The sequence below is a fragment of the Podarcis erhardii genome (assembly GCF_964252035.2).
Source record: "Podarcis erhardii genome assembly, chromosome: 2".
Lineage (NCBI taxonomy): Eukaryota > Metazoa > Chordata > Lepidosauria > Squamata > Lacertidae > Podarcis > Podarcis erhardii.
In genome coordinates, this window is record NC_138498.1 from 57096262 (window position 1) to 57222131 (window position 125870).

Here is a 125870-nt window from a genome sequence, read left to right on the forward strand (position 1 = left end):
AGCAGGGGGAGTCAACATAGTTTTGGACTATAGGCACTTTCAGACCAGGGTGGGATTCAATCACATACCAGCAAATTCAAAACAGACTTTTTGCAATAAGGAAAGTGTCAGGAAAATGCACTGGAAAGTGTGGGATAAGATTTTCTTGGTGCAACAGCATATAACCACCCTGCAAACAAATCAGACTGAATGTTCATTAAATAGCCAATGTTCCATCACCTTGAGAACTTTGTGCAAATAAATCAGGATGCATGTTCAAGAAGGAGGTTGTCTGGAAATGATCCACAACTCCCATCAGCCCCAGCTGGCATGGGAAATGGTCAGGAATGATGGGTGCTGTAGTCCAAGATATTTTGAGAGCCTCATGTTGGCTGCCCCTCATCTCAAGCCATTTGGAATGCCAGAAAAAGAAAATAAATAATCCCAGTATTTTTCTCTAGTTCTAGTAAACAGAAGAGTGCTGATAAAAAGCAAATGCTCCATTCTCAAAAGAGTTAGATAACGAAAGAAGTAAGGGCTTCACTCCTAAACTGTTACATGTTTCACAGTGCATTGCACAAAAGCACTGGATAATGTGTGATAGAGAATTGGTTTATGTTAGGGAGAATAATTGTTTTCTAACTACTTAAAGCTGTTATGTTTTGCTACTGTTTACTGAAGAGCAGACTGTTGGAAACGTTATTGCCAATGGAGAATGAAGCCATTACAGTGGTACCTCGGGTTAAGAACTTAATTCGTTCCGGAGGTCTGTTCTTAACCTGAAACTGTTCTTAACCTGAGGTACCACTTGAGCTAATGGAGCCTCCTGCTGCTGCTGCGCTGTGGCGGCACGATTTCTGTTCTCATCCTGAAGCAAAGTTCTTTACCTGAGGTACTATTTCTGGGTTAGCAGAGTCTGTAACGTGAGGTGTCTGTAACCTGAAGTGTCTGTAAGCCGAGGTAGCACCGTACTCAGGCTTGAGAAACCTACTCTGGACTGAAGGCTTCCTTGCAAATGAAAAAAAAACCCAATGCTAAAATTGATAACAAATAACCTACCCCTAAAATACGTCTAATCATAAAGCTTGTTGGAAACAGATGAAGGGTTCTGTGATGTCTGACACCTTGTGTTTTGAGCTGAAAGAACACAGTACAGCAGTAATTTTACACAGCACACTGCACAGTTCTCAGCACTGTGATTTCATTTAGAAAAGAATGCTGGCATCGTGATTTATTCGGACATTTTCTGCACAATGCAAAACACCCTGCGCTGTGCTAGTGTGCAACACAACAGGCAAATTAACATCTCACACAATACTCCAGCCAGCAGAGCTACACTTATGACATGAAGAGAGGCAGAATCCCAAATCCATCCTCAGGCAAAACATAGCAAATCTTCACACTCCAGACATTTCCCTAGAAAGAGCCAGTAATCTTGCCACTGTGCCCACTGCCACTTTCACTTGTTTGCAGATTACCTGGGCTTTCTCTTTAGACTCAAGCAATATTTATTTGCTTCAAGAGAGAGGTCACGGAGCAAAGCAGAACCTTTAACATACAATGTCAGATAAGGAAGCAAAGCCCCGGCAGCCGGTTTGAGGAAAGCAAAGCAGCATCTCGAGGGAACAGTTCTAAATATTTATATAGAAAAGTGGAGCGGTGGGTGGAGAGATGAGGCTGCTTAACCCCTTCCTCACCAGCCTTTTAATTTTTAGTACAGTTTTGACAGTTCTCCGTTCTGCTTTCATCCCAGTGGGCTTAGCCTTTTACACATGGGTCTGCAGCCTACAGAGAAGATTTATTCTTGAACATTAGGCACTGCTCCAGCCACGATTCAGAACCTGAAGCAAATGCCTCACTCCAGTTGTAAGCCACGTAGACAAAGAAGCAAATACCTGAGGTGCTTGATCGGGCAAGCTGCTCAAATCACTTTACAAAGGCCAAGAACGCTGCATACTTGAATGTTAAGTAAAATATAAAAGCTACAGATGATAAAATCTCTCCATCTGGATTTTCTCATATTAAGCATACTCCAAAAAGGAGAGAGAAAATCAAGATTGATGGAGGGAATAGTGTTGGAAGGCTGGAGGAGAATGTAAAATGGACAACTGGGAATTAATGGAAATACAGGAAGTTTATTCTCCACATTATACAACAGTATGGATGAGCCTTTCCTCTCTCTTATACTTGTAGCGTGTGTGCGCGCACACACACACGCACACACACGCACACACACGCACACACACACACACACAGTCCAGACAGAGCAAATGAATACACTTTGAAAAAAACTAACTTGGCTCCAAAGGCTAGAAAGTAATCATCAGGTCAGAAAACGCTTTACATACTCTCAAAGAAAAACAGAAATACAGTAACAAAGGCTTTCTGGCTGCTATGTACTCTTGTACACCATGCAATTAGATTACAGGAAGAAAGAATCCAAAGAGGAAAAGGACCATCACATTGTGGTTAGAATCACCTGAACGTCAGAAAACAATGAGCTAGCTTCTGAGCATCACAAAATTATTTTGTCTCAAGGATAGGCCTCCAACTATAGCAAGTTGGGGGGTGGGTGGGTGGGTGTCTGTGTCAGGCTTTCAAGCTTGCCTGCTTTCCCCCCCTTCCCCATTTCTGGATCTACTAAAAAACAAAAAACAAAACTTACCTTTTTAGAGCTTCTTCTGGTTCAGAGCTCTTCAAGATGGTTTCCAGCTCCAGAATAATGCTTGTGTCCTTTTGCAGCCATAGTACCACACAATATAGGCATTGTTTCTTTCCCCCCAACAGTCTTCAAATATCCTTTAGCTGGTCAGGCAGGGGTGGGGAATAAACAGGAACAGCTGGCAGCTGCAATCCTGGCTGAACTTACAGGTTTTGGCAATTTCTAGATGATTAAAAGGCCCATTCTCTGTTATGCTTCCATCTTCCATAACAAATGCAGTCAAACCTCAGGTTGCCGTTCAAACATAAAGCATATTACTATCGCTTTCACTTTTCTTTCTGCCCTGCTTCAGACCTTAACGTCAAATGAAAGAGAGAGAAAAAAGGAGGCTGGGATAATGGAGGAAAAGAGTAGTTTGAGAAAGCAAAAGTGTATACCTCAAGTCAAGGCTAGTTTCAAAACTTATTTTTATCATTCATGCTCAGCCATGGGCAAACGAGATTGCCATGTTCACAAACATAATTCTTGGTGTTCTTTGTTTATTAAATTTACATTTGTTTGCACTTGAATGGGAAAATACCTGCTTCTCAAACCAGTGCTTGAACAGAAACACATTTCTGATTGGAATTTTGCGTTTCTCCGAATTTTGCAATGCAGTTTTTCAACAGGTACAAAAATGCCCGTATTAGGGGAAATTGCTTGCAAAAATGTGTACACTCATCAAAATTGCATACAAAAATTTGCTTATTAGGATACGTTTGTCTTAAAATGCTGACAAATTTTCATGAGGTGTTTTTTTTTTAATGGCAAGTTGCTTTGGAAATGTGGAAACTGAATTTAAGATGATGATTAGCAGTCACCTTCCACATACATATCTCAAGGCAATGTACAAAATGGAATAAAGACAACAGCATTTAGAATTTCAGAGGGGGCATGTGCCTCCTCTTCCGCTTTCCCCTGCAGTCACCCATGATGGAAAATGGGTGATGGAAAATTACAATAAAGATTATAATTCCTGAGCATCTGCAAAGTGTTGTTTCCTCATAACAGAGCAACTAATCCCAGCTCTACAGAACTGGTATTGAGGAGAAGGCTTTCCAGGACAGTGGCATTAGCCATTGTCAGTGGCATTAGACATTGCTGTTGAGGGGAGCCTCCAATTCCAGAGGAAGCATATCTCTGAATACCCAGGGTGTGGGAGAAAATGATGTGGGCAGGCCATGCTCTGCTTGTGGGCTTCTTAAGAGGCATCTATCTGACCTTTGTCGGCAAGAAAATGCTAGCCTTTGGCCCAATTCAACACTTTTCTCCTGTCCTTGTGTTCTCCTCCACCCAGAACCCACCTTGAAACTGCAAACAGGGGAAAAGCAAATGAATAAGAAAAGATTAGGAAGAAAATACAGTGTTCACAGAACTGCACCATAAAGGGTTAGAAGAAAAGATACCGGTATACAGTGGTACCTCAGGTTAAGTACTTAATTTGTTCCAGAGGTCCGTACTTAACCTGAAACTGTTCTTATCCTGAAGCACCACTTTAGCTAATGGGGCCTCCTGCTGCCGCCGCGCCCCCGGAGCACAATTTCTGTTCTCATCCTGAGGAAGAGTTCTTAACCTGAAGCACTATTTCTGTGTTAGTGGAGTCTGTAACCTGAAGCGTATGTAACCTGAAGCATATGTAACCTGAGGTACCACTGTATTTAAGAAATGTGTAGAGACTGAGATGCAAAACATAGACAGAAAAATGCAATGACCAGAAATCAGATGGATATCGAAGTCTGATACAAAAGCCACTGACTGCATGTAATAATTTGATTTCACCATTTGGGTCTCTGGCTTATAAAGAGTTCCTTTCCGGCCATGTAAGGTTCAGTAGGCCTAAAGGCTCCTGTCTGAAATCATGGAAAGCCACTGCCATCATAGTAAAGTTAAGGTACATGGATCAATGGCCTGATTTGATACAAGGGCTCTTCCCCTTCCTGGCTGATATTAAATACACAATAGGCTTTATGGGATCTGGTGTTGACAAAATGAGTATACTTCCTTGTAGCTCAGTGTTGGATGGGTAGGCTTGCCAATCTTTTTCTTTGAAGGTGTCCTGTGCCTTTCATAGTTGCATAAATTCATTAGAAACTAAAGTAGACATTCAACAAGTTTTTGAATCTTAACTTGCCTGCTACAGCTCAGGAGTTTGCAAGAAGTCATTTTGTGGCATGAATGATACACTTGCCAAATATGTAGGTCCTCAATTCTGCCAGTTTTTTGTCCAATATCTCAGCCATCCACTCCACTATTTTTTTCTTTGAGAGTCATGTCATCAGCACTATATTCAAGAGTCTCCATTTGTGCCTCTTTTGAGGCTTTCTGAGTTGTGGGTATTGTTGTTTGTCCTTATAAAGAGCTGGCAGGCCACTCCTCTGTTTTAAGACTCTAACAAGTTTGAAATGTTAAGTACTCCAGAGGATGCTGGCCAGATTGACTAGTCTGGAATCCTGGGGTTTTGCTGAAGGTGGGCCTCAAAAGGTTCCAGGTGAAGGCCAGATTGCTTCTGCAGGCTGAGGAGCTCCATAAACAACATCCTACATCACTTGCCATTGCCCCAGCCTCCACAAGTGAAGGACGTGCAGTGACCTTCTGGGTACCATTCTGCAGGTAACGTTAACACTAGTGCAATTCCTATCTCCACAATAAAAGAAGTATGGTAGGTAGCTTCTCTCTCTGGGATAAGAATGCCAGTTTTAAGAAAATCAGAAACTTGAGTGCTGGGAAATTTGCAGTCTCCCTCACCATTTATTTAGGATACTTATACCCTAAAGGTACCAAAAATTGTCTACTGGCCCTGTATATGTTACCATCACATGGACAGCACTACAGTAGGCATCAGTCAAAACTGGAGTGAGCAGCAGTTGGTAAGAACTGGGAAGAATTTTACATTCATAGGATAACTTTCACATAATATCACAATTTCTGGAATGTCTGCAAACAGCTGTGTTAACAGAAGTAAGTGCTGTCTAGCAACTCTGGTTATAAAAATCACATTTTATTTATATTAAGATATATATGTATCACCTTTCTGTCATTAAAAACCTCTGAGGCAGCTAACAAATTATTAAAACAATAATACAATATCATGTGACTTTATATCAAACTATTTAAAATGCACCATATTTGTTTCATACTTTTAAAATTGTGTCATAATGTAAAGTAACAAACGTAATCAAGGTAACTCCTTCCCCAGTAATGGGTAGTGCTTCTTGGTAGACTTGACACAATTGCTCACACACAAGACTTGTTTTTATCATTCATGATACTCATTTAAAATAATGCACTTTGTTCCCAAAAGGCAACAGTTATGTCTTTAAGCAAGCTGAAGGCACCTGACTGGTACATTTAGAGCAAGCTCTGTATTATAAAGTAACTTTATTACATACCTAGTATGTAACTGAAGACATTTCAGGCAGAGATGGGAAAAGACCAAATTATTTGGAAATACAGATATGTATTAGTTTCCAGTGCCTTTCAGAATTAGAGGCAAATTATAGAAAAATCGACTAATGGAACATTGAAAAAGATGCATTACAGATGCAATGTAATCCTTAAAAAATAAATATAAGCCTAAATAAGGCATCATTCTCAGATGTAAACAACTGCATCTAGTGGTTAATATTTAAAACTACATCTGAAATAAGTAGGCTTGCAAGCAAAACTAGACTGCCAATGTTTTGCACATGAAAACCACCTCTCCATTTCTAAAACTGATGTTGATTTTTAAAAACCAGCATAAGCAGTGCATAAAATCATTTGTCTAGTATTTAGCATCCACATAATTTCAAGCTTCAGGTTTTCTGAACAGAAGCAGCATCCCAAGCTGGGTGACGACACTTAACAATATTTAAATTCAGTAACATGTTTCACCTTTTGCCATTGTGCACTGAATGAACCGAATAGTAAAGTCAGTCCATCTATCTAGAACTTCAAGCGTGTTTTAATCTTACAAAAAGGACATTTGCCAACAGTCCTAATGGGAAACAGGCTTTCCCTGCCCCTACCTTTTCGGATATTGTTCCTTGTAACCCGTACAATTACTGGCAGAGATCCCACAGTGGGATATACAGTATCTACATTCACAAAAATGAATGTGCGTTTAATAAATAAGTTGATTATAGAAAAAGTGTTTCCATTAGTCCTTTCTGGAAGTAAATTGAAGGATATGTCTAGGTACTTTTTAGTTCATAACAGGGTATGCAGCTTGATCAGAAAGTCGTGCCTTTTATAATCACTGAATTTTCTTCTTCATCCTTTAATGCCTTTTTGCTTTTAGATGTGTTTCTGTAATTAATTCTGTAAATAAATAGAAAGAAAAATAGGAAACTGTTAGAGCAAAAGCTTGCATGATGCTGTCATACATTTCACATTTACATTCAAGGAAATGTCTCATTCAATAGGCAGATCTGTCATCTACATGTAAAACCAAACTTTGACTCTGGTTAGCCCCACGGCCCAAAGAACATAGTATATTAATCAGACCTTTAATTTGTAAAAAGTATGCTTCCGCTGGCCACTTCATATGGAGCACCAATCCAGATTAGATTCTTACAACAGCTTCTTTCTGAAAATTGCCCTGCCCCCTGCCATTGTGATATTTACCCCCTAAACTGCTACTGCCAATTGCATCTCTGGAGGCAAACAGCATCAGGGATGGGGTGGAATTTCCATTGGGAAACTGGAGAGGGGCTCTGACCCAGAGAGGGATCCAATCGCCTGCTTCTCCTTCATAATAAATTGGTTGGCTTGAGCATATTTTAAAAATTAGAGTGTTTGGTTTGTTTCTAAGAAGCTACAATAGAGACCAGTAATTAATATTTATCTAGCTGGCATACCACCCCACTGTTTCTCAGGAAATAAGCCATCTGTTTTCCTTGTTTTCATTATTTCTTGTTGAAACCTCTTTTTCAGATATCCAAGCAACACTACTGACTGCTCTGTATACAGTGGTAACTTCAGGTTACATACGCTTCAGATTACAGACTCCGCTAACCCAGAAATAGTGCTTCAGGTTAAGAACTTTGCTTCAGAATGAGAACAGAAATTGTGCTCTGGCAGCGCGGCAGCAGCAGGAGGCTAAAGTGGTGCTTCAGGTTAAGAACAGTTTCAGGTTAAGAACAGACCTCCAGAACGAATTAAGTACTTAACCCGGGGTACCACTGTATACTGCTCTAATCCCATCTATAATCTCTTCTATACTGTCCTAATCTCTTCTATAATTTGACTCCCAACATTTTTACAGCATGACTCACAATGATACTGGCTGCAATCCCTGTTTGTTTAAATAATGGATGAAATGGTTTCTCCTTACCCTTTAACTCTTAGCATCTGTTCAATGGTATCTGGGAGAGGCATGCCGTAACTTTCCGGAAGAAACAGGGTGACAATTCCTGCTAGCACTGTCAAGCTTCCCATTAGAATGTAGGGAAGAAATCTATCATAAGCACCTGGTAGGAAGCACAGGGGGGCGAGGGAAGTAATAACTGGTTATTGTCACAATGTTTTGAACAGACCAGTTCTTTGCAAACTGTGTTCTGCGGACTTCTAAGGTTGTTTGGAAGCTTATCTGGAGCCTCTCAACACAAAGATCAGTTAATGGTACATCAACTTTGCCCGTACTATTCATTGTACCCTGCAATAATACTGAACTGAGTGGCTTGTAGCACTAAAAGGGAGAGTAGTGGTACTTTGCCTGGCAGAAAATAAGATAGCTGGGAACTTACCAAGATATACAAAGTAAGGCGAGAGGATGCTGCCAAATCTGGAGGCCATTGAACTGGCACCAACTCCCATGTTCCTCACAACCGTTGGGTAGAGCTCAGCAGTGTAGACATAAACCATTGAGAACGAGGCTGTGATCCCAAACTTTCCAATCATCACCAGCGTAATGGAGAACACAGTGAGGTCTACAAATGAGAATCAAGCTATGTGTCACTGAAGTGTCAGTAAGTTTATCTGCCTTCCGCCATTCACTTTATCCTACTTCTTTTAAATCTGCCTGTTGTAATGGATAGAGTGTCAGACTACAATTTGAGAAATCAGGGTTTGATTTCTCACTGGGTGACTTTGTGCCAGGCACTGTGTCTCAGCCTAACCTACCTCACAGAGTTGTTGTGAAGACAAAACTGGGTTGAGTTGGGTTGGGTTGGGTTGGAGAATCATGTACACCACCTTGAACTCCTTGGAGGTAAAAGTGGTCCATATACGTAATAAATAAATAGATTCACAAAGACTAGTCGTTAGTCTGTTGCAGCAAAAAGCCAAAATCAAAACCTAGACTATGAATCACATGGCACTTCAAAAAGAATATCCAATATATTGTTCTTTTCAAAAGCTGATATCACAATGTGAAGTGGCTGATAGAACAACCCCACTCTAAATAAAAATATTGTCAGATTAGTGTTTGGTTGCTGGTATAATAGGAACAAATGAGAGAGCTCATTTATTCACGTACAAACTTTGTATGCCACACCATGTTATAATAGTCCCTGGGAGACTGAAAAGAAATAAGTGTGAAAACAATTTAAATACAGAATCAAACATAAAACCCCAAAATCAAAATAAATGTAAGGAAGCAAATCTGAAGGCATATTCTCAGCACTGTGAGCTCCCTTTCTGTCTTATATTGGTTTTCAGATGTAATGAACAGAAGCAGAATAGGCTTCTATTTTAAACTGTGCACTAATGGACAAGTACAGTTACCCGCTCACTATTCTACCTGTAATGCCCACAGTTCAACCTGCTTGGCCATGTGGATTATATCTACAAAAGTAGGGGAAAAGTTCACATCAAGTAAAATGTTCTTACATGCAGGTACCAACTGAATGAAGAGAAGGACACATCCTCCTAAGAACAAGACTCCTGCCATTGAATACCGCCGGGGAAGATAATGGAGGAGCAGCCAAGAGATGGTGTAAGCTGGGACTTCGATGGTTGCCGAAAGGAAGCAATTGAGATAGATGTCTCCGTGCAGGTTAGGGGTGTCCAGAGAGAGGCCAAAGTAGCCAATGGAAATGACCATCCTGAAAGACAGAGCTATATTGTAATAAATATTCGGAGGCCTCAGAATAAGTGCTGCATTGGACTAGGCTTTGAAAATTATGTTTTGTTTTATTTAGCAAGATTTATACACTGCCTAATAAAAAATAAATAAATCTCTGAGCGGTTTGCATAAAATGGTATCAAATGTTCATTAAAAATGACAATAAAACTGGCTTTAAAAACATAATGAAATCATCAAAATATTGATAAAATCAACAGATTTTAAAAAAGAAACGCACATTTATTTACACATGATAGTGAGGGTTCCCAAGTAGAAAGAAATGCAATCTGTCTCCGTTTGTTGGCGTTCACATTACTGTCCAGTCCCAACTGCATTAATCCCAGGGGCTCAGACACCTTGCTAGGGTAATGGCTCATTCACAGCAGGGAGGGAACATGTCCTTTCTCTCCTCTCCACCACTCAAAGTGGCATGAGAAGGGGACACCCAACAGAGGTCTGGATCTGTAGTAATCTGATCAGGCATAAGAATTGCATTAATTAGACCTCCTGGCAGTTTGCTCATTTTAAATGGTATTTTAGTTGTGTTGTGAAGAGCATGGGTACACATACCAGTTCCACCGCTGACTTCTCTTAAGGTATCTGAACTAAAGGGATTCATAGACCTCACACACAGGATCTGCAGCTTCACATGTTACCAGACTGCACCACTTTTGATTGCAGGTGGGGAACACAGTCTCTGAATGCTCCCTCATGTACAAATCTCCCTATACATTCAAAATATGCAAATCAAGGAGGTGGAGCCCATAAGTGTCCCCCTGACATGTTAGTTTTTATATATTAATATATAAATTTTTAATGTGGATGTGAATTTAAACTTGCCACTAGAAGCAAAACGGCAGCAGACAAATTATGTGAAGCTAGTTATGACAGCGTAGCATCCAACTCCAAAAAAAGCAGGATTTATCTGCTGCGGTAAACACATAAAAAACCAAGGTGAGTGAATCTTTGATAGAAATTCTCAAAGCAAATGCTAGCTGGAAAAATAGATAAGAGTTTGGGATTTAGACTGAAGCAGAGACATTTCAATATGCTGCTATGTGAAATGCCACACACACGCATTTATACGTAAATAATGTTATGCAATGTGGCTCCTGGGTGTTTATAGGTGTGTGATTACAGCCACAATCTCAGCTACTGTGAATCAACCTGGTTTCCTCAAAATGTTTTGGACCACAACTCCCATCGGCTCCAGGAAGCATGGCCAGTGGTCAGGCATGATTGGAGTTGCAGTCCCCAAGACATTTGGAGGGCACCAGCTTGGGGGAAGCTGCTCTGAATCAGCTGTCTCATAAGGAGAGGAAAGCTTTATGTCTGTTCATCAACTGCTTACCATAAAATCACACACATGATAGTGACCGATCGGATATTCTGGGTCCTCACTAGGTCCAGAATGCTGTATGACCGGTGGTCCTGGGAATTCACATCTTGTAGCTAGAGACAAAAATTACAGATGCACACATGAAAACCTGTTTTCTTTCTCTAAAATAAAGTGGCATTTCATGCAGCAGGAAATTTCAGTTGCATGTTCAAGGTAAATAAGGAATCTTTGCCATTAAGTGCTGTTGTTTTTTAAAAATATATATGGTTGATGATTCAGTGCAGAAGCGGCCACTGCTAATTTGAATGACAGCTCCTGGAAATGTTGGTATTTAGGTAGTGTGATCTGGTATTTGTTTAGAATAAATGTGAAACTACATTTTCTGGTTTCTGTGACTGACACTATATTAATTTTCCATGGCTGCACTGAAAAGGCTTTTTTCCATAATTCAGGCTTTCTCCTGGGGATCAGTATAAAGTATCTGGCAAGTTTAACTGTACTCACTGTGTGCAAGTTTAATATATGGATTTTGAACAAAACAGTAGAAGATTTGCAAGATTTTAGTCTGCAAACCACAGGTTGTTCAGTAGGAAGTGTCATAAAACTGTACATGTGTGACTAATTTATATCAATGTACAGAACATCCTGGCATTCTAAGCAGGTTGCTTTGTAATTTAAAGTTCATTCCACTTCTGCCAACAAATTGTACAGGAGTTGACTCAGGACTAAAGTACAAAAGACTGGATCACCCAAGAATTCTATTTTCTACTTAAATGCAAATGGAGGAGCAGTGGCTCTCTGATTTTGATAGGAGTGGTGTTGTTACATTTTCCTAATCTAAATTTAATCCTTCCAAACTGCTGTTACAGCTACCTGTTTTAAACTTTGACAGGTGTCAATCACCTGATGTTACTATAGAATCAGGTGATCAGCAGGTGGGTGAACCTGTCAAAACTGATTTGCTAGGAGTGGGGAACCTAAGGATCTTGTTGGATCTTCTTCATGAACCCTGCTATAAAGATTCATTTATTTATTATTATTATTTTTTAATATATTTTATTAAGGGTTTTCTTGTTTTACAGTGTAAGTGTAATGCCTCGTGTATTTTTTTTTTCCCGTATAACATTTTTACAAATCCATTTCATTTGTTGAGGCATTAGGGGGAGAAGAAAAAAGAAAAGAAAAAAAAAAAGAAGAAGAAAGGAGGGTGGAAGGAGGGGAGATGGATGGGGGTGGGGTGGGGTAGCGGTGTTTCTATTATGCTTAATGTATGTAGTTTGGTGTCAGCGTGCTTGTGTTGTTCACTTGTGTTCCTTTGGATAAAGATTCATTTATGTATAAATCCAGGGCATTTCAAGTAAAAGTACCCATGTTAATACTAGAAAAAGATAAATGTGCTATTTAACAATATCCATTATTTTATTTATTTATGCGTGTATTTAGATTTCACATTTCTTTGATTAAAAATCAAACTCAATGAAGCTTATTTATAAGTCCCCTGAAAAAACCTCAGCATCACAAAATATAATATTCACAACTAAAATCATTTCACATCAAAGGACCAGATGCCTGATAGAAAAAAACAGTTTTAGGAACCTATTTAAAAGCAGGCAAAGAGGGCTGATGAACCTCTCTTGGAAGGCTATTCCATAGTTTAGGCATCATTTGAAATAGCCACCTCCCATGCTTACTGGCAGCACTTAAGCCAGAGAAGGCTCAACGAGAAAAGCCTCAGAAACAGTGCAAAACTCAAGTAGCTCCATATTGGAAGAATGTTTCCGAATACAACTAATATCAATATGCTGTTGTTATACTGCATCACAGAAGTCCAAATTTTAGAGGGAAATGGGGAGGAAAAAATGAACTTAGCAAATGATGATATAGTTTCAATTGAAATACTCAACTGCACTTAATATTAACCCAATCATGTGACTGCAAAGGGACTATGTAAAGTAGTAGTAATAATAGTAGTAGTAGTAGTAGTAATAATAATAATAATAATAATAATAATAATAGAATCATAGAATCATAGAGTTGGAAGAGACCACAAGGGCCATCGAGTCCAACCCCCTGCCAAGCAGGAAACACCATCAGAGCACTTCTGACATATGGTTGTCAAGCCTCTGCTTAAAGACCTCCAAAGAAGGAGACTCCACCACACTCCTTGGCAGCAAATTCCACTGTCGAACAGCTCTTACTGTCAGGAAGTTCTTCCTAATGTTTAGGTGGAATCTTTTTCCTTGTAGTTTGGAACCATTGCTCCGTGTCCGCTTCTCTGGAGCAGCAGATGCAAGAGATTGAGCCTGTGAGCTCCAGCATGCAAACAACTGGGCATAGTTTGTCCCTTATGGATCGTAACACAACTTAAGAGTCTCATACAACCTTGCATTTAACAATTCACCTGGCCACAGAAGGCAACAAGGAATCCCACGCAGGTGTTGAGTTGCACGCCCCTAGCAGCAAAGAACAGTTCTGTAGTAGCCCTCACTACTTGAGCAACAAATTCCTTCCAGTAGCACCTTAAAGACCAACTAAGTCAGTTCTTGGTATGAGCTTTCGTGTGCATGCACACTTCTTCAGATATCTGAAGAAGTGTGCATGCACACGAAAGCTCATACCAAGAACTGACTTAGTTGGTCTTTAAGGTGCTACTGGAAGGAATTTGTTTTGTTTTGACTATGGCAGACCAACACGGCTACCTATCTGTTACTTGAGCAACGTTAATACAGGCTGTAAAAGTGGGCAATTTTAGGGTGACAGAAATATGCTCTTATTAGCAAGTTTTACTGACACTGATCAGCTCAACTGTTCCATTATTACATCACAATCGGTTGACTTAAGTTATAGTTCTTTCACAGTGTAATCCATTCTATGTATGCAGAAGGAAGCCCTGCTGAATTCAGTGGGACTTGCTCCCAGGTAAGAATCTATAGCCGATATGTATGGGGCACCTTTGGATCGTCAGATTTTGTTGGACTACAACCCCCACCAGCCCTAGCTAGAAAGAGGACAGGGAAACCACTGGCTGAGAGATCCCACCATCCAAAGCATTCCACAGTTCCACTGTAAATAGGGTACCACAAGCTGTAGATACATTTCAGGTCTCAAAAGCTGGCATTAAGAGGTAGAGCCTGTTGAATTATTTGTACCCCTGTTTTTCTGGTTTTGTTTACATTGAATAAGGCCAATGCTACCTTAATAGGCGGGAGAGCAATTATTCTTCTATTCATACCCAATTCAATCCAAAGGCTTAAATTCATTGCTAAGGATATAGGTGGGGAAAAGAACTGGAAGATGCACTTGATGAGGCAAATGTATTTTGGGTCAATTGCTGAAAACTTTGCATTGCTAAGTCTGAGATATGCACACGACCCTCTTCCATCACTGGAAAGTGCCTCATACTTCCAAATTTATAATAATAATATATTTTTTATTTATATGCTGCCCATCTGACTGGGTTGCTTGAGCCACTCTGGGCGGCTCCCAACAAAAAACAGTAAAAACACAACACAACATCACATACTAAAAACTTTCCTGAACAGGGCTGCCTTCAGTTGTAAATATATATTTAGTAAAACTAAATATAGCAATTACATTTTCAACTTAATTCCATTTTAATGTAAAGTCACGGGTGTGTATTTTTTTTTAAAAGAACACGGTTGCCTTGTTCTCTTGTACTGTTATCCTGAAGCTTTATATTTTTGCTGACATTCCTTTTTGATCCCAAAATAAATCAATTAGATGACATCTCATGTACTATGCCAAAAATCCAGAGTATTCACAGGCAGGAGCCAGCAGGAGGGTCAGTGTGAGTTTTCAGGCACATGTCAGCTGCCTTATTAAACATCACTTGCCATGTTTGGTTGGAAGATGAACTGCCAATTATTTGTCTGGGGGATTCCTCTAATGAGCAGTTCAAACCATGACCCTAACTGCAAATTACTGAGTAAAACAGCAATTTCAATAAAAGCTAATAGCATGACATCTGTGCACATGGAATGGATGTGAAAGCTTTGTTGCCTTGCGTAATTATGTAGCTGGGTAGCTCCTCTGAGCCACTCCTTGCAAATAAAAGGCTGGAGGTTGTATGAGCCAGAACAGGAGAGCAGCAAAGAGGGCACTCAAAAGATCCAAAACTGTCACACAGTAAGGTATGAAGAACTCCCTATCAGATTCACCCCAGCAGTGAGTCTGAAGAAATGATTAGTGGTATTTGAGTCTCAGCGTAACATGGACATGGTAGAACTGCACTGTTATGGGCAGTAACTAAGAACAGCTTCATTTCACTCAGGACATCAAAACATAATGGACTATTCACTGGGAAGAATTTACATTTTTGCAGAACAGGATTGTGAGGAGGCACTGGTGAGTCCTTGCAGGAAGCTTCTGCAGCAATAAACAACGTTTGGCTGAAGAACACATCTCCTCTCTCAGCATGTAGAAATAAACCAGAAATGCTGAGAGGGAAGTGTGAGTCTGAGGGCGACAGAAATAGAGGAAGAGAACAGAAGAAGAGATGGCTGCAGAAAATGTCCCATGGTGTTTGGTACTTATTATAGAGCCACGGTTCATGCCTAATAGGCAAGGAAGAGGGTGGTTCCCTCTACCTCAATGCTGTAGATGCCAAGAATGCCGACTGGCTAAGCAGGAGGGTGGCAACCTCATTTCTAACAGTCAAAAGGAATGTTGGTGGAGTGGACGCAGGAGGGTGGTATTGAGGGAAGGAGCGCTAGTAATTTTTGTGTTAATTGTGCACAGGGGGAAGTCTAGGAGAAGGATGGGGGAAGAACCTAGGCACAGGAAGAGAGGAGAAGCCGATAGGAAGGATGAAGCTGGCTCCTGAGTTCTGAGAACCAAGGGCCTACAAGATCTGTTCTGAAGCAAGAATCTCCTGGCATCCTGAGGAATCTCAAGCAAGGTGGGTTACAGGGGAGACCAGTCCACTGTGATGTGTAACAATTACTGTGAGTTGTGTGTTGTTGAAAAAAATGCAATATCCCTGAAACAGGGAAGATAAATACAAATAACACCTGTTGTACTATAAACAGATAATCTAAAAAGGTCCTAGCTTAACATATATGCCAGCCTAACATAAAGAATAAGTAGAGTGCTGCATTTTAAAGGAGTTGAGAAACAAATCCAGGATGTTGCCAAATCACAAGTTATAGGATTGCATCCAATATTAATCCTACTCAGAGTAGACAGTTACTAAGACAATATTAATGGAGGTCCATTAATTTAAATGGGTCCACTCTTAAGTCGAACTTAGTTGGATTCAACCCACAGTATAAAATGCTCTTCATATAACATTAAACAGGTTGAAAATGATTGTATATAGATAGGTTCATTACTGGAGAGCTAGATTTCATCTCATCAAGCAGAACATTTTAATGGGCACTGCCATATCCAGACACTGGGAAGAAAATGTAAACAGATGCAACACATGGGCAGGTTTACCTCAGTGAGGTCAAATATTACATCTGGAGCAGCAACATGGTTCATTTCTGCAGCTTTCCGAATGATGTCTTCTGCTTCTTGAATCCTGCCTTGGGACAGCAGCCATCGAGGCGATTCTGGAATGAACCTGTGATGTTTCAACGTAACTTCAACAGAACAGCCAGGGTTGTTAAGCCTACATCCCAAACCACCATGGTCAAAAAGACTTTAACTGCAATGCTATCCTCTGTCCTCCTAGCATAGAAAACCAATGTTGAAGAGCCAGTGTATAAACAGAGCAAGATTAGGGTCATTAGCCTGTATGAAAAGGAGCAATTTATTCTATACATATGAATGGGCTTTTGGCAGAGGTTACAGGAAGCAACAACCCTGCTAATTCTAACATGTGACTATACCTTAAAAAACCTAGCAACATAAAAGGGTGTGTGTGTATTATACACGTTAGTGAAGTCGCTTCTACGAGTGGCAATAACACATTTCAGCAAGTCTCACCCAAAAACAACTCTTAGGGTTCTTGGAGAAACAACAGAAATTAAAATTCTTAGGATCTGAAATGTGGTGAATTAAAATAAGTTAAAGACTGAACTGTATGACACTATGCACCTTTGGTTTTAACTCTTTGGTTTCACATTGCATCCTGTTTCTCCTTTTCCCCTCCCTGCCCCCACTGTAACTTATTATGTGTTACCTAGGTTGTCTGGTAGCAAAAAAATGTTATATTATAAATATAAATATATAAATATGAAAACAAAAATTATATATCTATATCTATATATATTTTTATCTCTATCTCTATATCTAGGCTGTGAGTCCTAAAAGATCTGCTTCCTGACTTGCAGGCCTTTTCCACCTTACCTGGGAGCATGGGGCCCAGACTGACTCCAGCTACAAAATCTGAGGCTGTTGAACAGACACTTGGGCTGGGAGTTTTGCTGGGGAGATTGTTGCTGCCATTGATATGAATTTTTTGTATCTTTATTTCAGATCTTATGATCTCTGTGGAAATTGTTCAGTTTGGTTGTATATTTTTTATGTTTTATTCATTATTTTCCACTACTTCTGTTATGTTGGAACTGTGCATTTTATCATGTTGTAAGCTGCCTCAGCACAGTTTGAGCTACGGAAAGGACATACAGTATATGAATAAAATGATGTATGCACGTAATTTGAAAAAAATTAAATCAACTGAAATCAAACCAAAATACACTCACCACCACAGTGGAACGTACAGCAGGCCTGGTATAGTGAGAGCCACTAGCAGCATCCGCCAGTCTCTGATGAAGTAAGCGCACAGTGGCAGCAGCATGTAGCCAAACGCATAAAATATGCAAACACCTAAGGTGCAGTAGATAATACGGACTGATTTGCCAAGTATTTCTGTGCCTGTTCAAAACAAGGGAGTGTTGATTAGCCTTTTAACTTTTAAAAAGCCCTCTTGTTTTGCCCAAATGTGTTTGGGAAACATTTTTAAAAGCCCAGTGCATCTTCCTTGGATTTAAGATATGCCTCTACTTCTGTCCCTGATCCTACATAAAGAAGAGTACCGGTATTTAGATTGATAGTTATGAGTGCGTCCCTCATGATCAAGCATTTTGCTGTATATGATAGTACATAATATTCTGGGTTAAGAGGATGTAATATATTGAAATACAGTTCAAAGAGACAGTCTAGCCTTCACATAAGATATTTATTAACTCTCTAATGGCCACTGGATGCAAGACCAAATAAATGGTTAGCAAAGAATTCACACTCTAATCTTTGCCAGTATTTCAAGCTAGTTATATTCATTCGATTAGAAAGAAATAGATGTGTGAATGCCTCTTTGATATATTTCCAGTAAAAAATAAAAAGGCACTGGGGATGCAGTCATATCTTTATAACATAATACTTAATTTGACCCTTATGCTGCTTAAATCCCATTCAATTCTACAGTATGAAAGACTGAAGCCACAGGACAAAACGCACAATTAGCTTATGGGAAGACTGCTATAGGTTCAATAAAACCCTGTCTTCTCTATCTTTTCAATGTGTATGTTGGGCTATTACGAATACTGGAAGGTCTGCACACCCTAACATCTTCCAGTGCAGACTCTGTTGTCATTTCAGTTTGGTAACTTAAAACTCAGAGCTTGAGTGCCTTACATAGAATGAAGAAAACGAGCTGGATGGGGCTAAGGGAAACGTGTACAGCAGGGGTCGGCAAATTTTTTTAGCACCAGGCTGGTCCACTGTCCCTCAAATCTTGTGGTGGGCTGGAGTAGCAGCACTGGGGGGGGGGAGCTGGAAGAAGAGGCGAGGGGGACAAGTAGTCCTCCTCCCCACCCCCCACCCCCCAGCCCCAGTCACTGTGCTTAACTTTCCAGGGGCTGCCACCACGGCTGCTGCTTCTGCTTCTCGTGGGTAGGCGGAGCGAGCCTGTCTGCTTCACTCTCTGGCCCACAGGAGCACCAGGGTGGTAACAGCGACGGGAGGAAGAGGCTGAGCGGTGGCAGCTCTACCAATCAAATGCTGCGGAATAGGGACATCTCTGCCAATCAAATGCTGCAGAGGTAAACCAGGCACAGTGTTTGAGTGGCAGAGCCGCCGCTGGTCAACCTCTTCCTCCTGTTGCCATCACCGGGAGTCTCAGCTTTGCGGCACGGGCTGGATTTAGTACCCAGGTGGGCCTGATCCGGCCCAGGGGCCGTAGTTTGCTGACCCCTGGTGTACAGCTTGCCCAATCTTTATAATGGCTTAGCATGCACTGGAAGAGGGAGGAATGTATTGTGGGAGGAGGAAGAGCCCCTAAACATAACATCACTCATTGAGGAAGTTGGCAACAATACTGAGAATTCATACTCTGCTTAAAGACTGTTACATACCAAGTACAAACGCTGCCACATAATTAGAGATCTGCCCTATTCCAACTATGAGAAACAGGATGGAAAACATCTCCCAGGTTGTGGAGAAGATCTGGAGGAAGCTAAAGCCAGTCTGGACTCCCATTGTGACAAACAGCACATTTTTCCTTCCAAACCTATCATGGGACAAAGATAAATAAAAATCATGTTAGTTTATGAAACATTAAAATAGTAGAAATCTAGGGTCTGGGGTGTATATTTGTGGGGATTAATATCTATTAACTTTCATGGGGGTCCTCTTGATCACATCTCCCTTAGCCTTGTTTTCTCTCTACATCAGGGGTACCCAATCTGGTGCCTTCCAGATGTTGCTGGACTGCAAGTCCCATAATCTGTGACTAATGGTTACATTAGCTGGGGTTGATGGGAACCGTAGGTTGATGGGGATCCTTTCTCCTACTGGAGATAGTATGCCCTTGAATACCAGTTACTGGGAGTGGGGAGAATGATGTTGTACTCAGGTCCACTCAGTGGGCTACATATAGACACCAGGTTGACCACTGTTAGAAGAGATTGCTAGACTAAGTTGGCCTTTGGCCTGATCCATCAGGGTTCTTCTTATGTTCTTAAAGAGAACCAAAACATTTCTTTGGGTTGGAAGCAGAGGACGTTTCTCTGGATTCAAACTTTTGTTCCCATTACTTTAAACTGCTGTACTGGGAACCCAAGTTTGAGAAACACTGTGGCTTGTGCCATGATAAAAAAGCCACTTGTAAGGTAGGTTGGCACTAGAGTAAAAATCCAATAATTGTCATATGCCCAATGTATTCAATGTTTACTTTGCATTTCAGGTGTGATATGAATTATGACTTCTTGCTTTTATTTTTAAACAAAGCATACCTATTTTGATGTGTTTTCTGTGATTATATAAACATATGCAGGTGTTTCAAATTACTGCTTTAAAGGTTATGGATAAATTCTTACATTTTCAGTAAACATTTATCTCCAAAGGGAAACATTTTATTTTTAGCCGAATTTGCCCTGCTTTTTAAATACGATGGACAACTCAAACAGAATAAGGATATGATGTTTTTACATTGTTGCTGTTCTCGAGTAGTTTTTTATTATGTATCTTGTTATCAAGTGATTTTTAACAGGTTGTGAGAGTGAACTGGATTGGGATGATAAATGGGAGCGACAGTTGCGCTGTATGTACTCCAAACAGAAAATTGTGTTGTCTATGCAGATACTAAGTTGCATTATTACATTTCAATGTTCAAGGGCAATATCACTTTACACTGTGTATTATGTCCTGCCTGACCCCTTGAAAAAAAGGTGTAGAATTTAATCTGAGGTTCAGGCATGAAAAGTACAATTGTATCCTAAATATGTTCAGTACATAACATCCAGTTTCATTTTCATCAGAGCTACTGCATTACATACATACACAGAGATATCTAAGCAGGTAAGTTAAGCCAAAGGTTGGCCATAAAACACATCACAATGAAATTTTGTTTTACTTTTTTCATAATGTCAAAATGGCATCATTCATAGTTGTGATAAGCATATCACAATGATAAAGGAAAATATCAAATATACTAGTTTCTGTTGTGCTGGCAGCTTAAATTGATGGCTATGTTGATTATTTAAGATTGCTCAAGGGTGGAAAGATGGCATCACTCAAATTATTGTTTGATATACTACTGTAAATACAAAATTTGTTGAAATACCTCATGCTTAACTGAAACGAAAAAAGTTATGGGAAGCATGTTGTGCTCTCAAAGTCCATCACAGATCGTGCAATTATGGCAAGAAGAACCAAGCATTTTGGTGTTACCTATTTAGAAATCAGCTAATTCACAAAAGTCGAAAAATAAATCCACTGCAATGCAGAAACTTAGCTCTAACTGAATTTTAAAGGGTTGTGTCTAAAGAAAAAAATCACAAAACCATTAATATATACACTTTACCTGTCTGAGAGTTGTCCAGATACAAAGGAGCCAATCAGTACGCCCACAAAGAACAAAGAGGTAGTTAGAGGTGCTTTCCAGTCGTTTTCACACACAAGATCCCACTGTAAGAGAGAGAGAGAGTTTCAATATTTTTGGCATGCATGTAATGTATATGGCCCATTTTCTACAATAACCAAACAGTAACCTACCAGATTACTACTAGAATGGACTTTTTTTAATTTAAGAAGTACAGTGGTGCCTCGCAAGACGAAAAGAATCCGTTCCGCAAGTCTCTTCGTCTAGCGGTTTTTTCGTCTTGCGAAGCAAGCCCATTAGCGGCTTAGCGGATTAGCGCTATTAGAGGCTTAGCGGCTTAGAAAAAGGGGGGGGGGGAAAGGGGGGAAAAGTCGGAAAAACTCGCAATACATTTTCGTCTTGCGAAGCAAGCCCATAGGGAAATTCGTCTTGTGAAGCACCTCCAAAACGGAACACCCTTTCGTCTAGCGGGTTTTTCGTCTTGTGAGGCATTCGTCTTCCGGGGCACCACTGTACCTTTATGTGTAAATCAGAATTCAGTGCTTTGATCTAAAATCTCTTACACCAAATGCCTGTTTGGTCTATCTGTCGAGGCCTTAGGTCAGTGGTCAGCAAACTTCTTCAGCAGGGGGCCGGTCCACTGTCTCTCAGACCTTGTGGGGGGCCGGACTATATTTTGGGGGGTGGAAATGAACGAGTTGCTATGTCCCACAAATAACCCAGAGACGCATTTTAAATAAAAGGACACATTCCACTCATGTAAAAACACGCTGATTCCTGGACTGTCCGCGGGCTGGATTTAGAAGGCGACTGGGCCGGATCCAGCCCCTGGGCCTTAAGTTGCCTACCCTTGCCTTAGGTCAAACCATCAAAGAACAAGGCTCTACAGATGCTGAACTACAGAGCTGAATTCTTAGCATAGGGTGATTCAGATAAAAATGAGTGGAATTTAAAGGAATTTTTTGTTTAAATTTGAATGTTGCATTGTTGGCAATATATTCCTAGATACACAAGCAAGCGCAATGCCTTAGATCCTAAGTTGTTCCTCCATTCATGAAAAGGGGAGGTCAACTGCTGCCAACTCATACTGCACCACAGTATCACACATTATTTTCAAGGGTTTCCCCAATCCCCAGGAGCAGATTTTCAGGGAATGCAGAGAGAAGGTGAGAGGTGTGAAAGCCCTGTTCTGTGAACAAAAACTCTGTTATATTCATGTAAGAGCTGTTAGGATTCGAGCCAGTGAGTATGTTTTTTTTTTTGTTTTTTTTTAAGTAATGTGCACATTTTCCTAAGATCAGTTGAAAACAGACTGTCAGAACAGCAGAGTCTGAGACCAATGCTTAACACTTTAGGGCAAGGGTGACCAACCTGCAGTCCTCCTAGGCAGTATGGTGAATGGTCAGAGATGAAGGAAGCTGGAGTCCCAACAATATCTGGAGAGCTACAGAATATACACCTCTGCTTTAGGGGGTGCAAATTACGGTTGAGTTTTCACCCCCTGCTCACCAAGTTTCAACTCTCTGGTAGAAAATGAACACTGGATTTTTCCCGAGGCACATAGAAGTGCTTCTTGAATTGTAGCCCACAGAACATACTTTTGTTACAGCTTCAAATTGCTTTTTTACGCCTTATCTATATTGACTTTGCTACGTGCAAAGGCCTTCTAATCTGCATCAGTGAGACATCTGCCCTGAAATTGGAGGGGAATCGGCGTTAAATGCCACCCAAAGTTGTGTTTGCACAGGTGAGACTGTGCTGTTTCCGTGTAAGCTTAGCATGTATTTAGCTCAGCAGCAGTTAGAATTGCAGTGTAGCCTAGTAGCATTACTTGGGACAGATTCAGAACTGAATATAGCAAATCAACTCAGGCAAGAGCTATTTTCATTCTCTGATACTTTTTAGGCAAGGTTACTGAAGTTCACAGAGCTAGGCTGCAGATCTCACATAATGCTAAATGTAATGCCATTTCTCATGCTGAGCATGTGACATCATTAGCAGTAGAAAGATATATACCTGACTACTTTTTCCTGACCTTCACATACTAGTCTATTCCCTGCCACTGAGATAATTCAGATGATGAAATCCACTTAAAGTTGCCAAAGGCATGTCAAATCCTAACAATCACAAGAGCTGCTACTTGGTATATCAGGCCAGATAGTGCATAAAACATTGTCAGAGAGGATTAGAAGGGTCTGCGTTGCGCATGATGATAATGCTTTATCTGCAAGGTGTGACACAAAAAGTCATTCAGCATGTGGTGGCCACTTAATTACGTATCTCAGGGCACTCCACTTAAGATGAAAGACAAATTTCATAACGTAGACTGACAATGTGGGATAGTGGAAGGCCATCAAAGTGGGGTTCAGTGAGATAAAACAAAACACAACAATACAAATTCTAAAATCAATTTAATAATAATAATAATAATAATAATAATAATAATAATAATAATAATATATTTATACCCTGCCCATCTGGCTGGGTTTCCCCAGACACTCTGGGCGGCTCCCAACAGAGTATTAAAAATAGAATCAAACATTAAAAACTTCCCTAAACAGGGCTACAAACTCAAAAAACAGCAAAACCATTAATACAAGTGTACAATTTACATTTAAGAAATATTTGGCTCACACCTCAGGGAAAGCCTTCTTAAACAAAAATGCATTTAGTAGGCGCCTAAACTTCATGACACTGAGTGCCAGTCAAATATTGCCTGGTAATTGATTCCAGGGGGCTGGAGCTGCAACACTAAAACACCTCTTTCTAGAACAAGCACAGCTCCTGGGCATGCAGTACTCTTAGCAGTGCCCCATCTAAGGTGCACACTTGCCAGAAAGGGATATATAGAGTGGGGTGGTTACTTACGTAACCTGGTCCCAAGTTGTTTAGGACTTTAAATGCTAAAAACAAAATACTGAACTACACCCGGTGGCATAACGGCAGCCAGAGCAGTTCCCTCAACAGGGGTGTTTTATCTATTTTATTTATTTATTTCACAAAATTTGTATGCTGCTTGATTGTTAAAAACAACAACAACACACCCTCAAGGCAGTTTACAAAACAATAAAATCAAGAAAAATGTACAATATATTAAAACATACAAAAAGTTAAAATATGAAAACAGATTAAAATTCACACCAGCATTTCTAAGCATCTGTGTAGGCTTGCCTAAACAAGAATACAGTGAAGTCACACCTGCTTGATATCAATAGGCAGGGAGTTCCAAAGTGTAGATCCTGTCAAACTAAATGATTGAGTTCTTACAAATGCAGAATGGTTATTATGTGGCACCTGTAGTAGTGCCAATTCCGCCAATCGAAGTGGTCAAGTGGGCACATATGGGGTAAGGCAATCTTGTAGGTGAACTTGTCCCAAGTTATTAAGGGTTAGATGATGTTGTCCCCAGTCAACAACCTAGCTGCAGCTTCCAGGTTAAACCCAAGGGAAGCCCCACACAGAGCACAATGCAGCACTCCAGTCTTGGGGTCACCAGTGCCAAGACCACAGTAGCCAAGCTATTGGGTGTATTAACTATGGGAATCTTGCAACTCCACGGATTGTATTACACAAACAGGTTTTCCACAGGGGCTATGGTCAAAAATTCCTCATTCTATAAATTAACAGAATGGGCTGCATCACTTCTGCCTTGGACTGGAAAGTTACAGAAGCACTGTGGCACAGCACTGTCTGATGTGTAGGGCATCTCTTGAAGGAGACCTATTTCTCAGGTTACAAAACTTGCAGGCCCGGCATAGCAGAATGTGGCCTTGATATTAACAAACGTTTCCATAGTGCAGCTCTTATAAACATAGTATCAAGAATGGCCTCCGAATATTCAGTTCCACCCTGATGACATAAACATGGTTATCTTGAATATCATCACTGAAGTATGTGATGTCTATTTTCAGGGACATACAAATGATTTCATTCTAAACCTAATAGGAAAATGTTTTCAAATTTGAGCTTTCAACCAAGGAAGTAAGTCTCACTAAACTCAGTGGAATTCATTTCTGAGTAAATAACCTTAGGATCATGCTGTTGATATATTCATTTTTATTTCACCCTGCTATCATTACGTGTTTCTACACACACACACACACACAATTTTAAAATCTGTTTACTGACAGTCGTAGGTACAGGTAAGGAACTAGGGTCCATCGTCAAAATGGTCACTGCCAACATTCACTGTGGATATTCGCAAGGTGACTACAGCACTGAGTCATACATACGGTAGTAGTCATTATCGAACTACCAGGTTATTAGATTTTTACATTTGTGTGGAGGAAATATTGCATTGTAAAATGTGACCCACTCTTACCAATGTTTATCATAAGCTATTTTGGCTGTTTAAAGCCACTGAAAAAGAAGGTGAGAAAGCAAGTTCCTGGGGAAACGGTACATTACTCAGTGGAAACCTTCAACAAAGAGTAGTTTTTTCAGTCTGGTGAGCCTGAATCCCCAGGGTCCAAATGACACTTTCTGTGACAGTGGCAGACACATTTACAGTCTGATCCCAATCAGAATTAGGCATGCCTAAATCCATTGATTCCAATGGTCTCAGATATACCTAATTATGTATAGGATGCATGACAGAAGTGGAGATTCTTTGTAGACTGTGCATGTGTTAGATCAGGAGGGAGAAAGACATAATAGCCTGGTGTTAACCCAGCAGCAGGACAACCAACCATCAGGAATTGGGTAGGGATCCTTATCCTATGCATCTTTACTAAGAGAAATAGATCACACTGAATTCAACTACAATTACTCCATTGTAAATGTCCACAGGATAGCAGTCTCACTTTATAAAACATTGGACATTAGGAAATGCTATAACAGAAATACAGCAGATTTCCTACTTTCCTTTTAAAGAAAGACCTTTACTATTTTTTAGAAAACCTTTAAAAATATATATATATATATATATATATGCTTTCGTAGATTTTCACGGGTACAGGAATGCAGGTTTTGGTGTCCTCGGGTGTCTTCCCGTGTAAAAGTTGGGGTGTCTAGGCGACGTTTCGACGAGGTCTCACTCGACGAGGTCTCACTCGTTGAAGATGACGAGTGAGACCTCGTCGAAACGTCGCCTAGACACCCCAACTTTTACACGGGAAGACACCCGAGGACACCAAAACCTGCATATATATATATATATATATATATATATATATATATATATATATAAATAAAAACAGGTCAACTTCAAACCGTTGCTTATGAAGCAGGCTTGTTTCAACAAAACATAGTTAAAATTAACAAGCGTTTATGGTTCAGATTAAACACTAAACTGTGTTCAATCAAAAATGGAAGCCAAAGTTCTGAGCTCTTCTTTATGGTTACACAGGAAGAGGAAAGGGGAAGGGAACCATGAAGGCCTGGCTTATCATGACATCTGAACTCTCCACGTGTGTAACTTTGGCACATATAAGGGCTAAGATCTGACACAGGGAGGGTTCCTTTCCTGTCATAGAAATCCAATGGTGGTATCCTCAGTGACCTTTAAACACAGTAGAGCACAGAGGACTTTGATGGATGCAGATAATGGGACTCATTCTTCATCAAACGTGAACACTCCCCACCCCTTCAAAAAATTTCTTGTAAGGCTGAATCTCAGGCAAAGGTCACCCTGACTAAATGGCAAGGTAAGGCAAGATAGGACTGAGCCAAGAGATTAGAGAGTTAAGCACATTTAAAATTGAAAGTGGGAAAGTAGGTGAAAGGCCACTTATGCAACTGCTCCAGGCAACATAAACACAACACCTTTATAAAGTGCTTAGTTGCTCCACATCTTTGGCTATGAACTGCCAACTGTGCTTTTACCTAACTATACAAATTGTTTTTGTTTCTTTTATAAGTGTCATTTAAGGTGAGGATAGGAGTAGGTATATGGAAGTCCTGAAAACCAGGGCAAAGAGTATATATTACTTATGGGTAGAGACTTGTATGTAGGGTGGGGCATGGCTTTACAGGAAAGAAGAAATGTAAGTAGGTTAAAGGGAACTGTGTTTCCTAGATGCTTTTATGTTATCTTTATACACTATGCTGAATTCAGTGCATGGGCATATAATGCACCATTTCCCCAGTCCCTTTGTATTAATTACTTAAGATTGTGTGCCATTCATATTAGGCTTTGTCCTATTTGATGCAACTCCAGGTTCTAAACTAAGATCCTATGGAATATGGCAAACTGTAAAATATTTATATCTGCTTGTCTCACTTATTTATGAGACAAGCAGAGTTCATATTTCCAAAACATTACTAAAGGAATGTAATATAGGAGACTACACAGTGCAACAGCATAATCCCACGGATATTTATTCGAAGGTAAGTCCCATTGTGTTCAATGGGGCATAGTAAATGTGTTTAGGACTGAACTCTAGAAGTATTCCAATAAGGGAAGGCTAAATTCCTTAAATTAGTGAGGGCATATACATATTTTGCCTAGCTCACCTTTGTAGATTTCAGGTCGTGAAAGTGGGGCAAAAAACCCCTCCCAATATTGCATTAATGTCTGTGTGTACGTATGTAATTTCGGAATCTTCCATCTTGCATGGACATACAAGAGGGATTATTGGATTGAATTGTACTATTTATATTTTACCACAAACCCTGTAAATATTACTAAACCATTTCTTTAAGTCACTCTAGGTGGTCAGATACAAAGGAGCCTAAGAGTCTCTGGGAAGAGCATTCCACATGTGACAAGTCAATAGGCGTTAAAATCCTAAAATCCAGATCCAGATTCTTCATGAGTAGTCTTATAGTATCTTTTGAGGCTCTGATGCTACTCCCTCTTGTAAGATGGCATTCATTCTTCCCTGGACACACAACCCATTCATCCGTCGTCCACAATGTTATGAACTATATGGGACAAGCATACAGAGCACTTCGTGCCCTCAGAAAGAAAAGCAGGAAGGTGGCCATATATATTTTTTAAAAGGTAAATGTGGGCTTCATGTTGCAGACTGCAGTTAACAGTGGGGCCCTGGATCTGAAAAAGGCCACAGATCGTGGAAGCATAGCAAATATAATGCTGGAATTAAGAAAATAACAAAAATAATATAAAAGTATGAACGCTGCATACCTGGTTAAGAGGTGTTTTTTTAATATGACCCTCCCAAAACTTTCAATTATTCTAGTAAGTGAATAGTCAAATAGCCTTTGGATCAGAATTGCCTGGTTTGTATTTCATCACACTGAACTATCCCTAGTATGAACTGCCTCCTTGGCTCTTGCACTGACATGGTCTCCTACAGTGAATTGCAAGAAGGATTAGCTAGCAAACATAATAACTTCTGAGCCAGATTCTAGCCATGGAATTTGAGGTCTTACTGTGTTCAGTGTGAGCACTGCATACATTTGCTGGTACCAGGGGACCTGGAAGACTGCAATTTTCAAGCTTTTTGAGTATGTGATCCTTTCTGAATACAAAGGTTGCTTTCAGATAACCTAATGTTCAATAAAGTTTGTGGAAAGGTCATTATGATGTTGTCTGCTTATTGAGCATACAACCTAATTTGTTTGCCTGGACGTCGTGCCAAGCAGTTGTTGTCCTACAATATCCAGTGCAGTTTCCTATCACTTTCCTCATTGAATAAAGTCCAGGTCCTGACCCCTGAATAAAAGCTGGTTTGTTGTGCACGAGCATCAGATCCACTTTTAATTGTGTAACCTGAATTTAACAGTATGCAAGACGTTATGCATCTTTAAACAAGACAGACCAGCTGACATCAACCCGTCTCCATGCACCAACCTCTTCTGCAGCCACTGCCACAATATGCTCTTCCTGTTGCTGTGTGGATGCTGCTAAAGGCCCTCTAGGGCAATCTCACCTATGTCTTGCTCTAAGCAACATGGGTTCCTTCCTCCATGAGCAAGGTAGTCCCACAAAGTGCCTGGACTGATGTCACTTTGCAGTCACAAATACAGTTTGATGTTTCCCAGTAGTAAACTGTGGAACTGCAAACAGGTGCTCTCCAGGCCACTTTGTCCACAATGGTTCACTCTTAGAAAGGACCCTTCTTCAGAGTGAGGCACATGAAACGCTTTAGGGGTGTTGCAACAGCAATGTGACAGCAGCACCCCTAGAATCATAGGGGCTGGGCTGGAGGTGGTGATTGGCTGGTCAGTGGTGGCATCAGCACTGATCCACTGCTCTTCCCTCTCAGAAGAGCTGCTCGGTCAGGCCAATGGCCCATTCAGTTCAACATCCTGTTCTCACATTGCTGAACCAGATGCCTGTTGGAAACCCACAAGCCGGATGTGAGCACAAGGACACTCTCCCTTCTGGGGGTATCCAGCAACTGGCATTCATAAGCATTACTGCCTCTGACTATGGAGGCAGAGCATAGCCATACAGTAATGACTAGTAAAGGTAAAGGTACCCCTGACTGTCAGGTCCAGTAGCGGACAACTCTGGGGTTGCGGCGCTCATCTCGCTCTATAGGCCAAGGGAGCCGGCCTTTGTCCGCAGACAGCTTCCAGGTCATGTGGCCAGCATGACTAAGCCGCTTCTGGCAAAACCAGAGCAGCGCACGGAAACGGCGTTTACCTTCCCACCGGAGCGGCACCTATTTATCTACTTGCACTTTGTAATTACTAGTAGTCACCACCAAACAAGGGGACCTGACATGGGAATAGTCAGGATTTATGTTAGGGGAGGCAGAACCTCAGTTTGTTAAGTAGTTAAGTATTTGCATTGGTTTACTTGATGGGGGGGGGGGTTGCCCCTACTGCCCCAGCTACGCCCATGGGCCCTGAACCTCTATCAGCTAAGGCTAGTATTAATGGTCTGAACTGAAACATATTTCTCCTTCCTGAAGAGCACTTGTTCCCTGGTTGTGGACACTGCAGTCAGAATTACGTAGGTAGGATGGAGGTGGGAGGAAGAGGGAACAATTTTGCCTTGAAGCAGGGTTTTGAACGAAACAGACCTTTGGTCCATTCCAACTCCTGTGATTGTGCAAAACAAGTTTTGCATACAGGGTCAATCAAGAGCAGTTTCTAGAGTGCATAGATCTGATACTCTCAAGCAGTGCTATGGACTATGCAAACTTTCGGCATATGTTAGTAAAATATTTTACTAAGTTACTATGTATGTAAAAGTACTGACTCAGAAAATGCTACACATCTACACATGGAAAAGTTTGTTTACAGAAACTTATAACGCTATCCAACCTTAACATAATACTTTGAGGTAAGTTCCACTGTAACTAGTGATGCTTACTTTCAAGTAAATAGGCATAAGAGTGATGTGCCAGAACACATTTGTTTTAATCCAAGACGATTAAACCCAAAGCACATAAGAACTTAAACTACTTCTAAGCTATGGGAAAGGCATGTTCCTCAATTTTATTTTAACCATTTCAACCCATTTAAAAGTTAACTACAAATATAATTTAAGGTTGACTACAACTATTATATGGGACGCAGGTGGCGCTGTGGGTTAAACCACAGAGCCTAGGACTTGCTGATCAGAAGGTCGGCGGTTCGAATCCCCGCAACGGGGTGAGCTCCCGTTGCTCGGTCCCTGCTCCTGCCAACCTAGAGTTGGTCACGACTGGACCTAATGGTCAGGGGTCCCTTTACCTTTACCACTATTATATAATTAAAGAGCTAAATAATTTCTTTAAAATAAAAACAAGATAGATATATGAAATGCACAGAATGTAGCTCAGTAGTAGAGCAACTGCTTTGCATGTAGAAGGTTCCAGATTTAATCCCCAGCATCTCCATATAGAGCTGCAAATCTCCCCAGTCTGAAATCCAACAGAGCTGCTGCAAGCCTGCCAGTGAGTATTGACCACAGGAAGCTAGATGGACCAATGGTTTAACTTGTTATAAGGCAGCTTCCCATGTTTCTAAGTATGGGAAAGTAACATGCCAGTTCCACTGTGTCTGCTCCTTCTGCAATTTTCCAAAAAGAAGTAAGGGAGCATGCAAATTTTCTCTGTATTGTACTGAAGGAAGCTATTACCTGCAGTAATTTAGCAAGTAATAGAACAATTGTATGTGTGGACGTGTTCATTGTTATTGGACAATACTGTACTATATTTTCCATGCTTTTCTTGGATATACAAATAAATGAGTAGGTAGGTAAAATCACAGAATGGTAAAGTTGGTAGGGGCCAAGAGGGTCACAGTCCAACCCCTGATAATCTACTAATAACTCTAAACCCAACTGCAGCACCCAAATGAACCCTAATATGAGTGGCCATTCAATTCCCATCACATGCCAGGGAATGTTTGGAACACTGACCTTCGTTATGTGACTTTATAAATCATACTACTATTAAGTTCTTCTGCCATAAATCTGTAGCAATTTGTCAGCAGTTCCATCTGTGCACACTGTGCGACAAGCTATTAGACAACAATTAGAAAATCTTGACTGGAGTAATTCAAATTGCACTCATTTCTGTTTGCCAGGGGGAGAGAGAGAGAGAAGAAAGCATTCTACATGCAAATATATGATCTAGCTTACTTTAAAGTAACTTTAAAGTAAGCCAGTTAGAATCACTGTCAACTAAGAATGTGTTTACTGGGATATAATATTGCCATTATTCCAGTTTTGTTCCGATGGTTCTCTTTTCTTCCTCTAAAAGTTACTTCTCCATAAAAGTCACAGGACCCTATGGCAGGGAGAGTCAACATAGGAATGAAAGGGAAACTGAGGGGAGTGCTGTTGTGCTCTTGTCCTGCCTGTAGGCTTCCCAGAAGTGCATCTAGTTGGCCAATGTAAGAACAGAAGACCAAAATAGATGGGCTTTTGGCCTGGCCCAGAAGGACTCTGTTTATGTTATTGTGTTAAAGCTTTCTTTAACAACAAGCCTGGACATTACCAACTTCTCATTCTGTTTCCTGTGTGGCAGAAGTCACTCAGGCTATTCCTCCTTCCTCCTGCATCCCCGGGGTAAAAACCAAGAAGTATCTGTCATGAACATGAGAAGCTAAGGAGCCACTGGTCATGTTTGGCACCATAGGAATAGATAGCAAGTTTGGACTTATTTGCTCACTTTTAAAAGGAAGGTGACCTAGAGAAGAGAGAGGGGTGCTGAAGAAAGGGCACCCCCCCCATCACGCATGGGCCAGGGCGATCTCAGAATTTGATGGATACCTGAGTTTTAGAAGAAGAAGAAGAGAGATCTTGCAAGTGCACCAAGAAGTGCCTGGCAGGTTAATTTTTTTAAGAAACGACCACAGCAGGGAAAATGCCAAAGACATGTCCAGCTGGCAACAGAGCAGGCATGGAATGACACAACGAACTGAGGCTTCTCAAAGCCTCGCTCTCCTTAGGTCTCTTGGGTTTCTGCCCTCTGCTCCCTTTCTCTGAGGAGCCCCGAGAGGCGTCCCAAAGAGGCCACCTCGCAAGCAGCCGCCCCTCCTTGCCTCCCTACCTCGCTGACGATGGTGGAGAGGTAGGGCTCTCGGCTGTACTCCCAGCCGTCCAGGCACTTCTCCTGCTCCACCTGGCTGAGGTTGACGTCCCGCCCGGGCACCAGGTTGCGGGCGGAGAAGTTGGCCAGGGCCTCCAGGCTGTAGCGGCGGCAGCGCGACGGGACCTGCCGCCCGCCGCGCTGCTCCAGCGGGATGCTGGCGTTGAGCCACTCGCGGCTCAGGTTGGCGCTGGCCGGCACCCGGCACCGGTGCTCGGGGGTGTCGATGAGGAAGACGGCCGAGAGCCCGTTGAAGCCGTTGGGGATGATGCTGGCGCTGAGCAGGAAGAAGACGAGGCGCTGGAAGGGGCCCCACTCGCCCAGAAAGGCGGTGCCCTGGTCGTAGTCGTACATAGCGGGAGGGGGGCAAAGCGAGCGCGCCCTGGCCGGCCGGCAACGGACAAGCGAGGGCCGAAGAGCCGCCTTCTGCTACGACATGTGGCGGCAGCCTCTCTCGGCCTGGGCGGGGAACAGGCGAGCCGCTGCCGCCGCCGCCGCCGCCGCCGCTATGAGGTAAAGTGCGGCCGCGGCTGCCGGCAGCAGCAAGTGCTTCTTCTCACGGGGAGCGGGTGGGTGTGGTTTGTACACAAAGGCCTAGAGTCGCGCTGGGCCCAGCGCCAAGGCGGAGGCCGCGGCGTCCCCGCGCGTGAGGCGGCCAGCCTAGTTACGGGGTCTCTTTTTGCTTTTGGCATTTCCCGTCACTTGTAATGCGGGCGGCCTCCTCGGCGAAGAAGCTGGCTCCGGGGTTCGGTTACCGCACCGTAGTCTGGGCAATATGGGCATTGCCTCGCAGCCGGCCCGGAGAAACGCTGACGTCGAGCTCTACGTCGGCCGCACAGGCCCGGAATGTAATGCTAGTCAAACACACTAGACTAGAGCAGCTCCAGCAGATAATTAGCCACACAAGTTTTTAATGTTTGAGGTTTCGCCGTGGTTTTATAAGGGCTGGAAGCCGCAATCCGGTGAGATGGGCAGTTAACAATTATTATTATTATTATTATTATTATTATTATTATTATTATTATTATTTAGGAGGTCGCCCTGGATCCTGACTGTCAGCAAAGACTAGCCCTGGATCAATACCTTTGAATGGGTTTTCGCTCTCACACAGGACATGTGCCCCCCTCCCCCCAGTTTCCTGGGTCTATAGTGTGTTCATCCAACGTGGATTCAGTTTCATAAAGAAAAATGGGTTTCATGAGCAAATTCTGCAAAGGCTAAAATGGGGTTTGGTGGAAGGGGGGTGTTGTGTATGTTTGGCACTTGGAGTGCACCTGAAGAGAACGGTGCTCTATTTTTCCTAGTGTGGCCTGGGTAGTGTTGGGCAGGGCAACACGGGGCAGGGCCTTCTCTGCTATAGCCCCAGACTTGCAGAAGGTGGTCCCATAGAGTACCCTCTGCATAATTTTTTGACCAGCCTCCAAAACATCTTTGTTGTTGCTTTCATGGATTCATTTTAACTGGGTGGCAGCAGTGGTGGGGTTCTTTATACTTTGTTATATTCATGCTGTTTTTGCTATATTTTTTGTGTTGGTATTTTAAGAATTTTGAGTGTTTAAAATGTTTAAGGTGTATTTATATAAGGTGTGTGTATATATTGTTTATTGATTGCTGTTTAGTTTGTGTATCATGTTTAATGCTTTGTGATATTCTCCTAAAAGCCAGGATAGAAAACTATTAAATAAATAAATAAGTAAATAATAAATCAGATATCTATTACTCAGCCAGCAAAGCTTTAGGCAAGTTACTTTCTCTCAATTTCATCTTTCTCATAAGGTTATTGTGAAGATAAACTGAGCTATCTGTATACTACTCTGCTGCTTGTATAAAGGGATACCAAAGTGATGAATGAAATCATACAGAAAAGTATTTTGTTTCACTTCTGGAAAAACCAGTAGTTCAGTACTTGAGAAAGTAAAATAAAAGGCAGGCCTTCCATCTCTGAAGTAATTAGTCCTGTCACTTGAAACCTTCTTTTTGTGCAATTTGATTTCAAAGAATAACTCATCAGGCTTTTTAAGGAGAAGATGAAAGGCTTGGTCAGGGGAGAATGAAGGGGGAGAAATATGACCTGTTGGCAATTTAACAGATAATGTAAGTATTGTACAGTACTGAAAACATTTTTGTCACTCAACACAGAATTTTTTGCAGGTTTAGCTCCGAAGTAAATCCTACTGTGTTCAATGGTGCTTCCTCACTAGTAAGTGTGTGTGCTGGGAATTGGATTGTAGTCTTTATCTTGCAGTAAATATCCAACATGGCAGTAGCTTTAATTTGGCACAGAATAATATACAAAAGTGATGTCATCATTTGATAATTGGCCAAGAATCCAATTTTCTTTGAACATAGATGCACATTCATGTAAGTAGCCAGCTGCTTTGCTTTACACAAATGTCATATAAACAGGGACTGGAAACCTTTTTTAGGCCACATTTCCTAGTAAGCAACCTTCCGGAGATTGCATGCCAGTGGCAGGTGTGGCCAAAAGCAAAAGTGGGCAGGACCAGAGGTCAAAGTGGGTGGAGCAATATTTGTGACTTGCCTTTGTACAGTAGGCTGTATTCCAGCTACACAACAGTCAAGTTTCTACACAAATACACACTTCTCTATCTTCGATCCAGGCAAGCAAGAGGCATTATCAGGTTTCAAGGACACATTCCAGCTAGACTAAAGCACATAAGGAGGGTTTGGAACAGGACAGGGTGACCTTAGGAGTGCCTGAGGACTTCATTCAGACTTTGGGTCTGCAACTCCCCACTCATGGTATAAGCAGCCTGTCGCTCTGTATATGCACTTGTCAGCTTCAGATTTTCATTTCTTTAAAATCACTGTGCTGGGATTTTAGCAATATAGGGATTTTTTTAATGTGACCCATGTTTCAGCACTAGGACATACTTTCAAACTATCAAAATATGAGATTTCAACATAATATACACTGTGGTTCCTGGTGCCACAGATGTTCTGAGCTCTTACTGTGGCCCCCCCCCCCCACGTTCACATCTCTCTAGGTTCCAGCATTTGTTTTTGAAACAAATCCATGACTAATATTCACATTTTCCTTTCTTTTTGAAGTGCTCTCACATCGTGAGACATGTGACCTCTTTTTTCCATGATGCAACCAAATCTGCGGGTGTTTGGGTTCTGGCTGAGTTCCCGATCCACATTGCTTCAAAATCAAAGGCACTGCATGTGGCTATGATAATCAAGCATTTGGATAAAACGATTTAGATAAAAAAAGAGCACAAGGGCAAGATTTTACGAGAAATTTAAAAGTAGGGGGAGTTAGTAATCCTAAACATATAAATCTAGGTCAAAGCTCAGTGGGTTGTGGTAACCTGCTCCCAAGAACAGTTTCAGTTATACTGATGCCCCTGGTACATGTATGCTTTTCTGCGCAGATGTATGTTATGGAAAATGGAAACATCTTGTTCACCTTAATTGTGAATTTGTTGATGAGTAGCATCCTTCTGCTTATACTACATTCTTTAGCTGAGCCTAAGAGAAGGCCTGCTGGAACAGACCCAAAAGGTCCATCTACTCTATCCATCTTGCTTTCCATAGCAGTTAATTGCCTCTAGGAAGGCCAGAAGTAGGGCATGAGGGCAAATGACTGCTGCTCCTCCTCCTCCTCAGCAGTTGCTCTTCAGGAGTATATTGCCTTTGTAGCTAGGGGTTCCATACAGCTGTAATGAGCTGTAAGATTTCTCAGTCCCCTTCAAAGCAATCTTACCAAGTGATCCCCGTCACAGCTTGTGGTAGCCAGCTCCACACATTTAATTATATCCTGAGCATCCTGAATCTATTGCGAGCCAGGTTTAAGGTTGGTTCTGAGTTTTTTGTGAGGGAGTTGGTTCTCTTTTTTTGTGAGGGAGGAAAATGTCTCTGTCCACTTCCTCTGGGTGGTGCCTGATTAATTCTCCTGCCTCTGCCATCCCCCTCTACCATGTATTTGCAGAATGCAAGCATGCCCTTTCATTGATGACTCTTTGCTAGGCTGTCTTCGTGCTATATTCTATTTCCAGCCTTCAGCGTCCTTGTGCTTACACAGCTAAAATGGGGATATATTGGCAGATTTGGAGGAACCTTATTTTGGGGGGTGGGGAGAAGAAAAATAGCCCAATGAGGACTGAGCGTGCTTAGTAGGTATAGAATGGTGACTGACTGTGGGGAGGCAAGGGAGCAACAGAAAATCAGGCAGGAGCGGAAAAGGAATGGAATAGTTAGAAAAGTGTGGTTGGGAGATGTTTCTATATAAAAAGTGTGCAGAGAAGTGTCTCATTGTCTGGCCATATTTCCTGGTTCACAACAAAGTTATTTTTAAACGTATCCAGGGGCAGAAGTGAGAGTTTCCCATAGAAATCAATGGAATAATCCTAGATTTTAATTTAGCTGGGATTGGGCACAAATGTGCCCATTCCCACAAAACCAAACCAAAGTCTAAGCAGAAAAGATACATTAGTTCTACAGTTTCATAATCATAATCATATAGGGAATAATTTATTTCAGAGATTTCTTGTGGTCAGGGACCTTAAAAAAGCTTTGAATGATCAAGCCTAAAGTGCAGGGTGCTGTCTCCTGGTCTGTTATTGGTTCCGCCTATATCTAAGTCAAACAAGGATAAATTATTTTGCAGATAATTACTTCAGCAGTGCATTGCTAACATTTTGTTTTGATTGCTTTAATAGCCAAAAAGTACGATATGAGCCAAAAGGCAATGTTGCAAGATCTCTGGAGACAATGGAGCTGCGAGTGTTGCTGCCTGCAATCATCACCTAGAGTGCATTGCATCACATTTAAGACCTAGTGAGTCTTGACCAATTTGTTGGCAGAGAATCTAAATATTTTTGGGGCCAAGGTACAAACGGCTACCTAAAATAATGGTTTAGTTCTCAAAATAATACTTTATTTTATTAGAATAGAGTGATGCTTCCACAAAACATTTGTCCAAAAAATACCTTTTGCATGGCTGGCTGTAAAAATTCCAACCTGTTTCTCTTAGTTACTAGGTGAAAGGTAAAGCCACACAGCTTAGTGCTTGAATACATAATCATCAGCATGTAGTACAGTCCTCAGGGCAGAAAAACCTGTTACCTTGACATTTGTGTATAAAGTATGCACCACCCATTTCAACAGAAAAAAAGAATGATTACATTAAAAAATCAATTTACATTGATTTTACTAGGATTTTTGTTGTTGTTCTTTGGCCTTTAAAATAGCAGGTGAAAGATAATGTATTGAGGGTACAGTTGAAAAAATATATATGCTGGCTTCTTGGACTTTGGTCCAAGCTAAATCTAACGTTCACTGCCTCACATTCCACTTTTCCAGTGAATTAGAGTAGAGGAATGCCAGGTGAAAGGGTAGCTTAAACCAAAGGTAGCCCACTTTAACTTCCCCTTGTTTTTCTGCAGATATCTCCCCTATGTTGCATGTCCACATGCAAGGGAGAAATAGTGGTACCCACCTATTTTTCCTTGTGAAGCAAAAAGCAGCTGGGAGGCAATTCTGAGTGAGGAAAAAACAGTTGGAACAGGGATTAAGGAGAATCCTATTAGTCCTCTGCTAAAACAGTAACATGGATGGTTTTAGTTAAAATTAATAACAAAAAATAGAAAGGGGGTTAAACAGTTACAATTCTGTGTACACTTTTGGAAGTAAGCCCTATTGAATTCAGCTGGGTTTACTTCTGAGAAGAAATGCATAGGACTGCTGTGTGAGAATCATGCATAGCTTGGGTCTTACTTTTTGAGCACTGCTGCTGTATTTGACACTCCTGGTTTACACATTGTGCATATATATATGCGGATTCCAGAAGACTGTGCCTGCTTTACTCCTTCCCGGTCATTTTGCTGCTGTGCTGAACTAAGCCATAATATGTGTCATCTAAACTGGGGTATGGTCTAGAGTTGTTCAGAAAATGCAACATGAATTAGAAAACCTCTCTCGCCCCCAACTGGAGCTGTTTTGATTTCCATTTCCTGCAAAAATGGACAGGACAAGATGCCTGCATAAGGGTTAAAAAGTTATTTAGAAGTTCAGACTCAGCCATAATAAAATGCTGTGACTGCTGATGAAGGCTGAAATGATGCAAAAACAATTATGAGGAAGGAATACCTTTTTACTGGGTCCCATGAAAAGCTCCTCATTGTATACATATTTGACAAAGCACAAGATAGCTCTGATATAGATATGCTTTAATCCAACGGAAAAATTCCACAGCTTTTCAAAACAGAAACTCAGACTATACAACATTAGGCCTTTACCAGTGAAGGCTGCACAACTAAACAAGGTCAGGAATATCTTTAAAGACTGAATAGCTTGATTTCACTAGACAGCAATGCAGTTTATCTTCTCTATTTTCTGTGCGTCGACAATGAAGTCTGCACACATTGTTTTTATCTTGTCACATCCGAGCTCACAATAAAAATTGCTCAACAGCACTGATGAGAGTACTCCTAGAAAAAAGGCCATTTCATTGCGCTTTTGTTCAATAAAGCAACTGGGTCTTAATTTCTCAGGCGTGGCAAAGATTTCTTTCTAATATTTGCTTTGGATAAACAATGAAGGAATATTTTATATAGTGTTATTTGTGTGTCTATTTAATATATTAGTCATCTAATAAAAACATTTTTTTCTAGTGTATAAACCCAAGTTGCTCACCAACCACCTAGAGCTATGGGAAAGGAAGCTGCTTGCTTACAAGTTAGGACAGCAACTGTAGCCTCCAACCATATGGTGAAGCTGATTAATTAAGCTAGGGTATATGTTAATCCTGTTAACCTGAATTTCTGAGTGGCTGGAAAACGGTGCAAACAAAGTATTTATTTTCATAAAATTTTATTACCACTTTAAAAAACTTAAGTTTTGTGGCAGGCAGCTACAGAAAACTTGAGTTACCACAATACAAACTTTTAAGTAGTGATAGGTGAACGGCCCTCTGCTCAATTTAAATTGGATTTGGCAATTAACAACAACAGAATAGAAATTACTCCCAACTTGGCATGCTCTCATTGACATCAGGGAGAGTACAATGGTACTTCCATTAACGTTAGGCATGGGTTATTACACTCAAGTTTAACATAGATGAGTTATCAACAAGTTTGTAACCAGTAACTGGACTTAAGATGAGAACAGTATGGATGTTTTTAGGCTTATCATTAACCTTTTGTTAGCAGGCAAGACTGTATTGCATAGTGTTAGTAAAAGCTTGCAGTTTTAACAAGTAAGGTTCAAGAAGTGGCTAATTGAAGTTTTGGAGTGTGTGGAAATGGACAGATTTTACTAAGATTCACTGTGAAAATAGATGCAATTGTTTGGTTGTACCTGGCAAAAAAGCAATCACATTTGTTGCATACTGGAGTACATATTGTAGTGATACTCAGAAGAGTACAGATTTGCAATATTAAATGTATAAATAAAATTATTTTAAGGCTGTAACCCTATTTCAGTCTGGAAATAATAATCACAGGCATTTGTTGACTAGATGGTCTTTAAGCTACTTCCAATTTTATAGTGCTATGATTCTCTGTTTCATCATATCATGCAACAGAATGACATGGCTAATCCTCTGGAATTTGTGGATGCAATGGCTGTTGCTGGATTCTAGAATACCTATCTGATGTACTAACAGACACATGCACGAATTCTTCCAATTCTACAAGTTAATTGTGGGAATCAAAAATTCTAATGGTGGATAAAGTCACTAGAGACTTCCAAGATGCTCATTACTACTCTCCCCCACCTTCAGACCAAAAAAGCAAATTCTCTGGTAATCACAGTAGCTTTATTTTGTGGCTTTATTTGTTTATTTATTATACCAAAGAACATGCAACAAAGGTTGAGAACATGGTGGAACAGTAACTGTAGTGCCTTTACTAGAACCAGTTAGAGTAATGCTTCATACTGACAGGTCTATATTATTCAGTGCAAATTCATACCAGTTCTTCCATTTTCAGGTGAGGACATTTGTACTGGTTTGTTTCTCTCATTGTCCCACTTACTTATCACAATATCTGAGTATTTACACAGCGTTTTTTTGTGTGTTTTTTTGGTCTTGCAACCATATCTTAGAAAGATAATTTTTTTTAATACCTAGAGGAAACTGGTCAGTGCAATTGTATTTCTTTTTTTCCTGCCAATATGGAAAAATAAAGAGGCAACTGCTACATGGTGATGCATAGCATATTTTAAAAATCACACACAAAACATTTGTAGATCGAAACAGTGTATACATTATTCAGATATAACATGGAAAGGAGAGGGGCATCTCAGATAGCAGCTAGGTGAGGTCTAAGAAAAGGGAGACTTCCACTCAGGTTAGTAGAAATACTTTGATCAAACATTTCTCCCTTCTAATAAAGAACTATCCTGGGCCCAACCTGACCAGCAGGCACTTTACAAAGATTGCAGCTGAACAGGCCTGCACAACTTAAATCTGTGACCGCAGAGCCATACACAGCCTATTAGGAGCCTGTTATCTTTATAGCTTGCGCCATCCCAGGCAGGCAGCAAAAAGAGGCAGATTAAGCTGCTGGTTGGCTGTGTTTTGCCAAGTGGGTCAAAGTTGTACAGCCCTGTAATAAAAAGATAGAATAGTCCCACAAAAGTAAATTAAAGCTTTTGCCAGCACCTTCTGGAAGATTTACAGTAAGAAAGAAAAAGAAAAATAAGGTGCCAGCAACAGAAGTCTCTCCATCTTGATCCTTCTTTCTTTCACAATCTTTGGACTACCGCAGATACCACCTGGCAAATCCCTGAGAGGAATCATCATTTGGCAGAGAATGTACATTTTCCTTGTAAATGCTCCACAAGAATCAAGCAACTCTTTCTAGGATCAATACTGTAAAGACTTGGTATAAAAATTCATTCCAGTCCCCAAGCCCCTACGGTTTTTATAGCAAAGCACATAGAAATGTTACGGTGGGTTTCTTCAACCACATACTGTATGTAGTTTCTAAATAAGATCTCTTCAGACCAGAAGCCGTGTTGCATGGCAGCAAGCAGACCCTTACAGTCACAGCTTTTAGTAACATATCTAATCTCATTATCTATGAAACCATCACCCATACTTTAAAAGGCAAATATACCCCAATAAGTTTTAGTCAAATCAAGCAATATTGGGGGAATCTTTACAGAACTGGTCCCTTTGAAAAGGCCCTTATTTTATATCACATCACAATCCTCTAGAAAGTGCAGCTTCATGTTTTAAGATTCCATTTTTTTTAAAAAGCACTGCCTAAGGAGCTACATTGGAATTTGCCCAATTAAAAATTGAGAGAACTTTATATTGTTACAGAAACACTGGCAAAACAAAGTCTTCCACAAAAATACCACAATATATATAGAGAGAGATATTAAAGTGTATATGTTAGAAATAGTGACTGTTACAACAGTGTAAAACAGAATAAGAATCCATTATTTTTGTATAAAATATATACATAAACAGATGCCATGGTACATATTGCCAAACTGCAATAGATTATGTAAACAATTTTATCCTTTGCAGATGTTAAGAGTGTGCTGAGAAATCTATTAGGATCAAGAACTCCATATATATATATATATATATATATATATATATATATATATATATAACCTAATCAGAAAGACTGCGTTTGGAATTTTTGCTGCAGAGCAAGACCATGAAACAATGTTGTCAAATATTTACATATAAAAGCAACAACTACAGTCTATGGCTCAGAAACTGGCCACCTTACCAGCAACCAAGACAACCAAGCCATGCTACACATGGGGCTAGGGATATTTTTTGTGGCAACCCCACCCCACCCCAGAAAAATACACATACATAACACAGAGAAAATAAAAGAGTACCTTGTTTTGGCACAATGGTGTATCAATGGTATAGGCTTTCATATGGCAAATAAAATTGTTTCTGGAAAAACTGGCTAATTTTGCAATGGTGAAATATTGGGCTTGCAACATTAATAACATTTGTTAGGCCACTTGCAAAATCAGAAAGATGTTTCCATTTAAGAAATCTGGCATAGCAAGCTCCTCCCCTGCTGTTTAAAGGAGGGCAGGGATCACCCATATAGACTGTGGAGCACCAGATCTTTATAGTCCTTTAGAGAACTGGGTGCCAAGAACCTGCAAAACAGGATCACCTTGCCACATTCCCTGCCATTATGGATTAGATGTGATGTCATGAAGCAGGTTCTAACCATATTTAAAACATAGCAACGATATATTGTAGAGTTCTGGTGTATTGGTAAGTTTAGGCTTTAAAAATAGACAAGGAAGGTCCCTCTACTTCAGTCTTTGATCATTCTAAGTTCAGCTGGACTGTATTTTGTGGAAGTTGCAGCATGGAAGCAGACACACCATGGTCTCCCAACAGGGCTGCTAGTATATATGACTAGGTCCTCAAAATCTGCACTAGGAAATTGTTCATTCTGAGGCAACAAACCAGGAGATTATCCAATATATATTCCAAGCAGATAATTTCACTGTTAAGTGGGTAATTGCCATCTATACATGAACTTTACTTGGCACAAATGTCAATGTCAATCAATACCTGACTTGTTAACTCTCTTACCAATATTCATTTCTCAGCAGAAAATGTGCTCAAAATCTCATAAGGAAACAACAAAAAGTGTTTTAGGTAATGAAGTCTTCCCTTACTTAAATACTTTTTCTACTTTGTCCTAAATATAGAAATTTACAGTGTGCATAATATAAAAAATTAGAAGATTCCAGCTTCACAATGGATTTCTGTGGCAGAATGGCACAAGTGCAACCTAAGATCTGGTTTGCAGTAGTACTGGTCCCAGAAAAACCAGCGTCTCTCTCTAAATGTTGGTTTGTATCCAGTTCCAATAATTTTATCTGCTACAGAAAATTTAATTTAGTAATTATATTGAACTAACTTTCATTTGCTAGGTACTTAGGAGGAATAAGAGTGTTTGGCATAACAATAGGAAATGCAACTTGCAAGCTTTCAGCTGAAGCCTATATATATCAATTCTGAAATAAGTCCAATGGGTTCAATTGGGCTTGCTCTCAAACAAATGTATATAGGTTTGCAGCCATGGTTGCACTGTCAAATTTTTTTGCAAGGCCCAGTCTCCAGAAACACTGCCGGGCCTGGGCTTCATTGAAGTAAATAAAACTTGCAAGTACTTTGATATACAGTACTGCTTTCTGTACAAACCTCCTGACAATGACATAGACTCTAAAGAGAATGCGTCTATTTTCAAAAATGGCTTTAAAATTTTACACCTATGATTTATTGGGGATAAAGTGTTGTCTACTAAAATTTTGTTCCTTTTCAAGATTTTCCAATTAGTGTAAGAAAATAAAGCTTGGTTCTCAAAGTACTTTCTGGTAACAGCTCCATTAATTTAAGTACCATTTATTTCCTTAAAACAATCTATCCAGCTATTTAAGGGCCTTTCGAAAGTGAAATATGGGATTCAGGGCAGCTTGATGTGCCATCAACTGAAGATTCTACAGTAATTACCTCTACTTCATCCAACCATCATTGATGGCCTGCTCTTAAAATGTACATACAGCACTACATAAATCCCAAGGAGATGAAAAAAAAGTGCTCAAGGCTTCACAAAACAAACCCCAAAACCAAGGCACAAAAAATAAAGAAAGAAAAGATGGAGGAGCTTTATACATGCTGAAAATGACTTAGCATAAAAACCCACACATTTGGTACACCAGTGTTCTGAAACATGAGATTATTAGGACAACTGCTGCCTAGTATGGTAAATAATTTTTTTCATTTATCTTCATAGTTGCAATTTAACAAGTTCTGGTTGTTCATTTCAGTAAAAGGCAAAGATATATGATCACAATGATGTTCTCATAGTCCTGGAGTTTAGTTCACTCTGCTTTGAACTCCCTATTTTGTAGGTGTGTTTTCTATTTCTGAATCTGAAAATAAACAGGAGATTACATACATTAGAAACAGAAAAGCACTGGTTTATATTTTCCCCACAGGTACTCTCCTACAATACAATTTTGTTCAAGCATCCATATTTAAGCAAAGAGCATCTGTAATCCAATTAAGGCAATCCTAAACACACTTAGTGGGAAGCAAGATCTATTGAACTGAGTTGGATTTACTTCTGAGGAAGCATGCAGAGGCTCAAGCTGCAAGAGGCTCAAGCATGCAGAGGCTCAAGCTGGGATCATTTTAGAACTGACACTTGCCGAAGGAGAGCATTTAAGACAATGTCCTGACTCAGATACATCCTTGTTTTTCAGCATTCAGCATCCACAATGGGAAAGCATTATGTACAATCTTTTTTTCTGAGATTAAAATGTATTTTTATTTAAAAAATTATTGGTTTACAAAAGTATGAGCAGCGTCTCTCTCTTTTTCTTTTCCAAGTAACATTTTTACAGATCAGTTTCATTTGTTGAGACATTAGTGTTACATTAGGAAGAAAAGGGGGAAAGAGGTGGAGGGGGGAAAGCAAGTGGGGGTGGGGTCGGGTGGCAATGTTTCTATTTTACTTAATGTATGTGTAGGGTTTTGTGTCAGTGTCACTTGTGCAGGTTCTCTGCTATTCGCTTGTGTTCCTTTATTGGTGAGTTAAGTTGGGGTTGGCCTAGGGTGTGGTTGCTTGTTTGTGATTGGCTGTGGTGAACCTTTTTGCATGTGTGAGTGGGGTGGGTGGGTGTTTTTAAATCAGGTTAGCCATATTGATTCATATGCTGTTGGTGGATTCTTGTCATTGTCTTGTTGGGCTGTGTATGTGATAAAGGGGAGCCATACCGGGGTGAAGGCATTTTCTTCTATTTGTCTCCGTGTCAGTTTCAGTTTATTGGTTAATTTTTCTAGTAGGGATGTTTCCCATACTATTTGTTACCATTGGTCCATGCTTACTCCTGACAGGTCTCTCCAGTGTCTGGTTATGATGTTTCTGGCTGCTGAAAGCAGGTGGGTTATGAGTTCTTTGTGATGTAAATGGGTGTTATTGTCTTGGAAGATGTTTAGTAGGGCCAATTCTGGGGTGATTTCTAATACATTATGTACAATCTGAACACTTTATTCCCTAACAGTAACACTAGTTTATCGTAATAGTAGTATTATTGTCATGATTGGGGTGTATGGGGTGCTAGGGGAGGGGCAGTACCTCTGGTGAAAGGAGGCGATGGTGGCTTTATAACTGGGCAGAAAGTGAGATGGGTACTTTGCAGTTTAAATGCTTGGGAGGAAGATGCCACAGGTTACCATGGGTGGGGTCGTGTTCAAGGGGGGCATTCCACAAAAGGAGGGGAAGAATGCAGTAGGGTCATGGGGTGAAAAGCGGAGATGCAGAATAAAAGAGAGAAGTGTCTTCAGAAATAGAATTAGGATGGTGAAAAGCAAGCTTAGTAGTTGACTGGGGTGGGAAGTAGATGCTCTAAACATCAGGAAAACTGTTATGACATTGAGAGCTGTTCGACAGTGGAACGGCCTCCCTCGTTCCTTTGAGGTTTATAAGCAGAGGTTGGATGGCCATCTCTCATGGATGCTTTAGCTGAGAGTCCTGCAGTGCAGAGGGTTGGACTAGATGACCCTTGGGGTCCCTTCCAACTCTACAATTCTATTATTCTAGAGTGTTCATGTGGGAAAGGCAGAGGGAGTGGTGAGCAGAGCAAGCAGGGGCAAAGTACCTAGTAGTATATAAGAACCTTAAAGAAACAAACTTATTTTCCTTTATGGTTTGGTTTAGCTCCTAGCATCCTGTTGAAGCTTGCATAGCATCTAAGTAGATTTGACATTCTGCCTCCAGGCCAAAAGTTCATTATACTCCATGATGTCAAAAATACAATGCAAGGGGGAGCTTTATTTTAGTGAAATGTGTTTACCCTTTAACTCGCAGCATCTCTTCAAACGTTTCTGGCAGAGGATTCCCATAACTCTCTGGGAGGAACAGGGTGAGAATCCCTATCAGCACAGTCAGACTTCCCATGACGATATAAGGCAGAAATCTATCATAGGCACCTGGTGAGAGACAGAAGTTCCAAAGTTTAGATTATATTCCAATATAGTTACAGAAGAACTGAAGTAATTATTACTTTATCATATTTGCATACTGTCCTTCCTCTAAGGATATCAAGGCAGCATGCATGGGTTTATCCATTTCATCCTCAACAATGTTCTTATGAGGTAGGCTAGGTTAAAATACAGTGAATATTTCAAGATATGGCGGGGGGGGGGGAGGAGAGAATTTCATATTTTAACATGAAATTAGCCAATTTGGACTTCCTGAAACAATATGCAAACTGAAATGCAGTTATCCTTCAATATTCATACTTCTCTGAATTTTGCAGTTCTCCAACCAAAAAAAAAGTGAACACAAATATATACATACTCAGTTTGCATAAAAATATATACATTGGTAAAAGCATAATCAAAAATTTCACTGTAAGAGGGGAAATTGCTTGCAAAATGTGTATTAGGAGAAATGTGAACTAAAATGCTGATGAATTTTCATGAGAACTAAAAAAAAAAAAAAAAGCAAACTGATGTGAAAATGTTACAAACTGAATTTAAGGTTATTAAAAAAAATAAAAACCAAGTAAACCAAAGCTGTCAGATTATCTATCCCTAGTTTAAGGTCATTCAGTTTCATAATCCTAAATTAGATGGGAACTGGGAAGTGTAGGTTGTTTTAAAAATGTAGCTCAAATGCATAATAAATAATAATTACATTACTGCATGTTGGAAGTTTGAGGGTAAGTGTTTTGAAACAAGGAGTGACTCATGGATAAGGCAGTCAGAACTGAACTTATGCAACAGCTACCTAGAGATGACAGAAAAGTGAACTGCAAGATTCTTAAAATGATAGGACACTTCTTACCAAGGTAAACAAAGTAAGGAGCAATGATGCTGCCCACACGGGATGACATGGAGGTGGCACCTACGGCCATGTTTCTTACTATGGTTGGATAGAGCTCTGCGGTGTAAACATAAAGCATAGAGAAGGCAGACGTGATGCCAAATTTCCCCAACATCACCAAGATAACAGACAGGAGGTTGAGGTCTGCAGAAAAACAGAAACGGAGTCATAAGACCTCTATTGTTATTCACCACCTTTCCAGAAATCCTCCTGTTTTAAATGTGGCTAATAGCACTGCAGCATGTCAGCATATATGCCTTGTTGGTTAGTGGTACCTGTAAATACTTGATTTATACAACAGGTCTGAGATTAAGCTGCAGGTATACTAGTTCCAATAGCTAAATGTAGAAAATCTAAGTAATTAACCATAATAGCATTAAATGCACCAAATAAGTTTCTTAACTATTTAACATTGCACATTTGTTATATAGGCTGGTCCATTAAGAGGTGTGCCTTCATCCATGATATTAACCTTTGCCAGAGTTAGACAAGGCCGATGGGAGTTGTGGTTCAAAACATCTGAAGGCTGCACCATCACTACCAACCAGAGGCTTGTCATTTTTCTGCATGGGTGCAAATAAATAAAGGCACTAAGAAGGCAAGGACCTGCTCCAGTCAACCTCTGAGCTACATAGCTTTCATTTATGCACATAGATAGGACTAGGAAGTGAAGCTTTCATGCTTCAAATCCCTGTTAGAATAAATGCATGATGATACGTCCTAAAGTACCGAGGAAGCAAGTCCATAATCTAACTTGCAACATGGATAAGCGACTAGGATAATGGAGCTAAACAAAACTCAAGGATACTTAGCTCAAGTTGGTCTTTTCCAATACCCAATCCTCTAGCAGAGTCTTTACACCAGGGGTGGGGAACCCTAGGCGCAGGAGCCAAATATGGCCCTCCATGCCTTTATGTGTGGCTCTCAGGACACTACCCTGACCACAGCCTTCACTGGCCCAGCTGCACACCCTCAAGTGTTTTTGTCTGCCTAGAATATGTCCTTGAACTTTGTTAATGCCTCTTGCTTGCCCAGATGGAGGATAGGGCATTGCATGTAGCCCAGTATATAAAGTTTATGCTTCACACTTTTGCCTCAGCCTAAACACTGCCATCTGGTGCTCAGAAGGTTGCCCAGAAAGAAATGTGGCCATTGAAATGAAAAATGTTCTCCAACCCTGCCTTGCACAGTACGGTCAAATATCAACACATCTATAGCATTGGTGGGTGTTCATACTTGGAGGTACCAGTTGAATGAACAGAATAACTCCTCCACCCAAGAAAAGGGTGCCAGCTATTGAATAACGCCGAGGTAAGGTTCGGAGCAGAAGCCAAGCAATCACATAGGCCGGAACCTCAATTACTGCTGACAGGAAACAATTAAGGTAGGCATCTCCATGTAGATTGGGGGTGTTGAGTGACAAGCCAAAGTAGCCAATAGATGTAAACATCCTGGAATAGGAAAGGGAGAAATATTATTATTATTATTATTATTATTATTATTATTATTATTATTAATGTGCCTTGATGTTCAAAGTATTAGCCAATACAACAATAGCTAGTTATTTTCTACGCTACCATTCCATGGAGCAACACTTTGTTTTAGAATGTATTTGTGGTTTTAAACTTTTTTGTATACTGCCCTGAGATCCATTTTCAGATACAGAGTGCTCTACACATTTTAAAAATAAATAAAATAAAATGTTTTCATCCCAAAAGACAAGCATAACACTTGCCTTACCAATCAGACCAAAGGTCACTGAGCACTACTCTCAGTCAGAGGCAAGTAGTAACAACATTTACAGAATTTTGCCCCTCCAAAAGGTATAGCTAAGGCACATTGGGCATTTTCTAGCTTTGATTTTATTTTCTTGTTTGAAATAAGAAGTTTTAAATAAGAGCCTCTATACAGTGGTGCCCCGCAAGACGAACGCCTCGCAAGACGGAAAACCCGCTAGACGAAAGGGTATTCCGTTTTGGAGGCGCTTCGCAAAACGAATTTCCCTATGGGCTTGCTTCGCAAGACGAAAATGTCTTCCGAGTTCCTGCGGGTTTTTCCCCCTTCCCCCCCCTTTTCCTAAGCCGCTAAGCCACTTATCAGCTGATCCGCTGATAAGCCGCTTAACAGCTGATTGCTAAAAGCTGCTAAACCGCTAATAGCGCTAATCCGCTAAACTGTCAATGGGCTTGCTTCGCAAGACGAAAAAACCGCTATACGAAGAGCCTCACGGAACGGATTAATTTCGTCTTGCGAGGCACCACTGTACTAGGCCCAGCCATGGAAAGAAATTTTCTAGCTTTTAATCCTGACATATGTAGGAAGGTAGGAACCTTATCAGGTTTCTGTTACCCAAGGTCTCAAGCCAGGAGTGGAGAATCTGTTGTTGGATTCCAAGTGCATCAGCCCCCACCAGCAAGGCCAATGGTCAGGGATGATGGGAACTGTAATCCAACAACATGTGGCAGGTCAAAGATTCCCTAGGCCTGAGTTGCACTATATGAGATTTTCATGAGCAGGGAGAATTATTATTTTTTGTGGCTGTTCTGCAGTTGCTATGTAACTGAGGGGACTTTACTCTGAAGATGAAATGTGGTCTAATAGATACTCATTATCTGACTCAGTTACCCACATCCATGCAGTGCCAGCATTTGTTACAGCTCTTTGTAAGAAGTGCTTTCATTAGTAACAGCTCTGAATCTTCAAAATGGTCTGGATTTCCTAATGGCCATTTAGTGAGCTAAGTATACTAAGCCCACAACATTTAACTTGTCTGCATTCAGCTTTACATGCATGCCAAAAAGAAGGGGGTGGGCAGAAAGGAGGCAGGGTTCTGGGGAAATTATTTTGACAATCCCACCTGACATTGAACCCAGTGGGTTTCTACTATATGTGATTTTGGCTTTAGGCACGATCTTCAGAACGTAAACCCTGTGTAAGTTGTGGACTTACTGTACCTCAAGCGGGTGCATTTTTTCCTCTTGTTTCCATCTTGTAGAAACGTTCAAGAATGTTTAGTAGTTTTAGTGCAAAGAACAAGGAAGCAGCTATTTTGGAATTCCCTGACCTGGGAGGCCCATTTGATTTCTTCGTTTGTCTCAGCTGTTTGCTTTTTAGTGAAGACATTTTTATTCTGATAGGTATTTGACCTGCCAGGATGAAGAATTTTAGTGGGCAATTATTAGGTTTGTTTTGGTTTTTAAAAAGACTATTTTCCTTGACTGTTTTTCTTTTATTGAACATTGCCAGACATAATTGTTATTACTGGGCCACTTCTGCATGCATTAAGGGAGTAGCCCCCATCACTGTCCTCAATTTCATAAGGAATCCATTTAATATCGCAGAGGCTAGAAACATATAGAAACTAAATATTCCCACAATTGCAGTAGACTGCTGAGCAACTCGCAAAATAATGTATGTTGAATTTGAACCTGCTATTTAAACACTTAGGTAGGAATTTGAACAACTCAGTTCATACATGGTTTGCAGTGTCCATATTCCCTTGATCCTTATGTGCTTTAGAAACATACACTCACTTACCACAAGAGAAGAGAAAAGACAGTGATAGTTGCAATATTTCGGGTTCTGAACAAGTCCAGAAGTAATCCTTGCTGCTGCTTGGCCTTCATATCTTGTATCTTAGGAGTGGGGGAAAAGAAAGTGAAAATGATTCCCAAAAACAAAACAAGCTTAAAAGCCCTCAGTACCCAAAATGGGAAACAATTGTGATCAGGGCGGTGGTGCAAAAAAACTGAAGTCATGAAATAGGATTCAAGTTAGCTGGAAATCAATTGTTAGATACAGGTAATCCACTATCATATAAGGGAAGTTCTGAGACACCATTACATTTCTGAGTCTGATTTCTTCCCCTTTTGTAGTGGTCCTGTTATCAAATGTATTCTGTTGTTCACTGCAATATGTCAGCTACCTATTTTATGTGTAAAATGAACACAAGGCTAGAATTGTCCCGCTCTGCCTTTTTCTTTTAGCAATAGTAAAGCCATTGGTGGAACCAAGTTCAGAATTCAAGGTAAGGTGCAGAAGAGGGTTACAGGTTAGAAATCTACCTTACAGTAGAAAGCTAGATGAGTTCAACTCAATTAGGAGTGGGGAACTGGATCCAGCCAGTGGGTCAGGTCCTTATCACTACCCTTCATGGGCCAACTCTGATAGGCTGGCAGGACGGCCCACCTGTCAATCACTTGATGCCACATGGAATCAGGTGACCTGTTTTCCTTTGCCCATAGCAGACTAGAGCAACCAGTTGGCCCTTGCACATGTTTCTGCAACACTGCTCAGAGACTAAGAGAATTTAAGTGAGTTATTTTACTAACACATTAGCAACAGGTTAGAAAGTCACAGGTTGCCAATTAAAAAATAATAATCTAATGCTAAACACCATTTTATCTCAGTGAAAATATTTTTCAAAGCTAATGATTTGCCCACCAAACTGAGATCCTTATTTTTACTTCTTTGTTGAAAGCATCCAAAGATCTTGCCACAAAGAACAGGCAAACAAGACTTTCAGCAAATTAAGAGAGTTCTTGCTGCTAAAGTAATCAGAGCTGGCCCAAGACATTTTGACAGGTGAGGAAGACCCTAAAATAGTGCCCCCCCTCTCTGCCAGGGAAGAAGGGGTGAGGGAACAAGGCAGGGAAGAAAGAAAGACATCAGGATCTGCTGCCACTGGGGATCCTGATGTCTGGGGATGATTGCCTCACCTTGCCTCATGGGTGGGCTGGCCCTGAAAGTAATAATAAATGTAAGGACTGCATGAGCCATCAACTGCCAGTGGCACATATTTACTACTTATTAGTATGACAAATGTTCCAGTTGTGGCTTGTTTACTCTACTGGCTTATTGTAACCACAAAACTCGTTTGAAACAGTTACAAAGAAGGATCACAAAGTAGTCAAGCACATGGAAATATTTACCTCCACAGGATCTATAAGTATTGCTGGGGCTGGAACACCATTCATTTTGGCAGCCTTTCGAATAATAATTTCAGCTTCTTCAAATCTTCCTTGAGAGATCAACCACCGGGGAGACTCAGGAATGAGCCTGAAACAAGCGTCAAATAATCAAGCTGATATTTTTAAAACTATGAACTTGCTGGTTCAAAGGAACTTTTTAAGCCAATTACTTCATTAGTTGGAGTTTGTAGATATGATTGAGCAGGCTATGTGTGTTTTATGCATGTCTCTCCTGTTTGTGTGTTATGCAGGGAATGAGGTCTGTATTTCATATCAAAAAGGTGCATGAGGGCGAGGTGAGCCAAACTCTTCTTACCTCATGGCTATGTTTTATATGTCACAAATCATAAAAAGGTATTCCTCGTTTAATGTAATGCTAAATAAAAACAATCAGATCTGTTTCAGCAATGGTATGGAGCATATCGATGCTTTAGAAGAGTATCATCAAAGTGTAGAGTTGGAAGGGACTCTGAGCATCACCAAGTCCAATCCCCTGCAATGCAGGAATATGCAGTTGTCCCATATGGGGATCAAACCTGTGACCCATGTAAAAGGAAAAGCCAAATAGTCTGGTTCTAAAACACATTTGCCTCAATATTAATAATACTAAATTTCAGTAAAACTGAAAGCGTGTTTAAACAGCAGCTTTAATGTACAACAACCATTACTAAGGCTGTATACCAATGGTGGAGAACAGGATCCATCCAGCAGTCAGAACTTCAATTCCCCAATCTCCTGTGGGTCACTTTGGCAGGTGAGTGGGGAGGCACACCTGTCAAACAGTTCAGGTCGTGACATCAGGTGACTCAACTTCAAAGAAAAGACTTGGAAGTGCACTCTTAAGAGCATTCCAAATTCTTCCTTCCTTTGCAGCCTGGCTCGAAGTTAGGCTGAGCTGCAACTGAGGATACCTTCCAAAAGGGGCTGACTGCAAACCTAGCTGGGATTGGCACTGACTGCAAACCCTACTTACAGCAGGGATTATTGGAAATATATCTGTAGTGTGATGCTGGCCCTGATTCGACATCAGTAATATGGTAACGGTACAGATATAATGTAGAAGTAGGCTTCGTGAGTGCTTTTTTCTTGCTTGCATACATTTTTAAAAAATGAATCATAGTTCAAAAAAATGCTTTGGGCATGGCGTGTGTACACATCAATGCTCATTTACAATTTGGAGGAAGAGCTTGCTTTGACATTTTGAGGGCATTCTTTGCAGTGGCATGAAAACCTGCAAAACTGAATTGCAGCAGGAACTTAGCAAAATGAGGAAATGTTAGTAGTGCCATCTTGTGGGCTTAGCTGCTTCTCAAGCAGAATCCAAATGAAGTTAGCCAGGAACTGTGCATGTGATTAAGGCAAGTACATCCTTACTTCTCATTAAGGTTAAAATATCATTCTCATAAGTTGTGGCATTGCTTTCTTTCACAGGGGAAATGGTCCCTCTTTACAGAAAAACGCTTCAGAAATTAGATATTCTAGTATCTGTAGAAAGTTTTGAATGATAAGAAACTGCTGTCCCCCCCCCCTCCAAATGCTCAGATATTAATGTAAATGTCAATTCCTTTATAACAGAGATGAAATATATAGAATGTGCAAACCAAATGCTAGGATTTCACATTTGGACTTTCTAAGATTTTGACAACAGAAAGATGTTTTTATCCCTGTGGATCATTATGGATTTGTTTTCTGTTTTGCTGATTTGTTCATGGATAATACCCCAAAACACTACTTGTTCCTTCACTAGGACTCCTCTGTTCACAGAAGTCATCATAAGCTGGCACAAAATAATGGCCCATTCCTCTAATTCTGGCAAAGAACTGATCTGAACCCTACACAGCTACCAGTTCTCTTGCTCCCCCTTCCTTATGCGGTAGGGTGGTGCCACACTGTGTGTGTGTGTGTGTGTGGACCAAAGCAAGGCTTTCCCCTTACATGATACTGTATGGGCCATTAATTGGCCAGGTAACAGTTGTAAATACTTGCAAAGCTTAGGAACTTTATATAGGGTTAACACCCGAGGCATTTATGGGACTGGAATGCTAAGGACGAATACTACTGGTAGACACTGCATAAGCTTTTTCTAAATCTCTGTGAAAAGGAACATGGGAAGCTGCCTTATACCAAGTCAGTCAATTGGTTCATCCAGCTCAGTAATTATCCATGCTGACTCGCAACAGCTCTTCACAATATCAGCTAGGGGACATTCCTATCCCTGCCTAGGAACTTCAGACCTTCTGCATGCATGGCAAGTGTTCCATCACTGAGTTAGGGCACGTCTGCCATCTCTAGAAGGCTTGATAAAGAATGAGGTGGCCACTTATGACCATAAAAGAAAAAAATATAGTTTCTCACAAGTGCACTTTGATCTGATCTCATGTCAGGGGCTTTTGTACGGTATCATCTTATAGATACATTTCCAATGGGAATTTGAAAAGAACCATCTTTCCCACATACTTTTAAAAAATGCATAAATGCCACTTTTCAACCAAAATGTCCCCAAAGTAAGATAAAAACATTAGTTTTAATTAAGAACAACTGTTAAATGCTAAACATAGTAAATTCAAAACACAGTAATACTAAGCATAGTATCCAGGCCATATTTACTAGAAGCATGCCCTACTGAGCTCAATGGAGCTTATTTCCAGACACAAATATGTCACACTGTAGCAAACAAGTATTTAGATTTCTGCTGCAAACAAATTGGTCTGCACTGTAATTTAACCAATATAAAATAGGACTGATTTTCCGCAAGCAACCAAGTGGGGAGAGGAAAGAATTTCACAACAGCTTTATTTCATGACCCCAATACTTTCTTGTTCAGGAATCCCGATGGTATAATGCACAGGTTCCTCTATCCAAACCCCACCGTATGTGCACAGAAGGAGAACCAAGCTCCGACAGGAAATGGGAGGTCTATGTGCATGTCCCTTATTCCCATCCAGCTCCTTGCAAACTTTGGAGGAACATGAGCTTTAGTATATTTAGTGTTGTATTTTATTTTAAACTTAAGTTACTGTAGGTTTATTATTTATGTATTTATTTTAAATTATACACCACTTTGCACCTCATCTGGGTCTCAAAGCAGTTTACAAAGAATAAAGAAAATACAATACAATGAAATATAAATTAAAATGTTGCCCAGAGAATGTATGTTATGGGGTGACTAATACATACAGACATTCAGAGAAAAGGGCTGGATGGAGACACAAGAGGTCTGAAGATCCCTCTATTTCCTATAATGCCCAGTCCACAGAGCTCAAAACCCTATACATGCAGGTGCTTGCCTGCAAGGATGTTTTTGTTTAATACAAAAGAGAAAAATAATAAAAAAGGCTGTAGTAAGGCATTTCTGTAACCAAGTGAATTAATTTGCTTAAACCTATAAAAACCATTAAACCACATTCTCTTTATCACCTTAATATTAATACAGGCTGTTCACTGAGAGAGGATTCTACAAGTTCGGATCTATACATGAAAATAAGTTGAGAAGTTGTCTGTTTGGCATAACTCACTTCACATCACAGATCTTCTCTGAGCGTCAAGCTAAGCATAATAGGTCACCACTCTCTTGTATGCTACTTCACCAAGTCATGGACAAAATAGCTCTAAATATATATATATATGTATATATATAATCTCTTTTCATACTGAAACCACATAACCAGCCAGAAGCGAGTTGAGTGAGAATTTGTTTAAATTTGTATTGATTTGAAAAAAAAGGTGTAAAGGAAATGACTCCAACTGAAAGCCAAAAGAGAAATATCCAAGAGCACTTAAGAGGGGTAGTTTTGTGTACACACACAGGGGAATTAGCAAGTGTTGAAATGGCCAAGGCTGAAATGCATGAAAATCCAAGAGTTGTAGTGAACATGAGGGAAGAATGCATGGAAAACACAAAATTAACCCTCCTCCAAAAGGGTGGGGGGAGGAGAGAGTGAATTTTGTTTCCTGAGCATAATAACATGGCCACTCAAGCCAAAGTCTGCTTCCTACACCCTACTACATACTGTCTAATAATTACCTTCCAGTATTACTTTCCATTCTGGGACCCCTAAAGCTGCTTCAATAAATACCCATCTTCGAAGAAACTAGCTTCACATCTAAAGTGTATCAGGCAAACTGGAAAAGAGATATTCCACTTGGATCTCAGATTGTCGCAACCCATCTCCTTCAATCTTATGTTATTTGGCCAGCAGAACTGGAAAAGGAGAGTACCTCTTTTTGGGAGTTTGCTACAGATACCTGTGACAGTCTTTTCAAAAATGTGGCCCATTATAAAATGTGGTCTCTTACTTTGTAGCTGCTGAATCATATGGACACTGGCTAGCTATGAGCTCAACAACTCAAGATTTGCAGGAACAAAAAGCAGGAACATTAGAAGTGGAAGGAAGAACTATATGAAGACACAAGAAGTATCTAAAGGGAAAACTCTAGTGCAACCACCACAGGAAACAATACATATGCTAGCTAGCAGGATTTTGATTAAAACTATCTGCTATTTTATTTTTGTGGAACCAAGGCTAAAAAGTAGGACATTTCAGGGAGTCAGGTCAACCCCAAGGCACATTTCTAATCTCTAACAGTCAGCTTTACCCTTCAGCAAACTGGCAAACTGATTAGCAGAGTAGAAAGCAGCTGGGACCAAGGTTGAACCACGTTTTTGTTTCAGCAGCTAAAGTGGGGAATTCATTTTAGAAGTTTCTCCCTAGTAAAAACACACATCAAACATCAGCCACCAGAAACTTAGGGAGAGGGCTTTGGTGGACAAGATTAAAGATGGAGGACACCTTTGTAGAACTCAAACAAGTAGTCTGAGGTTGGGAGGAATGGAGTATGGGTGGAGAAAAGACACCATACACATTCCCTGTAGACTAAAATGTAATGAAGCAAAATTGCTTAACAGGGTAGCAGATTCTTAAAACCCTTTTAAAAATGCACAGCTCCTGTATATTAAGAGCATCTGAAACTGATGTGTTCACAATAGTGAAATTTTAAGGCCACTGCCAAATCATTATTTCAAGTCAACAAATCTAAAAAGTTGACTGAATCCTTCTCAGAAAATTAAAAATACCCCTTGTTTGCAGCTGTTCCCACCTCACTCAAGCACATCAAAAGTGGGTGCAGAGATGGTCAAATACCGTTATCAATAGGTCTACATGGTAGAATCTGTACTAGTTTTTCTAGCCTGTTGTAACTAGCCACCACTTGAATTACCACTGTGCAATTTCTAGGAGAGTGAATGCCTTATGTTCTGTCGCCCAGAACTTGGGGAATAGGAGAAGGAAAGCAGATAATGGTATTCAAAAGTGTGTGTGTAAACAAAACAAAGGCCTAATGCAAGAAAAAGAAAGAAACAGAGCTGGGAGTGCAGAAAAGCCTGAGGTAGTGGGGGGAAAGGAGTGTTAGCTATGGAGTAGAAGAGATGGAATCAGAGAGCCCTGCGGTGGTGAAGGAAGCAGGGAAGAGAGTGTATGCGCACTATGGGGTACAGAGAGAACAAGGGATAAACGAGTTAGCATAAACACATTAAATTAAATGTGATATGTCCCTCAAGAACATTTGAGCTGTACACCACATTTTAGAATCAATTTAACAGCTTTTTCAGTGAAAAAAATATTAGCTGGAGGGTAGGGTGGGGTAGGGGAATAAAAAGGCCCATACTCCTGTTCATGTTATTTGGAGTAGACACCAACTGTAGAATGAATAAAAAACAATTATTACTGAAATATTTAGTGCCAACATATTGCTAGCTACTGGAGAAAAAAATTCTGTCAGGGGAAATCCATGAGCATCAGGGCAGACAGGGGCAGATGGAGGGCAGAATTAGCCCAGGAGCAAAGTGCTGGGAGTAGTGTGGCTCTTCTTCTCTTCACCATCTGAATACCCTACTAGTGAAAATAGCTATAGCATTAAGCTGCTACAAATGGTGATGCTGGAATAAACTGAGCATCCCAAACTGAGCAGTAATGCAGGAGCAAAACCAAGCAAAACATATACACCCAGTCCAAGACAGGTACATATGTGTTTTCAATATTTTTCTGGTTTTAACAATTGAGTTAGATTCAGCATCCGTGTTAAGAATCATTAGGCCATTCAATGGTTTTTAGGGAGCTATTTCCCCCCCTAAAGATGAACTTGCAATGCCTTCCCCAATCCCTCACTATGCCTAGATATGTCAGAGTTGCAAACAAGTAAATAATCCGTTCTGGAAGACAGTTCCTCTTCCGAAATATTCAACAACTGAGGTGCAAAGGGCAGTTGGCAAAGTCAGTGGAGGAAATTGAAAAAAAATGCAGCAGAAGCTGTTTGACTGTGGAGGCACGTTCGAAAACGGAAACATTTTCTACTGGGTTTTCGGCGTTCGAAAACCGAAACGTTTGGCTTCCAAGATGCTCGAAAACCGAGATACCACTGTACATACAGAAGGTATCCAACTGAAATTATATAATGTGATCCGGAAGATTTAACCACTACTTTTCTATGACTACTATTGGAGGAGCAAGGTGAATTGTCTATTTTATGTAATTTATAATAGATATTTCAGGAAAAAATTTAGTTGTAACTATGAAGAAAATGGGGATGGAAGAAAATTAGAGAAAGGGAAAGGTTGTACAAGAGTGCTCATCTAGTAAGATTCAAAAAAGGCAATAAAAAAAGCTGGAGGAAAAAGAATAAGAAAAGAGAGAAATAATTTCAAAATTGCATTGAAGAGCCGGCACAGGATGCACTCAACCAAGCTACCAGAGTCAGTCAGGCTCTAAAAAGAAAGATAATTTATCTGTAAAGAACATGTTCGGCATTGAAGACAATTCTGTTCTCTGCAACCAAAATGCCAGGGGTGGGGAATATATCCACAGCAACCAAAGGCTGTTAAAATCCTCCAGCTGGTTATATAACAATGCAAGTTGAAGGCTATCAGCTACAGATGACACATTTCTGAAGCTGAACGCCTTTCAAACATTAAGACTCACCACCACAGTGGAACGCAGCAAACCCCAGGTACAGTAAGAGCCAGTAGCAGCATCCGCCATTCTCTGATGAAGTAAGCAAATAGTGGCAGCAACATGTAGCCAATTGCAAAAAATATGCAAACTCCTAATGTAGAGAATATAATACGAACTGATTTGCCAAGAATTTCTGTGCCTGTTCAAAACAAGGAGTGTGGGTTAGCATCTTAACTCTCTCCCCCCTCTTTAAAAAGAAGTTACTCGAAATATTCTATTGCATTTTGAAAAATGAATACAGTCTTTAAAATGGAGCCATTTGTCCTAGAACATTTCAAGAGAAGTATGGCCCAAAATTAAGCTATGCTTGTAACTATGGTTTAATGTGTAAGATAGGATATAATGCTGGGGGAGGGGGAAGAAATGGGAGGGGATTATCAAACACAGCTATAACATTATTAAGAATCTGTTTCAACCTCTATTAAAAAATATCAGAATTGCCTTTGCTAGGTTTGACCAAGGTTCAGATAATCCATTATTATATTCCCAACACCAGCAAATCATCTCTCTCTACACACGCACAAGTAAAGCACGAAAGTAAGAGTCATTCCATTTGTAACCATAGCTTAGATCCAGAGATGTCTTGTGCAAGCGAAAAAGCAATTCTGCTTGAGAAAAGCAGCCCTCCCAAATTCCTCCAATTTTCGCAGCCTACAGCAGTGCATTGTAGCCCAGCCCATTCGGCTCCAGAGGGGCTGCTGACCTCCAGGAGAAGATTTTGCAGGGACCCAGATGGCTTTTTTGGTGGGGAGTCGGGATAGCCGTGTCATACAAGCAGAGTCCCAATTGATCCTATCTCAATCCAACAACTAGTATTCTAACAAAAATGACTAGATGTTTGCCCTGCTGTGAGGGCTGAAGACCGCTCCCTGCAAGGCCCTTTCCACCTGGCCTTGGGGCAGGGCCAGACTCATCCTGTTGAATTTCAGAGACTTCTGGGAGGCCAGAGGGACACTGCCCTGCTGTGAGTGCTGAAGAGCCCAGACTCACTGGAACAAACTCTGGGGTTGGGGCAAATGTTGAAAAATGCTTTAAAATGCTTTAAATAAGAAAAATAATCTTAATTTTAAAACAGGAAATAAGGGCTATAATATCCAAATTTATAATGAGATTTAAGTACTACTTTGGTTCACTCTGAAGAATAATAAAAACACCTGCCACATTCCCCAATAACCATCTGTAACAGAAAGCTTTGAAGAAGGGTGAAACTTCCTGGTGCCAGTAATTCTGTGAAGAGCATGGGGGCTAATGAATTATTTCTTTGGTGAACCTTCAGTGTCATTAAAAATACACTTATCATTTAGGTAGTCCTTTAAAATATTCCAAGCCCTTCACATACATTGGCCTAAACCAGGGAAAAAGATGGAATATGAATAAATTCTTCTTCTTCATCATCATCACTCCAAGTATACATTCATTAGGGCCGTGGAGTTGTTAGGGCCCCCAATGCAGGCAGAAATGTGTCCATCTGTGGAGAGGGGAAGCAGGGTAGGTAACTAAGGGCAGCCCCCTCTACAATTCTCTCTCCTCTTGAACAGTTGATCGGAACAATCACACATTTAAAACTGGGTTTTCTAAGTGCAGTCCTAGCAGCTGCATCCAAAGAGGGAAACCAAGCACAAGGCATCTGAGGGATTATCTCAGCAATTCCCTCAACAAGCGAAGGAAGGAAGGTCCATATTATTATTGTAATGAAAGTGCATATTACTATTATTCCCATATTAGGGACTGGGAAAATACTATTATGTAAAACTCCCTAGTGGGCTTGCAGCTGAGGCAAGATTTGAATTAGGGACTTCACACACTTAGCCACTGTGCTACATCATCTCTTACAGTACAATTGCCATTGATACTCATAAAACTGTACCATTATGCATTTCCTTCTCTAAGATAAAGTCACATTACTAATTTGTATTAGGCCCTTTTCCAGTTTAGCATCCAGCAAGTTCAAAAATCAAGATGGCCAAACCTAGGGAATCTAATTATTGTTTAACCTTTAAATTCCCGTTTCATCTCATCACATTAGGCCACCCCACGACTGAAAGAAGGCCACTGTGTAAACCCAGTCAGAAATCTTGTAAGATTTGAGTGATGAACCAACTGGTGCAGCAAATTTTATTTTTTCTTCAGTTCTGTGAAGAACTTTTCTCTGAAGCAGTTTATGGAAAATGAAATAATCAAGTATGTTTCACTGGTGACAAGATTCTCAACAATGGGTACCTGAGTTTTTGTCATTGAATCCTGCATTTCAGTTCACAATTTCTTATTATGAAGAAGACTGAATTCAGCAAAATCAAGTGGTTCAGATGGATTTTTTGGGAGGTGGGGCGGGTCTATATCTCTCTTTCATCCATCCATCCACCCACTCCTTCCCCCTATTTTACAGTATGCCTTACACATTATGAAACAACTTTGTATGTTCTGGAATGAATTAAGAAAAGAGGTTCCAAAGTTGTATATGAATCAGTTTCTATAAAATATATTACATGATTCTTAGCTAGTAAATGTATTTGTTTGATTTCTGTACATATTTGAGTTCTCCCTTTTCCCTTCATTTCCTGCACTTTAAAAACACAAGTTTGTAATGCAGGAATTGTGTGGAATCATTTCATAAATTATATTGCTTCATTGCTGAATGCCCCTGCAGAAACTAAAAAGAGGAAGGAAGATACTTTCGGGAATTTGTTCTGTCTTAGTTGGAGCATGCTCAAAAAGGTTTTAAAGAGCTGTGCTACCAGAAATATACATCAGGTCATTTTCAAGTAGACTCTGGCAACTTGAATAATTCTTGAAAATTGCTTGAAAGAACAGTGCAGTCAGTACAACATTTGTTGTGGAAGGAATGTGCACACCAGGGTTATGGGTGCTCTTTTTGACCGCCTTCTTAATTAAGATAGTGTGGAAATATTCTTTTATATACCACCAGTATATAAAAGTGCTGCTATGCAGTAGGAAAAGAGAACATCTTGCCTTAAGAATGCTCTCTTTTTATTTCCAAGAGGAAATTTATATTAATTCTCCTTATGAAACTTTGTTTAAAGTGTCATTAAAGGTTATAAATCTAACCATTCTTGGAAGTCAGATGATGCTTAGAAAATTAATATGTGGCAATAGAGTTTTGCCAACATGGAGGGGTGATAAAGAAATTGTAGTACTAAAGTTTATGAGCCAGCCTGATAATGTGGGTATGTTTGATCAAGGTAAAACAGGGTGGAATTCTCTGTCTGCCTCTGAACACTAAGGAATGACACACACAAACTTGGGATTCATGCTGGGGATCAAACCCATGGAGATGACAACACATAATAGAAACCTGGGGCAAAAACATGATGTGCTTCAAACAATTTTGGGCAGTGATTTGGGGGGGGGGGTGAGGTGTTGGTACTCAATAGCCTGATAAAGGATTAGTAGGGCAACAAAATAAGTGCCTTTTAAAAAACAAGTACATACATATACAAGTGAAGTTGCTTGCTTGTGTGTGAACACAGTGTTAAGGCACAGAGGGTACATGAGCCTAGGAAAGGTTTTGAAAATAAATCAAACTGTGCAGTATGATTATTAGATTGAAAAAAGTGCCCCATAGTACAAAAAAAGTCAACAGTTCCTCCAAAAGAGAAAATCATTGCTCCAGTTTATTGAAATGAGCATGTGTGAACTCAAAGCATGTCCAAATGAAGTGATTCCAGTAGTCAGTGGATGTAACTTTCCACAACTGCATGACTCCCTGCCTATTCCCCTACTCCTGTCCCCTGTACAATCCTGCTTCAGTGTTTGGGATTTGTGGCTACAGCCTTTGAGATTTCTCCAGCAAAGGGTACCAAATGAGGAAGGAAAATCTGTACAAGTACGGAATATGTTGGTTAACAGAATTGCATTGTTATTCAGTCTACGCTGCTGGAGAGACAATGAAAATGAGAGACATCTTAAGTATATTTTACTTAAATGCACAAAGACATGAGGCATGGACAAAGTGGGTTTAAATTTTTTTAAAAAACCCAACCCACAGGTATAAAATTTTCCATTTTAAAAAAACCAAGCATGGCAATGCAGTTCACCATTCCCATTCTGTCAGCTGTGGTCGACAGGATGGTGCAAGCGGGGGTGGGGTACACACCTGACTTCCCAACACAAAGCATCACTGCCACTTACCAAGGGGGGAGGGGCAAGGCGCTGGGAGCTCTGCATGGTGTGGCACAGTGCCCATATGGTCTGAGCATCCTGCACCTCCCTCTTCCTCTTGGTCAGCGGCAGCAACGCTTGGCGTTGGGACACCAGGAATGCATCACTGTCCTACCAGAGAAACCCTGCTAATCCCGGCTGCCTTGGTCCAGTACAGTAAAAATAATGCATGGCAGTTCAAGGAAACACAATTTTGCCTCAACAAATAAAAACATTTTTTTTAAAATGGAAAGAGTTGCTTTCTACATGCTAAAATGCATCATACAATAACATTCTGACCCTATATCCATCACAAGAGGCTTCAAGTACCTCAAAACAAAGCTGAACATTTTCTGGGGGGTGGGGAAAAGATTAAAATATCCCATCCCAATAAAAACTATAATAATACAGGAGAAGTTTAAATAAGTCTCAATGAAACTACAGTATAATCAAATTTGCAGAAACTTAGTAATGTTTGAAATGGGAAAGACAAGCACCTATATGTAAACAGCTCTGATGTGGTAGCCACTTTCAAATGGCACTATATGGAGGTTGCCTCTACTAAGTAAACCATTTACTTGAGGGTTACCTCCTTTGTGCCCCCTTTTCTTCCAACCACCATTTAGATTATAGATTATAAAGGATTTTGGAGCATAAGCTATTTTTGTTTACTTATTTTACCCTGTGAATCATTGAATACAGTGATGGCATGACACAAATAAATCAAATAATAATAATAATAATAATACCAGCAGCGTGGAACACCTAAATAATCTGAATGAGATAATTATCTGATGAGATTATCTGATGAGATAATCTGATTTTTTTAAAAAATACAATTTTTGACAAATTTTGCAGATGCATACCACTCTTAGTCTCCATAGGAATGTAACATTTTTGAAATGCCCATTCAACTCATGGTTCATCCACATTTTGGGGGATGGAAGAGTTTTTGAATTGTTCTCTGCTCATTTCTCACCAGATTACTGGGAAACTTAAATATCTAAAAATAATTTCCATGCCATTGCTGAAATTGCAATTGGCCAAAGAAAGAAATATCTTCATCATCTCATCTAGTTTGGCCCTGAGAACCAGACCTAAATTCCTGACTTACAGAGCAGAATAAATTATGGCAAATTTATCTATATCAATTTTGCGAAATGTTCCTAAAAGAAGTTTACGCTCTTAGGCACAGGACTATCAGTTACATAGAATCATTTCTTACTAAGTGAAATTAGTATGCATACTCAAACTACCATGCTAATAGGACATTTCAATGGAGTGGAAATAGTCTTACCTAATATGAAGGCCACAACGTAGTTTGAAATCTGTCCCATGCCAACTAGAACAAAAAGAACTGTGAACATTTCCCAGCTGGTTGAGAAGATCTGCAGGAAGCTGAAACCTGTCTGCACAGCCATAGTTGCAAATAGAATAGACTTTCTGCCAAACCTTTTGAGGAAAAGAACAAAAAACAAACAAGCAAGACCGTAAATGAATCCACAATATTGTTACTGCCGCGTTCTAGAGAAAGCAAAGAAACCTAGCAGGTTGATTTAACTTAAGACTCAAGGAGCAGACATTTCTCCTGCAGAGAAGGGCTGGAACGTTGAGTTTACCTTTTGAAAGTTTAGATATTGGCAATATTCACCCAACATTGCACGACCTGTTTATTATTTTTCACTAGAACACAGACTTGTGACATTTGATGAGCCCCACTTTTCAAAAATGAAAACAGTACCCTAGTACAGAGATGGGCCATAGAGTCAAACTGAATTCCCTGGGCTCCTTTGTCTGGCCATGGGGACTCAACCCAGGCCACACACCTTCCCCAGCCACACCCTTCAATGGTCCTGCTTTATAGAAAGGGACTACAACTCCCACCATCCCTAGCTAGCAGGACCAGTGGTCAAAGATGTTGGGAATTGTAGTCCAAAAAAGGCTAGAGATCCAAATTTGGGAAACCTACTTTACAGGAACTTTTGAGGGTTATTTCCTGGCTGGAGTGTGCCCCTGAACTCCAATAATGCTTTTTGCTTGCATGGATGCAAGATAGAGTAGGGAATGTGAGTGTGTGTAAAAACTCTACTATTATATGGAAAGGTAAAATTTACATGTTGCCCACTTTTGCTTCTGGTCCTGCCCACCATGGGTGTGTCCCCCCTGGAAGGATGCCAAGGATTAACCAACAACTCACAAAAATGTGGCAAGCTTTTGAGTTCTCCAGAACTCTGCATCAGGCAAGATGTTATAAAAAGCAGGGAGTTAGCAGAATCTTTTTTGGGGGGGGGGAGGGGGAGTACAAAAATTAGACAGGGTTGCACTCATGGGGTCAGCTTGTAATAATGATGATGATGATGATGTAGACTATTCTTTGAACTCAAATTAATAAAGCTTGACTACCACCAATTTGTCCTGTGCATTCTCTAATTGCAAATTAAAATGGCAATTAACTCATTATGCACATCACACCAAGAGGCAGCACAGCTACAGGTACCTTTGCTTTAAACCATTGAAATTATGTAAATATTGTTGGACAAAATTCTGGGGTTTTCTGTATTCTGTCTAATCGGAGTGATGCTTAGTAAAGAGAAGCAAGATATAACTAGATAACAAGTATTTTAAGTATCAGCTGATGTCACAATAATTTTACAATTGATAAAGTTAAATAATCTGGATTTGCCTTTCTTAGCAGATGAACACATGGTGGCAGCATGTCATTTTCATTATCTCCTGATGAGAGATGAAAATCTACAGCCATGGAACATCTGGTGGCAAGCACAGGATGAATTTTGCGTTATTGATTAGAACATGGTGACATATTTATGCCATGCATGAATTTGTTGGGGGTTTTAATAGAAATGACAGAAAGCAAAGATTGCCTTTGTCCAGCAACTCAAGGAGCAAACTACATGCAAATACATGTATTGCACTAACTTTGTTTTAAAATGAAATAGCCTCTGGGGAGTTTCTCTGAAGTTCCAGATGCAATATTTGCCCTTGTAAATGTGCCTCTGGAACCCACCAGGGAACAGTATTGGAGGGGGGGAGAGATTAAGCAAACAAAAAAAGTCCAGTAAAACAAGGGTTCAGCACACACTTCCTTTTACTTATGTCCTCAAGATCACACCCTCTCAAGGCAACATGTCCAGAATATTAGCATTCACAATAATTCATTACTTGCCCTTCTTTCTAAGATCCCAGCGCAGGTTACAACAATTAAAACAGAATATTAGAAGAGTTGAAAACAACTTACAATCACAGAAATAACAATAGCATTTTGCTGCCCAAATTGTAACACTGATTGTGAAAACCTTGCAGCAATGGTTTACCACAATCCTTTTTCTTTTATCTTCATCCTGGCTCGGGTGTATTTTTATTTCCTTTTCCTGTGTTACACTCATACTCACAGTGTCCTTTTACGGAAGTGAAAATTAATCTGAAAGTACTGGCATAAACAGGTTGCATAATATTATTATTATTTACTTTTTGTAGGCAAGAATGAATACCCATATACAGCATGGTACACTCAGTCCGCCTCTCTCCCTCATATGCTTGTGTAAGACTCATAAAGTGCTTTGAGGTTTTTTACAATCAAGTGGTGTATAAATTTTATTAAATACGGTAAATAAATAAGATGTAGCAGTCAAGGAAGTATGTGTCTTTCTTTTTTTACTGAGGCATGCCTAAAATAGTCTAGAAAGTAATGGGGAAATTCACACTGAGCATGGCACACTATTTGAAGCCTGCTGTGTACGTCTAATTTTGGTTCAGAGCTGGAATTGAAAATACCAAACATGATCCTGCTCCCTCAAAAGTGCAGGGCGAAAATCCTAGGGCAGCCAGCTGACTGTGTACTTTACCTGTCTGAGAGCTGTCCTGATACAAAGGATCCAAGCAGCACACCCACAAAGAACAATGATGTAGTTAAGGGGGTTTTCCAGTCATCATCACACACCAGATTCCACTGCAAGAGAAACACAACAAAGCAAATCCCATGTCATTAAGGCATAAACTTAGTTTAAATTGGTCACTAACTATATGGATTAGCAGGGACTAAGCAAGAAAGAAAACTTAGGGTAGTGGGGAAGCGCTCAGTAAAAATATCAGCTGAATGTGCTCCTGCTGAGAAAAAGCCAAATCCCAGGCTAGAGTGTACAGGCGCTCTCTCTCTCTCTCTCTCTCTCTCTCTCTCACACACACACACACACACACACACACACACTCTACTAATGAGCATCCCCATCACTCACAACCACATTTACCATGAAATAAATAAATAGCCCTTCATTCTCTTGGGGCTGCTGCCCAAGCGAGGGAAGGCCGCCTTTGATCAACCAGCGGCATGGGGTGGGTGGTGCCTTCTCCCCACCTCTGCTGCATTTGCACCCCCATTCTGACACCAGTTCTGCTGGGTGCCCTTCTTGGCCCTTCCGGCTCTCCGCAGGCAGGCAGGCAGATTTGGGACCGGCTGGGCTGCAGCCTGTGTGAGTCTCCTCCTCTCCTCCCCGTGCAAACCACTTTATGTGATTTCATTTGTGCATGCAGGGGCCTGGAACAGAACCCCTGTGTTAGTGGGGGAGCACCTGTTTTAGCAATGGAACTGAAAATAAAACTGGGGGTTCTATAATAACACTTATCTGTATCCATCCTCTTTATACCATGCATAATTTTATAAACCGGAGATGGGGAACAAGTGGCTTTCCGGATGTCACTGTCTTTAGCCCTAACTTGTGGTTGGGGTGATGGGAGCTGTAGTCCAACAACATCTGGAAGACCACAAGTTCTGCTTTGTGGTTATAAACCCCTAGCATTTAGATGTACTTTTCTAAACTAAAAAGCCCCAAATGCTTTAGCTTTACCTAATAGTGCTCCAGCTCTCTGCTAAATTTTGGTTGCATCTTTTCCAGTTCTACAGTGCCATTTTTGAAAAAGGTTTGACCATACATGTACACAGTACTGCATAAGGGCAGTTCCATTTATGAACTGTTCCATTTACTATCCCAAATTGGGGAGATATTTACTAGCTTATATGGCTGTAAAGAAAGGATTTTGAAGATGTTCAGTAACTAACCCTGAGATAGGAGGAGAAGCAAGCTCTGGAACAAATTTAGCTAGCTCCTAAGGTATTTCAAAAATTGGGAACTCATCTTCTTCTTAGTCATGGTGTACTGCAACAACCTGGGGCAAACAAATCAATCCTATATGGACATAATCACCTAGGAGTAAGCCCCACTGAAGCTAATAAGACTGACTTTTGAGTAAACATGTATAGCATTGTGCTATCATCTGATGATGTGCTTTGCAATGTAATCTTAAGCTACCCTATGAACTCTCAACACACAAGCAAATTCACCGAAATACAGATCTTTTTTGTTTAAAAATATAAAATACTTTTATTACTAACACCTATACTGTACAGTTGTACCTTTGTTTTCGAACAGCTTAGTTCTCAAACGTTTTAGCTCCCGAACGCCGCAAACCCGGAAGTGACTGCTCCGGTTTGCGTACTATTTTTGGAAGCCGAACATCCGACAGGGCTTCCAATTGGATGCAGGAGCTTCCTGCAGCGAATCAGAAGCTGCGCTTCCTGCAGTTCAGGTGGTACCTTACACCATCAAAACTCTCAAAATGTATAAAAATATTTCAGACAAATGTTGGCGGTGTGGGGAAACAAAAGGAGATATGTACCATAAGTGGTGGACATGCTGAAAAATTAAAGAGTTCTGGAACCTCATCTATGATGAGATGAAAAAGAGCTTTAAATTAACATTTGCAAAGAAGCCAGAAGCCTTTCTACTTGGAATTTTAGGCAGTGATATCCCAAAAAATATAAAAATCTTTTTATATGCAACAGCCGCTGCTCAGTTATTACCGGTAATTGCATCGAACTGGAAAGGGGGAAAAGTACCAAGAGTAATGGAATGGCAGAATAAGTTATTAGACTATGTAGAATTAGCTCAACTGACAGATAGATTAAGGGGAAATACAAAACAATCATTCACGCAAAAATGGGATATGCTCAAGAAATACCTACAAAAATATAACAACAACATAACATCTATGGCAGCATAGATGTGTAAATTACCCTTGTGTAAATTAAATACTACTAAGCAAGGAAAAATGGTACGATATGTTATAATAAAGTACTACAACCTATAGTAAGAGTAAGGTAAGAAGTATAAGTACACTCAATGTCGTAAATGTAACTTACATCAGGAAATGACAGGAAGACTGTTTTCATACAATTTAGTTTATTGGATTTTTTACTTTTGTTTATTTTTGTTAAGTCAGAAATTATAAGAAAGGAGCATGTACAAATACAAGTTTAAATCAATATTTAATGGTATAATTATTTAAGGCTGTACATGTACCTAAGATTGTGTATGGATGTAAATTAACAATAAAAAATAGGAAAAATAAAAATGGCCAGGATGTAAAAAGAAGCAGCAGTAGCAGCAGCAGCAGCAGCAGCAGCAGCAGCAGCAGCAACGCTTTGGTTTCCAAACGTTTTGGAAGTCGAACGGACTTCCGGAATGGATTCCGTTTGACTCCCAAGGTACGGCTGTATATCTGAAAGAAATGAACTATTTATTACAATGCATTTGTCTGTGTGTACAGAGTTAATAACAGGCATTTGCTGAAGATAAAATCAATACTCTGCAAATGTAGGCCAAATATTCAGTTGAAAGCTGAGAAATGCCGACAGACAGCTCTGCTCCTGCAGAGCTTGGATTACAAAACTCATGCTCTGCAACATGCAGATAATTGGCAAACAAACCAGAAGTCAAATCACTTTCAACAGAGCGTAAATTAACCTCTCATTTCTACTGTAAACTATTTAGATCTTTCATCTATTTCCAACTCATCGAGCAACGATTACTGGAAGAGGAGAAGCAGAAGAGAAAGAGATGGGGGGGGGGGAGAGAGAGAGAGAGAGAGAGAGAGAGAGAGAGAGTATGATTGAAAGAAAATACAGTCCAGAAACATTATCAGACTTTATTTATATCTATTATGGACTAAGATACCCAGCTTTTGGAACGAGAGGGAAATCATAGCAAAAAGAAAGAAAGAAAAGAAGATATTATCTCACCCACTAGCTTTTACAGTGATGTTGTACAAGCATAAAAGTGTTAACTATAAAGTATTCTGTTTCAATTTGTGCTAGGAGGAAGAGGCATGTGGGGGCATTTCGGTGGGGGGGGGGAATGATATGTTACCAAGTGTTAAACGTAAAGGTAAAAGACCCCTGACAGTTAAGTCCAGTCGCAAATGACTCTGGGGTTGCGGCACTCATCTCGCTTTACTGGCCGAGGGAGCTGACGTTTGTCCGCAGACTGTTTTTTCCGGGTCATGTGGCCAGCATGACTAAGCCGCTTCTGGCGAAACCAGAGCAGCGCACGGAAACACTGTTTACCTTCCCGCTGAAGCTGTACCTATTTATCTACTTGCACTTTGACGTGCTTTTGAACTGATAGGTTGGCAGGAGCTGGGACTGAGCAACAGGAGCTCACCCCGTCACGCGGATTCTAACTGCCGACCTCCCGATCAGCAAGCCCTAGGCTCTGTGGTTTAGACCACAGCGCCACCCGTGTCCTGTTAGGCAACTGCTATTCCTTAAACAAACTCAGGCTGAGGAGCATGCATTTGCCAGTTAAGTTTTTGCTTTTAGTACACTTTTTCCTTTGCAAAGTATTTAAAGAAGCCTTCAAAATATAAAGTACGTCACAAAAAATAATCAAAACAAGATTAAAACAAGACTGGGGAAAAGATGAAAACCTGTGGTTCCTTACAAGTCAATGGCCAGAGAGTGGAACAGCAGTTCTAACCAACACCATCCTATGAGATCAACATCCCAGGAAAAGGCAGAAAAGCTGCAAAACAATGGCCTCAAATCCAACTTCACAAGGTATCCCGGAAGGATACTATGGCTGATGGTATCAAAAGCTACTGATACAGGGGTATTCACAGGATTTCTTCTGGGGTGAGGGAAAATAAAACACTAAAAGGGGAAGCAGTAAAGTTTTCCCTCCAAAATGAGAATAGTGCCTGTACATTTTGTATCGTATTTCAGGTTCTACATACACAAGCTTTCTCTGTTTAAGTCTGGGGATGACTATTCATGGGGGTGCAGAGGGGCCTTGTTGCTTTCCAGTGCGCTGGTCAAGTCCAGCAGAATCAAAAGGTTTGCACCTCCCCTCATCCATCTCCCAGAAACAGTCATGCACCAGGGTAACCAATGTAGTTTCTGCACCAAAACTATGGATTTTATCCAATGTTAGTTCTACAAATACTAGGTCCATTAATTTCAGTGGGTTTACTCTGAATATAACTTAGTTGGACAGAATCCCATCTGTTTGTCTATCTTATACCCCATGTTTCCCCAATATAGAGCCCAAGGTGGAAGCTAGGTCTGAGTAAGACTGTAAAGCATTCCAAATACTCCGTTTTTCCATTCCAAGTGGAAAACTACGCTTTAGGTAAGTACAACTGTACTTTTAATGGGAAAACACCTGAAGCTGAACCATGCATGTACATGTCTCTGTTTTCTAAGTAGATTGGTTCACATCCTCAGGGTGAACACGCTGAAAATGGTATCCATAACATGACTGGGCAGACCCCTAGAACTGATCAGTTCCAACTCTATACATATTAAAAGCCGTATCTAAATTGGAGTGGGTGTGAAGTGTGCTTTTATAAGACTAATAAAAGCTTTGCAGACCGAGAGGCAACAATGCTCTGATGACAGCTGGCAGCTGGCCTCAGAAGGAAGGTTGGATTCTGGCCTCAGTGCTTGACTGTTTCTGGGAATCACAAGTGGGGACAGTGCTGCTGCGCTTAGGTCCAGCTTGTGGGCTTCTCATAGGCAACTGTTGGTCATTGTGAGAACAGGATGGTACACTAGATGGGCCTCTGGCCAGATCCAGCAGCGTTCTTCCTAGGTTCTCTTTGCTTCCTCAGTCCTTTAGTAAAAAAACATTTTTATTCAGCAAAAAGTGATTCCAGCAGGCCAACACCAATACGCTTTGCTCAGATTTTTGTGGGGCACAAACTGCAACTATGCAGAGTGACATTTCCTTGAAGAAGCGCTTGAACCGCCATCCTTCCCACTGAGTCACAGCACAGAGGCAGATGTTACTTGTTTGCATTTATTTACCATGCTTCTTTGGAATTTCCTAAAACTTGCCATTCCCATGTGTTTTTTCTCCCCCTTTATGTAATTTAATAGGCGTGCCCCAACCTAGTGAAGAAATAGAATTTTTCTAACTGAACACTAGCTTTCTACTCAAGATTTTTTGGCTTTGAGAATGTCCCTTTATTATGCAATATTGGAATTTTGAAAATTAGCCAGGTGGCTGGAAGAGATGCCTACCATTGCCTAAACTGGGCACAGGGGAGCCTGCAGCACTGTTTCTCAGAATTTTTCAAAAGAAGTTCCTTCTCTCCTTCATATTTAGAAAGCATAATGTAATTTACATTATTATCTAGATATACATATCCGGAGGTATTATGGTGGTAACTGGAATTGAGTTTTTGGTTGCCCAGAGTGAAAGTCTGGGTCGTAATGTGTTTGTGTCTTCTGAAGTTGTTTAATTCCACATAGTTTGGGAGAGCGAACCAATTAAGGTGCTACCTGGATGAGAGACAAGGAGTAGTTATGTTGCTGTTTGTATGTTACTTTATTGCCCTAGATGGTGATAGGTGAATGAGCAGGTTGTTAATCATGCTTAAAACTGTCTGGGATTTTTTGCAGACCAGGCATTCTCTTTATGTCAAATGGTTGGTTGAGCATTACCTGTGTTATCAGTATGATTGGTGGGAATGCTTGAGAATGAGGCTTGTAAATGAAAGGTTGTAAAGGACGTCTTTGGGAGAGGTTATAGTTCCAGGTGTGTGGGAGAATGTGGTGCAACTTCTATTTTAGTTATTTTGTTTAATTGCAAATGATGCTGTATATGTGGAATTTTATTGTATTTTTGTATTCAGTTTTTATCTTGAATGTTTATATTTAAGTCGTCCGCCCCGCTAAAAACAGTGTATATGACAGTCTAGTTATTTTAATATTTTGTAATGTTCTATTTCATGCTTTAAGATAGGTTGTAAAATGTTTTGAGATTTTTTTTTGAAATACGTATCTGAAAATAAAGGACATTAAACAGCTACAGACGTTTAAAACTAAGAGTATGCTTCTTGGCCGTTTTAAGTATTCTATTCAGAGCAGAGAAAGCTTCAAGCAAACAACAGTTAACAAAGTAATTGAAGGTGGCATATAATTTCGAAAGCAGGTCAGGAGGATTATCAAGTGAAGTATCTGAAGCAAGCTCATGCTTTAAAACCACAAAGAAAGGTCACTTTAACTGCCCACACAGGTTGGGCAATGTCAGATTACAAGTAAGGCACAGTTCTCCTGGCTCAACGCTTTGACCGCAGGTCTATAGCAATATAGTCAGTAAAAGTTAAATGTTACAGTACTGAAAGACACATGCTAGGCATGACTAAGGTAGATAAAGAGGTGCAGCCTGACAAAACAGAGATAACAGAGTGTTGTAACTGTGTTTCCTGTTGAAGCCCACTCCACACAGCCATCCGTAAACTGCATGTTCTGAAAATGAAGGCCATACATTGCTTTCCACAATATAAAATACAGTGTGATTATTTTACAGTTTTTGCTTCTTTGTAGACACAATAATAAGGCTCTGAAGCTTCTCTTGCCTCTGACTCTTGCCTCCTGGCTGGAACAGGTCCCTACAAACCACTGTCCTGCTCTCCTGAGTCAGACTCCAGCCCCCTGCACACTCGCCAGTCCCTGACGCCTAGTATATCACAAACAAAGAACAGTCCACTTTTCAAATGCTTGCCTTAGGCTTGCATTTTACATACCACAATTAAATAAAAATTAAAATCCATTATACTTCTTAGATGCTATAAGCTGGTATGGAAAATTAACTTAAAGTATACAGGCTAAAATGTGCAGCATCTTTAAACAAAACCATCTTATCTTCTTCCTTTATTTTAAAATTAAGCCAAAGGTCATCAGCACATAACAAAGACAAAATGGAACGTGAATTGTTTTGCAGTTCAGAAATTTAGCCAATACAGTAGTTAGTCCTGACTCCTGACTAATTTACAGTTTGCTGAATTTTGAGATTTTGACTTGTCTCTTGTATAACCACACTTCCAACACCACTTTAAAAGGAGCTTTAACAATGGGCAGCCCAGTATTATCTGTTCACTTCTGCTGTGGAACAACAGTCCAATAAGGGTGACAACAGCTATGACCTAGTTTGCCTCTATAAATTTCTCCCCCGAGTTCCCCATAGCCCTGATAAGACGGACCTAAATTTGCTATCTTCAGCACCTCTGTTTCCCATTACTTTTACGTTTAAAATCAAGCCAAATTGCCTCTTGCGCAGCATATTTGCATGTGCGTCATATCTGGTCCCCCAAAGCCCAAGGGTTATGGGAAGTACTGCATTGGCCTCAGGTTAGGTAAGACATTTCCATCACCAGACACAATTAACATATTTCCAAACCCCGGACAGCTAGTCTGGTATTTCCCACTTTATGTCCTAGGCACTTAAAGGCAAATTATTCAGTCTACTACCATGTCTTATAGACCTGGGTAAATGAATTGTGTCCCAAATAGTCAAGAAGTTGATTTCCCCAGTACTATCCCTTCATTGCTGCCAAGATGAGGGGCTGAAGCAGAAACACCACAGAATTTTACATTGCAACTTTGTACGTATCTCTTTTGTACTGTGGATATTTATTTGTGCAGCTGGGAAGCCATTTATTATGGAAAAATCTGGTAAAGATTTCCTGGTTTTGCATCACAATACATTTCGCCTCACCAGATGGCTAGAAGATTGGGATCAGGGTATGCAGCATTTAGCTAGGAAATACTTGCACCCAGCGTGCTACATAACTTGACACAATTAACGAGTAGCAAAACACTAGTGCCAGCAGGAAGGGTGGAATGAGAATCCAGCCCCATTATTCTCACATTGTGACTCCTAGAGCCTTGGTATAAATAATTTATTAGCTCATGAAAAATACTTCCTTTTGGGAACTTGAAATGGAGAAAACCAATCAACTGCCTCTTAAAATAAAAGGAAAGCAGTTTATCATCTCCACTAAGAAATGCAGGAGCGTTTCAAAGCAGGCAACAATCTTTGTAGGAAAACTCTCTCTCTCTCTCTCTCTCTCTGTGTGTGTGTGTGTGTGTGTGTGTGTGTGTGTGGTGGGGAGAACAGCAATACTGCATTGGCCTGAATATAAGCCTCCCTTTCCCCCCAAATTCCGACCATGAAAAGTTAAAGTGCGGCCTATATTCGCAACCTTGTGGTATGCAGACAGGAGCGCGGGGCAAACAGGGCCAGGAGTGTGGCAAAGCGGCGCCTGCCCTGCACGTAGTACTCTGTCCTCTCCCCCAAGGCCAGGAAGGGAGAGAGGAAGAGGAAAGGGCACCAGCAACGCAGCGCAGCTCACCCCCCCCCCCCCCAGTATGCAGCCAGGAGCAGCGAGGAATAGAGCGGCTTATATTTGGGTGCGGCTTATATTCGGGCCAATACAGTGCTCAAGGGGAACAGATTTCATTTTTAAAAGAACATTCCAGTGCCTGTTTGTGTGTCTAAACCCCATGAACAATTCAAGTGTCTGTGTGTTCCTGCCTATGGTCTTTAAGGAATGTCTCCGAGTAAGACAACAATTTACAGTGCTACCCATTAAAAGGAATGGTAAATATTTACACACACAGTTTTCAAATGACTATTGTTATTTTTTTAAACCGGTGGGTGTGACACATTATGAAAATGACACATATAAGCTTTATGCAATCCAGTTTGGATTAGTATGGTAAAAACAGGAGGCCTATCTACTATTATAGACTTCTGTAGTTACCACAAGTTAAGTTTCTATAACACACATGCTTTATTTGCTGCATTTTACTGTATTTTATTGTGATGTGAGTTTTAATTTTTTACTGCTTTTAAAGCTGTATTCAATCACCCAGAAAATGAAGCAGCCTATAAATGGCATAATTAATTAAAATTAAATAATTATCTTTAAAGATTTTCTCTAGAAAACAGTTGTTAGTTTTTTTAAAAAACCTTGCTGCTCAATTCCAACCCTTCTAGTTACTCCCTAGACCAGGGGTTGGCAAGTTTTATCTTGCCTGAGCCAGATCAGTCCCGCAGAGATCCCTCCGTGGGTCGGATCGCACGCGCATGCCTGCGATTTCCAGCGTTTGCGCATGCACAGACGCAATTTCCAGCACCGCGGAAGCGAGTCCCCATGCCGTGCTGGTTTAGCGCAGCGCACAAGCAGGTGACTCGGTTCAGGGTGGCTCGTGGGCTGGTCAAACGACCTCCGCGGGCCGCTTCCAGCCCATGGGCCTTAGGTTGCTGACCCCTGCCCTAGACAGTGACCAGAGCAGGTAAGAGAGCCAATTATTTCCTCCCCAACCTCCTAGAGCCTGATTATCTGCCTGGATACATATCTCCTTTACCCCATGGTCTTTTCCCATTTAAGTAGGCTCGGTAGCAGTAACACTCAGTACTGTACCAGCCTCTGTCTTCTCTCAGGGTAAGAAGAGAGACAGTGGAGATGACAGAAACAGAAGAAGAATAGGGGTGGGGAGAGTGTTCTGCCAACACCCCCACCTCCTACCTTTAATATATAATCTTTGGAATTTTGCATAGTTGCATAGGAGAACCTTCATGTTCTATGAACCAAAGTGCATAGCACTGATAACCAAGGAAGGAACAGATAGAGCTGAGAGACCTGTTCTAACATTTCACAGGACAGTGTATAGCACACACTTTTTCTTTGCTACTATTTATTGTTATATAAAGACCTGTGGTCATATCCGTTTAGAATTTTAACAGCTAAGTTGAACTGTTGCCAGTATGATCTTAGTTCACCGTAGACTGCAGTTAATTACTTGACAGAAATGTAATAATCTACAATTTGAGAGTTGGTGTCACTAAGGCTGTATGCCTCAGATAAACAAGTGTTACACACCGTTAAAGACCAACAGGTCATGAACCATGAAGGATACTGCCATATAACTTGACAAACTGACTTCAGTAATTGTGTGTTACTGTGGAATATTTTACTTAATTAAAACAGTTCCAAGTGCCCTAAGGTAATCCTGCTATGATGACCATTTAAAATAATAGTCACCACACATGTGTGACATAGCTGTCACATGTTTATGTATGTATGTGACAGTGGGGTGGACTTTAATCCTTTGCTACTGTCATGGTCCCCACTGATTTGCCCCTCCCTCATCCTTGCTTTTTGCGGGCACCAGGGAAGATTGTAATTTTCCCTACATGTTTGGTCCAGCTTTGTTTTTATAAGGAAAAGTAATGAGACATTCGAATACTGCTCCATATATTTTTTCCTGCATGCAGAAAATAAGACATGCTGGTTTGGAAGGGATGTATTCTAACATGCAATCTCTTATGAGCTCTTATGTTTGGGTTTACTACCAAACACAAGGTTAACAACACTTGAGTATGAGGGCTGCACCAATACATCAATATGAAAACAAAGGAAGCGCTATGTTAGTCATTAACTAGGCAATGAGTTTCTGTCATTTGATTAAACATTATCACAGGGCAAAGTCTCTGGAAATTTGACATAAAACAATTTACTAGTGTGCAAGTAGGGACTGGAATCCCATACTAAAGGACTGGCCTTGGCTTTTTGCAATTATCAATCCCTCAACTTCATAACTATCCACTATGGATAGGATTCTTCCTTGCACTGGACTCCCGTTTGCACTCTCTCTTCATTGCCCGTGAACCATACAATGGGAAATTACTCTCTCTTCATTGCAGTCTCTCGTCATTGCCTGTGAACCGTACAATGGGATATTACTAGGAATAGGAGAGCTGCATGTTTAAGTTATTCTGAGACCACAGGGCAGGGTGCTGTGCCTCAATCATTGACCAGGGAACCAAGGGTCAATGAGAAGCTGTTGTCCCTGCCTCCCAGAAAGAACATCATAGCAAAGGGAAGACAAACCTAGTTCCATCCATCAGCCAAATGAACAATGGCAGTGAGAACTTACAAGAACTATGCAGCTAAGAACTAGCACCCAAGCTCATTTGTTTTCTTCCTCAGTCACAAAACCTTTTCCTTCTGTATCATGTATTTCAGACTAAGAAAACACACACACACTAAAACCAGAAAGTATTCAAAAATAATGAGCAAAAAGGAAGAATAATTCTCAGATACCAAAAAGATATGCTGTTTTCAGGATGTTCAGTATGCTGGCATGTTCATTACACCTAAATCCTCAATCTGCTTGGCATCTGTGAGATGTATTTTTTTTCCTTTTCATTCGTCACTTTAGATTCCAAGCCTGAGGGTAGAGGCTATCCTATTACTGAGAGCCTTTAGCTAACTAGCAGGGTACATATATTTAAAATAAATATTCCAAGTCAGCACTTCTACACCATTCAGACCCCTCAAATGGATGCTGCTGACATAGTTTTACTGAGCAGAATGGGAGGACTGGACGGGATTAAGGCAGTACTCACAAGCCTCCTCATTTCCAGAGTGCTGTGACATACAGTTTGCATATGGGGCCTTATGCATGTCCAGGAAGGCGAGGTTGAGAGGGAGAGTTCTGTTATGCCCATGCAGAGGAACACTGCCTATATGAATAAAGGATATACCCTAGCTATTAATATGAGATTATATGTGGTTGCAAGCTGCAAGAGAAAGTTGCGCCATGAGCACTAGTTCTGAGAATAATTAGAACATATCTCTCTAATGTGAGAAATTTCTCTAGTAATACACTTTTCTTGTGGCATAGAAAAGACTTTAGTAGCCTATTACCCATTCTGAAGTTACTAATTAACATACCTCTTTGCTCCAGGGTGCCACAGGCCACAGCCTTGCAAAGTTTCACAAAGATAGGATCCAATATTTACATATTCCTTGGAAAACCCTGAATACACAAAAGTGAAAAACAAATTTTCTTCATTCAAAACCCTGTCAAAAGGCCACAGCAGTTTTATATTCACTGCTTTTATAAAACCTAAGATGACAATGCCTTGCCAAAAAGAATGGCTCTAGAATTATGAAAGCAACCATAATACCAAGCATGTGGAACTCAAAATACTATTGGTTGTCATGGCAAAAGGAAATTATTCATCATTACCACATGTGTTTACCAAAACAAAAGCTGGCATTAAAATCACATCAGTGGATTATGCAGAGTGGATTATACACAGAAACAGCAGTTTGTGTTGGAACTTTATTTAGATTTATTATTAGGAAATCATTTGGCAATCAAACAGAGTTATTATTAGGAAATCTCTTGGCAATCAAAAATGAAAAAGTTATTTTATGTAGTTCTCTACCCAGCAGGGGTAGGGCGCATACTTGTGATAATTCTAACCATACACTCCCAACCTAAGGATCAAACCACCCCCCCGCCTTTCACAAGCACATGCTCAGAGACAGAACGAAGGAAAAAGAATGTACCTCAAGACAATAGTCTATGACAGTTCAGTCAAAGACTGTACTTATAGTTACTGTATCTCAAACCAAGAAGTAAGGGAAATGATAAATGCCACAGACATACAAGTCCACAGCACATGCCCAATAGCTAAAACCATGGTTTGGCTGGAGCATCTGAGGTGGGTCATCTTCAGGAACCAGGCAACTGCATGGTAACACAGAATATACACAACCTGGTCCTGGGCATGGTCCCTCTCTCTCTTGCATGTGCATACACCTACATACAAAGTAAATTTCAATGTACTCAACAGAACTTCTGAGCTGAAATGCACCCGGCTGTAAATCTCTTGTAAATACACAGCACACAACAGTCAGAAATACCAGCGCAATACTTTTTTAAATGATTATCTTTTTTAGAAAAGTGCATGTTGAAAGTAGTTTACATACCACTGCTTTCCATGGAAAAATGCTCAACTAGTCCATTACAGAATAAACCTACATTACTATCCTTGATGACATGGGCTGCTTCTGCCAGACTGAGTTCCAGATTGGTTCACATATTGGGATTCCCAAACATGCCTTCCAATAAACCCTGTGTGATTTCTTCTATGTTCAATATTAATGATTTGCAAATGGTGGATATTATTCCCTTTTTAGTCAAGTGAATTAATACACATGGCTTCAGATACTGCCAATGCCTTGTTGGTCCTTGCCTTATTAAAACAGCTGGCATGGACCTTCTAAAACCGCTCAACCCAGTGGTCCTGAAGCAGTTCTAAGTATCTAACTAGCACATATTCATTTGGATCTATGAAAAGAAGGTGGCCATCTGTTATGGCTGCTGTTATGGCAGACCAACTCTGCATTACAAAGATGTCTGCAATCATGACATGAAGGCTGGCAACATTAACGCCGCTGTATGAGAATCCATTGCAGATTATTGTAGTGCCTGGAGTCACAGGTCGTGTATCCACAGCAGTGACCATAGGAGGAATAAGAACTGGGAGGATCACAGAGAAGAAAGGCTATGATGCACCTATAATAGCAAAACCCCAGATGCATTTATTTGCCTCACCTGAAGTAAAATATGCCTCTCCCATATTGGTCTCTACAGTCTTTTGGAACCCGAATGTCCAACAGGGCTTCCATGGCTTCTGATTGGCTGGAGGGGCTTCCTGTAGCCAATCAGAAGCCGCGATTTGGTTTTTGAACATTTTGGAATATTTCCAGAATGTATTCTGTTTGACTTCCAAGGTACGACTGTATAATGAATTGAAAAAATATTTTAAAGATAATATTGTAAAAAAACACCAACCTAGAAGCTTTTCTTTTGGGAATAATGGGGTCAGAGCTACCTAAGCAGTACAGAAACTTATTTATGTATAGAACTACAGCTGCAAGAATGTTATTTGCCCAAAAATGGAAAGAAGAAGTTCTGGCAAGAGAAGAATGGTTACAGAAATCAATGGAATATGCAGAAATGGCAAAACTTACTGGAAGAATTAGAAATCAAGATAACAAACTCTTTATTAAGGATAGGAAATGGTTTATTGAAATAAAAGCTGTAAACAGATTAAGACGTTAGCTGGATTATTGTAAAAACTTGCAGTTTTCAAAACATATATAATAGAGGAATAAAAAGAATAAGACAAGATAATTTAGGATATGCGGGGAAAGATGAAAACAACTTTAAGGAACCACAGGAAGGGGAAGGGAAGTTGAGGCTTAAAATGTTAAGAGTTATTGTTGAAATGTTTTCTTTTTGGTTATAATCTAAAATTATAAACAAACAAACAAACAAACAAACAAACTTTTTAAAAATGAAATGCTACGTAATGTTATATCACACTCAGCTTTCAAAATTTCCCTCACTTTTGAAATGTATTTGCCATCTGGTATAGAGATTAGGTAGTAAAGAAGCACAAGCCTGCATCAGGCACAGTATGCTGGTGTCGGTAAAGCTACACAAGTAATTCTAATACTGCAGGAACAAGCTTAAAAAGGGAGAGGAGAGGCAACAAAAATGTACTGTTTTATATGCTTAGACTGCATTATTAAATTGATATCAGACTGACTTTTTTCCATGGGAAAGCTGTGTGTTTGAAGTCTTATGAAACATATTTAGGTTTTTTCCCCAAAAAGAAAATTAGCTGTTATCCTAATTCTATTAAAGTAAGTGTCACAGATCCCATGACTTAAAGTGGATTAGGACTACTTCCCATAACGTCCAGCCCTTTTCCAAAACATACTTTGCAGTCTGGAACATACTGAAACAATGGCAACCCCCCCCCCCAACCTTCTATGGAAAATTTTATTTTGGCAAAATCAACATAGCAGTCTGGCATTTTTGTTTATTTGATTTCTAAACCACGCTTTATTCGAAGATCACAGGGTGGTGTACACCACTAAGAACATAATTTATGGATCATAACAATGACATAATAAAATAATCATAATAACTGTCGCGCCCACACACATTTAACAGGTCATAGATCAGGCATCCCCAACCTGCGGCCCTCTAGATGTTTTGGCCTACAACTCTCATATTCCCTAGCTCAGTGTTCCCCAACCTTGGGCCTCCAGCTGTTTTTGGAGGCTGTTTTTGGACTACAATTCCCATCATCCTTGACCACTGGTCTTGCTAGCGAGGGATGATGGGAGTTGTAGTCCAAAAACAGCTGGAGGCCCAAGGTTGGGGAACACTGCCCTAGCTAACAGGACCAGTGGTCAGAGATGATGGGAATTGTAGTCCAAAACATCTGGATGGCCGAAGGTTGGGGGTGTCTGTCATAGATTATTTAATGGCCAAAGACGCCAAAGACCTGAGTACCTAAACACATGTAATGATGGCGCTAGGCAACCCTCTCTGAGACCATTCCACAGATGGGGAGCCACCACAGAAAAAGCCTGTTCTCATGTAGTCACCCTCCGCTTCTTGGGTAGGGGAAACAAAGAGAAGGGCTTGGGATGAGAAGTGCAGGGTCCTGGTCAGTTCAAATGTGGAGAGCCAGTCTTTAAGGTATTGAGGTCCTGAGCCGTGTAAGGCTTTAGATGTCAACACCAGCACTTTGAATTGGGCCTGAAAACTAACTGGCAGCCAGTGCAGTCAGGCCAGGATCAGCTCAAATCTTGTTCTGGCCATCAAATTTTGCACCAGCTGAAGTTTCTGAACCACCTTCAGAGGCAGCCCCTTGCATGATGCATTGCAGTAATTCAACCTAGAGGTTACCAGAGTGTTGGCCACAGACTTTATAAGAAAGGCATAGAAACACATATAAATCTAATAAATAAAAATAAAAATAGAAGACTTAGTGAAGCAAAGACAGAGAACCACAGCTTTAGTGTTTCTGCTCTCCATTACAAGAGACTGTGGCATTTATTTATTTTAAATAGCAACTGTCATCACCCATCAAAATGACATGGAATCATATTAATGAAATCATTTCAGTTAGGTTGTATTAAAAATAATCAGAGCAATGTCCGGCCACTGCATTAAAAAAAGACAGAAACAATAAACCCAGATCATATTGGTGTACAAACTAAAGATGACCAGAACATGAAATTGCTGCCTTATAGATGAAACAAAACTGGAGAAAAGAAATACTATTGAAGTGCAAAGGAAGGGAGAGACATGAATGGGAAACAGCTGTTTGTTGGCCCAGCTTAAACTTGTTAGTGCAATGTATGCACGCTCACCTAGATGGGGGGGGGGGTGCTTCCCTACGGCCACTGCCCTAAGTGGAAGCACTTTTACATATTGAATAATACAGTGCCATGTTCAGATATTTATAATCTGGGTATCTGCACAAGCATATTGCTCCTGTAACATGGTGGCAAGGCCTTGAACAATGAATCCTTTGAGCTCTCATTTGTCTCAGATTTCTGCATCAAATGAATATTGATGCCCACATTTAATTATGGAACAAACTAAGACAGGAAAGAACTGAAAGTATTATTTTGATTCAAGTGTCTTTTATTTTTTGAAGCTGTAAAACTCCAAGTGAAAGTTCTGAATAGGAAGCTATGGATCTTTCAGACACTAACCGGTAAATAAACATAAATAATGCTGGAATTATTTTCAGTGCTCTATTATTTAATAAGATGGAGTGGGATATAAATAAAAGTTGGGTTTAAGTTAGCTTTTAAAAATCAAATAAAAATCCAGATATCATTCTGGCTCCTTCTGGCCATGCATTGGGGTAATCCCTCCCCACAGCAGATATCAGTTTGAGAAAAGGGATTCTCCTCAGGACACTGCAGGGGAGGAAAGTGTTTGAATTCTTCTCCATGCCTGTCCTGATACAGTTCATTATCAACCCTTCTCAACTAATGTAACCTGCATTTTTAAGAGCCTATGCATTAAATGCATAGATGAATTTAATCTATATAATTTGCATCTAGTTTGCTCCTGAAAACCAAATGATAATGCAACAACTTTTAAATCATAGGCTAGACAGGATTTTTACACTTTCTTCTTATTTCTACCTCATAATGTGCATAGTGCTGGCCAATATGAGTTAATTTCCTGTAATATGCTTTCGGTTCTTCTATCTCAAAGGAAAAACAGAAGTAAAGGAGAGAACTTTATTTTCTCCAGTCTAACCCCTGTGATGGTGCATTTCTGCTCTTCTCTCTGCGTTTACAAATCTTCTGTAACTGCGGGCCAAGAATGTAACTTTTTAAAATCTCAAAACGTCAGGGATTTTACTGCTCCCCAAAGGAAAAAGAAGTCATATTTTCCCATAACCAACACCAGTTTGGAAATGTTCACAGTAAACCACACAATAGATACTTCCGAATTACCATTTGCGGCATGGTTCTGCTCTTTCCAGCTTTTCACTTCACAATTACCCAGCCCTCCATCACATATAAGCAATGCAATCATGTTGTTCCTGCCACATTCACAATACACACTTTGTGGAAAGGCTGCTTTCTCACAGCCCTCATCTCCTTTCAATATCACCCTGCTTGCTGCATCTCCTAGCCCAAGTGTGCGGAATGTCTGGCCTTTCGGAAGTTGCTGAATTACAGCTCACATCATTCCTAGACATTGGGCATGCTTGCTAAGACTGATGGGAGTTGTAGTTCAGTGACATCTGGAGGGCCAAGGGTTGCCCACACCTGCTGAAGCCCCTGAGCTTTATCCTAGCTAGGGGACTGACTGGCTCAACAATGCCACCTGTGAATTAAAAAAATTGGTCCAGCTAATGGAGGAGGCAAATGTACTATATAGGTAGTTTGCAGGACCAAAGTCAAAGAAATATCAGTGGGTCTTCAACTGTAGGAATAATAACCATAAAGGGAACAGGAAGTGGTGCAAATTCCTGCAAGCTTTCTCATGTTCAGAAGGAACAACAACATTCTGAAACAGGTTAATACTTTCTTGTGTAATAATAATTGTGAACATTCCTGAGCCTTCACCAGTAATCAAAATAGTGGGGTGAGAACAGAACATTGTTGACATAAATACCTTGCTCTGTTGTTTGTAACCACTGAACACAAAAAACAGTCAATATATGGGCAAATACAGTTATAGAAATAAATTGTAACTCATGGTGAAGTCTTGCAATGAACTGAAATATCATAGAGTTCAAGCACAATAGAGCACCTGTATTAGCCTAAGAAGCAAGTGTCCATGAGCCTAAAACCCAACAAGCCTGCCTTCAGGGCAAATCCTGACAAAATAAAAAGCTGGTACCAATCTTTGGAAACCTGTGGGAAAGTAAAAATGAAACAAAGGGATAAAATCAAGGAAGCAGGCTGAAAAAGCTAACAAGATCAAGAGATGTTCCTGGCTTAACAAACCATAGTTTTTTTTGTGCCAGGAACATGTGTCAGGTCCACTGTGCTACCTTTGCTCTACCCCTCATGCACCAGATTCTTTCCATTTCTGCGCGTAAATCATCGTAAGGCATTGTTGCATACATAATAAACTTTTTTTCTTGACATTTGGGTATCGCTTGACCTATTATTCCCAAAAGTAAAGCTTTTTAAAATAAAAGATGCCTTGAACATTTCCCCCCAGTTCATTATACATTTCCCAAAAAGCTTTCACGATCTGACATAACCACCACAGTAAAAGGTATCCTCTTTTTCCTTAGACTTCCAGCACGTATCCATGCACCAGACTGAATCTGGTCTACTATTCCATTAAATCATAACCTGAATTGTACTTCAATGTTGGTTGATCCGTCACGATCTGAAACCACAGTTTGATTGTGGCTCCTGATCCTGTCTGCTAGAAAACGTGAAATTAAACTAGTTTTCTGTTTTAGGCATAATAATGGGGAACTACTTTAAAGAGACCAGAATCAAAGAACTGAAGCTGGCTTGCACGGGGAAGAAGCTAGGAGATTGGGATTGGGGAAGCACACAGGACAACTCATTCCCAACTAAGCCAAGTATTTTGTGTTCAATTTAGCCTAGAAACTCAAAACACACGGAGAAAAATATGCAGATCTCACTTACGGAAATTGTAGAAATAAGGCCAATTTGGTTTAAAACAGCCCCGAATACGTACATTGGCTAAGTACTAAGCCCTTTCAACAGGGTGCCCTTCCTTAGCTTCATTTCTAATTACTCATTTTTTTTTACAATTAACAAAGACCTTTAAATCAAAGTAGAAGCTGGACAAAGTATATGTGGGGAAAACAGTACAATGAAGTAGTTTTGCCCCCATTTCCAAGAACCTAGCCCCCAAGTACCATCAAATGTTGAAACAATGCAGATGAAAAGATTTGTATCATGCTAATTTCTGTCAAAATTGACAATGGACAACAGATGGCCCGACCGGTAAGCCTAGACAGCTATTATCTAGGGTAAATGTAGCTAAAATGGTGGCAAAAAGAATTGTGGCTAGGGAAGAAAACAGGGAGGGAAGAGCATCTGTTCCACATGTTCACATATATATTTTAATGCTATAGTCCTTTAGGAGCACACAGAAATGTGGCCTATGGTTTCCAACTACGGTCTGCAGAAAAAACATGCTTCACCTGGACTGGATGCAGTGGGGGAAGCTATGCTTACAGCAAACCAGGACGTCAGCGGGGTGGGGGTGGGGTGGGTGGGATCAGAGTACATGAAAGAAGGATGGAGAGGGAGCACGGAAGCCCCAGGCTAAGGTCTAAACCATCATCACTGAAACACATTGTAGTTTACAGTAGTTTCGCACAACGTGGAGCTTGCATGCAGTCCGCCTGCTGCCTCCCCCTCAGCTGTAGAGTGGCATCCTGAGGAGGAGGCAGCGGGCAGCACGGAGCCTGCAGAGACCCAAGCCACCACGTCACTCCCAGGAGACATGTGGCTCGGATTCACTGCAGGCCCAAGTGCCCACTGCCCCCTAGCTATGCCTCTGATAAGGCACACCTTTAAAAGTGTGCATAACACTTAAGCAGCCAGTGCATGTGGCTACACTGTAAATGAAAACATTTTTCATTTACTTATTTAAGGCATTTCTTCCATACCTTTTTATTTGCCCAGGCCTACCAGCTCTGCTTTGCTTATTGGCTTTTATTGGTTTAAACACCTTATCTGTATGTTATTTATAACAGTGTTCCAAATTACTGGTGCCATAATGTGAAAAACCTTGGTTTGCACAGAAACTGAATGAACGAGAGTTAGCTGTGGGACCGTTAGGATGATTCAGCCACATGACAGTAGTGCTCTGGTAGGTGTATAATGCATTATAGGCCATTAGGACTTTATACACTAATATCTTGAACTTGGTAAATGTACCGGAAGCCAGTGTAGAGCTTTTAGCATCTGTGAAATACGCTAATGTGGAGCCGCTCTGGACCACAGCATTCTACATTAGCTGAAATTTCCAAACCACCCCAAATGTAGCCTCACATAGAGCGCATTCCAATAGTACAGTGTAGAGGTTACTAAAGCCTCCATCACTAAGACCAAGCTATCCCTGTCAAGGAACAGGTGTAGATAGTATATGTGCTGGAAAAAGCACTATTGGCTACTGAGTGACAATGATGGATTTAAGAGTACTCCCAAGGAAGAGTGCAAACCTATCAAGAATAGGCAACCTGTGAATTTCTCAAACTTAGGAACCGCTTATCCATAGAGCTTCCATCTTAACAAGATTCAGCTTCAGATTACTGGCCCTCATCCAGCGCATCACTGACTCAAGCCATGTTGGTACAGAACTTGCATCGTCTCAATTGATTTCAGATGTGGCAGCGTAGTGTCTTCAGTATACTGATGACACCATGTTCCAAATATGTTCCAAATATCCCAATGAATGCACCCAAAGGCTTCAGTGTTATGTTAAAAAGCATTAGGGGCAAGATGGTAGGCATCAATAGGAAAAGGACTGAAAATAAGGCTGTCAATATCATAACCGAAGGCATGAATCCATTTTGAATACTGTGTACAATTCTGGTCAGCTCATCTCAGAAGCAAGAGTACTGACCAACTCACCTATGAGGAAAGGTTACAACATTGAGCGCTTCTTAGTTTAGAGAAAAGGCAAGTGAGAAGTGACACAATTAGAAGTGTATAAAATTATGCATAGCATGAAACAACGTGAATACAGTGTTCTCCCTCTCTCCTAACACTAGAAGTCAGAGCACTATGGACTTTTGGAAGATTCCTGAATTTTTGAACATTCAGGACAGACAAAAGAAAGTAATTCTTCATGCAGCACATAGTTAAACTATGGAATTGGCCTACACAAGAGGTAGTCATGGCCATCTACTTAGATGGCTTTAAAGAGGATTAGAAAAATTCGTAGAGGATAAGGCTATCAGTAGCTACTAGTCAAGGTGGCCATGTTCTGCTTCACTATTTCACTGGGAATCACAGCAGTGAGAGCACTGTTGCATTCATGTCCTGCTTGTGACCTTCCTACAGGCTGGCCACTGAGAGAACATGATGCTACACTAGATGGACATCTGGCCTGATCCAGCAGGTTCTCCTTATGGTAGAAGGACCCCATAGTGCAAATGCCAGTGGGCTGACGGACAGTTGGACAAAGCCATACTCTGTGAACTGTCCTAAAGCTAGAAGTTAACAACAGGCAGCAACCATTTTACGCATATCTGATTGATGCACGACTGAAAACAGGGCATAATGGGGAGGGGTGGACTTATGCGCACTCTGCATAAGTCTTAACTTTTCATGGTCAGTATTTGGGGGGAAAGGGAGGCTTATATTCAGGCCAATTCGGTATTGCTGTTCTCCCCATCACACACACACACACACACAGTTTTCCTACAAAGTCTGTTGCCTGCTTTGAATTACAGTGCCATCAATCCCACTGCACAAAGTCAGTTTAGGAGGATACTACAGTCAAGCAACCACAGGATTATACGGTACTCTCCTACTCATGATAAAGGTCAGCTAACACTGTTTTATTATACTGTATCTGTTGCTGTTTTATGTGAGATACCCTAAGAGTTTTAAACTGAAAAGCAGCATCTAAACATTTTTTAACAACAACAACAACAACATCCACCTCAACACAAGATTTCCAAAATGCTGCTAGGGCAGGAATGAAGGGACAATATTATTGCCTATCACTGTAGGTGTCCCTGTACAACTCTATTCAACACAACAACCACAACAGAAACAAATGCTAGGAGAACTATTTTGTGAGTGGCTAGGAAATGCTCTCTCTGTCTTTCTGCAAAGTGAAGACTCTGAGGAAGTATTTAAGACTGGGAAACAACTGCACACATAATAAGAGCAAGAGCAAGCCAATGGCCCATCTAGTCCAACATTCTGTTTTCACAGTGGCCACCCAGAAACCTGTGAGAAACTCGCAAGCAGGATATGAGCACAGGAGCACTCTCTCCTCTGTGGCCTCCAGCAACTGGTATTAGGAAACATTATCGCACCCAGTGACTTAATGCACAGTCAATCTTGTTGAAAGACCCCACATCAACTTAAAACTGCAGTTCACTGACTACTGGTAAGATGTGGTGCTTTTTCAGATATTTCGGAAGATCACAATAAAAATAATGGGCTTGTGCGTCTTATTCATAACTATATGTTCCGTTTTACTCATCCCATTTTCAGGACCAACAAGAGTCAGTTAAGAATAGTCAAGTCTTCATTTATGGTAAATGTCTAAACAGTATTAAACTACAGAAAGGATAGAGTTTAAATTGATAAGTCTTTCAAGCAGTCTCCCGGATAGCATCCATAACATGAGGCAATGTAGCGGTTCCCAAACAAGCAAGTCTGAACAGTGGCCTGACCAGTTTACTGGGAGTAAATTCCATTGAGCTCAATGGGGCTTACTTTTGAGTCAGCAGGTATAGGATTGGACTGTTATTGTTACCACTCGAGTATATACAAAAGGTACGTGTTGGGTTAACCTAATCCATAATCCTCCAAATATTAAACATGAATGTTTCAGAAATGAGTCAGAGTTTCAACTCTCATCTACAAAACAGTCTATTCCATTAGAACAATTGTTTGTGAAATAAATATTTTTAAAAAAAAAAAAATGAAAAAAGAGAAATCTGATGTGATCTCTAGATTAGTTCTAGAGATTGGGTAATTATTACTACCAGATTTATCCTAGATTAGTTACGGTAATCTAATTTGTTTTGGACTGTGCTCCTTTTTTCTTCCCCTTAAGGAGGTGAAATAACATGTTTTTAAAATCGTATTATGACAACACCCTTTATATGACACACCCTTAGCTACCACATTGATGTTATTCCACACCAGTGCCCACACTTACACAGTTCAACAGAACTCTAAGGAGTTGATCTAATCTGACCTGACATAATTAGCATGCTAGCAATAGCTGTGTTTTTTTATTTATTTACAGTAGCCTACAAGTCCAGGATACAGATGGCAATGGGAGGTACCTATGCAGTATTCTGGTTGCTGATCATAAGGGTGCCTATATGTTTTCCTCCATATGGTAAGAAGCAGCTTGGGAAGGGAGTGACAGCTGGAGAACAACACACACAGAGAAGGGTACAAAACAACAAATCTTTCCCAGCATCATGGCTCTCTTACCCAGAAGAGCCTGATCCATCAGATAACTTAGAGGCTCACTCTGGTGTTGTGTTTTGCAGTCAGATTTCCCCAGTGGCGTAGCGTGGGTTGTCTGCACCCGGGGCAAGGCAAGTAATTTGCGCCCCCCAACCCGTGGATTTGCGCCCCCTAACCCTAACCCCCAGATGTTGTGCCCGGTGCGGCCTGCACCCCCCACGCCACGCCACTGGATTTCCCCCCTCTAATATGATTCCCTTGAGAGCAGAATCCATTAACACAAAATGTTATGGGTGCATTCAGTTTATTTACACGTGTGAACCAAACCAACACATCATCCACCTACACACAGCACATACAACACTTTGCAATGGAGCCAGTCCACACGTTCAACAGTCAGTGGCCTAATGGTGACGTATAGCGACGTGGCGTCAAGCGACTATAAGAGTAGGGGCCCTAAATGTTTCCTGGCTTGGATGGGTAAACAGGTCCCTTATGGTACTGCTGGATCTTAACCATACGAAGCTAAATGCATTGACCGAGATCTGTTACGTGGGCCCCAATGTATGCATGCACGTTGCCGAAGGGCCTTTCTCGGTCCCTTCCTCATACACCCAATAGATCACGAACAAAGCAGCATTGTCCCTACGCATGGAAGGGCGAGGAGCAGAGGCTTGTGCCACGACTTCAGAGAGGCAAACGGACCGAGGTGTCGCGCGATGCACGAGACAATGCCCGAGAAGCAGGAAAGCATGAGAAGACGACCCCGCGCAGCCTAAATGCAACCCTTCCTCCGGGGAGCCAGGCGGCAGCAGAAACGAATACAACCGCGCCGGCGACACGTGCCCCAGCCCCGGCGCCCGAGTCGGCCTCCGCTCTCACGAAGGGGAGCTCGGCGGCGCGTCGGCCCCGGAGCGCATCTTCTGCCCGTGCTGCAGCCTCGCAGGCCCCTCCTCGGAGCCCCGACCCGCTCCTCCATTTTCTGACTCCGAGGCTCCGGACACGCGCGCCTCCTTTCCCTCACGCCGGCAACACCCGCAGTTCACACTCCCTTCCACCCACAGCTGACGCTTCCGCACACAAACACACGCGCGCGCCACAGCCCAGTCCTCATAATCAGCCTCCCGGAGCAGCCGCCCCTCCTTGCCTCCCTACCTCGCTGACGATGGTGGAGAGGTAGGGCTCTCGGCTGTACTCCCAGCCGTCCAGGCACTTCTCCTGCTCCACCTGGCTGAGGTTGACGTCCCGCCCGGGCACCAGGTTGCGGGCGGAGAAGTTGGCCAGGGCCTCCAGGCTGTAGCGGCGGCAGCGCTGCGGGACCTGCCGCCCGCCGCGCTCCTCCAGCGGGATGCTGGCGTTGAGCCACTCGCGGCTCAGGTTGGCGCTGGCCGGCACCCGGCACCGGTGCTCGGGGGTGCCGGCCAAGAAGACGGCGGACATGCCGTTGAAGCCGTTGGGGATGATGCTGGCGCTGAGCAGGAAGAAGATGAGGCGCTGGAAGGGGCCCCACTCGCCCAGGAAGGCGATGATGTCGTCGTAATCTCGCATGGCGGCGGCGGCGGCGGCGGCGGGAGGCTGACGGAGACACAGCAGCAGAGCGCACCCCGCCGAGTGGGTATGAGGCAGCGGCAGCCGCGCCGCGCTCTCTTGACTGGCTCTGTCATCTCTCCGGAGGTGGGGTCTTCCCCCGGCGGACTCCGCCTTTCCCGCGCACACCCCCTTCGCCTGGGCGACCGGCGCTAACCGGTCCTGACCGAGATAACCTTCGCCGGGGCTGCGAGCGGGTTCCCGCCGCCGGGGGGAGGCGCCGGCGACGAGCCCGCCCCAAGGCGTTCCGCCTGCCTCGCTCGCGGCGCCCGGGCCTTTGGGCGCGAAAAGCAGCCTGGAGGAGGCTGCCACCCAGGCGGGCGCGGGATGGAGTGAGGCAGAGAGCGCCGCACGAGAACTAAGGCCCTGGTTTTCGCTGCCAGGTGCGCTGTTTCCAGAGGCAAAAATAGCTTCTGTGAGGAATTTATTAAGAGAAAGGTGGCCAAGCACCGTGCAAAGAACTTTAAGACACTTCCTTGAAAGGGGTGTCGCTCTAAAGGTGCTAATGTTTGTTTTCAAAAATTACGGTCCTCACCTTGTATAACAGGGTGGTTTGTTTTGGTTTTTTATGACCCAAGGATAAAGTACTTGAGTATCTGCAGGGTGCATTTCTTTTGTGAACCTTATTTTCTTTGTCCTGAATATGTCCAGTGAAGGGATGACCGCTTGGAGGAGCGCAGAGAGAAGAAACGCCATGGTGCATCTGTAATAGCAAAACTAGACACCTTCATCTGCCCCAGCTGCAATAAACCATGTCTCTCCTCTATTGGTCTCTCCAGCCACAGTAAGCGCTGCAGCCTTCCAACAGTTTGACTTCCCCCTTAAAGGCGCATTCCTCCATTGTCTCCCAAGACAGATGAATGCTGACTGAACAGGCAGGCCTTTTGTTTATTTTTATTTATTATTACAGTTATATTCCATCTTCCCTCCAATAAGCTCAAAGTGGCATATATCTCCCATTTTGTACTCGGATACACTCAGGCTAAAAAACAGTGGCCAGCTCAAGGGAGCTTCATGGTTAAATGGGATTTGAACCCTGGTCTTCCAGCTCCTAGTTCAACACTAACCACTGCACCACATTCACATACGATGAAATGTGGTATCCTTATCCTTAGTAAAATTATCATGATGGCATGGGATTTCCCTATTTTCATTGGAGAAATGTTGGAGGGTATGGTACAGCTACCAATGCCACTGGCAGGTGACACAGTGGTGGTGAGTGTCCTGTGGGTGGTGGTGGTGTGGCAGAGCCGGATGGCGCTTCCTGTTTTGCCTCAAGGGGTGAAATGGAATGTACCACCCCTGACCTCAAGCTGTCAGTTCTGATGGAAGGCAGGCAAGGACCCAGAGCCCAAGTGGGGCTTGCTAGCTTGGGGTTTCCCTGAGTTTATGACAAATCATATATCGGTAGTTATTTTTGGACTCATGGAGAGCACAATTTGAAAACACTGGCAGTAACTGGCTTGCCTAAGATTATTATTAAATTTGTATACCACCCTATACCCATAGATCTCAGGGTGGTTCACAACATAAAAATTATTATATAAAAAACACAAAATACATAATAAAAACAAAGACAACCCAATAATCCTCTCTTCCACATCACATTTTAAAAGGGCCTTGGATGTCAATCAGCCCAAGGCCTGGTTAAAGAGGCCTAAGATAAAGGAGTCTTTTCACATATAGACCAACAGAGAATAAAAGAATGAGTTACAGATAGGTAGCCGTGTTGGTCTGCCATAGTCAAAACAAAAAATTCCTTCCAGTAGCACCTTAAAGACCAACTAAGTTAGTTCTAAGTTAGAACTAACTTAGTTGGTCTTTAAGGTGCTACTGGAAGGAATTTTTTGTTTTAAAAGAATGAGAACATTCTTTAACTTCTCTGCCTACTTGTGAACTAATGAGCAAGAGTGCACAAACAAATATTTAAACAAGTTACAGAAGACAGCCTGAAGATGCAAATACATTGGGAATTTGTGAACAGTTCACTGGAATCAGTCCCCTCCAAGAGTATACAGCTAGATCTGCCTTCCCCAGCACTTTCTTATTAAGGCTAAGAATAATGTATTAATGTTTTCCTTTTTATTTATCATCAAGCAAGCACTACTATAGCTGTTCTTTGCATTGACTGCTTTTGATGCCCATAATTCCCATACAATGCTGGGACCTCACAGCGATAAATGGATCCCAAGACGGAAGTGTTATGGTAGGCTATGACATTATAAAGTGTGCTGTCCTTCTGCACACATGTTTGCCTGGGGCACAAATGTATGACGTATTATTCTCCCAAGCACCAAGATGATTATCTTAAAGCAAGACATCACAGGTAAAGTAATTATCTCAAAGAAAGACATTTGGTTTAGAAGAGCATAACCTTAGAATCAGGTTTGCCGTTTGAAGGTGATTCTGGAACCAGCCATGCTCCTGAGTGATCATGCAGTAGTGGAGTGCCCTCTTTGCTAGTTCCAGTTGGTTCCCTTTTTGTGCAAAGCCTGGCCTAACTTCATTCATTCTCCTGCTCTAGTCACTTCCAGGTTGCATTATTGCAGTACATCTGGAGATGTTTAGGAAGACAGTTAAGAAAATTAAATGGCTTCAGACTGCCACCACCATAATATTAAGTGAAGCTGGAAGGTCACAATTATAACTCTCCTAAAAAAGAGAGAGAGAATTATAACATCTGCTCTGGTTTTCAGACTTAATTTAAGGTGCTGTTTTTTATCTTTAGGGCACAGGAATAATCTCTGCCCATATTAAACTGCCTCCTCCTTTAAGTCACATTGCTCTGGAACCATGTCACAAAAATAGATTATTTCCGAATAGCACACCGGGTCTTGTATTCCCAGTTGTTCCTCCCTTAATCTGGTAGTTTTATGTTGCTTCATGCCAAAACAGTGTGATGATGTAGGTCTGTCATATATTTTCCAACTCCTGGTATGTAGACCTTCCCAAAATCATATCTGGTATTATTAATCTAACTGGTTGTTTGTTTGTTTTTGTCCTGCTCATGGACAGCCCTGCTCAGTATTCTCCCCACAGTCTAAAGTGCGGTGGATGGACATAAAATAAATAACAGGGCCTTTTCTGTGCCTCTCTTGGAGCATTCTGAACAAAGCACACGAAACAACAGCCTGATGGTCTTCATAAATAGCTTCAGAATCCCATTTCACCAATGAGATAAAATGAAGATGTCTAGAACAGTTTAAACGCTACTTTTAAGGCAATATCCAGATTACAAGAACAGTTGAATATACGACATAGTTTGGTTAGTGAATTTATTGTACGCTTGAGTAAATCAAAAGGAAAGGTGTAATATTTACAAGTCCATATTTCTTATAAATATTATATCAGAAGCAGTTCCAAATTAGGTTTTAATTATGACTCAGTATCTTCATAGAATCATAGAGTTGGAAGGGACCATGAGGATCATCTAGTCCAACCCCCTGCAATGCAGGAATCTTTTTGCCCAATGTGGGGCTTGAACCCATGACCTTGAAATTATGAGTCTCATGCTCTTAATAACTAAGCTATCCCACTGCCTATATACCAGATATAATGGGTCAGGCAGCCATGAAATATTCTTACTATTGAGTATATTTATTATTATTTATTGAAATTTAAGACCTCACTCTACACCTTTGTTTAAAATACAGTTGTTTTAATAAAAATAAGACTTTGGCCTAGATTCAGCTAACTCTGCATCCAAGGGCTCCTGCTAATGCAACAGGGCTTTTCTCCTCCTCCTCCTGTCCATGCATTTCCCCAAATTCACTTGGGAGAGTCAGGAGAACCCTCAACACAGCATGCAGGAGAGGAGAGAGGAGGTTGTTCCTCTTGGCAAACAACAATGCTTGCGCCAAATGATTAGAAGACGGTGATGCTGAATTTCTCCCATTACCTTTAACTTTTATCTGCATTTTCCTGGGTCTTTCACCTATCAGCTGACTTACATCAAGCAATTATAGGCTTGCGTTGGGAGATAGGGTTGTTGCTGTCCCAGCCCCTGTAACCTTTGCTGGAAATGCTGTGTAATAGAGAAGGAATGGAACTCTCTGAACTAAAGATAACAAGATTTTTCTTTCTTTCTTTAAAGGCCAGGCCAGCAATTCTTTCTTTCCTCTGGCAAGAAACTGCTCTTGTTAATGAGTGGGTATGTAATGGTCTTCAGAATTCATGTTGTTTGTGTGCTTGCCAAGAGCAGAAGGAGAGATGAGGGTTCAAGCAGACAGAAGCTTTTGCTGCCTCACTTGTAAGGACGGCCAGGATTCCAGAAAGCGGAGAGGAGGTGCAAATGTTAACGGGAACCACACTTTTGAGATTGTAACATGTCAAGCAAGTTAACACACTCTATACAATATCCTATAATTTCTACGGGTAGCATATACAAGAAGTTGAACACAACTTGTTTAAACACATAACAGTATATCTCTTGGAGAAAGGTCATAGTACACTAAGGTACCTGTGTAGACTCACTGGCCTTCCATTTTCACTTAAAAAAAGTGAATTTAAGCAAGGTTTTCCAGACCTTGCTTTAATTATGAAAATGGAGGCCAGTAGGTCTACATAAGTACCTTAGTGGGCTATGGCCTTTCTCCAAGAAATATACTGTTACGTGCATTTGCATGTAATATGCATTCTGCTGTTTCTGAACAGCTGGATTTGGCAGATGGTCTTAGATGAGTGACTTCACTTAATTACAAAGAGAGGACAAAATCCTCAGGACAACAGTCTGCTTACAAATGAAGACCAAAGATTTTAAGCTCTAATATACTGTATATATTTACAGTGGTACCTTGGGATGCGAACGGGATCCTTTCCAGAGCCTCGTTCGCATTCTGAAGCGAACACAACCTGTGTTTGCGCGAGTCGTGATTCACTGCTTCCTCGCATGCGCATGACGTCATTTTGAGCGTCTGTGCATGCGCGAGTGGCGAAACCCAGAAGTAACGCATTCTGTTACTTCTGGGTCGCTGCGGAGCGCAACCCGAAAATGCTCAACCCGAAGCTACTTCAACCCGAGGTATGACTGTATTCAATGAAAGTAGAATGATTCTAGAGAGAGAGAGTATGTGTTATAGGAATTCTAAGGTCTCAGATATAGAATAAATGTTGATAATTGCACAAGGTAAATACACATACATAAGTATATAAACCACACGTCTAAAATTGTACAGGAGAGCAATCCAAAAGCCATCTTGGATCTCCTGAAGACTCTAAATATTTCCTCTGCCTCCTAAATCCCCCTTGCCTGCGAACAGGTAGGCAGACAGCAGTCCTCTCCTATATCTATGAACCTCCTTTGTATTAATTGTCATTATTTTCCCAGATGCTCTGCATTGAGGGATGTCTGACGGCATCTTGATCATCTTATCAAATGCTAATGTTTTGTGTAAACTGTGTCTGTAACTATGTAAAACTTGCTAAATCCTCAGGAATACCTTGGCCTGTCTGAGCCACAGTAGCCTCACCTTGTGTGTGATATAATTTCTGAATGTTTGTAGAGGGGATATGCTTCTTCTCCACGACAAAATGCAAACCCTTAAAAGAGATGTTTCTTCTTGGTTCTGGGTCTCTCTTGCCTCCTTGCAAGGAGTGGAGGGAACTCTGTTGCAACAGAAAAATAAAGAACTGTCTTGCTTTCACTTTATCCTGCCTCAATCCATCCATTCATCTCTCACTGATCATGGACTTTGGGGACTCAGTCCCTTGGGGAATTGGGCAGCAAAAGCCAACTACCCCTATTTTTTCTATATCAGTGCAGGTTTCAACAGCAGGACTCAACCCTTTTCAAAAGGAGACTCCCTTAATGTGAACAAACATATCCTAAGGGCACTTTATGCATAAAAGATCTTAAGTGTACACTTAAAAACTGTAAAGGAGCTAATTGCATATCATGCACAAATATGTGTTAGCACTAATGTCTTTTTAATAAAAGCAAATCTAGACATGTAGACATTCCCATTTCCAGGAAGGAGGGCTGGGTAAAACCTGGAAAAAAGTGCCCATGAAGAAGCAGGCATAAACATGATCAACAGGGAGATTCCCAAGTTATTTAGAGCAGGAACCAAAGCCTTTCATATTGTGTTGCCTAATCACTATACCTTTAAAGCACAATTGAAGTACATTCTTCCCCCAAGAGCCCTGCACTTTACCCGTCACAGAATTATAATTCCCAGCAACCCTTAACAAACAGCAGCACCCAGAATTCACATGTGTGTTTCAGATGTGTTTTAAAAGTGCAATGAGTACACAGCAACTGCATGACTTGTTTCCATGCGTTGACATAACCAAAGCAATGTTTATGTTGCCCTTGGTGCAACTAACAAATGTTAATCAAGGTAGAAGTTTTGCCCACACTGTTGGCAACAGAAAAAATATGTACAAGTAGGATGCAGTTCCTAGCCTCAGCACAGGCTGTGTCTCTTTCTAGTCAGCGAAACTGATTTCCTTTAATGTAAATCACTGTTGCCATTTTTAAATAACCTGTAAACAACTTGTAAAGATAAAATGCCGTGAAAGAAGAATTGACAGCAGGTTGAATGAGATAAAAGGGACGGTATGGAGAAGGTGAAAAGATAATGTAAGGCCAGACCATGGGCGTAACCAGGATTTTTGTTGGGGTGGGAGGCTTTTCATTGGGGGGGGGGCAGAACCTCAGTTAGCCATGTATTTTTATCGATTGGGAGGGAAGCTGCCCCTCCCTGTCCCCCCTTGACTATGCCCATGGGCCAGACCCCCCTGGCTGCAACTCAAGAGGAGCAAAGAAAATGCCAAGAGGAGGTGATGCCCCACACCTCAACAGGTCTAAACGGGATTACAGTGGTACCTCGTGTTAAGTACTTAATTCGTTCTTAACCTGAAACTGTTCTTAACCTAAAGCATCACTTTAGCTAATGGGGCCTCCTGCTGCCGCCGCGCCGCCGTAGCACGATTTCTGTTCTCATCCTGAAGCAAAGTTCTTAACCCGAGGTACTATTTCTGGGTTAGCGGAGTCTGTAACCTGTAGCGTATGTAACCCAAGGCACCACTGTACATATTTTACATAGGGACAACCAATCAATGCCTGATAATAGATTATAAGACTTGATCAGTTGCTAACAGATCAACAATGGGAAAATTAAAGCACTTTTAAATACGAAAACTATGGTACAAAATAATGGAGAATACCATCACCGGGACAGAGCAATGAGAAGGAGATTAATTTATAAGTTGACTGAGCCTGGCTTGCCCCTTGCCTGATTGTTTTGTGAGTGCACAAAAATGATCTTTCTGATGCACAAAATGAAACAGGTAAGAACTAAACACCGCAAGAAGATCCTGCAGGAATAGGCCACTGGCCCAGCTCGTCCACGTCCTCTTCTCACAGTGGCCAGCCATTTGCCTGTGGGAAAATAGCAAGCAGGACCCAAGCACACTAGCAATCTCCCCTCCTATGGCTTCCAGCATCTAGTATTGAGATGCATTACTGCCTCCAACTGCAAAGGCAGAGCATAGTCATTGTAGCTAGTAGCCATTGATAGCCTTATCCTCCATGAAGGTCTAGAAAGGCCTTTTAAAATCAGCTTTGCCAGTTCTAGTACTGTAGTAGCCATCAAAGATGTTATCTTTCCCCCCATGTAGTAGATCAGCCACATCACAAAGAGCTGAAAATGTAACTTTCCACTCGCTTGAGATAGCCAACAGCATATCACAATCAAACTATACTTGAGAAGCCACCAGGTCAGTGCTGCAAAAGCTTAAAATGTATGGGTTGTATTCAACCAACTTTTACTCAGGGTAGACCCATTGAAATTGCCATAACTAACATAGGTCAATTAATTTCAATGTGACTATGGGTAAACATAAGGTGAATATAACTCTCATCCTCTCCCATGGCAGATGTTTTGTTTTTGGTCATGTGCTGGCACACATCTGAGGAAAAGTGATTTTTTTATTTCTTCATGTCCTTGAAAGCATTTGGCTGGTCACTGTCAGAAACAGGATACTGGACAGGTGAACCTAATCTCTAGATTAGGAATACCGGTATATTCCTGAAATTATTTATTACCCATGCTCCATTATTGCGAGCAGTGCATCAAAACAAAGTGCTTTAGAAGAACATTGACAATTATTGACTCTTAAATATTTAATGTCTTAAATCTTTAATATGAATATAATGAAATACTATAATACTTCTATGTATGGTTTCCAATGGCTTTGTTCTTTCAATTAAGCCATTTTCAAAGAACAGGCAGAATACAGATTGATTTCATATCATTTGCTGACATTTCAAAGAGGAATGAGCCTGTCATCAATGCTGATTAGTGCAAATCAGAATTTGTAGAATTTGTGGGCAAATCATTTAATCAGGATTTTCAGGAGAAAGCTAATTATGTATGTGGAATTAGGCATGTACTTTGGCATTAAAATATTCTGAGCCTATAAGCCGGTTCAGGGGGGAGGAGGATTAGCTGAGCATTCCTAAGTCTGAGAGCTTTGGGTAAAAAAATTAAAGGTCTCAGTGCGTGAAAGAGTTCTGTTTTGGGTACTTTTTATTATAAAAAATCTCACCCTTTTCTCCAAGGAGTTTAAGGTGGCATACATAGTTCTTCACCTCTCCATGTTTTGCCTTAAAATTAAACCTATTGGGTAAACTAGGCTGAAAGATGGTGACTCAAAATGGTCACCTACTGAGCATCATGGCTGAATGGGTCTCCCTGGCTCTAGGCAGGGTAGAAATGTAATAAACAAGCAAAATAATTGTTATCCATCAGCATTTCACGATGAAGCTCATATCATGAAATGGGACCTGATTCGGTTTGTTGGTATGCCTGATAAACACTTCCCCGTGGAGACTTCTATTCAGGCTCCTACATTGTGTTGAGGATGTGATGGGGGTGAAGAGCTGGGGGTTGCAGAACCTGCTGAGTTACCTGCCCTCACCTCCCTGCAGGTGAATACTTTAGCTGGCATGGGACTGGGTTAAAGATGTGAGGTCTCTGTTTGTGGTTGCCTGTAAGGGTGAACCATATGAAGGGATGCTTGTTGGAGAGACTAGCATCAATGGGATACTTACCTTGCCCCACAACCTGCCTGAAGCCTGCTGCTGGAGGGCACAAAGGGGCATTTGATGGAGAGAGGCTGACTAAATATCAAAATTGTAAATGAATATTAGAGTTGAAGGAAGAATAGCAACCTTTACCTCCCTGATGGGAATGAACTGAGAGAAGAAGAGATGCTGGTGAGAGCTGGGAGGAAGGCTACCCCTAGTGAGTGTAAAGACCAACCTTAAACAAACTGCTAAAATGTTGTTGTTGTTGTTGTTGCATTTACATCCCACCTTTTTCACCAAGGAGGTCAAGGTGGCGTACGTGGTTCTCCCTCTCATCAGTTAATCCCCACAACAACCCTTTGTGGTAGGTTAGGCTGTGAGGCAGTGACGGGCCCAAGGCCATCCAGTGAGCTTCATGGGGATTTGAACTCTGGTCTTCCCCAGGTACTAGTCTGACACTCTAACCACTACAGTGGTACCTTGGGTTACATACGCTTCAGGTTACATACTCTGCTAACCCAGAAATAGTACCTCAGGTTAAGAACTTTGCTTCAGGATGAGAACAGAAATCGTGGCATGGCGGCAGCTAGAAGCCCCATTAGCTAAAGTGGTGCTTGAGGTTAAGAACAGTTTCAGGTTAAGAACGGACCTCCAGAAGAAATTAAGTACGTAACCAGAGGTACCACTGTATTATGCTACATTGCCTTTCTTCTGTGGAGGGGTGGGCTGGGAGTTAAGAACAGCATGTTTACTGAATACAGTTCAGAAAGAGCTCAGATAAGAGCTCTTATTCACACACTGCAGGGATATCAAGAATAGGTTCTCTAGCTGCGAGGAGTTCAGAATGAGGAGTAAGGAGCAGGGCTGTAGCACCAGATGTGCCATACTCCAAGTGGATGCAAAATTCTTGCCCCAAAGATGCTGTTTTCTGCCTAGGCTTTGTACTATTTTCTCCCCATCCATCTTGCAATCAGTTGCTCAAGCCTTCTCCTTTCATATTCTTTCTTATCTTGACTGCCGGCTGTCAGCAGCACGTGGTCAGAGAGATGTTAGTCCTATAGCACCAGTGATTGGGTATGTGTTGATCTTGGGGTTTTCTTCTGGACTGAGGTCACATTCACAAGGCCCGGCTGGATTTTGTTCCTTGTAGTTCTGAAGAGCTTAGGCATTCCAGGCTTTGACATGCATCCCTGACCCATTTTGTCTGGCAGTGTTGACATACCAAGCTTTGTGATGAAGCTAACATTGCCTGTTGCTTATCTAAGCTAAAACCTTCATTGTCGCTGGCATTAATCACAGTGGATTCATATTACACTGAGGAACAAGACTGTAGAAATGTAAAGGCAGTTTATGAAGAAAGGATACAGATTTTATCATTCGAAGGTTGATTGGATGCATTAAAAGGTCCCTTATAAAGGAAGAACATACACAAGACCATTACCTGTCATATGAAAACATGCACGAGTGCCAGCTTGGCCTCGTGATTGTGGGTGCCCAGGGCTGTGGGTGCCATGCAGCATGCAGGCCCTGGCACCAAAATTTGTGGGTGCCTGGCCACTTCAGGGGACTTTTATGGGTGCTTGGGCACCCACGGCCCCAGGGAGTTGGCACCTATGAATGCATGCATCTTAAAATGTACCGAGAAGCATAAATCAAGTTAATTGTGGCAAACCTTTGTGCCTGACTACATGATTCAATGCCTCAGAAAGCAGATAGGGCCTACTAAAGCTCAGAGCAAGGTTTATATCAACTCCCCTCTGGTTTTTTCCCCTTCCAGCAAACAGGATGATGTGCTTATGAAAAAGAGGGTGTAGTTCATCTAGGGGATTAGTCTTCCCCTTTCTGGATTATTGTCCTTTGTCACTCCTAAAACATGTGCTTAATTTGTTTGCAGAAGAAGAATCAGCTGTTGAAGAGGCCCAAACAGATGGCTTTTCTCCCCAATGAAGAACATGTTGCAATCTCATAATTCGCCACTCTCACACATACCTGTGCAATAAATACAGGGATCTTTTCTAAGAAGTAAAGCCTAGCATCTCAGAGTCCTTGCAAAGCTACATAAAGAATCCTGGAGGAGTTTAAGAAAGCCTATCCTCCTTGAATCAGTCCAGGTATAGAGAGACACAGTCTGGGTAGCTGTCCCTTTTCTGTATTTAAAGGATGTGCAGTGTAGTAGCCGTTTCCCTCCAAGGCTTTTTCTCAAGGAAATATTCCAACTTTAGAGCCAAGTCCTAAGGCAGCTCTAGACATAATGGACACTTTCACAAGAGATGAATCATGGTGGAATCCCAGTTTTGTAACAGTAGACCACCTGCCTCCACCCAAGGCTTTACATCTCCTTTTGGGAATGTATTTATCGCTTGCAGCGCTGTGTGGGAAAAGCCGTAACCAAAAGAACAAGCAGCAGTTTTTTAATCTCCACTTGCAACATATGCTCACACTATGCAAATATGTTTTCTGCTGGAGGGAATAGCATGAAGGGACATGGTTTATTAAGGTGGTGCTATGGATTATTCTGGTGTGTTGTTTCTTTCTTACTTTCAGGATGTTAATTGGTAATGGAGCTGCCATACGAACAGTTTTCTACCATTGACCCTGGAAGGTTCTCCTTCAGAAAATGTTGAGCCCTGTTCACACTTCCCCATATACCATAGGATTTTAAGAGTTTAAAAAGCATATCAGAGGTCATCTACTTCAACGCCCTGTTCTATTCAAGATCTTGAATGCAAGATGCAACTATAGCATTCTTGGCAGATGGCCACAGAACCTTAGCTTGGCTGCTTGTACTTCTAAACGAGCTCTTGCAGTTTGTAGTTTTACCCAGGATTCAGCTTAGGGTATGTGTGTATGGTGAGGGGAGGTAGAGGTGGTGTCTTGCCAAAGGAGTGAGAATGTGACTGCACATAGATGAGAATGAGAAAGGGGCATTGAGTGCTGGTTGGAATTCACCCTCCACAAATTTTACTCAATGTATTGCCATGTATGTATCATTTGAAATAACAGTGATTAAATACAAGGTAGACCGGATAGATAGATGGACAGACTGATAGGGATGCAGGTGGCGCTGTGGGTTAAACCACAGAGCCTAGGACTTGCCGATCAGAAGGTCGGCGGTTCGAATCCCCGCGACGGAGTGAGCTCCCATTGCTCGGTCCCTGCTCCTGCCAACCTAGCAGTTCGAAAGCATGTCAAAGTGCAAGTAGATAAATACTTCCGGCGGGAAGGTAAACGGCATTTCCGTGTGCTGCTCTGGTTTGCCAGAAGTGGCTTAGTCATGCTGGCCACATGACCCGGAAGCTGTACGCCAGCTCCCTCAACCAATAAAGCGAGATGAGCGCCGCAACCCCAGAGTCGGCCATGACTGGACCTAATGGTCAGGGGTCCCTTTACCCTTTACCTATACTGATAGATAGTAGAGAATATAACCTGATGTCAATGAAACAACACTACATTGCCAAACATGTTCCAACCATATGGCCTTCAGTGGCAAATGTTACGAGGGAGATCAGCTGCTTCAGAGTGGCTCCACACTATTTCACATGCTTGCATTTATATGTGCACTGCAAATGTGAGGCATCCAACCTCCAGGCAAAGTTTTAGGGACTCTGGGGAAAGGAGCTAAACCCTCCAGGATGTCAGCACTAGGAAATCTCACCGAAAACAAAAATTAACTTGGCATCCCCAAAAGGCTTCTGGTACAGAAGCTTCACAGACTTATAGATATGCATATGCTATCAATGAATGAAAAATGTTTGCTGATTAACTATTCAGTCCTATGAACACCCTAGTAGAAGCCAGAAACCATTGGATTCAGTGGGGCCTACATCAAGGAAAGTGTGAATAATGAAAGAATTTAAGCATGGAATCATGCGTCCTCCACTTCCCTTCTCCAAACAGTTTCTCCTTGATTCGTTTTTCCTTTGTCAAGCCCAAGTCTGGGCAGGAATTACCTTAAGGCAAACCGACAGTAATACTCCTATTCCCAGAAAATCTATTTACTGACATCAATATTTAGATTCTACTTCCTGGAACGAATAGAGGTTATGTCTGAGTAGGCATATATGGGATGTTTTTTTACCTTTTACCTCATATAGGATTACACTGTCCTAAGAGATTTCTAAATATCCCACCTGGGGCCCTTTATCTTTGGAGCAAGCTAGAGTGAGCTGTGTACCCAGGAAAAACTGGAGGGAAGCCCAAATGCAAGTTCTCCTGTCAGCTTCACAAATGTCCAGGGGCCTTCCTTGCTTACAGTTTTTATTGACATTAAAAGGGAGGCCTACTCTTATAAATTCCTCATTCACTAGTGGAAAATCTGATCCTTGGATGAGTGGAAATTGCTAGTGTAATGTTTGCCTTTCTAAATATACTCTCACTCTAGGGAATGGAGTTGCCATTTGCCTATTTAAATAAATTAAGTCAGAAAAACTTGGATTGTTGAATCACAGATTGTTGAATCACAGATCCTGAATGCAGAGCTTCTGAGTGAAACTCGGAAACGGAGAGAGCTCATGAGGGCAAAGACAGTATCACCTGGGACAGATCCATTAGATTCTCCACTCCCTCAACTCATTATTAGTTTCTAAAGATTAATATTTTATAAATGTTCCATTTATTTGTTTCTCAGTTCTGCTTATGGCTTCTTCAGTGAAGGTCAGGGAGTGTAGCAGTGGGGTTTAGGTATATTCATGGAGATATTCTATAGATGAATCAAAACTGTATCTGTAATTCAGAGGTGGGGAATGTTGCTAGACTGCAGCTCCCAGCTTCCCAGGTTGTTGGGGCTGATTGGGGCACACCTGGAGGTTCCCCTCCACTGGTGTAAACCAAAAGCTGTGTTTAATGACAGATTTTTTTAACAGTGTGGGCCATTCATTTCAGCCAACATAAACTGATGTTTTAGTGTGCAATACTGCTTGATGTAGGCAGAGATTATCCATATTAAATCTTGCAAAAGTGATTATCACTAGGGTCCTGTTGAATTATAGGAATGTCCTGGAATTCACAAATCTGTTGGTTTCATGCCAAGGAGCCCAGATGGAAAAGGAGGGCAGGGCACCTACACATTGAATCGCTGTATAGAAGAATAAATTTCAGCAGATGCTGAAATTCCTTCATTGGTACAACAGTTAAAGAGGCCGAGGCCCTGCCCTACTATTCTCCTGGCCACCCTATTTCATCCTGAGACCACAAGTTGGAGAAGCACAACAACTTGTTCAGAGAAGTCCAGCAACGTATATCAGATGGTACACCCAAGCAGAAAGTGGTGCTTCACATTGTACTCGTGCTAAGAATGTTACATGAAGGAGTTTATCCAGGAGTTGATTCACTCACAATATGTGTGTATGTCAGGGGTGTGCGGTCATTGGACTAAGGTGACTAGGCTAGTCCCCTAAATGTTCCCCTGGTGCCCAGGAAGCTTCTGCCTGGCTTAGCGAGGGAGGCGCGAGGCTTAGATGGGTCCAAGATCTGTCCTGCCGTCTTCACAAAGCCCATCCGGCTTTTGAAGGAGGCAGGAGAGTTCCAGCATTCTGTCAGAGCCCTGGCACCTCCTTCACAAAGCCTGGGAAACTTCTGCCCAGCTTAGGGAGGGAGGTACGATGCTCACGTGCACAACGTTAGGACGTCACATGGGTTATGTCAACAGCCCCCTGCACACCCCTCACCCTAACTGTTCCCCTATGAAAAAAATCACCGCACGCCACTGGTGTACGTGTTCATATGCCTATGCTGATATCCTCCGTATACAACAGCAGATTGTGCAAACAGAACAGACCTCGCAACTCTGCATGACCTACTTTGGGAAGAAACAGAATGATAGAATCATAGAAGTTCCAGAGGTAGAACACTTACCCAGATTGGGCTTCCTATGGAAGGAGGCTATTGGAGGCTTATGGTTTGTTGTTATACTTTAGTTTATAAATCTACAGGTTGAGCATAGATATGCCTCTGACTGTCATCTAGGCCTGGGGGCCTCTCTACTTGCAGCTTACCTAACAATTGACTTGGCTTTCTAACCAATAAGAAATATTTGCACGCTCCCCACCCCTATCACACATAGCAAAGCATTCGTTTATTACAGTTTATTACAGTTATTCGTTTATTACTTTTTTGCACTAAGGGGAAAAGACAGCAATACAATTAACACAGAATACCCTTGTGTTGCAACTTGCTGATGAGTAAAAGCCATGTAAGGTATCAAGCAATGGAGAGCCACCAGAGGGCGCCCAGTCCCCACTAGATCTACAGAAAAAGCAGGCTTGTCAGCATAACAAATACACTCTCAAGCAGACCACCAAAAGGTTCTCGTGTAACAATATTTATCTGAGTTACTTAAAAAAAATAATTAACAGCTGACTGTTTCCCCTGCATTACAGTGTGAGCATAAAGTAGGAAAAAACAGCCCCAACAGAACAAGAAATCTGTTTGTCCTGCTAGATGCTTTAGAGCAGGCATGTCCAACAGGTAGATCGTGATCTACTAGTAGATTACTGGGCATCTTTGGTAGATCACAGGTAGATCACTGGCTCCCCCCAAAGAAGCTCAACAAGTTTGAGTCCCCTAAAAAAGCTCAACATTTTAGCCCTGCACCCCCCCCCCCAATGGTGCTTTCCTCCTCCCTAAAAAAAGCTCAACAACCACCCCTGCTCTAGAGAACAGGGATGGGGAACCTGTGGCCCCCATATATGTTATTAGACCACAACTTCCCTGAACACCTGCTATGCAGCTTGGGGCTGATGGGAGGTAGAATTCAGTAACACCTGGAGGGCCACAGGCTCCTCACCCTGCTCTAAACCTCACTGCCTCATAAATTGTTGGGGCTCATATCTTTTTTCTGCTTGGTACTGATGTATTGCCATCTTGGGAATCCCAATCCTTTCCTGGGTCTCGCCTGTTCCTGCTTTGTGCTAACTGAGCTGGTCCAGCTTATTTGAAGCAATAACTGTAACTATTCCTATTGTTGAATGTGTGAATACGCCAACTACTGCAGGAAGCAATTTCTACAGAAACCTATAGCAGGTTTTGCCAATGCGGTGCCCTCCAGATTTTGTTGGACTAAAACTCCCATCAGCCCTGGCCAGCATAACAAATCCACACCACTCTCCTCCACCACCTCTTCTTCCTCCTCCATGGCCTGGTTCTGCGGAGGGGAGGCATTTTGCCACAAGCGGCGAAATGTCCTGGGCTAGCCCTGGGCTACAACTCCCATAAGTCAGTTGTGAGGGATGATGGGAACTGTAGTCCAGCAACATCTGGAGCAGGGTAGTCCATGTTGTAATCTTGACCTTTTTCGTAACAGTCCAATACATGGCCTGAGGGCCACATGTAGCCCTCAAGGACCTTTTTGGTGGCTGTTGGTGCTGCCTTTCCAAGCTGGATAAGTGAGGTGTTGGGCTTTGGGAGGAAGCATGAAGGCTTTGACAGGGACCTGGAGTCCTCCATCCTCCTAGTTAGCACATCCCCAGCTTTAGGAAGGTGGTGGGAGGGCTTTAGGACCCTGCCAGAGCCTTGTGCCTCATTCCCAAAGCCCAGTACCTCACTTAGCTGGATTTCGGAAGGCAGTGTGAGGGCTGGTGTGTGTGTGTGTGTGTGTGAGAAATTTTGGCCTCAACCCCCCCCCCCCCATGTAATAACATAGTGTTCAGCCTGCGGGTTCCATGTTGAAAGACTCTTGCAGCCCACTTGGTATGAAAAGTTGGGCTGCTCTGATCTGGAGGTTTGCAAGTTTCAAGCCCTTCCTCCAGTCAAACGGATATACTCCCATGACTGCTTCACATTTAAAACAAAAAATCAGGAGCTTGTTCAGCTTATCTCTTGTGTAACATCTAGTTTGACCTGTAGACCTGAGGAAACCCAGGTTCAAATTCCTGCACAGCCATGAAACCCATTTGGTATGCAACTATCTCTTCATGCCACCTCTCAATCATAGCCTCTTCTTTAAAAAGTCAGTAGAAAACCACACACACAGGACTATAGAACACAGGACATAGTTTGTTCCTTGGATCATGACTAAAAAGTATACCTCCATAACTTTATTTGCCCCAGGCTAAGACTCTCTTAATTGAAATGTTCACTTGAGGCTGCAATCACAAACCCATGATCCTGGAAGTAAGCTCTATTGTGGGACTTACTTCGGAGCACGTATGCATAGGCTTTCACTGTTGGAGTAATTTGAAAACCGCAAACATCTGATTTCAGGAAACCTATTTCATGTGAGACTGAAAGTGAAACGTAGGACGCTCCCACCACTTGGCCCAGCAACAAAAGTCCATTTATTGCACAGGATCAAAACATCGTCCATTCATGGCAGAATTTTTGTTCTAGGAATATCTCATTTCCCCAGCAAACAGCTATATATTTCTGCTGAGAAAATAGAATCCTTTGCTCAGCAAGCCGTTTGGAGTGTTGACTGGAGTATAGTTGCGCAAAAGGCATGACCCCCTGATATTGCTGAAGCCACGGTACTCCCATCACCCAATGCTTGCCCTGTGTTGTCACCCTAACACCAAGGCTGAGCCTGCAGGGAGGGAATCTGCATAGGGGAGATGGAACTGATTTGCATCCAGGCCAAAAAAAGTAAGGAAGCAAAGACCTTTGTTGTTTATCAACCCTATCTCCTGCTAAGCATCCAGTTTTCAGTGAAGGGTGTAACTTCAAAATTGTGACATGTGATGCCGCTGGAGCAGGAACTAGTCATCATGCCCTGACTAGTAAGGGGATGGTGGGCCCATTATTATTTTTTTGAGTTTGTTGTTTGTTGTTGTTTAGTCGTGTCCAACTCTTCGTGACCCCATGGACCAGAGTAGGCCAGGCATTCGTGTTTTCCACTGCCTCCCGCAGTTTGGGACCTACAAATTATAAAACCACCCAAAACCAAGTCTTTAGCTGCAGAAGAGACACCAAGGTTACAGTCCTATGACTAATTATTTGGGAGTAAGCTAGTGAATACAGCAGGGTTTACTTCTGAGTAAACATGATAGGGTTGCTGCTAGTGCAGTCCTAGCCATGTTTACTGAGAAGTAAGTCCATCTAGGTTCATCAGGGCTTACTCCCGAAGTAGTACATGTAGAATTCCAGCCTATGCGTGTGATCACACTTCTTGGTAAATTTAACAATATGTTGTTGCAAAAGAGAGAGAGAGAGTGATTTTTAATGTTTGTTGGGCAGCTGCATTGAGGAGGCAATTATTTCTAATTGAATAGAACAGTCAAAGCCATGTTACCTTGGTACATTGTCTGCATAGCCCACCCCAAAGAATGGTTATGATGTAATATAAATGGAATGGGATGAACTAGTCTAGTTCAATAAAATCACAAAGGCTGTTAAGCATTTTCATTCCATCCTTATCAGAATGTCTTTCATCTCAGTTCCTATCAGGATAGAGGCACAGTGTGTGATCTGATCTCAGTGCCAAGTGACCTTGCAATTATTTTCAAAAGATCTCAGCTTTTGTAACGGAGGACTTACATTTTCAGAAGAGGTTAGAATCCCGCTTTTAATCCTGCCCGCTGACTTTGAGCTCTTTGGGATGTCTGAATTATTGTGTGCCTATGAAAACATGACAAAAGCATACTGGGCTGACGTCCAGAGGTGCTGAGCCTCCAGAGCTGAAGTTTATGTAAGTTAGCCAAATCCTGCTTCAATGGCAGATCCAGGAAAACCTGCCCTTGACCCCTGTGGAGTTACACTGCGTCATTGCTAATATAGTAGGAAAACCATGCTTGGTCTACAGCTTATTATGAGATGTTAGATTGGACTTGGTACAGCAAAGCCTGATTTAAGATAGCTTTTAAAATCTATTATTTGGTATTGAACTTGGAGAATAGTCTAAAAGGCATGTCACGTCTTACTACCACTGAAGCTAAGTGGGTCTCATGCTCACCTTGTAAGTTGCTCACATGGGAGAGTGTCTAGGAACAAATCGCTGCCGCCCTTAGCTTTTGAAAGGGGAAGGGGGGTTCCAACAAAACAAACTCAGAGCAATCCCAAGAAAGATCTCATCCCTCCCTGCTGCTTGCATTCCGAAGCTTTGGTGATGTCTGCACTACCTGAATGTTCCCCAAACAGTCCTTTTCTTCCCAAGAAAAGATATTGCACCTGTCTCTGCTTATAGACTATGGGAACTCAGCCAGATGGGTGGGTTATAAATAATAAATTATTTATATTTATTCATTTATCTAACAAGAGGAAGAATACTTTGAGAATCAGGAAATGCTCAGGTCATATCTAATTTTTTTGTGTCCCTGAACTTCTGTTACAGTCATAGATTTGTAGACTAAACTAATGAGGCCCTGGAAAGGTTTGCACCCATTTAGAGAAACATTGTCTGTCTCACGGAAATTGCAGCACCATGAATTTCATCACAGTGAACGTATTTTCATGGCTTTCTGAATCTGATTTCAAGGCTCAGCAGTAACAAAATGGGGTTTTATGCTGCATCTCAGACACTCTGGAATACTACTTGCCTTGTTGATTCAATCATGGCATAGGATGATAGGTAGGTTTCTGAGAGGCTTACCTGCCTGCAGTTCTTACCTCAGTCTTCTCTGATAAATATCTTGAGTCAGGGTTTATTATTATTATTTTAAAAAAGAAAACCTTACAGCTGAGATATGTTGGCTTATAAAAGGCCTATCAGCCAGAAACCCCCTATCATCATACTCTCTGGGCACACAGAGTGGAATTCAATGTCACACTATGTTGCATGTTCAGTGTGCACAACATTTTGGCTTGTCAGATGCATTGATCCTCCTCCCCTTGTTCTTTTTCTGGGAGTTTTCATGACACCCCCCCCAAGTCATGTAGATACGCCATAAAAAGGGATTTGACACAAGCCCTCTTCAGGCAATTGCTGACAAAAGTGTAGAGGGCAGCAAGGCAACATGTCAGAGTTTGTTGCTCAATGCCTAGGAAGGTCTGAAGATGGACTCTTACTTGTATTTGAACATACTTGGATTATTCTGCACAACTGCAAATCCTGAGAACACACAGTTCCTTCTCTCAGCTGAGAATCCCACTTCAAGTTCAGATCTGAACTGAACTGAAGGGTTCAGCCAGCCTGCTTATGTAGAGCTCCACTAGAACGCAACAGTAACCACTTTCTGTAACTATGCAATCACTGAACATCACTTTCAATCCCTTATTTGCATATGTGGACCTGAGTGAAAACTATCTACAGTATCCCCCTGCTGGCCCAGGGTGAGAACTTCAGTACATAACAGTTCTCTAAATGGTTATGAGCAAAGACAATCTTTGTTATGTCTACTGAAAAAGATATGCAGGAAGGCTTTGTCAGTATTCCATAACAATTGTGTCCCTTTTTTATTTTTAGCCCTGATATTCTTTCAAAATAAAACAGCAAGAGGGATCATTTTGCATTATTTTAGCATAGAGCCATTATCCCACTTATCTTTCGTTATCATCTGTCATCTAAGGATGGCACCAGCAGTTTATTTGAATAGGAATGAAACAGTCTCAGTCTTGTTAGTGCCTCAGTGTGGCAGGCATTCAACAGGAGAAAAAGTTAAAACAATTTTTAAGAAAAGGAATCAGAAAGGGATGGACATTGAGCTTTGTTATGTAGGAAACTTTTAATGATTAATGGAAAAATGTAAACAATTAAGAAGTGTTTACTCCGGCGATCCCCACTCCCCTGGCAGCTCAATTAGTACAATACATCAACATCTCGGTTTTGAAAGGCTTCCAATACGCAATATAGCTCTGAAATACAAAGCACTTGTACTACAAAGTTATAAGGCCTGTTCATATTCCAGGTGGGGAAATGGATTGCTGTCTTTCTGCAACTGTGCTTCAAGCACACAGATCAGGCAGATCCATGCAATACGTAATTTAAAAGTGGAAGTCCTTGAAATCCGTCCAGTCACATTATGTCATCTTGGTCTTGGGCTGATATACAAATGTTTGCTCCTGGGAAAGAGATTTGGAAAGGGATATTTCAGGGTTTATAGATTCAGCATTAGAAAAGCCCTGGAGAGAGAAAGTACAGAGTCAGGATAGAAAACATAAAATGTACTGTGTGCGCCTCTGTGCGTCTTTGCACAAGAGCAAAATGCAACTCACCCCCTCTTTTTAGAAAGCCTTTAATCTATTTATATTGCAGACCTGCCCAGTTCAAGAAATTGGAATCAGGGAATCTAAACCTTTAAAAAGGAGGAATATATATGGTGAAGGGCAGTGGATCAGATTTTGGCTCTTGCTATAATTAAGTTTCGTCCAGAATTAAAACAGTTTACACAGCTGGAGTTTTAACTTGGGCTATTCCGTACCATGGTTACAGCCTTTACAGGGGAAGGGTGTTTTAGTACACATTTCTTCCATTTTGTTGTGTTTTGAAATGGTGACAATTGACTCCAGGTGAGCTGGGCTCAGCCGTGGTATAAACAGCCAGCTAAATTAAAACCACACTCCAATAGCCTCTACCAAAACTGGCTGGACGGTGTATTTTGGGATGGTGGACACACCCTTCCTGATGTTCCATGTCATCAGAAAGTAAAGAACTTTCCACAAAGCTAATTATATTTTTTTGGTGATACATACATATGTGGAAAATGTCTTGAAGTTCTTTGATCGTATTATGAGTTTGGGGGAGGTTAAGGAATTGGCTAAGCAGGTTCCTTTGTAGATGAAGACCAGATGGTCACTTTTAGTGCTCTGCTTCACTCAAAAGGGGGTAGGTTGGGTTTCAGTTTGTAGCATCTAGGTGACAAAGAAGCAACAAGCAGGGCTGGAAAGTATTGCTGTGTAAATGGAGGAGAGGAGGAGACACTGTGAAGCTGAGGATGGAGAGATATGGTTAGCTCTGTGCTGCTTTGTGCTGGAATTTGAGGCCTGCTGGCAAGAGAGTGAGGAAGCAAGATCTGGTGAGGAGTTAATGCTATGAGCCCCTCCATCCTATGCACGGTTTGTATACAGTGGTACCTCGGGTTAAGAACTTAATTCGTTCTGGAGGTCCGTTCTTAACCTGAAACTGTTCTTAACCTGAAGCACCACTTTAGCTAATGGGGCCTCCCACTGCTGCTGCGCCGCCGCTGCATGATTTCTGTTCTCATCCTGAAGCAAAGTTCTTAACCCGAGGTACTATTTCTGGGTTAGTGGAGTCTGTAAGCTGATGCGTATGTAACCTGAAGCGTATGTAACCCGAGGTACCACTGTATAAATGTAAATAAAGCCATATATCCTAAGGACATCGCAGTCTCCGTTGACCTCATTCCAAGGACACGGGAACCCCTGGATTCTCTCACTGCTCAGAGATGGGCAGTGGATTCCAACAATATAATAAGACTTGCTTGTTGATATTTTACTACTTTGGGTAAGGAGCTTCAATCAGTGTTGAACCTTACAATATTGAGGATGCTTCCAGATAGGTGTTTATTCTCATGCACACAGGTCCCCCCCCCCCCCGCAGTCTCTGCATGATGTTATTGCAATCAAAATGCCGACGTGTCTTCTCATTTAATCCAGTTTTACAGCTGGTATGTGAAAACTGGGATTGGCCACCTCAAAGTGGCTGTGGCTCAGTTCAGCTGCATTGCCAAGCCAGGCTTCAGCGCTATGGCAGCCTTCACCAACCCAGCACCTTACAGATATTTTGAACCACAACTCCCATGCTGGCTGACGGCCGTCGGAGTACAAAACATCTGGAAGGCACCTGGCAGGCAAAGGCTGCATTATGGGAGCAAATGTTGTGCTCACACGTTCTCTCAGCCCCCTCCTTTGGCATACTTCTATCTACTTCTGATTCAGTACAAAGCACAATTTTTCCATTCCCTCCATAGCAGCAACCTAGGCTTGTAATTTTCCTCCAAAGTACGATTGCAAGCCATGCAAAGCTAGTTAGCCGTCCTGGCTTGTAGGACTGGCATAGCTTCGGACATAACAGCAGCAGAGGAAGTAACAAACTGAGTATACAAGGGGAAGAAGGAGAGAAATGAGGAGCACATGAGCAGAAGGCTATTTCTCACCACCCAGCTATCGGCTCTGAGCTGGCCACATGTGTTTTAATGTATGTTCCATATGAAATCCAGCACTTTCCCCATCATAATATACTGATGTGAGAGATATCCACATTTTTGGGGGGGATCACCCTCAATCTATAGTCCAACTAAGATGGCTACACAACGCTTCTGTTACAAGACTAGCCCAATATACTTGCTTTTGGTTCAAAGTATTTGTCCATTAAAGGTGGCAAGTTGCATTACTCATGAGATACACACACTGGCTTTGCAGTAGCTTTCTACTGTCCTTGATTTCCCCCTTACCCACCATGCCACCCTCTTCAAAGTTGCTTCTATGGGTTGGCTCCTCCAGAACTGTATGGGACAAGGCACAAAGGGCTGCAGTAGGCAAGGGAGTATCCCTTTTTTATGAGAACCAGTGTTTTCTGCTGCTTCAAAGCTACCATTAGATATAATCCATTTATTTTTGAAGTACAGGAATTGCTATGATTTCAAAGTACACTCAGCTGGGAGCTGCCCAGCATGATTTTCTGATAAGCGTCACTGTTTGATACTGTATAATGTCCCTGTTTGTTTGATCACATTCACATTTTACATTTTTACCTGCACCCAAAAAACCCTAGGTGGACATCTAAACAAAGCTGGCTCACAAGCTGTATTCACTGTCCTAAACATCCCAGCTGCAGGGCTACAAGTTTTTCTGACCTCATGACAGGTAATTGATTCTTAAATCTATTGCAGTAACATTAAACTACACTGATGGCTGAACTCTAAAACTACTTTCCAAGTATTAGCTAATGCAAAAATAGTAATTTATCAGTGTAAGAAAATGTTTCTTTATCACAACCAGGTTTCCCCAGGTCCCCAGCCCCGCCTTTCTAAATAATACCCTCATTTATAACTAGGAACAACTTGGGATGGGCCTAACGTTTTGCAACATTAGTGTTTCAAAACAAAATGTGCCTTTCAGTTGCCCTGATACCCTTGGAAACATTTCATTTTAATGACTTGAAATATTGTAGTAGTCTCATAAAGACTTACTGCTGCAAATGCCTTGAGTATATAATTGGAAGCAGGGGAGAGTCCTATTCACTTCACTGAAACTTTACTACGCAGCTTAATCCTATGCAGGTTTGCTTGGAAGTCCTACTGAGCTTAGTATGGCCAAAATAAGCGCATGTAAGATTGCAGTTTTAAGATTGCATCCTGGTTGATACATTATGTGACTGGTGTGTGTCCACACTGGTTAGTTCATAATGCCTCAACATCAGGACTTTGTTCAGCCAGAACTCACCAGAACTCAGTTCTGGCACCTCTCAGACAGGCGCCATTGCCATTCTAAGAAAACGAGAGAGGTCTCTATGGTGAGTTTTGGCATCTTTTTCTAGAAAAACAGCACAACATATTTCTCACTGCATGCTCAGTGGAACTGACAGCACAGATCCAACTAACCTTTGCAAAAAAATTGCAACATATATCGGGAGGAATTAAATGATGTGCTCTTCCAGTCATTCCATTTGTACAATTATTTCAGTTTGTCCCCCCACTCTCCTCTCCTTGCATGCTGTTCTGGAGGTTCTCCTGACCCCTCCCCTCCCGACCCAATTTTGGGGTGTGTTGGGAGGAGGGATGGGGGAAAGCCTTGTTGCACAAGTGGAGGTCCTTGCACAGGGCTTCCACTGTTGGGGCTGGTTAGGTGAATATACCCCACAGGCTTTTAAAATATTTCCTGAATCCAACAGCAGATGCAGGTTTCAATGCACTTACAAGTAGAAAGAGGTCAGGGCCCTGCTCTGAAAACTTTGCAAACTAAAATTTGGCATCTGGGAAACGAGAGAGGAAGGGAGCAGGGCTGTCTTAAGCATATCTGGCACCGTGGTGCAAAGCTCCCTCTGGTGCACCCCGGAGAAAAGGTGGAAAAGGTGGTCACTGGCTGGAGGGTGGCTCCTCTGGTGGGGAAGAGGAGGAGGCTGGGCGTGGCACCTCCCGGCTCAGCTGGCCGCTTCATGCAGCGGTGGCCACAGCAGACGGAGGCTCTGGGCGCGGCGCGGCGCTGCTTCAGCACAGCATGGCGGAGGTGGGCGAGGGCAGCGAGCTGATGCCGGGAGGTACTGCGTCCAGCCTCTGCCTCTTCCCTGGCGCCCTGGCACCCCGCCCCTGGAAGGGAGGAATGGCTGGCTTGGGGGTGAGGGCAGAGACTGTTGCTCTCCTGCTTCTGAACACCCTGCACCACTGCTGCTTACCACTAGAGGAGGCATTGGAGAGAGCAGCCAGTGTGGGGGCAGCAGCAGAGCCAATCAAATCTGATGTTCCTGCTGCTGCACCTGCCCTGTGATGACCTCCCTGCTGACTTCATAGTAAGAAGCAGTGAACTGCAGTGTTCTGAAACCAGCTGAGCAATGCAGCACCACCCATGCTGCTCCACAGGGAGCAATACAAAATTGTTTTAGTGTACTTGGGAAGGGGAGATAATTACCACTGGGGATAATGGTGGCAGAGGCTGCACAGCTACCTAGCCCACTGCAGTTCTTCACCGTGTCAGGTCATAAGAACATCACCTCCCCTCAAAATAAAAAGCTGGTGTTGGTCCCTGGCATTTGCCTCACCCTGCCAGATATTGACGCAGGCCCTGTCAGGCTGAGTTGCATCAGGGCATGGGAACTAGGGCGTTGTGCCAAAGGTTTTACAGAAAAGGTGGGTTTTCAGAAAACATGACTGCATAACACAGGAGACTGCACCAAGAAACATTTCACTGAAAAGGGGAGGGGTTATTGGCTTGTTGTTGCTTTTCTTTTGATTATGTATTTTGTGGTTTTAGATTTTGATTTTATTCTGTGAACTGCCCTGAGACTTGGGGGTATAGGGTGGTATATAAATTCAATAAATAAATAAACAAAATTAAGAAGAAAACCTTTCTCACCATTATGAATGCAAATGTTGTAGTCCTAAGGATGTTGCATGAATGTAAGTGTGCTGGCACTTGTGACTTTTGCTTGCTAGCTGGTATCATTGCTAGATGACCTTATAAAATTTCCCTTTCATATTACAGCTAACTATAAATGAAGGAACTAATCCCAAGGAGAAGGCTTTTGCTCTTATGTCCTGCTTATGGGCTTCTTATAGATAACTGTGAGAGCCGTGAATGAGAAGGACCTCTGGGGTGATCCAACAGGGTTCTCTAGATATCATTCACCTTCCTTTCCAGTTACAGAAAGGGGTAAGAAAAGGATATACTGTATACTACATTGTCTTTGTTAAAGAGAAGATGACCCTAGCTTCCTGCATAAGGGAAGCAACATTTTAAAATAATGTAAAATATTTGCAAATGGTCCTTTTAGAAAAATGACAGCCCTGGCCTTATATATCTTATGAAAATAAACATGATAAGTGAGAATTATGAGGAGAGCAGAAAATGAAACACCCTTAAAAGAATGAAAGTGGTAGAGATGGGCAAGCAGACAATCAGCACACATGAATGGCTTCTCTTGCTTTCTTAATTCTTTCCATCCCTTGTCAGTTTTGTTAAGGCATTGTTGGCAGAGGAAGAAATATGTCACGTGGAAGTCCACATAGCTGAAATTATTCTGAATCTGCTTGGAGCCAAGTTCATAGCATGTGGCATTACATGTGGAAAACTCTCCCTTTGGGCTCAAGGATGCCAGCTGTAATTAAGACCAATGGATGGTGCATCTTCTGATGACTTTTACAGTAACCTACCCAGAATAATTTAGAAAATATATGCAAATAGTAAATAAACTCTTCAGGCACTTAGCCTGGTGATGAGATGGACTGATGGGCTAAGTGTGTGTAGGGAGGGCTGGCTCCATCTCCTCCAACAAAATTTGAGAATTTAGCACAAAGGTCTGAAGAGGGCAGTTAACCACGTCCAGCTGGTTGTGGTTAGAAGGCTCCGTTTGATCTAGAAACAGCTGAACATGTCCAGAAGCCATCTTCAGATCTTAGTGCTACACACCCAAAGATCGGTGTGTGTGTGTGTGTGTGGACATGTCCAGCATGCAGAAGGCATCGAGGGCAGGGCCATCATGCTCAGAGTTGCCCCCCTGCACACCTTTATCACTCCCATGACCAGACTGAATGCCTGAATAGGGCTGTTAGAGCACCCATGTTAACTCCTGACACCTGACAGGAGCTGCAGCTGTGAGTACAAACACCCTCTCATAGTACTGGCTACGAATTGACAAATCATTAGAGGACTAGGCCAGACACAGGCAAACTCGGCCCTCCAGATGTTTTGGGACTACAACTCCCATCATCCCTGACCACTGGTCCTGTTAGCTAGGGATGATGGGAGTTGAGGTCCCAAAACACCTGTAAGGCCAAGTTTGTCTATGCCTGGACTAGGCTGTTGATGGCTACCAGCTATGAGGGCTGTGTTCTCCCTCGGAGGCAGTATGCCTTTGAAAACCAGTTGTTGGAAATTGTGACTGGGGGGAGCAGAGCACTGTGGCAGTCAGGTGCTGCTTGTGGGCATCCCATGGGCATCTGGTTGGCCATGTGAGAGCAGGATGCTAGACTAGGTGGGTCTTTGACCTGATCCAACAGCCAAGCTCTTTTTGGTTCTTCTGGGTGACACCCTTTAGTGGACAGAACATCAATAAACTTTTATATAGCTGGTCTAGCATTTCGTTGATGAGAGGGACTCTGCTGATCCTACAGCTCACTAAGTTGGAGATGGAGATCCTTGATTGCCTTTTCCAAAGCAGAAGTGTCCCCAGATGGAAATCATTACAAGCCCAAGTCCTTTATTAAAGTTGAAAGCAAAAGGGCCCTGCTTCAACACAAAGCTGCTTAGTTTTAAAAAGCCCCTTTCCTCTAGTGCATCTGCCTCTGCTATCTGCTCATATTTCTTTGTACTCAGTGGAACCCAGATTACACAGTATGGAGACCAATAATAAAAGCCTCTCCATTTAATTCCTGAGCTTCAGGTTTAAATTTAGAGCATGTTATCATAGAAGATTGGTTTGGGATATATGATGTGCTCCAGTGACTGAACGAGGAGGGTGACTTCATGCTTTTTTGAGAAAGATTTTTACAGATGTGGTCAAAGGAAAATATTCTTCAGAAAAGCCAGCAACATCTGCAGATAGCATGCTGATTATGTCACTGCCGCTGCTCTATAATCTGAGCGAGAGTCTCTGTCCTACACAAAGCAAATGCAGGAGCTGATGGAGCAGGCAAAGAAAGTACATGCATGTTCTCACTTTTCTGGTGCCTATTTTCAACTTATTCTGTGGTGTGCATCAGAAGAACAGAAGGCTAGAGGTCTGCTATCTCTTTGGGAGGGGCCCGTTTTTCTAGGGCAAGGGAAGGGAGCCTCAGGCCCAGCACCGAATGAGGCCCTCCAGGCCTCTCTGCCTGGTCCTTTGAACTCTTCCCAGGCCACACCTTTCACTGACACTACACTGTACCCTGAGTAGAGGGATGCGGACGGCGCTGTGGTCTAAACCACGGAGCCTCTTGGGCTTGCTGATCAGAAGGTCGGCAGTTTGAATCCGTGTGATGGGGTGAGCTCCCGTTGCTCTGTCCCAGCTTATGCTAGCCTAGCAGCTGGAAAGCATGCCAGTGTGAGTAGATAAATAGGTACCGCTGCGGTGGGAAGCTAAACAGCATTTCTGTGCACTCTGGTTTCCGTCCCAGTGTTCCATTGCACTAGAAGCAGTTTAGTCATGCTGGCTACATGAGCAGGAAAGCTGTGTGCAGACAAACGCCAACTCCCTCAGCCTGAAAGTGAGATGAGTGCTGCACCCCATAGTCGCCTTTGACTAGACTTAACTGTCCAGGGGTCCTTTACCTTACCCTGAGTGTTTTTGCCAGGATGGAATGTGTCCTTGAACCCTGTTAATGACTTGAGTAGAGAATAAAGAAAGGTGTGTGTAATAGACCACAGCGCCACCTGTGTCCTCTGTGTGTGTGTCTAGAAAGTAGTGTACTATACAAAGGTGACATTTACATGAATTGTTCCACCCACTTTTGCTTCACTGTCATGTGTCCCTCAGAAGGTTGTCCAGAAGGAATGTGGTCCTGGGGCCCCCCCTGCCATACAGTAGCTCATTTGAACTCTGCAGGACTATGTGAAACTCAATGTTCAATTTTCTAAGTTTCAGAGCGCATATCTAACAGCTAGTCTTGAGGCACAGTAGAGCCTCTTTTAGATATTTGGAGAATGGAGAACTTGGAGGAAATAATCCTTTTGCGCACCTACAATGTTTTTTGTTATCATTTGTGTGCTAGCAAAAAATCATAGTAGTTCCTGGTTCCCACGGAAAAAGTGTTTGTCAGTTTCTTCAAAGTCTGCTTGTGGGTGCAAAAAACCCACAGCCAGGTTGAATTTGTAAATAATGTTTAGAGAAGTTACATAGTTTAAATGAGTTGATTTAATAATATACTGTACCAAGGAAATTGCTTTTAAAATTCTGCAATAGTGGCACATAACACCAGCCAGAGTAGCTGGTATCAGTTCCAAACTTGTTGGGGGGGTGTGCATCCTTAGGGTCACACCAACACCTTTGAGGGAACTGCAAAAAGTGGCCACATTCTAGGAGTCAGTATTTGGGGAAATGTGTGCCACAACTGCAAGAAGGTCAAACCTATCCATTCTGAAGGAAATCAGCCCTGAGTGCTCACTGGAAGGGCAGATTGTGAAGCTGAGGCTCCAATACTTTGGCCACCTCATGAGAAGAGAAGACTCCCTGGGAAAGACCCTGATGTTGGGAAAGATGGAGGGCACAAGGAGAAGGGGACGACAGAGGATGAGATGGTTGGACAGTGTTCTCAAAGCTACCAGCATGAGTTTGACCAAACTGCGGGAGGCAGTGGAAGACAGGAGTGCCTGGCGTGCTCTGGTCCATGGGGTCACGAAGAGTCGGACACGACTAAATGACTAAACAACAACAACAACAAGTGCCACAACAAGACAAAACACCATTAAAACCTCGGAACTGGCTTTACTCAACCTCTTCTTGGGAGATAACACAAACCTGTATTTCAGACATCTTATTGGTCAGTTACTATTGGGAGCAAGATACTGGAAATTTCTGGTAGCAGCATCCATTGCCACATGGTGAAAGAAAGCATGGCAGTTAACTTGGGTAGAAAAATTACTAACCAATTAAATCTTGCAACGGGTTTGATACAAAAGGACACATTTACAATGGATTGCTACACCTTTATTTTGTATAAAGCTAAAGAAGATGCAGTGGAACTTTCCTCATGCTACAAAATTTTCTGGCTAGTGTAATTCTATAATTTGTTTATTCATTTGGATAAGTAACTGGAATTGTGTTTTTCTAATGGTTGCTGGCTTCACGGTAATCTAGTAATTTTATTTCCTGGGGAGGGCAAGGGAAGAATAGCTTTGTTTGTTTTACTGTTCTTTGATAATTTGTAACAGAAAAGAATCGTAATTTTAAAAAACCACAAACTGATTTTTTAAAAAACAAAACAAAAACAAAACCCCACAATTCCAAATCTCTCAAATAGTTGAGTAAACCTTACTCTCTCTCTCTCTCTCTCTCTCTCTGTGTGTGTGTGTGTGTATTTCACTGACTGCACATGAGTCCACTTGAACATTAAACCATGTATTTTACATTTCAGCCATTACTCTTTCACACTGGATGAACAGTTTTAAAAAATCAAGGATAGGAGGAGAATAGACATAGCGTCCAGTAGTTGCAGCATTTGTTGTCTGTGGCATATAGATACCAGTTTATATCAAATATCAGATGGAAGACCCATATTAAGTATATATGCCACACATGGGTGGAACTGCTATGGACACCTCAGGATTTGCATTGTCACTATTCCTTGTGTTGTTACTGCTGTTTAGATGTTTTAAACTGTGTTAACTTATTGTACATTACCAATAGTAATGTATGGAAGTGAGAGCTGGACCATGAAGAAGGCTGATCACCGAAGAATTGATGCTTTTGAATTAGGGTGCTGGAGGAGACTCTTGAGAGTCCCATGGACTGCAAGAAGATCAAACCTCTCCATTCTTAAGGAAATCAGCCCTGAGTGCTCACTGGAAGGACAGATCCTGAAGCTGAGGCTCCAATACTTTGGCCACCTCATGAGAAGAGAAGACTCCCTGGAAAAGACCCTGGTGCTGGGAAAGATGGAGGGCACAAGGAGAAGGGGACGACAGAGGACGAGATGGTTGGGCGGTGTTCTCGAAGCTACCAGCATGAGTTTGACCAAACTGCAGGAGGCGGTGGAAGACAGAAGTGCCTGGCATGCTCTGGTCCATGGGGGTCACGAAGAGTCGGACACGACTAAACAACAAAAACAACTTCTTGTTTTATTTTTGTTGTGCTATGCCTCAGGTTGTTGTGTAGAAGGTAGTATATAGGTAAGTAAATATATAAAGGGTTGAATCCAACAAAGTTATGGTGCAACAGAACTTCCTCTCCATCTCCTCTCCCTGCACATCCCTCCTTTATACAAAACTCCAGTGGGATGTGGGGAAGAAACACAGAGCAGATTTGGGGGTGTGGGGGCATGGGGGGCAGCTTCATTGCATAAGTTCTGTTCTGCTCCTGCAGTGACTTAGTTGGATGTGGCCCATCATTTATTCCACAGCCATTCTTCCCAACCTCCAAATTCATTTTGACTCCTCTCTCTCTTTGTGAATTGAAGGGTAGGAGAGGAAGGGCTGCTGCCAAAACAGAAATCTATGAAAGCCCTTTAGCTGTGTACCTATAACATACTCTTGCTGGATCCTTTCCCACATGTTTCTCTCTCCCCCTAGAGCCTAGTGGTTTTCTGGTGAGAGATGAAACACAGGCTATTCTGTTCCTACTCACTGTTAGCAGTAATCAAAATCCGGCCAAATGACTGGCAGGTGCGTGAGACTCTTTGGAGAAACTTGTCTAAAAATGTTAGGAAAGAGAAAGAGCTAACATTTCCAAGTTCCAGATGCTCTTTGCTATGCGTGACCTAGCATGATTTGTACTTGTTTATACTCTTTGGACCACCTATCTTGTTAATAGCTCCTCTGCACAATGTCCCGTCCTCTGCTCTTTGCAGACCGTGTTTGTGGTTTTCGGAATGCTTATTTCGGTTATGGCAACATGCGGAAGAAACAGAAGCTAGCAGGTCGCATCTGGCCTTCTTTTGTTCTTTATTGCCACGAAAAATGGAAACACATATTTTGAAGGCATGCACAAATAATGCTTATCTAATTCCAGCTAAAACAAATGCCCTCATCCAGCATCAGGCTATCGGCTCATGTAAGCAGGCCTCTGCTGGGTTATCATCTGCTGTGCATCAGATGCTGTCAGTGGCGTAGCGTGGGTTGTCAGCACCCGGGGCAAGGCAAGTAATTTGCGCCCCCGAACCCATGGATTTGCGCCCCCTAACCCGTGGATTTGCGCCCCCTAACCCTAACCCCCAGATGTTGCGCCCGGTGCGGCCGGCCCCCCCTGCACCCCCACGCTATGCCACTGGATGCTGTAAATCTGATGTGTGCTCAAATATGCATCACACTGTACATCTGAGTCCAAGTGCCATCTATCCACTATCCCAGTGGTGTCCAAACTTTTTTCAAAGAGGGCCAGGAAATAAACTGCCACAGGGGCCGGATTAAACCGACCGGCGGGCCAGATTAAGCCCCCGAAACGGACTTTGGACATGCCTGCACTATCCCATTTACATTACTACCATCTAGAATGCACAGCCCCATGTACAGTCTAATGCAACTAGTCATGGAAATACCTTTCTAAGCATGATTCAAACTGAATCGCGGTTACTAGCATTAAATACAGAATCTGGTACATATTTTACTAATATCATATTAGCTGTTACTATCAGTTTGTGCTGTGTAAGGGATGATACAGTTGAGAAAAAAACTGGGTGAAATGGAAATCCCTTGGGTGAATATTCTCTACACAGTCTCTGCAGGATCACTTCTTCTCAGAATATTTGTTACTGGTTTATGACAGCCAGTTTTTCTCTTTGATCACCCGCATTGCGCCCCTTCTGTTCACTTGCTCTACATGGTTGCTTTGAATTTCCAGTCCCAAATACTGCCACCCCCA

At 41.6% G+C, this 125870-nt stretch overlaps 2 protein-coding genes and 2 long non-coding RNA genes across 5 annotated transcripts; 2 read left to right on the forward strand and 2 right to left on the reverse strand.

Annotated features, from left to right (window-relative positions):
• Nucleotides 1–5408: 5408 nt before the first annotated feature.
• LOC309335807 (organic cation/carnitine transporter 2-like) lies at nucleotides 5409–33153 on the reverse strand. 2 transcript variants are annotated; one of them, XM_081851070.1, is made up of 10 exons: nucleotides 32746–33153; nucleotides 21332–21435; nucleotides 19383–19537; nucleotides 17733–17904; nucleotides 16522–16648; nucleotides 11077–11177; nucleotides 9491–9705; nucleotides 8407–8589; nucleotides 7995–8130; nucleotides 5409–6979 (listed from the first exon to the last, which is right to left on the reverse strand). In XM_081851070.1, the coding sequence occupies exons 1-10, from the start codon at nucleotides 33136–33138 to the stop codon at nucleotides 6892–6894; spliced, it is 1674 nt and encodes a 557-aa protein (XP_081707196.1). In that variant the 5' UTR covers nucleotides 33139–33153; the 3' UTR covers nucleotides 5409–6891. The 2 variants fall into 2 exon arrangements, with proteins under 2 accessions (XP_081707196.1, XP_081707195.1); XM_081851069.1 differs by having other exon boundaries at nucleotides 16522–16696.
• Nucleotides 33154–33181: 28 nt separating this feature from the next.
• On the forward strand, nucleotides 33182–34722 carry LOC309335831. The gene is made up of 2 exons (XR_014153760.1): nucleotides 33182–33297; nucleotides 33817–34722. It is a non-coding gene; the product is annotated as an uncharacterized lncRNA (long non-coding RNA).
• Nucleotides 34723–40545: 5823 nt separating this feature from the next.
• SLC22A4 (solute carrier family 22 member 4) lies at nucleotides 40546–93131 on the reverse strand. Its single transcript, XM_081851071.1, has 10 exons — nucleotides 92377–93131; nucleotides 67644–67747; nucleotides 65078–65232; nucleotides 59590–59761; nucleotides 52577–52703; nucleotides 51183–51280; nucleotides 48882–49096; nucleotides 47607–47789; nucleotides 46612–46747; nucleotides 40546–44685 (listed from the first exon to the last, which is right to left on the reverse strand). Exons 1-10 carry the CDS (start codon nucleotides 92767–92769, stop codon nucleotides 44601–44603), a joined length of 1668 nt encoding a protein of 555 aa, XP_081707197.1. The 5' UTR covers nucleotides 92770–93131; the 3' UTR covers nucleotides 40546–44600.
• Nucleotides 93132–94667: 1536 nt separating this feature from the next.
• LOC309336158 lies at nucleotides 94668–98455 on the forward strand. The gene is made up of 2 exons (XR_014153919.1): nucleotides 94668–95014; nucleotides 96902–98455. It is a non-coding gene; the product is annotated as an uncharacterized lncRNA (long non-coding RNA).
• Nucleotides 98456–125870: the final 27415 nt, after the last annotated feature.

What these genes read in the sequence shown, in the direction of transcription:
- LOC309335807 (XM_081851069.1), bottom strand. Translation starts at nt 33,138, where the DNA reads ATGTACGACTACGACCAGGGCACCGCCTTTCTGGGCGAGTGGGGCCCC. An exon ending in GCCTTACTTTGTATATCTTG is followed by an intron (nt 8,131 to 8,406) that starts GTAAGTTCCCAG and finishes GCTTCCTACCAG; the next exon opens with GTGCTTATGATAGATTTCTT. An exon ending in CAGATGCTAAGAGTTAAAGG is followed by an intron (nt 6,980 to 7,994) that starts GTAAGGAGAAAC and finishes ATTTATTTACAG; the next exon opens with AATTAATTACAGAAACACAT.
- SLC22A4 (XM_081851071.1), bottom strand. Translation starts at nt 92,769, where the DNA reads ATGCGAGATTACGACGACATCATCGCCTTCCTGGGCGAGTGGGGCCCC. An exon ending in GTCTTTTCTCTTCTCTTGTG is followed by an intron (nt 49,097 to 51,182) that starts GTAAGTGAGTGT and finishes TTCCTATTCCAG; the next exon opens with GATGTTTACATCTATTGGCT. An exon ending in TCCTTACTTTGTTTACCTTG is followed by an intron (nt 46,748 to 47,606) that starts GTAAGAAGTGTC and finishes GTCTCTCACCAG; the next exon opens with GTGCCTATGATAGATTTCTG.